Raw genomic sequence first — 144,179 nt, 5'->3', positions numbered from 1 at the left:
TCTGGGATATATTAAAGTAAGCTTGAAGTCTTAAAAGGAAATTGTTGGTGTCACTAGGAAAGTGGATGCCACAGCTTGGGGAAGTATGCCCAAATATGTCCAGGTCTACCAATTAGTAATGATTATGATAACTTTTCAGTAGTCTAGGCAATTCCCTAAGACTTTAAGCTTCAGATAAGGTGCTGACCTGAATTGATAAATGGAGTTTCCATACCTGGAAATTCTCTATAGTAATAAAATCACAGGTCCAGTTTTTTCCTGATAATAATAATGGCTAACATCTATCTAGCTCTTTAAGGTTTGTGATGTTTATCTCATTTGATTCTCACTACTGCCTCGTGAGGTAGATTCTAGTATTAGCCCTATTTTACAGATAAGGAAACTGAGGTTGAAAGAGGATGTGACTCTTATAGGGTAACACAGGTCATAAGTGTCAGAGACAGCATTTGAATCCAGTTCTTTCTGACTCTCATCCTAGTACTCTATTATGCTGTGCTACTCGCTATCACTTGAGGTTAATGCTGATTGGAATCATTTCTAGCCTATTCAAAATATTACCAGGATACCGTAAGAATAAGCTTGGACTCAGTACCTGTATCCTTTGACCACCCATGCAACTTGTACAGAAGCCTACAGGAGGAGGGAAGCAAGTGTTGGCAGTGAACATCATGAGGTCACTGGCTGTTCAAACTCAGAAATAGAGCTTGAGAAATCAGATTTTGGTGACTCTCCAGTATCAGAAGACTGGAAGGATTGGTTGAGGCAGAAGCTCAGTAAGAGCACAGGCATGTTCCCTCTGCAAGAATGAAATGTAGATAGGGTCTGAGACGCTGCTGACAAGATCTAGCCGGGCTGCTCCAGGGATCATCTGTAATGTTTCCTATACCTGCTGCAGAATACCTCAAAAACCATCTAAAAACCCCCAACACTATTGGTCCGTGGCATCAAAAAGGAGGAGATCTGACACCTCTGGAGGGGTGAGAAGCAAGCAGTTTTGCTTAGGGGAGGATGTCAGTAACTTCAGCAGCACCAACAAGTCAGGTCTTGTTAGCCACCATAACAAGGTGGGGAGGCAGGGCCTACCGCCTCTCCAGCCACATCCTCTTCACCTAAGTGGCTTCAACCTTGCCTTCCTGGAGAAGCTACAGAGCCATCACCTTGGAAAGAAGGGAGCAGCACAGCTACAATAGTGTTAGAAGAAAGGGCCCATGGCCCATCCACCCCTGCCATAGCCTTCTTATTCAGGTGACTCCAACCTCAGTATTTATGGAGAATGAGAAATGAAGGCTGAGACTCTGATATTGGGACAGAGCATAAGCCAGACAGGGTAATTGCTGAGCCTGTCTGTCACCAGAAAGAGTGTGCTGAATCTTACATTCACATCCTATATTCTCTGCCTCTTGTCTCTTCCTTCTTATTCTCTCTGGGAGACATGAAGCTGCTGTCCGTCAGTCTTTGTTTATAACTGTTGGGAATATGAGGGGACTTGGAGCTAAACTGAAAAGATATTTATTGATTCATGTTTTTTAATTTCCCAAACACAGAGAAAGACCAAGATCGTCTGGATAAGAGAAACCTAGGCACAATTAAACCTTCTAGAAGTCCCTTGAGGGAAGAGCTGGAGCTGTCAATTGCAAACTTCAGTCATCTTTGGTCCGTTTGTTCTCTTAGAGGCTAAAGAAACCCATTCTCCCAGAGATGGGGATGAGGGTATTGACTAAAGAGAAAGCCAGATCTGAAGGGAGGAATTGGGAATGAGTGGCACTTCTCACCCAAGGGTGGGGACCAACCAAGAGGGAGTAAATAGTTCTGTTCATCAATCTTTACTGGGTAGAACCCTTACTCTCCTCTACCACATATACATTGCTAGATATACCATTAGAAAGTTAGATGTGGGAGCTTATCTTGGGATATTTTTTTCTTTGTTTTTTTTTTCCTAACATTTTATTTTTTCTCTGCTTTGGTATCATTTTGATTCTTCCTGATTACTTTAATTCCAGAATTATTGCTACAGTGAAAGTGACTTCACTACAAAAAATTTTTTTAAATGTTTTTGTTTTTCCTTTTTTAATATTCTTTATGTTATTTCATTTTTCCTTTGCTGCTTTGAGTTTGAAATGGAACTAAGTATAGTGGTTTATTACTATTGGTAGAGTTTGTCAAATTTTATAACTTTGATATAATTTTGTTTTTGAAGTGTGCCTCTTTTTAATGCTATTTTCTTTTCTTTCTTTTTCACTGAGATTTTTCAGTTTGATTTTATTTTGAATTAATTTCCTATTTTTTGTTTTCTTTTGTTTTGCAGTTTTTTACTGCATTTGGTTGACTAGTCTCCTGTGTAGTATGAATTTAACCCTAACCCTTTCACTGAATTCCCATGTTGAATTATGAAAGCCTCTTTTTTAATGGATCTGATTCTGATGCCAAATATTATTTAGTTGCCTATTGGTATGCAAATAAAAATTATATCAAAATTATAAAAATGAAGGTGATTGACTCCTTGGCCTCTACAGTACCTTTCAGTTCTAAATCTGTGATCCTATTGGAGTATCAAATTTCTCTGATAAGAATTTTGTATCCAAGATATTTAAACAATTAATAACTAACTATACATGACTAAAAGCCACCCTCCAATAGATAAGTGGTCAAAATATATAAACAATTACCAAAAGTATTGCAAAGTATTCATGAACACATAAAAGAATTCTCCAAATCACTAAAAATAAGAGAAATGCAAGTCCAAATAACCCTGAGGTTTTATTTCATACACTGAAAATTAGTAAAGATGACAAAAATGGCAATAGTCAATGTTAAGTTGTGAAATTATTGACACACTAATGCACTGTTTAGTGGAGTGGTGAAATGGTACAACCATTTTGGAAAGCAAGTTGGAATTATTTTTAAAAAGTGAATAAAATGTCCATATCCTTTGAACCATTACTGGACTTATACCCCAAGAAAGCCATCAATAAGAAAAAAATCCCCATAAATACCAAAATATTTATAAAAGCACTTTTTGTGATAGCAAAGAATTGGAAACAAAGTAGATGCCCATCAGTTGGGGATAGAGCACTCTCCGCTCTGGAAGCAGAGTCATACCTTGACAAAGAGCTCAAAAATCAAACAATTGGTTGGGAAAATGAGCAGGCAGTATAAAAAACTCAGACTATAGAATCTTACTTTGGTAACAAAGAAGATCAAAACATACAACCAGAAGAAGAAAACAAAGTCAAAGATCCTGCATCAAAAGCCTCCAAGAAAAATATGAATTGGTTGCAGGCCATGGAAGGATTTTGAAAATCAAGTAAGAGAAGTAGAGGAAAAATTGGGAAAAGAAATGAGAATGATGCAAGAAAATCATGAAAAATGAGTCAACAGTTTACTAAAGGAGACCCAAAAAATATAGAAGAACATAACACCTTAAAAAATAGACTAACCCAAATGGCAAAAGAGCTCCAAAAAGCCAATGAGGAGAATGCCTTAAAAACAGAATTGTCCAAATGGAAAAGGAGGTCCAAAAGTTCACTGACAAAAATAATTCCTTAAGAATTAGAATGGAGCAAATGGAAGCTAATGATTTCATGAGAAATCAAGAAATTATAAAACAGAACCAAAAGAATGAAAAAATAGAAGACAATGTGAAATATCTCATTGGAAAAACCACTGACCTGGAAAATAGATCCAGGAGAGATAATTTAAAAATTATTGGACTATCTGAAAGCCATGATCAAAAAAGAGCCTAGACATCCTCTTTCAAGAAATTATCAAGGAAAACTTCCCTGATATTATAGAACCAGAGGGTAAAATAGAAATTGAAAGAATCCACTGATTGCCTCTTGAAAAAGATCCTGAAAGGAAAACTCTTAGGAATATGTAGCCAAATTCCAGAGTTCCCAAGTCAAGGAGAAAATATTGCAAGCAGCCAGAAAGAAACAATTTGAGTATCGTGGAAACACAATCAGGATAATACAAGATCTAGCAGCTTCTACATTAAGGGATTGAAGGGCTTGGAATATGATATTTTGGAGGTCAAAAGAGTTAGGGTTAAAATCAAGAATTACCTACCCAGCAAAGTTAAGTATAATATTTCAGGGGGAAAAATGGATATTCAATGAAATAGAGGACTTTTGAGCATCCTGGTGAAAAGACCAGAGCTGAATAGAAAATTTGACTTTCGAATATAAGAATCAAGAGAAGCATGAAAGGGTAAACAGGAAAGAGAAATCATAAGGGACTAATTAAAGTTAGACTGTTTACATTCCTACATGGAAAAATTACATTTGTAACTCATGAGACCTTTCTCAGTATTAGGGTAGCTGAAGGGAATATATATGTGTATATGTATATGTATGTGTAAGTGTACATATATGTATACATATGTATATATGTATGCACATGCATATATGTGTATATATGTGTATGTGTATATGTATATATGTATGTGTGTGTATGTATACACACACATATATATATAGAGAGACAGAGAGAGAGAGAGACAGAGAGAGAGACAGAGAGAGAGAGACAGAGGGCACAGGGTGAGTTGAATATCAAAAAAAAATAAAATTAAGGGGTGAGAGAGGAATATATTGAGAGAAGGAGAAAGGGTGAGATAAAATGGGGTAAGTTATAAAACTGCTATAATGGAAGGGAAGAGGGGGGAGGTGAAAGGGAACGAGTGAACCTTACCCTCATTGGATTTGGCTTAAGAAGGGAATAACATTGAACACTTAATTCAGTATCTTATGCTACAGGAAAGTAAAGGAGAAGGGGATAAGAGAGTGGGGATGATAGAAGGAAGGGCACATTGGGGGAGGGGGTGGTCAAAAGCAAACACTTTTGAAAAGGGGCAGGGTCAAAGAAGAAAATAGAATAAATGGGGGGTGGGATAGGATGAAGAGAAATATAATTAATCTTACACAACATGATTGTTACGGAAGTGTTTTGCGTAATGACACATGTATAACCTGTATTGAATTGCTTGCCTTCTCAATGAGAGTGAGTGGGGAAGGAAGAAGGGAGAGAATTTGGAATTCAAAGTTTTAAAAACAAATGTTAAAAATTGTTTTTACGTGCAATGGGAAATAAGATACACAGGCAATGAGGTATAGAAATCTATCTTGCCCTACAAGAAAGTAAGGGGGAAGGGGATAAGAGGGGGGCATGGGGTGACAGAAGGGAGGGTAGACTGGGGGAAGGAATAATCAGAATGCATGCTATCTTGGTATAGGGGGAGGAGAGAGATGGGGAGAAAATTTGGAACTCAAAATCTTGTGGAAAGGAATGTTGAAAACTAAAAATAAAAAAATAAATATTTTTAAAAAGGTCTTTCTATGGCTATACTTTGTAGGGATTTTTTTTGGTCATGAATGAGTGTTATTCTTTACCAAAGGCTTTTTCTGCATCTGTTGAGGTTATCGTGTGATTTTAGATGGTTGAGTTTTTAACATGATTAATTTTGTTGATTATTTTCCCAATGTTGAACCATTCTTTCACCACTGGTATAAATTCAACTTGATCTTAATGTATGATTTCTTGGTTAAGTCTCTGTAGTCTGTTTGACATAATTTTGTTTAAATTTTTGAGTCAATATTCATCAATAATAAAATTTTCTTTCTGTGTTTTACCTTTCCCAGATATAGGCATTAGGATTATATTTGCCTCAGAAAATAATTCTAGTAGATTGCTTTCTTTCTCAATATGTGAGAATAATTTGTGAAGTATGGGTACTAATTGTTCTTTAAAAGTTTGACAGAATTCTCCTGTGAATCTGTCAGGACGAGGAGTATTTTTCTTTGGGAGTTCCTTTACGACTAGATCTGTTTCCTTTTCTGAGACTGAGTTATTTAAGGTCTCTATCTGTCTTCTGATAGTGTGAGTGTGTTCTCAGTTTTGTTAGGATATAACTGTGCATAATATGTTCTGATTATTCTTTTTATTTTTTCCAGTTTTGTTGTGATTTCACCTTTTTATCTGCTGTTTTACTGATTTTCTGCCTTCTTGTTGATGAGATTAACTAAAGGTTTATCAATTTTATTATTCTTTTCAAAGAACCAGCCTTTGTTTTTATTTATTATTTCTATGGCTTCTTTTTATTTCTATTTCATCTCTTTCTCCTTTAATTTCTAGTACCTCCTCTTTTGTGTTTATTTTAGATTTGTTTATTTGTTAATTTTTTGGTTTCTTAAAAAGCACATTAAGTTAATTAATCTTCTCTTTTTTATATTCTGCTAATTAATTCCTTTTTCTTTCTTGCTTTTCTATGGTTAATTCTTACTCCCTTTTCACCGTCTCAGTCAAGTAGATTCTCTCTTCCTCTCCTCCCCTTAAATTAGTCTTGTTCAATAGTCTTAAAAATTTCATTTTTTGCCTCCCTTTCCAAGAGTTCTCTCACTCTATTACCTTATCTTTTCTTTTTGTCTACTGTAAACCCTCATTCTCTGATTCATGACCCCTATAATTATCTGGTCCCTCTCTATTTTCTGTATTCCTCATGAAATCAAAACTTCTAAGGTATACATTTTGGATTCTCTGCTCTAGGCCGTTTCTGCCACTGCCTTGTAGAGCTTGTTTTGAAGATTCTCTTTTTCCATTGTGCCTCATTCCTAGAATAATGTTAATTTTTGCAGGTGATAGAGGGGACATTGCTCAATGATAGTTGGACCACATCCCACCACTGATCTATATTCTCCTTCTGATTACCTTCTTTCTCCATTTCAAGCACCAAATTACCCAGACCACACCTAGCACTAAGTACTCATCTCCCTGCTCTCTTCACCTGTGGGAGAATTTGTCAGTGGAAAACCCACCCACTACCAAAACAAGACCTCCCTCTTTTTCTGTCCCCTTTCAACACTTCCTCTCTCTTCACCCACTCCCCTTCAGGCTTTTCTCTTTTTGAGAGACCATAGGGTCACCTTCCTTTATTGCTGGCCAGTGATTTGAACCAGGCACATCACAGATTCTCCCTTTTCATGTATCCTTTGATTTCGTAGCACATTCCCACCAAAAACATTGATTCCCCTGTGGGCAGGGTGTTGTAAGGTTCTGTCCTCTATGCCGTAGGTCTGCCTCTCCTCTGATACCTCCAGCTGACTTCTGCCTTCACCCCTCTTTCCCTGCGTACATTTAGAAAGAAGGTTCTCCTTGGTTTCTCTGTCTGCTCTCTATTGCTGTTGCTGCCCTTGGCTACTGCATTTGTTCACCTCGCCTGCCTTTCTGTTGCCTGGGATGTTTGAGAAGGAAATGATCTCTTCAATTCTGGTTTTCTTTCTGAGAATGTTTAAAACATCTCTTTATTATTGAATATCTATCTTTTTTAACCTCTGGTTAAGCTCAGATCTGTAGGGTACGTCACCCTGGGTCGCAGCCTGAGTTTTATTGCTCTTTGGAACACATTATTTCAGTCTCTCCTGTGTTTTCTGGCAGGTGCAGAATAGTCTTGTGTTGTTTGAATTTCCTTTCCTTTGCTATTTGAACTTCTTTCTCCTGTTTGCTTGCAAAACTTGTTGTTTTTTAATTGAACATTAAATTTAACCACTGTGTGTCTTAGAATTTGCAGCCTCGTGTTTGTTTGTTTTTTCTGGAGGTGATGTATGAATTCTTTCAATTAGGATTTCATTTTCTGTGTTCAGAGTTCTGGACAATTGTTTATTTCGTTTTTTGAATTACACTGTTCAGGTTTTTTGACTTGTTATGTTCTGGGTAACCTAAAAACCTCTATACATCCTGTCTTTGAGATCAGTATGTTTTGCTTGGATAGAGAGCATATTTCCTTTTAATGTTACTTATTTTTGTTTTTCTCCTAGATTGTCTTTCACTTCTGTGTATTTGCATTCCCAATTGATTTTTCTCTCTTCTGTTTCTTTGGTGAGATTTGCCATCACAGATTCATGTTTTTTCTATCTGTCGATTATTTTTGCTGCACAGGCACTCCACTCCCGTAATTCCCATTTTTCTTTTAAACCACTCAGGACCAGCTTATTGTGATTCTGTCTTCTCTTCAAATTCCACAGGGTTCTCGGTCTCATCAAGTGTTGGATCATTTTCCTTTGTTTTGCATTATTTATTCGTAGATGTCTGAACTCTTTTGCTAGCTCTGGAGTCCATATTTCCTTTTGCTGTTAATGTTTTTCCTGCCGATTTATCTGTTTGTGTTCAAGGTCTTTGAGTTTTCTCCTTCCTGAGAGCTTTGGCAATTTCTGTCTCTTTTCTCTCTTATTTTCCGTTACTGCTCGCTTTCTGACTCCTTTGTCTCTGATCGTGGTTTCCTTAGGGGTTGGATCTCACACCTTCTCAGCCTCCCCCTACACTGGGCAATTTGCAGTTATCCAGCTGAGGTCTTTGTCCCAACTGACTTTTGAGCGGTGGGGCAAAGCTAGTCCCAGCTATATGCTGGCCTCTTTCCCTCAGGTTTAGTGGAGTGAGTCACAGTCCCCACCCCATTATGCTACATGGTGTCCTATCCTGTTCCCTTTGTTCCTCAGTTCCCTGTCCCAGCAGTTCAAAGTACTGCCACTTTGGTGCTATTTCAGCTGGGGATTGATTTCTGTTGTTTGTGGTTTGAGTCACTGAGGCTGGAAGTGGGGTTGTATTGGGGTGTGGGGTTCGGCTTGATTTCAAGCCCAGATACATGTCTTGCCCTATTTCTCCTGTTCTTCCACTCTCCTGCAGAAATCTTTTGCAGGCCAGAATGGTGGCTAGCACTATAGCTAGGGAACATCTTTGGAACTTGTTTACATTTACTTTACATCTCTAGAAGGAGATAGAAAGAACATAAACTATCATATCTTAGAGGTGACTATTCGTTTCACAAGATAGGTGATTCAGGCATGGTCAATTGATAACCATGGAAACCATGGTGGCCAAACTGTGTGGAAGAAGTGTGTCTCAGTTTATGAATCCTCTGCTGGAATCCATTCTGACCAGGGCAGATTCTCTGAAAGCCTACTACTTAAGGAGATGTTGTGTTTTGACCCTACACCCTGAACATTTCAATAGTACATTGATAAACATGTTAGGAACACTGATACCAGAAAAAATTTCAGTAGAGTTAATATACAGCATTTCTAGTACCTGCATACAACTCTACCAGGAATACAGGATTTAAACCATATTTGCTAATGTTTGAGTTAAAGCAACGCTTGCCACATTTGCAATCTGCACTTTGGAGTTTCAGAAGATGGGGAAGAAGTGAATGCTTACAATCAGCATATCTCTCCACAGAGAAGGGATTTGAAAGAAGTCTATATCTTGCTAGGACTCCAGTTCATCAGAGCAATGTCAGAAGCAAATGATGGAAAATTTCATCCCAGTTCATTATTAAGGCCTTTAACAAAGTGATAATCTTCTAGAGGAATTTTGTTGTTTGAGGCACACAAAAATGAGTGGTTTGATGGAAAGCTACTCTATGTTAAGTTTTTGAGAGACTGTGCAACTTTCTATTTACAGGATAGCCCCCAAAACTTGTGAGTACTGTAAAGATAATTTACTGCCACCAGCTATTGTCAATAGGAAAATTAGTTAGACTTTCTAATGAGAAGGGGGAAAAAAGATGAGCAATTTAGTTCAGTAGGCTTTGAGTAAAAGAAACAGCTAACCAGTTGTAGAGACTATCTGAACTAAATACTGGCTCAGAAAATAATGTTTCCAGTGAAGAAGACACTGTGAATTGTAACCCAAGAACCTTACCTCAGACTCGGGAGAACCCTAGTTCAGAAAAGGGGAGAGAATGGAACTCACAGGGAGCAATTTTCCAGCCTAGAACTTCAGCTGTAAAAACAACTAGGGTATAGAGATGATTCTGTGAAAAGAGCAAGGAAATGTTGATAGCCATCCTGGGCCCTCATGTTTAGCTTTAGGAATTTAATCTATTTATCTAAAGATGTTGATGGGCCCATAACATCCATCTGCTCAGTCATAGGAGCAGAGAAGGCAGCACGTCATAATAGAGTTAGATCCATCTGACCTCGGACCAGACTTACTTATGATGTCACAGATGAAACTGGGGAATTTGTTACACGTGTAGTCAGATGATGATACCAATGTTTGCCCGTATAATGTGTGCCGGGCATCTAGCTCCATATTTTGATTGATGTGCATGTCAATTATAACATATCTAAATTATGTGTTTGTTTTTATTATTCTTCTTTTCTGTTTATTTGTATGTTTAATAATGTCTCTCCAGTCTTTTTACATATTATCCTCATTATTTTAATGAGCAATACAGCTATATCGACCTACTTGCTGCTCTGAACACCTGATGCTCCATTTTCTAGCTATGTCTTTTGCACTGGCCACCTCGATGCTTTGAATGTACTCCATCCTCACCTCCACCTCTTGTAATAACTGTCTTTACTTATTATATTATTATATTATATGAAGCCTTTCCTGATTCCTTTACCCCACCCCCTGCTCACCCCACTCCATCTGCTAGTATACTTTCTCCCCAAACTACCTTGTTTAACATACTTTAACATCTGGGCCCCCAATAAAGAAATTCCTAACACCTAGGCAGATGTTGGGCTCTATGCCTAACCTAATATTTATGTCTCTTTTGTTATCCCCTGGCTTCTGTGCGATTAAGGCAAAATATAGTTTTCTGGAAATATTTGGTAGCAAAATAGCAGATTATATTACAGTATTTATAAGTAGACAGGCATTAGGAAAACAGAAGAACTTTTCTTGGAACTTTTCTCTACCACTCCATGGTTCCTGTAGAGTTAATGATTCTCTGATATCTCCCTTCTCTGCCATAATGCAGTCCTCTTTTTTTTAAAAGACAATTATGTACACTTTAGTTCATTTTTTATAAGCAGGATGTTCACCAATTATTTCCCTATGCACATTAAAAAATATTTAACCCTTTGGCATGAACTATAGTAGTTTACCCAAAGTAAGTCAGTCACCAACTCATCAGGCAAAATAAAAGCTGGTTTATCGATATAGAATTTACTGTTTGTCATCTGCATCGTACTGTTCTATTGCATGGCTTGTTTTGTTCCAAGTTCAATTTACTTCATACTTGGTTTCAAACTTCATTCTTAGTAAAAATCACCTAACATTGGAAATAGTTCTAAACATTTTTAAACCAGTACCAAATTGTTTTGACACACACAGCTTTGTAGTATAGCTTGAGATCTGACTCCATTCTTTCCTAGTTTTTTCATTGTTTCCTGTGAGATGCATAAACTTCTATTCTTCCATATGGATTTCAGTATTATTTTTCTAGCTTTAAAGAATAATACTTTGGTAGTTTTATTGGCATGTTATTGAGTAAGTAAATTAATTTAGGTAGTATTATCCTTTTTATGATATTGCAGTGGCATACTCATGAGAAAGTAAATCACCTCCTCCTCCTCCTTCTCATCATTGAGATCACATCTTTATTTCTATAAAGAATGCATTGTAGTTGCATTCAAATAGTTCCTCTGTATATCTTGGTAAATTCACACTTTGTTGTTGTTATCGTGCAGCTGTTTTTCAGTCATGTCTGATTCTTCTTGACTCCATTTGGGCTTTTCTTGGCAAGATCCTGGAGTGGTTTGCCATTTCCTTATCCAGTTCATTTTATAGATGAGGAAACTGAGGCAAACAGGGCTAAGTGATTTGTCCAGGGTCACACTACTAGTGTCTAAGGCTGGATTTGAATTCATGAAGATGAGTTTTCCTGATTCCAAGTGCAGTGTTCTATTCGCTGAACCGCCTCACTGCCCTGTATGAAACACATATTTTATACTTTTTAAAATTGTTTTGCAAATGATTTCTCTATTTCTTTCTGCTGATTTGGTTATTAATATACAGAAATGATGATTTCTTTTATATCCTGAAACTTTGCCAAAGTTATTGTCTTACTTAACTTTTTAATTGGCTCTTTTGGGTTCTCTATATTAGCTAGATTTTTAGATAGATACAACTTACCATATTAAAGAAAGGGATATTTATTCATATGCTTTCTGGTTTGTGTGTGTATATGCACATGTGGGCATGTGAGTGCATGTGTTTTAACAGAAATGGGTATTGGATTTTGTCAAAAGATTTTTCAGTATCCATTAGAAATTTTTTTTACTATTAGTATGGTTTATTACGTTTATAGTTTTTCTTTAGGCCCATAGGTCATAGTCTAAAATATTTTTATGTTTTTTTATCCTCTGCTAATATTTTATTTAATAATTTCATGTGGGTGTTCATTCAGGATATTGGCATACAGTTTCATTTCTCTGCTTTACCTTTCCCTAGTTAATGTAATTTTATCATAGAGAGTTTTGAAGAATCCTTTCTTTACTTATTTTTGCGAATAGATTTTATATATTGGAATTACCTATTCTTTGAATATTTAATAAAATTAACTTGTAAATCCATTTAGTCCTGTTTTTTTTCCTTTGGGAGTTCACTTATGTCTTGTTCAATTTCTTTTTCTGGTATTGGGTTATCTAACTAATCTATTTCTTGCTATCCACCCCCCAGAGAAAGAACCGATGGTGTCTGAATACAGATTAAAGCATACTTTTTTTTACTTTATTTTTCTTCAGTTCTTTGGCCTATGTTTTTCTTTCACAACATGACTATTATGGGTATGTTTTGCATGATTACACATGTGTAACCTGTATTGAATTGCTTGCCTTCTCAGTGGGGGTGGGGATTGGGGAGGTAGGAAGAGAATTTGGAACTCAAAGTTTTAAAAATGAATGTTAAAAATTGTTTTTTATATGTAACTGAGGAAAAATAAAATACTAAGTAAAAGCCAAAAAATCTATTTCTTTTCTTAATCTGGACAGTTTATATTTTGGTAAATATCTACCCATTTCATCTAAATTATTGGTTTCATTGGCATATGAGTCAACAAAACAGTTTTTGCTATAGTTTCCTTTATTTGAATTTCAGTTGTTTTGAATTCTTCTCTCTCTCTAAATTTCAGTTCTTGGGTAAGGTTCATTATCATATTTTCTAAGCTTTCAATTCTCCTTGCTGTACCCAGATTTACCTCTGTCCCCTTTTCTGAACTTGATCCAAGCAGATATTGTTAATGGTGTGGGTAAGCAAGCCTCCTGGGAGTCCCTAGATATTTACTTCTTAGGCATTGCCCAGACACTTTCTCCAGCTGTGGCTCTGGTGTAGGTCACCTGGGTTGCCTAAATGCTATGATTGGGCCTGGGCACTGAGATGCCTAAACACAAGGTCTGGCCCTATTCTCTGTTGTACCTTGTGCAGTCTGAGGGTGACTAAATGTAGAGAATAATGAAGACAAGAAATATCAAGCATCACTTCCCCTCTTTGGAAAGACTGAGTCCCAGGTCTGTTATGTGATAGATGATATTGGGGAGTCAGTTTACAATGGATTTCCTGATACAAAGCGATCATGATGAGAAGGAATAACATCAGGAACGTGAAGCCCATAGCACAGATGATGATATTTCCAGCATAGTCACTGATTTTCATTCAGGTCAGAAACATCTATAACAAGGTAGCAAAGAGGTCATTACCCTCTTTCGTGTAGCCTTTACTGGTTCCAAGGTTGACACTGAGATTTATGGGCTACTACCACCTCTTCATTGACTCCTGGTCCACCAAAGACTGCTACGTGGCCCACTGGAGGTCTTCCAACACTATACTCTGTTCTGGGGCCCACTGAAAAGAGGCAGACTTGTAGGTGACTCTGTAATCCACTTATGAAATCCATGTAAGGAATGTAGGTTCCCCCAAAGTCGAACAGTCCATAAGCCTTTGAGTTTACATTTTAGACTGTGTGGAAGTGAGGATTAGTAGCTTATTCTGGATTGTGTCTAGAATCGTCTGGGTTTTTCTTGTTCACTTTATTCCCCAAAACATGACTGAATGGACTTGAGCTCTATATTTTCTTGTTCACCTATCCTTTGTCCTTTGTATGAGGCACTACCCTGCCTTCTGTTGCTGTGGCCTCATCTAGCTTGGTCAAAATTATATCACCAATGTAGTGGTGGGCATCAGAATACTTAAGAAATGGGGTCCCTTTCAAGTCTCTGCCCACCAGATTGTGGCGATATGAAGGAGAGTACAAGTAGCCCTGGGGAAAGATGATAAAGATATACTAGATTTCTTACCAGACTGCTACACATCACAACTATAGAAATAGAGAAAAAGTCATTATCCAAGCAAAAAATTCCATACCACTCACTAGGGGCCTGGGCTACATCATCAATAGGCTTACTTCATCAATGAAGCAAGAAGTAGCCTAAGTAGTCAGCATATCATGAAAAACTGCCAGGTGCTTTTTGTCTTTCTCACTGGCAAGTTGTACAAACATTGTAAAAGGAACTGGTGTAGTGAAGAACTCTGGCCTCCTTCCTCTCCATCACTGGGGAGGAAATAGCTTTCGCTTCTCTTGGGACCTGTTATTGTTTGGTGCTAACTACATTGCATAGGTTTCCATTTGGCCTTACCCACAGTAGCTGGTACAGAGGTTGCTGTAAGCACCCATACTTGTACCAACTCCTAAGACCACCTTCCTTCAGGTGTCTGCCCTATGAACTCTCCCGTAGAAACTGGGGATGACTTGATGGACTTGAGGTTCTCTAGTATGATGATACCCTGGTCATTGTTATCCAGCAGCCTCTTACATCCATCCAGGGTGGGAACTTTAGGGGGTGCCTTATATTTGGGTGGTGTTGGGAGCTACAGTTATCCTAGCCCTCCCCCCACTGGCTGGTGATTTATTGTTTCCTTATAAACCCCTGTTTTAGGAGCCATACACAAAGTTTCTTTGTAAAGATGGTGTTTGCACCTAGCAGGATAACGTTGGTACCCAGTGAGTACTATGCCTCATCTCGCCATTTCCAGAGTGCCTATTTGCACTGAGAATTGCTTTTGTCTGAATCGCAGCTACTGCCCTGATCTCACTCCGATTTCACCAATTGATCTGCCTATGCCTGAAGGATGGTGTATTGGGAAGGCCCCTAGCTAAAGCCTGATAACATTCTTCTGGTGTTCTGCCTAGAAGGCAGCATTCGATTGCCATTGAAGTTGGCTGGGCAGAGGTAGAAATGGGTTGGGGCTGGTAGTGGTGGCCGGCAAAGACCAGTCTTCCAAACTCGTTTAGAGATTTCACTTCTACCTCTCCCCGAACCTCTACCTTGCAGACCCCCATCAGAGAACTGGATGCAATGGAAACTAGTCTTTCTGTGACCAGTTATATGCAACTCCTCATCTTAGCTACCTAAAAAGGGAGAAAGGACAGTCTCCAGCTGTGACCTGTAACTAAATTTAACTAACTTTGCGAATGTTAAGTCTCTTATAAGTCCCTCAAATTGATTGAACTCTGTTGCAATTGGCTTTATTAGAACATGACTCCAAAAACAATTATGACTCATCAGGTCATTGTCAAACTTCTGTAGTCTTCCGAAGTTCCTTGGTGGTGAAAACCCATCTACTGTCTGACCCCTCTGAGTAGGCAGTCACATGATAGTAATAGGATAAGCCTATTACTTAGAAAGCTTTTGAGGCTTTCTTACTACCCATGATAATTCTCAATTCTCATCCTCACTTCTGGTCCCATTTTTTCCCCTTATAGCTTTGTTCTTTAGCACATTTTCCGGAAAAATGCCAGGGTCAGACTTCTTCCCACTCATGCCTTGGTCTCCTTCCATCCTCAGTACTGCCCCTTTTATTTAAGCTATTTGTCACTTTTTTTACCCTCCAGGCACAGCCATTAAAAACCACGAGCTCTGTTTCTAGTTGCTGAATTTGGTGAAATTTTCATTTTGCTTATGCTGTTAATCCAGCTTTTTTCAGATTGTTAATAATAACCAGAAAATGCTTCCTCTTGGTGCTATCTTTATCCTTTGTGCTTTAGCTTCCCTTTGCACCCAGTGACCCAATGCCTTGGGATCAGCGGGAGCCCTTTTCCTCTCCCATTGAGAAGCCTGGCCTGTGGTGGTCATAAGTCCCATACTGCTGGATTGGGTCACCCTTTCACCTTTCACTTGCCTTTCCTCAGTTCAAGCACCAACACCATGAACTCATTACAATCCACTCCTTCTGGTCATTGCCAATTGTTATGGGCCAATCCTAACTCAGGCTGGTTTACTGTTTCAGGTTTGCATTTGGAATGAAATGAAACACTCATAAACCATTTAATAGTTCACAAAATGACAAGAAAGAGATTTTAAGTGAGAATATAGTACTGATTTAAGTAAATGCAGGTCCCCTCCTCTCTCCATAGAAACACATCTGGCCGGAAGGGCATCTTGACTTGAATGGCTATGGAATAGTCATCAAGTATGGTGGATGCTAGCTCACTGTGGATTGACTTTTTTATTCCCTAGGTGATCTGGAAGTCTTATCAGTGGCTTCAACCTCAGGCCCCTGAACCAATCAAATCTCAAGGACAGTTTCTTTGATTTTGAGGGGAAAACTAACACAGTTTATATGGAAGGGCTTTAATAGGTAGCTATTGCTCCTACCATAGAAGAACTAGCCCTACCTTGGCTCTTCCTCTAGTATTCTGGGGTAGCCACAGAAATGGATGTGGAAGGAGATTAAAATGACGAAGGAAGCTGACTCGGGTTAGAGAGGTGGATTCCCTAAGAATTAAAGAAAGGACCTTGTCTCTGTCTCACCCATACCATCTCACTGCACAGCTGAAATAATCTGCATATGTAACTTACTCTCTGGGGCTACAGCTGCTAAAGTTTGAGAGAGGAGAAATTCTCCCTCCTTAGTCTCAGACCAGGGGGGGATTAAAACTCCCTAAGAGGACAAGGGGGGAGTGAACTATGGGGGCTGGAAGCAGCTGGTAATTTCCTCCTCCCTTCTTGTGTCCAGTGCCAAAGTTTTAGCAAAACAGGAAGGGGTGGTTTAGCAGCTGGGAAAGTAGGAGTGTTCCCCCTTCCCCCTCCTCTCACCAATCTTGGGGCTGGTGTGTGGGTGAGAAATCTTTTAGAGACCAACTTGATCTAGGGAGAAGTGTCATTTCTTACAGGTAAAGAAGGGTGAGTCATAGGTGAACCCCCCTGGGCTTTCTCTGTGAGCAGTTCAAAAGGAGATGCTGAATTTAGTAGCAAAGTGCTTTGAATTTGGAGTCAGAGGACCTGAACTTGAATCTGAGCTCCATCACTTGTTGGCTGGGGGACCTCGAATAAGTCATGTCCCCTGTTTTCTTGTCTGCAGAATGAGGGAATCAGTCTAAATGATCACCTTCCCAGCTACAATCCTAACGGCCACGTGGAGTGTGCTGTACAACCTTACGCCCACCACCCCATGCACGCTCTTTTCAGGTTATCAAAGCTGGAGTTGTTCTTACCTCACCTTTGTGCAAGGCTTAGAGACTTTAGGGACCAAGCCAAAATTATCCAGTAAAGCTGAGACCCAGGCATCCTGATTATTAGCTCAAGCCAAGCTTTATTCCATCCCTTTCGTAGCTGACTTCCCATCTGCTTCAGCTAGGCTAAGTCAGAGTCTAGGCAGAAGAGGACAGCAGATTTTCTTATAAGAAGAATGACTGAAGAGCCACCCTGATCTTCCCTTTGGGGGGTAGGCCAAGGTATTTTCAAGAGTGAAACTTACGGAGGTTTAATTTCCCACAAGACATGGGAGGATGAGGATGGAGATGAGCATTGAGATCAACTCTGAACCTGTCCTAGAGTAGTGCCTGTGGGGACAGGCAAGCCCATCTCAATTCTGCCTCTGACCATGCTTCTCTAGGCAAAGTGAAACAAAGAGATGAAGGAATGAAGAAGAAACTGCCTTTACATTGCTTTTTGAAAACTGTTATGTCTGTCCACAAAGGATCTATAGCCATGTTTGTCTGGTGCTGTCAGCGACTGCCCATTGGGTAGCATCATTCAGACCGTCCTCTAGTCAGTCAGAGGAGCCCATCATAAAGGAATCTTTTTCCCTATGTGGGCTGCATACCTGAATTCTTAGGTACCTCTTGCACAAATAGAGGCTGCTCAGATGGAATCTTCGTGTAGACAGGGAAGCTGAGGGACAGAATGTGGCCTAATAGGTAGAAGGCATAGTCATCTCCCAATCCTGGGAAACTTGCTTTACTCCCCTTTAATGCACCAACACACCTGGTGCCGAGCTGAGCTGAGAACTGATGAAATCTCATTTCCTTTCTTGCCAGGTGTACCTAACCTCTGCCCCTCCCCCACCCATGTTCTCTCTCCAAAGTAACACCCTCCCCCCACCCCCAGCCTCAAAGTTGTGCTTTGCCTAGATGGAGGCTTAGCTTAAAGGAGAAACGAGGATAAAAGCAGAGAGCCGATCAGCTTAATGTTTCTTCTCAGTGTTAAGATGGCTAGGGCTCTAATGAAGGATTAGTAATCATGGAGTGGGCGGCGTTTTTGTTTTGTTTTGTTTTGTGGGGAGGGTTAGAGGTGAGAGAGTAAGCTCTCACTTTAGGGATTATCTGTCCTGTTTGCCTAAAATGAAGCGTCTGCTTTCTGTCTCTTCTTTCCCATATGCTCTCCCCCCAGCTAGCTTCTGACAGTGTGGATGTGGCACAAAAGGTGGAGGGCAGGAGAAGTTGGGTAAGAAAGACAGAGGTTAAGAGGGAACAATACATATATATTTAGAAGAGTATAAAAGTCTTCTAAATTTAGAAGAAATAAAATGATAGGGGCATAGGGAGGGGCCGAGGACAAGGGAGGGATGTTTAGAGGGGAGAATGAGGGAATAGGTAAAAGGGGGGTATAGAAGGGTGTTTAGATTTATGGGAATGGGAGGATAGGGGAGGAATCCTTGGAGGGGGGTAGGCAAGTAATAGGAGGGCAAGGTAGTGGGTAGAAGTAAAGTAGAGGTGGGGCAGCTAGGCGGCACAGTGAATAGCGCACCAGCCCTGGAGTCAGGAGGACCTGAGTTCAAATTTGGCCTCAGATACTTGACACACTTACTAGCTGTGTGACCTTGGGCAAGTCACTTAACCCCAATTGCCCTACATTCCCCCCTCCAAAAAAAAATAAGTAAAATACGGGAGTCAGGAGGGATAGGAAACAAAAGATATGCACAAACATAGAAACAAAGATCAGTAGTAGAGTATATTTGGGAACATACATGTCTATATGTGTATAGCTATAGAGAAACATGTCTAAACTTTATTGTAGCCTTGGGGGGGGGTAGGAGGAGGGGAAAAAGAGTAAAAAATTAAAAAAAAAGAAAGACAGAGGAAGGGCAGGGCAGGGACAGTAGAGGAAGATGGGACTGGGAATGGTGGGTATAAAGGGGCTACTGGGGAGATGTCACCAATGCTCCACTATAAGCCTCGATGAAGATCTGAAGGTGACAGGGGAGACGTGAGCTGGCACACTAATCTCCTCACTGCTACCCATATTCCCTTTTAGAACTCCGTGTTGTGTCCTAACTCATAGTCATCAAATTACACTGATGTTCACTTATAATATCGTTTCCATGTAACTTCTCTATTATTCATTTATTGTAAAACTACCCTAGCTTTCTGGCTCCTCTCTCTACTATGGCTCCCCAGTCCCATCTCCTATTGGCTACCCCAAATTCATCCTTCCTCCTAGGCCCCCCAGCTATAGTCCTTCATCCCCATCACCCTCAGAGTCTGCCCACTCTTCCCCAGTAGCTCCTCAGCCCCTCCCCTCTGCACCTCAATTCTCCACCTAATCCTGCTCACTCCTTTGCTCAAGTGCCACTAGTCACTGCTGTGTCCAGCGGGGCTCCATTTCGGCCTTTACTTATTCATAACCCTTAGCCCTTTGGGGAAGCATGGAGTGTATACCCTCAGTTTAGGGACTGAGGTTTGGGAGAGAGGATGGGGGTCTTTTTCCTCCCCTTGTAGAGTGGGCAGGAGGAAAGGTTTTTGACATAGAGGGGCTCCTGTGTCATTTAGAATCAGGAAGCTGTCCCACCAGTGTCAAACTAGAGGTAGGAACATCTCCTCTCCTCCGACCCTTATTCTTAACTCTCAACTGCTTTCACCTTTCCTTCAAAGAATACATAAAGTTTACTTCTCTCTCCTTACTGAGCACCTCTTTTTAAAAAAAGAAAACTAGGGTTTTCTGCTCCCTACTCAACTCCCATCCCCCAAGAATGGCGAGTTTGGAAGTTCTAAAGTGGGGAGGGGCGCACTGGAGAGAGGCCATGGGTGGGTGGGGTTCTGGCAAGGAGAACTGCTGGAAACCTGTGGGAGAGGCGGTGGAGGGGGGCACTGTGGTTTGGGTTATCTGATGTAAGGAGCCACGTGTGCAGCTTTTAGTGCTTGGGGGAGGGGGAGCAAATGAACAGGGCTGAAAGAGATACCTGAGTCAGAGAAAGACAAAAAGATGGTGCGAATGACAAAGAAGTGAGGAAGAGATGATGAAACATGAACCTGAGTCAGTGACTCACTGAGACAGAAGATGACAGTGGAGTATGTATCTGTGGATTCTGATTTGGTTGTCCCCTGTACTTGTCCTTCCTCTCACCTCTGTGACCCTAAATCACTCCTCTCTCAATTCTTTTGGGGAAACCACATCTCCTATGGTGGGAATTGGGATTGAGGAATCAAGAGGGCTTTCCTCACAGCTCTACTCCTTGCCTTAAAAAACCTTATTAGCCCAAGCCCTCCTCCCTGACCTCCTTACCCTTCTTGCTGACCTCAGTGCCTATGGCCAGGAATACCTTGGTCTTCTAGGCTGACAGATTCTACCTCGGGGAGAGACTGAGTCAGCCCCAACTCTTCCAGAATCCCCCAGAACTGTTCCAGTCCATGAAGACTTTTCCCCACTCTGGACCCTGGTACAGTAGAAGGCTGGCAGTGCCTGGGGTCTGTGTAGGCATGTGGGGTTGAGGGGTATAATCTTGTCCCAGAATCAGAGCAGTTGGGAGACAGTTGGGTGTTTCTAATCTCGGTTGGGGAGTTGAGGGGATGGGGAAAGCTTTGCTAGAGGAGATAATGAGACAAGGAGCCTAGCCTGGAGGAGGGTCCCTGGGGGTGAAGTGGGGTTCTTGCTGCCCCCTTACCCTTCATTTGGCTCTGGATATACCTCTTCTGGGACTCTCACTCCCTCTGACTGCTTATGAGAAATGCTTTAGGGAGAAAATGGGGTCAAATGAACAAGGCCTAAAGTGAAGGCCAATTTCTGGAGAATTCAGAACATGTAAGTTATAGTTGCAAGGGTACTGGATGAATGGATGGGGGAGGGGAGAGGAGAGAGAGTAATTGAGCTGAATGTGTTCTTGTATTTCCTATAGCGTTGCAAATAGTGTAGGCAGGAACAACAGTAATAGTAGTAATGTTAATTGACATACAGTGTTTTAAGGTTTGTGAAGCACTTTACATACATAGCTATTTGTTGAATGAGGGAATGTTAACCTCTAAATTATTCTCCAAGGCAAATGAATTTTAGGAGTCACTGAATTCATCAATGAATAAAGACATCTCTTTCCTACCAAAGTTCACCACCCCAAACCTTTCCTATAAAAACAACTATAGACTGAGACCCCTTTCTGGGGTGGGGTCCCTATCAGAGAGGAAGTGTGGCTGGCTGGCTTACCCCCAAAATAAATTTCCCTTATCATTCAGTCCCAGGGATCCCCACTTCTTCACCCCACCCATCTCCTACAACAAACTCCTCATCAGCTCCCCCTTAGGGCTTCTTTCCTAGTTTCTGCATTCTTCTGGAGGTATAGTTAGAGGAAACTGGAAGGGGAAAGGGGACTATGGCATAGAGGAAACAGAAAGGATGTTATCTCCAACATCCAATGTTCCTACATCCTGTACCCCACAAATGAAAGTTCACATATTCATAGTGTCTGTGAAGCTGGGACACCTTCTTAGATTCCCAAACCAAGGTTCATATATCTGGTATCTTTAAATCTAGGAAAACTATTTTCCCTTACTGGGGACAGAGGTGCCCACTGGGATGTATTATCCCCTTTTTGTGTCTTCTCTGAAGACCTGGGGAGGAGGGCAGATAAAGAGTGTGAATTAGGGGACTGGTGGAGGAGTAGGTAAGAGCAGTGGCCCGGATTTAGGCCCGAGACGAGGGGTGGGGAACCTGCCATCTTGAGGCCACATGTGACCCTCTAGGTCTTCAAGTGCTGCCCTTTGAATCCACATGGCCTTGAGGTCCCGGGTTCCCCACCCCTGGGGACAAAAGTATACCAAGAAACCGTCCTCTACCAGTCTGCTTACTATGTTCCAAGCACCGCACTAAGTGCTGATGATTCAAAGCAGGCAATAAATACAAGCAAATAAGATAGTCTGTGCCTACAAAGAGTTTGTATTCTAATAGGGGAGAAGGATAACACAGATACAAGAGTGATGGTCAGGGAGGGGTGTTTTTAACAGGAAGGTCAAAGGGAAAAGCGATTGTAGCCATAGGGCAATTAATTGACCTGTTGTTCTCCTGGAATGTCAATGTTTATATGATTACTGTTCTAAGAGCTGGAGCTGGAAATGGTGCGGGGATGGGAAGGAGTGTTTGTATGTAACACCATGTCCTGGTCAGGAAGTGACTTGGTTGATCTTCACTTGGGCAAGATAAAGAACATGTATGCCAATCAGAAGTCCAGGGGGCCCGGAGGTGGGAGTTAAAGATCAAGGTCAGGGTGGAGCTCAGAGCTACCACAAAAAAAAAATGCTACTTTAGATTTTTTGGCATACTGTGGGAGGGGAAGTGAATAAGCATTTATATAATTCCTACTATATGCTAGGTACTATTGTAAACTTTTACAAATATTATCTCATTCGATCCTCATAATAATCCTAAGAGGTAGGTTCTGTTATCCCCATTTTACCCTTGAGGAAACTGAGGCAGGCAGAGGTTAAATGATGTACCCATGGTCATACAGTTAGTATCTGAAGCTGGATTTGAACTCAAGTCTTTCTGACTCCAGGCCTAGGGTTCTATCAACAGTGTCACTAGCTGGCCTTTGTTTTTGCCATTGACCTTCTTATACCTAGCAGTGGAACCTCTGGGTCAAAGGGAATGGATATTTTGGTCATTCACTTTGGGTAATTCCAAATTACTTTCCAGAATGGTTGGGCTAATTTACAGCTCCACAAATAACGTATTTAATGTGTCCACAATCCTTCCCATGTTGACTATTATATTTTGTTATCTTTGCTCTTCTCCTATTATTACTAGTTTGGAGAATTTTTTCATATGGTTAATAGTTTACAATTCTTTGAGGAACTGTTCATATCTTTTGAGTGTATATCAACTGGGGAACAGCTTTTAGACATATATTTGTCTATTGCTTATCTATAGTTCTTGGATATCAGACTCTTATCAGAGATATGTGATAAGAAGGTTTTTTTTTTTTCCCAATTGACTGCTTGCCTTTTTATTGCCTTAATTTTGTTCATGGAGAAGTTCTTCAATTTCATGCAATAAAAATTATCTACTTTATCTTCATCTTTTGTTTATCTTTTAAAAAATCTATTTAGTTTTATTTCTCTTTTAGTTGAGAATGTATCCCCTACTCATGGTTGTAAAAAGTATACAATCTACTCCTCTTCTAATTTTTATGGTATGAATATTAATATTCAGCTCACATATCCATTTTGAGTTTACTGTGGAATATGTTGCTCTAAGCTTAATTTCTTCTGGACTGCTTTTAAGTTTTCCCAGAAGTTTTTATGAAATAATGAATTATTTTCTAGTAACTTAGGTTTTGGGGTTTATTGAATACTGAATTACTGAATTTGATTGTTTCATGCTTGTTCTTGTCTAGTCTAGTCTATTGATTTTTTTTTTTTTTTAGCCAGTAACAAATAGTTTGATGATTGTCTCTTATACTTGAGGCTATATAGTTTAAAGTCTGGAAGTGCTATTTTGCCTTAATTCATACCTTTTTTTCATAATGTTCCTTACTAGTCAAGATGTTTTGTTCCTCCAAAACAAATTTTGCTATTATTTTGTCTCACTCTGTGAAGTTTCCTTTGGTAACTTGGTAGACTTTTAATTTGATTAAGGTAATTGTATTCTTAATGGTGAACTGTCCTTGAATCCTTGTTATAAATCTAACTTGATAAAAGTGAACAACTTTTTGGATAAATTGCTATAGTCTTTTGACTAGGATTTTATTTAAAATTTTTGTATCCCATTCATTAATAATATTGCTCTATAATTCTGTTTATTTTATCCTTCTCAGGTTCAGGCATTAGGACTGTATTTGTGGAATATGCTAAGTTTAGCAGAATGCTTTTTTCTTTTTTAGACTAATTTGTGTAGACTAATTTGTGTAGCTTAAGTATAGATGTTCTTTATAGGTTTTGTAGAATTCTCTGTAACTCCATCTGAACCAGAGTTTTTTCCTCTGATAATTCCTTTGTAGTTAGCTCAATTTCTTCTTCTAGGATTGGATTATTTAGCATATCTATTTAGTGTTCTGATAATTTAGATATTTTAGATCTTTGTAAATAATCCTCTATTTCTTTTGAATTCTCAGTTTTGTTGGCAGGTAAGTGTATATGGTAGGTTCTGATAATATTTTTTTCTTCTTTCTTATTGTAACTTAATTTTATTCATTTTTTGTTAATTTGGTTTTCCCTCTTTTTAATTAGGTTGGCCCAAGATTTGTGAATTTTATTAGTCCTTTTTAAAAAATCATCTCTTAGTTTGTATTATATTATATCATATTATATTAATTTTGTAGTTGTTTTTCCTTTCTAATTTATCTATTTTCCCCTTAATTTGAAAAAAATATTTCCTGCTTCTTTTGGGTTTACTTTTTGATTTTCTAATTTTTAAAATTTCAAATTAAGTTTATTATTTCTTTTTCTTTTTTGTTAATGTAGGCTTTTAGGAGCATAAATTTTCCTCTGAGGACAGTTTTGACTATTCTGGACATTTTTGTGTGGTGTTTCATCATTATCATTGTTTTTCACATAATTATTCATCGTTTCTGTGATTTGTTCTTTGACTTACTAGACAGTACATCATTTTAAAATCTACATTTAGATCTGTGTTTTTGTTTGTGCTCCCTACATCGATTACTATTTTAATTGAGCTATAGTCTATAGAGGATCTATTTTTGTAAAGGTTCTATGTGGTGCTGAAAAAAAGTATGTTTTTAGTGGTTCCATTTGAAAGGTACCATAATTCTTTTAGCTCTGAATTCTCCAAGTTTGTTTAATTCTGTATTTTCCAGTTTGTTCATCTTTCTGTTAGATTTGTCCAGCTCTGACAGAGGAACATTAAAGTTTCCCACTATATTGTGTTACAGTTTAAATCCTTCTTCAAATAATTTAATTCTTTGTTAACTTAGATGCTATGCCTTGCACATATGTTTAATACCAATATAAGCTAATTGTGCTCCTTTAAGCATGAAGTACTTTCCTGGTGTATCTCTATTGATTTTGTGAATTTTTAGTTTTCCTTTGTCCAAGAGCAACGATTGCCATGCCTACTTCTTTTGAGCATAATATGCTTTCCTTGCTTGTTTGTATTAATATTGTGAGTTTTTATTTTTCCTTTGATAGCATGACTGAAAATTCTGCTTTTTTGGATTCTTCTGATACATAGAAAATTTTATTCCGGTATCTCATTTCAATTTTATCTTTCCTTGTTAGAAACATTTCTGGTAATCAGCAAAATGTGAGATTTTGTTTTCTTATCCAATTTGCTGGGGGATGGGGTGTGTTTTAATGGATTTTTTTATACATTCACATTTAAAGTTATGAATTAGTCTTGTGTTATAGACCACTTATTTTTCATTGATTGTTTTTTTAAAAAAAATTGGATAATCTTTGCATCCCTGTTATAACTCTAACTTAATCATAGTGAATGATTTTTTGGATAAACTTCTATAGTCTTTTTGCTATGATTTTATTTAAAACTTTTGAATCAATATCCATTAATGATATCAGTCTATAGTTCTCTTTCTTTGCTTTATCTTTTTTATTTAAATATTAGGATTAAAGTCTCACATAATAAGATTGATAAAGGGCTTTCTTTCTCCATTTTAAAGAATAATTTATGTAGATATTTAGTACAGATATAGATATTTTACATATTTTAAAAAATCTTTTTTACCCCTTTCCTCTTTTAGGGCAATATTTTGTCATTACAATTAGTTTTATTTAAACAATCCAAATTCAGTACCATTCCCACAGGTTCTTCCCCGCCCCTCCCCGCACCCCACCTCTCACCCCACTCTCCACTTTTGTTTGTCACCTCTTTTCCAAGTTTAAGTGGTCTTACTTAAATTATTGATTTTATTTTATCTAGTTGTTTATTTCTTTTCATCTTTTCCCCCCAGTATCATTGCCTGCTAGGCCCCATCCCAAGTTAAATGGTTAGTTCAAAGTCTTCCCTTCTTTCCCCTCCTGTGGTGGGAATAATATCCTAACTTCCCAGCTTCGTCCAAGTGAGGCTAGTTTTTTATAATGTAATGGGGAGGCTGATGCATACACACACAACATCAGTTTACTCAAGGAGCTTTACTAAGGGAGCTTGCTTCCCAGAGAATTGTGCTGATGTGTAAGGGAAATCCCTTGGAGTTCTGTGAAGCATATGTAGACATTCTACAACCGGTTCTGATCAGCTAATGGAAGAGTGGAAGGGAGGATCTTTGATTTGCTTTAGACACATTGGAAAAGGCCTGTTTAGCATCCCATCTCTTCTTTGTTTCATTGAGTGACTCCTTTGCATCTGGTGAGAGAACATGTTGTAACAGGAAAGGTCTTACTGACTTCTCCCCATCTGAGATCATATGGCCTCAAGAAATGGGCCTCTGTCCTTAGACTTTTCATTTGTTCTTTTCCATTCTAAGTGAAGGAAGTGGATTCTCTGACCTTGGGAATTTTAAAGTTTGGGAGAGTGAGCTGCAGGAATCTGGGAGTTGGAATTCAGGCTGGGTTTTGCAGCCAGCACAGCATTGATGCCCTAAGGAACAAGGCACAGTTTTTGCAAGTGACCTTCAATCATGTCACATTTAGACATTTGGTGAGATCAGTGCAATGTAGAAACCCAGGTAGGTTTTGAGCCTACTCCCCAAAGATTTAGATAATATAGGGAAGAAGATGCTCTGGAGGCATTAGGAGAAATGCTTGTATGCTTATTCTTGCTCTATCATTAGAGTAAATACCTCTTTGTAAAAGCTAATTGATGTTAAGCAGTTAAATGGAACTAGGGTCCAGTAATAGGACCTCAACAATGGAGAGAACCACTGTTCCCCAGATGGTGGGGATCAAACAAGGCATTAGGGAAATGACATCCCAATCCCTTGAGGTTACTTTCTGTAATCCTGAGGGGAGATAGAGCCAGCTTGACCCTTGGAAAGTGAGGCCAGAGCATACTTGCTACATTTAGGACATACTGAAGTCATCTTTGAGATTTAATTGGCTCAGAGAACATTATAAAAGAGCCTCCAAGAATTCAAGGCATGCTCTGATGCTAGGCTAGTAGACAAGGGGCCAATCTCACTGGGAACCTCCATTCAGCTGAGTCAACACAGGGTGTCCTCAATAAATATTTTTGTCCAATATCCTTATGCTATGGATAAAAAAAAAAATCTTTTGTTAACTGTTGAATGACCCACAAATGTTTCAACATCAAATATAAACCACCAGGGGACTCTCCTGAGTCAAACTGAGCCTAGAATACCTTCAGCTTCTTAGCCTGGTCAGTTTTCTTTTTCTTTTCTTTTTTTTTTTTTTTGCATCTTTTTCTAAGAAGTGTTCATTTGCTTCATTTCCTCACTAATTTTATTTTCCTAGACATTTGGTGGTGCAGTGGATAAAGCACAGGAAGTCTGGAAGACCTGAGTACAAATCCAAGCTCAGGTACTTAGTAGCTTCATGACCCTGAGTTAGTCACTTAATTTGTGTTTGCCTCAGCTTCCTCATCTGTAAAGTGGGGTTAATAATGATACCTCCCTTTCCAGATTGTTGTGAGGATCAAATGAAATATTTTTAAACTACTTTGCAAGCCCTAAAGCTGCCAGATCTCAGGGAGAAGTCTTTGCTAGGCCACTGGCCTCTTCCCTTTTCCCACAGAAATAGATGCACCTCTTGGTTATCCATACTCTCCCACTCCCCTAGACCTCTGTGGCCAAAGATGACACCCAGCACAAACCAGGGTTAGCATTGCTATATGCTTCATATGACACTGGAATAAACAGTGGTGAAAGAGTGGACAGAAATCACCGGGGAAGGGGATCCACGGTGGGTTTCTGCTGACTCGATACGGCTGATAGCCTCCAAAAAGGAGTTTTTTTATGTCGGTGCTTTCTGCCCACAGAGAAGAGGTGAGGCAAATGAGAGTTATCTCATCCTACTGGGTTAGGCTAGGCTCATCACTCACGTTCTCCCCACTCCCGCCACTTGCATTGTTAAGAAGGGCAGCACGATAGTAGCTGCCTCTCTGTGAAGGAGAGGGCAAGCCTAGAAGCACAAACCCAGTGGTAAGTACTAAAGTCTGCAAAAGTTCCCATGGCATCAACACGGAGGCACACTCAATCCCCTGGCCCTTGGGACGCAGCTTCTGACTTCTGCTCTCCAAATTATGTTCAAACAATCCCATAGACACCCACACCCATTCATGACTTCATCCATGGAATCCTGGAAAAGTGTCTGCATCTTCGTAATTCCCCTAACATAGAGCTAGATTCAAACACAGGATTACAGTGGCATAAAATAGCAGAGTATTCTGCTATTTTAAAAGACAGAAAGGAATGGGCATGTGCCCTTATTATGCCCAGAGGTGAACAGGAAAGGGATAATGACTCCTGTAGTCTTGTAAGGAAGAAGGGCTGCAAGAGAATGGGAGAGATAGAAGAAGGGAGGGATTGAATTTGGGGGAATAAAAGAAGGGGGAAGAAGTTCCATTGAAGAGAATTCCTGTGGACTAAGAGATGTATGACTGTGATAAAAAACTGGGACCTCCTGAGAGGTTTAATCTGATATATTGGGATACTATCTTCTTTGGAAGAGTATTATGCCTCCATGAAAAGCATCATGGTCCAGAAGAAGAAATATGTGCTGCTAGGGACAGCTGACACCCAGAAAGGTATATAAAATATGGACCCAGAGGTATAATAGCATGGCAAGTGGGAAGGAGAATGATCATAGGAGAAGATCCACCACAGGGCATTGCTTCTATTCAACATTATTTCCCTTACAGGTGAATACTTAAAAGAGTGAAGTGCAACAACAGCCAGAAAAAAGGATTTTGGGGCAAGATCTATATGACGTATAAACTGGTTAAAAGAGGAAGCCCAAACTCAGTACATCAAAAGCTTTAATCCTACGAAGAACACAGAAAGACTAAATAAGGAACAAGTAAGTCTATAGAACATGAATCAGATAATACAATTTCAGAATAGCCTGGGAAGGAATAATATTAATAACAATAACTAATAATACTAGCATATATAATATATATGTGGAGAGAGAGAGAGAGAGAGAGAGAGAGAGCAAGCGCACACTCAGGCACATGGAGGCTGGTGGGAAAAGGGGTACTGAGTAAGAACTTTGAGGATAAATAATTTCCAATATTTCTTCATAAGGATTTTACCTTATAGGGATTCTCTCTCTTTTGTCTTTTGTTTTAAGCTGTAATTAGTAATTATTTGAGAGTAGAATTCATCTTTCAGGGAGGAAGGTGAGAGTTAATGGGGTCTGGAGAAAGTGTCTAGTCTTCTATGCTGTGGGACTCATGACCTGAAAGTCCATTATTTTTTAAGACAAAATAGCCTAGCCTGCCTGGATGAAGTAGGTGAAGTGATTCCTGTCCTCCAGGTTTCTGGGACTCAGGAGGCTCTGAGGCAGGGTTTTGATGGGGTTAGGATATCTAAGGATGGAAGGGCAGAATCTGCTTCAGAGGGATTATGATTATTGAAAAATGTTTACAAAGTCCCTATTTTCAACTAGTAATGTGCTGGACCTGTACAAAGAACCACATAGGCACAGTCCCAGCCCTCAGGGAGTTTAGAGGTAGTGCTGACCCAGACACAGTAAGTGAATACACAAATGGACGGTAAGATAGATAATATACATATCATGGCTATTTATTAAAGGAATGTTAATGTCTGTTAGAAGGAAAGAATAGAAAATTCTTAAGATTATAGATTTAGAGGTGGAAGTTATCTTAGAGACCATCATTTCCAACACCTTCATCTTACATGTGAGGAAATTGAGGCACAGAGATGTTAACTGACTTGTTTTGGATCACGGAGCTATGAAATATCCGAGCCAGAATTTCAATTCTGATATTTCCAGTTTTAAGTTCAGAATCCTGTTCGCTAAACTATGCTGTAATGTAACACCATTGAATTGGGAATATAGGCAATGCTCAAAATGCACACCTCCTTATTTGCAGGGGATGGCAGATTTTTCATATGGGGACAGAGTATAGCAGTGGCTTGGTTCATGACCAGATGGGACATGCCAGGGACCTGTTTCTGGGACACAGGAGGACGGGCACTGGTATGGACATTCTTCATTGGCCTGTCACATGGTTAAGTGCAACATCTTTACATAGCTTGAATTGCTTGCCTTAAAACTACCTCTCTCTCTCTCTCTCTCTCTCTCTCTCTCTCTCTCTCTCTCTCTTTCTCTCCCCCTCTTTCTCTCCCTCTCTCTCCCTCCCTTTCTCCTTCCCTCCCTCCCCCCCTCCCACCATCAGGAGGTGAAGGACTTGTTCACTTACTGACACAATGCAGGAAGTAGGGAAGAGCCTGAATGCCACCTTCCCCTCCCTTTAGGCCAACTGCCTGAGAAACAAGCTTGGGATTTGGGTTTGTTGGGTTTGTTTCATCCATTCTTTTCAATTCTAGGTACAGGGAATGCAGCCCCTGAGCCAGAAGCAATGGAGACCTTGGAGTGATGTATTTCAGGCCAGATGTTGCATCCAGCACAACAGGGAGGCTCTGAGAAGCCAGGATCACAGATTTCAAATCCAGGGCTTTGGACTTGTAACTTGGTGTGATTAATACTATGTAGGAGCTGAGTTCAACTGCGAACCTAATCTCCCTTCTCTCTCCATGTTTATATGTTTGCTTTCATTATATCTTTGAAGTAAAATGGTCAAATATAACCAGGGTGCTTGGACCCTTAAAATGGTGAGGGAACATAATGGGATTGGGGGTGGAGGTTGAACCAATAACAGGGAGAAGAGACTGGTCTCAAATATAACAAGGATAAAAGTTCTGAAATTCTGAGTAGAGATCAAATGTAGGACACCTGACCTTCAGGAAGTAGGCACCAGAAAGAGAGCCTGTTTATGCTTCTGCTATTAAAGGTAAAGCATGTGTAGAAAAGTATTCAAATTTCCACAAGACTGTTTGAATTGCGTTTCCTATCAGGGACTCAAGCTTACTTAGCACTTTCCTATACGGACCTTTGTCAAAGCAATATAACAAACATCAGACCTAGTGCATGATTGTCCTTCATAAGGCAAGCATGGACACAGCCTTGTCCATGAATGCTAGTGATCTTCCCTATAGTGGACTTTTGCAGCCAGGCAAAGGCAACTGGGTCAAATGTAGACCAAGGATTCATTTAGTGTACCTTAAGAAGGCGAAGGTAAATACATAATTGGGGGGAGCTGAAGAGAGTAGCCATGTGAGTTTTCAGCTCTGAATCCTATGGATTTTTAAAATATTCTTTGAATCCCCATTTGCTCTTCCTTATCCTCTCCTGAAATCAGAACTATGAGAGGCTGAGTGTCTTTCGAAAAACCTAGCCCCTGTTTTTTTTAACTTTCCAAAGTGGTATAATGCCTCCCAAACAACAAGTCTGCTCCCTGGTGGTCAGATAACCACATAGCACAAAGATAAGCCAGGTACCTAGTGTAGTTTAAGCAGCTGTCCCTCTTAGAAAGAGAACAAAGAAGCCAACTGGAGAGAGAAGGTAATGACAAGACGCCTGAATGGTCAGAACAGTAGAGTTTGACAAGTGGAGAAGATGAGGTTCAGGCTAATCCATATCCCTTGTGTCTTTCTGTTGGCTACTTCAGAGTCAGTGCCAGGAAATGGAATTCCTTTATTGGCAAGACTTGTCTAGAAAGTTGAGGGCTTCCTATTCTCTCCTTTACCAGGCTCCCTCCCTCAAGTTCTGCCCATCACCCCTCACAGTGCCCTTTTTCAAATGAGCTAAATTTTATTCGTGGCTTTTTTTTAAATTTGAGAACTTCCCCAGTCATTCCTTGTGCTGAGGCCAGTCAGGCACAAGGGAGGGTGAGAATGGGCAATTTAGGATTTGTTGTGGGTCAGATTATAGTCCACCTAACTCAGAGGCCCCAAGTGCCTCTTTTTGTATGCCCAAGAATTTAGTACAGTGCCTGGCATGTAGTAGGTTCTTAATAAATGTTTATTGATTGATTGGTTAACATCCTTAAGCCATTCTCCTAATTAAAGTCATTCAACAAGCATTTATTAAGTGCCTACTATATGCGCTAAGGAAAAGATGTCTCTCATGCTGTGAGATGGCATAGTTTTCCTTTCTGCCATCAGCCTTAAAATTCAGGTATATCTGCTTTCTAGTTCCATTTTTATTTTCTATTTGTACCATCTCCCAAGGTCCTGAGTTCCATTTGTTCCCCAGGTGTGAGGTTCTATGTTTTTTTAATAGATATTTAATTTCTCTAAATCTCAAAGGCTATTCTTTCATTCAGTTCAGTTAAACAAACATTTATGTATGAAGTGCCTATTATTTTCCAGGAACAGGAAGACAAAGATGAAAACTGAAGTGCAAGAATATTTAGCATTTGAAATTCCACAAGCCTGTCTGAATTTCATCTCCCATAATGGATACTAAAATCCAGTTAGTGCTTTCTTATACTAACATGTTGACAAGGCCATCAAGAAAAATCATTAGGTCATTAAAATCATTAAATCATCTAATGCATGGATCAAGGATCATAGAGTTAGAAGGAACCTTAGAAGGAATCTGGTCTAACTTTCTCATTTTACAGATGCACAAGCTGAGACCTAGAGAGGTAAAGTGATTTGGTCATAGTCAAACAGGCAACTATGGGAGAATATTAAAAACAAAGAAATAAACAAACAAAAAGCCCTTGTTTGTAAAACTGAAAATATTTTGAAATAATATTTCTCTGGCCTAATAAAGCATCCTTTCCTTGCTTTCCTATATGAAGATGGGATAGGTCCAGACAATTCTCCTTAATGCTAATTAATGCCTTCCTTCTATGGATTATCTCCAATTTATCCTGCTTCTTTGCATGTTGTATTCTACTCCCCCACCCCCACCCCCGTTAGACTGAGTGAGCTCTTTGAGAGCAGGGACTGTCTTTTGCTTTTGTTTCTATCCTTAGGGCTCAGCTCAGTACCCGACACATAGTAGGTGCTTAATAAATGCTCCCTGAATTTGTTAATTAGGAGAATGGCTTAAGGATGTTAACCAATTAATCAAGCAATCAACATTTATTAAGAACCTACTATATGCCAGGCACTGTGCTAAGTGCTTGGGGATTCAAAAGGATGCAAAAGATAGTCCCTGCCCTCAAGGAACTCATGATCTAACTGGGAAGACAAATATATACAAAGCAAGCTATACACAGGAAAAATAGGAAATAATTAATAGAGGGGAAGCACTGGAATTAAGAGAGGTTAGAGTAGGCTTCCTATAGAAGGTAGAATCTTAGGTCTTAAAGGAACCCAGGGAGGTCAGTAGCCAGAGTAGAGGAGGAAGAGTGAGTGTTCTAGGCATGGGGAACAGCTAGAGAAAATAGAATTTTCTGAGAGTTGGAGTGTCTTGTTCATGGAACAGCCAGGAGGCTAGTGTCACTCGATCCAAGAGTACATATCAGAGAGTAATGTGTAAGAAGAGTGGAAAAGTAGGAGAGGGCTAGGTTATGAAGTTTATCTAGAGAAAATACAATGATTAAGATATTGACCTATCTAAGGGCAATCTCCTTTATTTCCTGAAGATATTAGACTAGGATCTATACCTTGGGAAGTACCTGACCATATCACCACCTCTCTCTGCCCCCCAATCAACCAACTCCAGTGGTTCCCTATTGCCTCTAGGCTCAATTATAAAATCCTCTTTTTGACTTTAAAAACCTTATATAACCTGCCCCTTTCCCACTTTTCCAGTCTTCTTAAATCTTACGTCTCCTTCCCCTCATGTGCTCTTCTAGCCAGTAACTCTTGTCTCTTTGTTGCTCCTTAAAGATGACACTCCATTTCCTGATTCCAGGTCTTTGGAAATCTCTCTCTCCTCATCTCTAGCTTTTCTTCCTAGCTTTCCTAGATTCCTTTAAGTCTTAGCTAAAATCCCAGTCCTCTTTTATCTTAGGACTTTCCCTCTGTTGATTGTCCCCAATTTGTACAGTATATACCTTGTTCGTACATGCTTAATTACATGTTCTTTTCTCCATTACGCTGTGAGCTCCTTGAGAGCAGAGACTGTTTTTTTTTTTTTGTTTGTTTTTTTGCTTCTCTCCATATTCTCAGTGCTTAGCAAAGTGCCTGGGACATACAATTAATCCATGCTTGTTGACCGGCCCCAGGTATTCCTTGTCTTGGGCCTAGAATATTCATTTTAAGTCTTGTCAAATCTCTCCTCAGTCGGTATCCTCTCAAATCATTTTGAGTTCTCCATCCTATAAAAACACAGATTGTGTAGGGGTGGGGTGATGAAGCTCCACTTGGCTCCTGATTGGTCTGCATTGATTGACTTTCAGTCAAAAACAAAAAGGCTAGGTGAAGTCAGCATGTTTCTTGGCCTCCATCTGGATCATTTATTCCATGTTCCTGACTTTAACTTACCACCCCTGAGATCTTCTAGTAGTCTATTTCCATGAGTTTGAGTTTAATTTTACTAAAATTTTTAAATGTTGTGTTGGTCATTTCCTCCTCTGGGTAATTTTGAAAAATGTCAAATAAAGCCTTAGTACTAATTCCTTTATAGTTGTACATCTATCGATGTGTTGGACATATTTATTGATATATTTAGGATGTATCACATACATTTATTGATGTATTTTGCTTTTACATCACCTTCATTTCTGAATATACTCTTCCCCCCAGCCTACTCAGCAAGCCACCCCTAATAATAAATAGAATGTATTATTAAAGAGATAAATGGTGAGTATTTAGAAAGAGAAGGCCACAAGGGTCTATCAAGAATAGGCCATGTTAGACTAACTTAATTCCTTTTTGACAAGTAGATCAGGGGAATGAAGTAGATACGGTATGCTTAGATTCCAACAAGACATTTCATAATCTCTCTTGTTATATCCTTGTAGGCAAGATTGAAAGATGTGGACTAGAAGACAGTATAGTCAGGTAAGATTAAAACCAGTTGAACATTCTAAAAGTGATGATTCACAGAATGATGTCAGTGCATGATATGGAGAAATGCTCTACAGGAGGTGTTTCTGGATTGGTTAAAGAAATTTGGTTATAGTTTGTGGGTTTTCATTTAGATCATGTTGTCATTTTTGTTATACTGACATGGCCCAATGATGAACAATTAATATCTCTCCCTTTTTATTAATTTTTTTCAAATTAAATTTTATTTTTTTCAAACAACAAAATTCCATACTCTCTTTCTCCTGCCTTACTTCCACCACCCCAAGAAAGAAAGAAAAACAAAGCCCCACTACAAACAAGTATAGTCAAAACAAAATAAATGTCCAGATTGGCCATGTCAAAAAAATGTCTCAATCTGCACTCAATCCATCACCTCTCTCTGAGGAGAAGCATGCTTCATCGTGAATATTATGGAATTATTTTTGGTCATTGTATTGATAAAATTTCTCAAGTCTTTCAAAGTTGTTTGTTTTTCATGATATTACTATTATTGTGTCAGTTGTTCCCCTAGTTGGGCTCACTTCACTCTGCGTCAGTTCATACAAGTCCTGTCAGGTTTCTCTGAAATCATTGCCTTCATAATTTCTTATCTCACGATGTTATTCCATCAGTTATATACCATAATTTGTTTAGCTATTCTCCAATCAGTGGGTACCTTCTCAATTTCCAAATCTTTGCGATCACCAAAAGAACTACTATAAGTATTTTTGTACATCTTTAGAGTTTACTTTGATTAGGACTAATCCCTCCTTTAATCTACCTCTCAGATTACCTCCTCTCTCTTTTCTCCCTTTCCTCCTATTTCCCTGTTTAGTGAAATCTCTCTCTCTCTCTCTCTCTCTCTCTCTCTCTCTCTCTCTCCCTCTGTGTGTGTGTGTGTGTGTGTGTGTGTGTGTGTGTGTGTGTGTATTTTTCTCGCCTTTGATCAGTTGGGAATGAGGCCTTTCCCACCCTTTCCTTCTTTTTTTGTATAGACTTCTACTTGCACACCCTGATGATATAATTTTTCCATCCTTCTCCCTTTTTCCTCTAGTGTATTTCTTTTCTCCTTCCTTTCCAGTCATCTTGGAAGATGATCTAAACATAATTGAACCACTCCCAGGTCCTCTATCTAATTAGACTCCCTTTATAATCCCTGATGATGGTAAGGTTTTGGGGGACACATCTCATCTCCCCATAGTAGAATATAAACAGTTTATCCTGGTTTAGCCTCTTATGATTGCTTGCTTACGTTTACCTTTTTATGTTTCTCTTGACTCCCATGTTTACATACAAAAATTTCTCTACTGCTTTTTTATCTGGAATGCTTGGAAGTCCTCTATTTCTTTAAAAAGTACATTTTGTAGGATTATAGTCAGTTTTGCTGAGTATGTTATAAGCTTATGTCCTTTGCTTTCTGAAATATAATTTTCCAAGCTCTCTTCCCTTTTATCATGGTGGCTGCTAAACTGTGATCTCAACTATGCTTCCTCAGTATTTTAATTCTTTCTCTCTGGCTGTTTGCGGTATTTTTTCTTTGACTTAGAAGCTCTGAATTTTGGCTATAATGTAGCTGAGAATTTTCATTTGGGGTTTTTTTTTCTCAGGAGGTAACTGGTGCATTCTTTCTATTTCCACTTTGTTTTTTAGTTCTAAGAGATCTCAGCAGTTTTCTTCTATAAGTTCTTAAATTTTGATATCTAGGTTCTTTTTTTGTGATGGCTTTCAGGTAGCACAATGATTCTTAAATTGAGTCTCTAATATTTTCTCCACTTGACTTGTTTTTGCTGCTAGATATCTTATATTTTCTTCTATCTTTTGAGTCTTTTCCCTTTGTTTTAATATTTCTTATTGTTTCATGGAGTCATTCACATAGTCCACTCAAATTTTTAGGGAGTCTTTTCTTTTGGATCAGGTTTTGTATCTTTTGTGCTAAGCTGATTAATTCCATTTCCAAGTCTTTATTCCATTGGTCTCATTTCTTTTCCATTTTTTTCTCTTTATTTTTAAAAAAATTTAAAACTGTATTTTCCTTTGAGGTTCTGCTTGTAGATTATTTTACACTTTTTAAAATGCTTTTTTCTTTTATTCAAGCCTTCTTGTACAAAATGACTATTATACGATTGCACATGTATAACCTACATCTGATTGGTTGTCATTTTAGAGAGGGGAGGGGAAAAAAGGAGGGAAGGATAGAATTTGGAACTCAAAACTTAAAAAACCCCAAGTATTAAAAATTGCTTTAAAGTATAAAAAATAAAAGAAATTTACATTATAACTTTATTATGTACTTAAAGGGAATAGCAAGTTGTACATAATAGATTTGCAGTTTCATATGCAATCATCTTTTTATTATACTATGTTATGGAAATGCTTGTTTTATTCCATAAATTAAAAATAAAATACATTTTTAAAAAATTTAGCTCAAGAACTACCTTCTTTTTTTTTAGCATTTTTAAAATTTATTTTTTAGTTTTCAAAATTCACTTTCATAAGATTTTGAGTTCCAGATTTTCTGCCCATCTCTCCTTTCCCCCCACCCCAAGATGTGCATTCTGATTACTCCTTTCCCCAATCTGCCCTCCCTTCTAACACTCCTTCATTGGTTCTCTCATCACCTTCCCTTCTATGTTTCTGTAGGGCAAGATAGATTTCTATACATCATTGCCTGTATATATCTTATTTCCCAGTTGCACGTAAAAGCAATTTTTAACATTTGTTTTTAAAACTTTAAGTTCCACATTCTCTCCCTCCCTCTCTCCCCACCCGCCTTCATTGAGAAGGCAAGCTATTCAACATAGGCCATCCATATACAGTCATGCAAAACACCTCCATAATAGTCATGCTGTGAAAGACTAACTATATTGCCCTCCACCCTATCCCACCCATTTATTCTATTCTCTCCTTTGACCCTGCACCTCCTAAAAAGTGTTTGCTTCTGGTTACCTCCTCTCCCTATTTGCCCTCCCATCATCCCCTGCTCTCTTATCCCCTTCCTCCCTACTTTCCTGTGGGGTAAGATAGATTTCCATGCCCAATTGAGTTTGTATGTTATTCCCTCCTCAAGCCAAATCCAATGAGAGTAAGGCTCACTCATTCCCTCTCACCTCCCCTTTCTTCCACTGTAGAAGCTTTTTTTGGGTCTCTTTTATGTCTCACTCCTTAATTTTATTTTTTAGATATCATCCCTTCATGAAATCCAATTCACCCTGTACCTTCTGTCTATGTGTGTGTGTGTGTGTGTGTGTGTGTGTGTGTGTGTGTGTGTGTGTGTGTGTATGTATTCCCTCAAACTACCCTAATATTGAGAAAGATTTCATGAGTTACAAATATCATCCATGTGGGAATATAAACAGTTCAACTTTAATTAGTCCCATATGATTTCTCTTTCCTGTTTACTTTTTCATGTTTCTCTTGAGACTTGTATTTGAAAGTCAAATTTTCTATTCAGCTCTGGTCTTTTCATCAAGAGTGCGTTAAAGTCCTCTATTTCAATGAATATCTATTTTTTCCCCTGCAGGATTATACTCAGTTTTGCTAGGTAGGTGATTCTTGGTTTTAATCCTAGTTCCTTTGACCTCCAGAATATCATAATCCAAGCCCTCTGATCCCTTAATGTAGAAGCTGCTAAATCTTGTATTATCCTGATTGTGTTTCCACAATACTTGAATTGTTTATTTCTGGCTGCTTGCAATATTTTCTCCTTGACCTGGGAACTCTGGAATTTGGCTACAAAATTTCCAGTTTTCTTTTTGGGATATTTTTCAGGAGGTGATCAGTGGATTCTTTCACTTTCTATTTTACCCTGTGGTTCTAGAATATCAGGGCAGTTTTCCTTGATAATTTCTTGAAAGATGATGTCTAGGCTCTTTTTTTGATCATGACTTTCAGGTAGTCCAGTAATTTTTAAGTGATCTCTCCTGGATCATGAGATGCTTGTAGATATTTTTGAGTAATTTTCTTCTTTAAGGTTTGTGTCTCAAGTATCCCTGTCACCGTAACACCTCTTTATGTTAGGATTTTTAAAATTTGTTCATTTTTTCAGCCTGCTTCCTAACTTCAGACTATAATGTCTGAGCTGGTCCTGCTTATTCATTCTTGGGGAATTGAGTGTTATTTTAGGATCTCAGATACAGCTCAGGCTGGGGATCTACAAACTTACAGTGCTTCCAAAATGATTTGAAACAGTATGAAATCCCTTTTCATCTGAGCTCTGTAAGTTCCTGGCCTGGGTTTGGGTCTGAGTAATGTGCTTGATGACTTACCCTTGGTTGGAATTCCAATAGACGATAGCCAGACTCAGCCACTGTCAACCATCTAGGAAGCTCTCCTTATTCAGTGACATAACTACAGGCTTTCCTTTGGTATTGGATTCCTGCCCTAGTTATTCCACAGCAAGTTTGTGCCTGGACTAGAGGCTAGAACTAAGACTCCATTCTATATCTGGGGTCACGACCACATAACAGTTTCTTGCTTTTAGCTCATTACACCACGTATGGCCTGCAACCACTCTTTAGCCTGGAATGCCACCCCTAGCACAAGTACCCTCCTCAGTCAACTCTAAATCTATGATTTGGAATGGGTTAGTGGGTGACAAGGCTGCCAGTTGGCACTTGTTCCTGCATCCTTTCCAAGGATAGGTCTCTTTATACTGGATATGAGAATTCTTTTTGCTCAGGCACACAGCTTCTTCCTATATTGGAATAGTCTGAGTGGCCTTTCTTGGCTAGAGGCAGTTTCCAGTGTCTACAGACAGTATCTGTCTCCCTCAGCTTCTCTGGGCTGGAAAAAGATGCACTGTCATTCTTTTCTCTTGTACTTCCCAATCAGGACTTGTTCTGGTTCATATTCTAGATCTGTGTGTAGGATTTGTGGGATAGAGTTTGACTGTCTTTTCTGCTACATCACCATCTTTGTTCCACCTCCCCTTCTCTCTTATTTTAAAGCCCTTCTAATTAGATTCCTAAGGCTTCAGGAAAATACATTCTTACCATAACTTCTTCAGCATATGCCATCTTTAGTGAGTAGCTTATTATTCCCATCTTTTAAGCCATGATCCAAAAATCCAAACCCCCATCCTCAAACACTATCTATTTAATCAACTGTTAACTTTTCTTGGGCAGACTATGCCTGGTCCTGTAATGGGCTCTACATTTTAGGTAAGAACATTCACAACCTTAAGTCTGTAACCTCCTTACCAGGATGATGATGAGAGCAAAAGTCATGCCATACAAGGATCAGTTAAAGAAAATGGGTTTTTTAGGTTGGGGAAGAGGAGACAATGGCAGAGAGAATGCTAGTGATCATGAATTATTTGAAGGAATGTCACATGGAAGAGGAATTGAACTCCTTGTTCCCATGTGGGCAGTGAGGTGGATAGAGCACCAGGCCTGAAATTAGAAAGACTTCCTAACTTCCTGAGTTCAAGTTTGGCTTCAGACACTTACTAGCTGTGTGACCCTGGGCAAGTCACTTCACCCTGTTTGCCTCAGCTTCCTCATCTGTAAAACGAGCTGGAGAAGGAAATGGCAGACTGCTTCAGTATCTTTGTCAAGAAAACCCCAAATGGGGTCATGAAGAGTCGGACATGAATGAACGACAACAACTTGTTCCCATAAATCAGAACAAGGAACAGTGGAAGGGAGGGCCAGAGAGATAGATTTTGACATCTTAGCAATTAGAGCTGTACCAAAGTGCAGTGGGCTATTTTAGGACATGGGGGGTTCCCAAGAACTTGAGATCTTCATCTGGAGAACAGATGGTGTAAAGGGAAGAACTCCTCAGTTAGCGAGTGGACTAGATGACCTCTGAGGTCTGTTCTGACAGCAATATTCTGTGATTCTGTGCCCACATGTTCCCATCCTTTGTCTCCTATCTCTGAAACAGTTTCCTATCCATATTTACTCCCTCAAAGAACTACAAACAATTCCCCCTTAACAGAAACCATGTTGTATTTTCACCTAATGGTTTTTCGTATTTATTATAGACTGCTGAACAGCTGTTCAGAGCCCAAAGGTCATAGATTCAGAGCTGCAAAGGTCCTCAAAGGTGGAGTACAACCCATATATTTTACAAATGAGGAAACTGAGGCCCAGAGAAGTTAAGTGACTTGCTCAGGGTCACATAGCAAATAAGTATCTAAGGCAGAATTTGAACCCGAGTCTTCCTAACTCCAAGTCCAGTGTCTTATTCACTACACCATGCTGTTTCATTGATATGAAGTACCCTAGGTTCCCCATCATCTCTCTGATGTACAAGTGACCCACTAATCTTCTACCACAGTGGTCTTTTATGAAGACAAGTTATATATTTGAACCAATAATCCCCCAAATTCATCCTTGAGTTCCTTCAGAACACTGTTCACCCAGCCTAGTGATTTGCTACATTTATTGGCACTATCCATTCCTTTCATCAGTTTGACTTGAAATATCCTGAATCTGAATTATTCTTTGATTTAATGTCTCTCCCCACTCAATTGAGCTATCTTTCCTTTTGTCAAAAGATGTCTTTCTTCCTATAATAAGCTTACTCCCAGGTAACCATCAATGGATTTTTTTTTGGCTCCAGAGTCTATTTGTCACCCTTTACATACAGTCACTAGGTTTTTAGATCCACAGAATTGTAGAGTTGAGAAATCAGAACATATCTTTTCTAACCTTGATCCAAAATGGGAATCTCCAACACCCCCAATAAGTTATTACTCAACCCTGCTTGAAAATCTTTGATCACAGAGAACTCTCTACCTCCCATTCCACTTTGGTACAGTTTTATTTATTGGTTTATTTTTTCTTAAATTGAGTTAAAATATGCCCTCATACAACTTCACCCCTTTGCTAGACATCTGTCCTCCAGGTAAAGATGCGTGATAACCAAAAATTTCAACTTTAAAATTTCTACCTGTTTCTTCTTTACTGGTATAGCACCCATTTCTGGAAGAATGGGCCAGACTAGTGCCCACATTTTCTCATTATTCCTTTTCCTAAAATTAAGTAACCATACGACCCTTACCAGTGTGTTTGGTGTGGGTTGATGTCCATGTCACTGGAATAGATCAGAAAGCTAGGGGCCTTCTGGGCTAGGTAATGGATACTTTCAGTGTATCCATTCCAGGGTCAGCTCTTCCAGTTCATAATGGAGGCCAGTGCCAGAGCTAGAGCTGGGAAGGTAGAGACATAATGAAGCCAAATGCACTTTATTGATAAGGCAATAGCATCATACAGGCAAGAGGGGCCCCATAAAGCCATGGTCAGAATAGAGTCCAGTTTACATTGACATGAATCAAGCTCCCCTGTCACAAAAGGGAAATAGCCAAGAAGGACGGATTAACTAGACAAGACTTCTTTCTAAAGTGCAGGGTCTACCCAGAGGGACTGAACAAATTGAGAGAAGATTACATTTGAACTGCAGTTTAGTATAATGGGAAAAAAGCACTAGCTTGGAAGTTGGCTTGAGGAAAGGGGCCACGATCTAGAGGTCTTTCATCTCTGCTTCCCACCTTTTCCCTGGAGAGCTGGGCTTCCCAACCTCCTACCTGAGGGAGAACCCCCTGGCTTCTAGTACGATTCTTTCACCAACAGTTTGTGTGTCAGTGTTGGGTCTTAGTCCTAACAGATCGTATGACCCTGATGAAGTTATGAGTCTGGGCTTCGGTTTCTTCCTTTTTAAAATGAGGGCATTGAGGGATGGACTAGATGACCTTTAAAGTCTCTTCCTGCTCCAATATTCTCTGACTCCAGTCAGGGCTTTTAGGAAGACTGAAGAAAGCAAAAGGAGAAGAAAGGGCTGTCCCCCTGCTAGATGGTCTCAGAAGAGTTCTGACCATTCTTTAGAATTGTTTCCATTAACATAAATCACCTATTTACAGATGTCCTGTGGCCTAGTAACTATTTATACTGAGAGCTCCATGTAGGACAGGGATTCTCAACATGGGACTTGTGAAATTAAAAAAATATATATATTGATAATTTTATTTTAATATAATCAGCTTCCTTTGTAATCTGATGTGTTTTATATACTTAAAAATATTATTCTGAGAAGGCTTTGCTAAACTACCCAAGGGGCCCATGACACAAAACATTAAGAATCCCTACTATGGAAAGATACTGCTGCAGAATAACCCTTTACCACAACTGTCCTTTCACATCAAGTGTACCCTTCCTACCAACACCTCTCACTGAGTGAAGCCATTCCTGAGTAACCTGTATGATGGTATCCCACTTACTCTCTGCTTGGTGCTTTGACACTCATTCATAGATGACTTTGAAGTTCTGTCCCATGAAGAGAACAAGGTCGCTTGAGGCTTCCTTTTTGGGCCAAGGTAGGGAATAAGAAAAGAAAGGAACCAGTGCTACTGTTCTTTGGCCTCCTATGGGTAGGAGGCACCAGGCCCCTTTGAATATGTTTTTAGCACTACTTGGGTGGGGACCTGAGGCAGAAGAATGCTAGCCTAATGGGAAGGAGAGTGTGACTTTGATTGTGGGGTTCACTCTTAGAGGGTGATGTCTTGAGGTGGTAGGTGAGTGAAGGGAATCTATTCTGGGAATAGAGTTGTTCTGAGAAAAGGGGCCAACTTCTAGAGCTTTTTTTTTTCTTTGTCCTCCTTTTTCACTAAGAAGGAGGGCTTCCCAATTTTCCAGCTGAGAGGATGAAGGGAGCAGATACTGGAGGGATGGGAAACAGGATGAGAAAGAACCTCAGGGAATCTTTCTCTTAGGATGGGAGGTCAAACATTGTTCGGATAGGGGTCAGAGTGGGGAATGATGCTTTCTGCTTCCAGGAGTCACACTACAGTTCCTTTACAGCTCAGCCTCTGAAATCCATGAAGAGGCTATGAAGGCTTAGGAGGCTAGCTCTGTGTGTCCTCCCCCTCCCCTACTACTATCGACATTCCTGGGAGTTGGCAGAGAAAATAAGAGATGGATTTTCCTTCTCTTGCTTTCCTCGTTATAGCTTTTGTCTTTCATTTTGCCCCCTTAGCAGGTCAGCTTCCTGATGGTTGCCCCCATTCTATGAATGGAGATGCTGCTGACTGGGTTCTAAGCTCAGGAAAAAAGGGTCTGCTTACTACTACTGCTACCAAAGAGGCTTTGGAAGCAATTACTATGGTAACACAGAAGCGGTGTGGGTACTGCAGAGCCAGGAAAGAAGGGTGGAAAGGTTGGGAAGGTAGGTAACTATCACCACAGTCACCATGTCCCTGGAAAACCATTGCAGTGAATGTCCTGCACCTTTCTTAGTCTTCCTGGACTCCCTAAAGCCAACCCTACTATAGTTTCTAAAGTGGCACAGACTGGCCAAGGAAATGCATATATGCAAGCAGATTATTCATCTTTGGAGATGGGGCAGGGGCTGGAGGATCCCTCTAGGACTCAGGTGTCTTGGAGGTACAGGTGGCTCTGTCCCTGAGGAGTGGACATGTTTCTTTTCCATGACCTCACAATACCTTCTGGCTGCCATGTTAGGGAAGATATAGGGAACCATCCCCAAGCCAAGCCTTAACATTCAGGCTCTTGTCTTCTTATCCTTGACCCCTTTGAGTTTCCTTGACAAATAAACAGTGACTCTTAACTGAGGGCTGGGAAGCCTTCAAAAGGGTGTGGGGTGGGGAGACGGAAGGGAAGGAAGGCAAGGAGGAAGCTGAGCTTCAGAGGGGTGGGGAGTGCTGCTCAGCAGCAAGTAACCAAGGGACTCTGGAGCTGGGTACCCATTTGCACCACCCCCTCGGAGTGTGCCTCCCACCCAGGTAGTAGCCCTGGTTGCCCCAGTCATGAGATCTCATTGCCAAACACCTCGAGCACAAGCGGAGTGAGCTTCATGCTGTTTTCTGGTTGGAAGGACAGGCAGCGGTACTGCTTTGAGTGTTCCTCATTGAGACTGCGCAGGTCTGCCAGCTTCTGGATCATCTTAGCATAGAGTAGGTGACTGCCAGGTGGAGGATGGCGGCAGCGAATGTAGGTCTGCAAGGTGTTGGAGAGCCGGTCTTGAATGGCTTCGATGAGTGCTGCATCCTGCACTCCAGGCCGGTCTGTAGGAGGGAGAGTAGCAGGGGTGGCTTCTCTGAACTCCCTCATGACACTAGGGCTCCTCAGACACTTCCCCCTCCCCCCCCCCCCCCGTTGCATCTTTCTTGGCTATACTTGTAGGTAACCATTCACATGTGGAGTGAAGCGCTGGCTTGAGAGGAAGGCCTTTCCTTTCTTAGGTTTCAGAAGACAATCCTGACTATTCAGGACTGGATTTGAGAATAAATATAAGTCATTTATTCCTTTTCCCAAATAACTTGGATCCAATCATATGGGAATCTCCCTAGCTACTTCATGCCCAACTCATGCCACGCTCCCCAGTAGGCCCCTCCTTCCCTGCCCAGCCAGATTCTAGTTTTCCTTGGACATACCTGGGGACACGATGCAGATGGCCATGAGTAAGACATGTTCTTCTTCATGCAAGTTTAGCTTCTTCAACCCAATCTGGAACTTGATGAGTGGTTCAATTAGTTCCAGGCTGTGCCCAGCTGTGGAGGAGAAAGGCCATGGATTTTGGGCAATATTCAGAGTTCAGCTCCTCAACAAGAAGCTAGCTGAGTTCCTTCCCTCACCCTCCCAATCCTACACCAATTTTTCTGGGTCTAGGAGGGATGGAGGGAGAGACTGGGTGGAGAAGGCCTGGAGTGACTCACCTTTGGCGACATCACTGACACGGTACTTATACTCTTGGCTACCACAGGTCCAAGACATGTCATCCATGGTGAAGGATTGGTTAGAACGGAGCATGATCACTTCGATGGCACTTGATTTGAGCAGCACAATCTGGTCCTCAGAGGTGAGGTCTCTGTGAAGGGGTGGGGGTGAGGAGGTGTAGAGAATGAGCCTGCAGTACTGGTCATTACTACAAACCCAAGTCAGCAATGCAAGACACTTTTGTGCCTATTAGCACTGTGAAGACATGCAGAAAAAGTAAATAAAATTGCTTCTGTCTTTAAGGAGTTGAAAAGAGGGCTAATAATAACAATTCTCAGTTACAAACAGCCTTTCATATGATATATCTCATTTCATCTTCCCAATGATCATAGGAGATAAATAATAGAGCCACTGTTTTAACAGATGAGGCATATGAGGGGCTGGAGAGGATGAATAATTTTCCCAAGATGACAGGTTGTGATTGGTGGTGCTAGAATAAGAACCTGGGTCTTATTTTTTTTAAATAGACTTTCTGTTGACATCACAGTCTTTGGCCCATAATAAGCACTATATGAATATTAGCTGTTACTGTTATCTTTTGTTTTGACATAGCCTAGATATTCCCCTGTGTCTCTCCTCTTTTCTTCTCCCAGAAAGTCATCCTTTATAACAAAAAACTTTTTTCTAACAGGAAGAAAAAATTCAGCAAAACCAATCAATGTATTAAAAATATCTGACATTATATGCAATGTTCTGTATCTATGGCCCCCCCATATTCAAAAGGAAGTTATATCTCTTTTTTGGGGGGGGGGCGAAAATCCTATCTCCTGGTTCAGTGTTCTTTCTATAACACTATTCTTCTTCATATAAGGGCAAGACTAATAATACAAAAGGTAATTTTAAAAATAGGTAATAAAAAAACCAAGATGGTTTGCAATTTAAGTATCAAGGCAAGTAGTAACATAGTGGCTTTAAAGTGGGGGCAGCAAATGGGGTGGATGAATTCATTTTTCCTACTCCAAAGCTTTCCTAGCCTGGCCAGACAAACCTGATGCGGTAGAAACTGCAGTAACAGGCAGTCAGAGGCTGCGGGAATTTCTTTGCATGCTGACATGGATTTAACAGCATGTTAAATAATATGTTAAGTTCTTAGCCAATGATTAGCTCCCTTGCTCTGAGTCACTGCCTTGGCCTGGCAGGAGAGTAGCCTGGGGCTGTCAGGCTACATAGATTTTCTGGATCCTTGCTTTTCTTCCCTTTTCCCTTCTCCTCCCCCCCCCCCCCCCCACCAAGGTGAGTAGGAGCAGAAGCCTCCTCTAGTCTCCTCCCTGTTATATCTGTTCTAATAGCTTTTGTAGGCAAACTATGCTTTTGTGTGTACCTGCCCATAAGCACACTGTTCCATGAGTACAAGTCTCACTTTCCTCCCTCTGTGCTTGCACTCATATCAGATCATAGCATCTGAGATTCAGAATCAGAAGTGACCTCAGAGGTCATCTAGTCCAGTCCCTTCATTTCACATGGTTCTCTATGACTGAAATGGCCTCTTTCCTGGCAGAAATCCTACCGATCACTCAAGGCCCATACCATCACAAGCGGATTAGGTGTGTTAGATAATTAGGTAAAACATTTTCTAGAATAAAAACTATCAGGCAGGTCAAACCTTTGGATCAAGTAAGCTGGCTTTGGGACCATAAGCTACATGTGAGCTAAGCTGGCATTTGTTGTTGTTGAGTCATTTCGGTCTTGTCTGACTCTTGGTGACCCCATTTGGGGTTTTCTTGGCAAAGATACTGGAATGGTTCGCCATTTCCTCATCCGGCTCGTTTTACAGATGTGGAAACTGAGGCCAATACTGTGCCACCTAGCTGCCCCAACCTGGAATTAGAGTTAGACTAATTGGTCCCAGATTTGAGTGATCTATCTAATATCTTTGTATATTATATACATATAGTTGTGCATGCATGTATAAATATGCATAATTTGTATATTCTATGTGCATGATATATTATTTATATATTACACACATAATATAATTTTATTTGAGCCTCATACTAATCCTCTAGGATAGGTATTATAGACATCATTATCCCCACTTAACAGAAGAGGTAATTCAGTCTCCTAGAGGTTAAGTGACTTGCCCATTGTCACATTGCTAGTAAGCATCAGAGGTGGGACGTGAACCTATGTATTCTTGACTCCGAGTCTAGAATACTATCTATACCCCATGCTGCCTGTCAGAGCAGCAAAGAGCAATTATTCTCAATTTTCAGTCAATCTACCAATCATCATATATTAAGTACCTATTATATGTCAGGTCCTGGGCTAGATGCTGGGGATAAAACTACAAAGAATGAAAGGAATCCCTACTTTCAACATGGCAGAGATAACAGATGTCAATATGTACAGTCTATGCACACTACATATAAAGAGAATCATTACAAATAAATACAAAGTAATTAAGTAAAAGGTAGTTTGGAAGGGAAGGCACGATCATTTGAGGGAATCAGGAAAGGTTTCATGGCAAAGGTCATGTTTGATCTGAGATCTGAGGAAAGAGAGGAATTCTATGAAGGTCAGGTGAGGAGGGAATGCATTCCAGGCACAGTTGACAGCCAGTGCAAAAGTATAGAGATAGCAGGTGTCATGGATTAGAAACACAGAAAAGGCCAATTTGGTTACATCACAGATATTTGGAAGGACATATGTATATACACACATATGTATACATATCTATACATTTGTATACATATCTATATGTACATATAGATATATTATATATGATATATATATGTCATTTCCAAAGAGATGATATTTAAACCTATGTCAGTTGATTAAGTCAATAAGAAATTGAGTGTAAAGAGAGAAAAGAAAAGGGCCCAGGACAGGAAACACCCATAATTAGGGGGCATGATATGGATGATGAGCCAGCAAAGGAAATAAGTCATACAGGTAGGAGGGGACCCAGGAGGGAAGAGTGTCACTAAAACCCAGAGTATCCAGGTAGTCAACAGTGTCAAATGAAAAGATATGTCAAGAAGGATGAGGAGCTAAGGAAGACCTCTAGATCTGACATTTAAGAGATCCTTGGTCACTTTAGAGAGAGCAGTTTCCGTTGAGTGATCAGTTAGAAAGTTAGATTGCTAAGAGTTGAGGAGTAAGAAAAGAAGAAAGTAATGAATGTAGGCAATTTTTTTCAAGGACTTTGGAGGAGAGAGGAGAAATAGAGGATGATATTTTAAGGGAATGGCAGAGTTTAAGTGAAAAGATGAGAGAGAAAGTTGGGCATGTTTGAAGGCAGTAGGGAAGAAACCATTATATCGGGAGAGGCTGAAGTTTAGAGAGAAGGGAGTTGATTGAAAATGTAATGTGCTAGAGAAGATGGGAGGGTATGATATCAAGGGTACATGTAGATTGGTTGATTTGGGCAAGGGAAAGAGTCACCCCATCATCATAGACTGGGGGAGATGAGGAGACTGTGGGATGATGTCAAGGGGTTTTGAGATAAAGAGGAGAGAAAAGGAGAAATCTCATGCTGAATAGTCCTAATTTTATCTGTAAAGTAAAAGAGAAGGCTGTCAGCTGAAAGGGAAAGAAGGGTGGGAAGAAACGGGTATGGGAAGCTTGAGGAGAGAAGAGAAAGTTCGAAGTAGCTTCTGTGGAGACTGACATAGAGACAATTAGGACTAAACAAATTGCCTTGCTCTGGTGAGGGCCCAGCTAAAATCAGATATCATGGATACACCCAGTCAGCATGGCTATATGACTTCCTCTAGCTCTGATTGCCAACATGTGGAAGAGGCAGATGGTAAGAGCAATCTAGGGTTGAGATTTGGCAAGGAATGATCAGAATAGGAGAAGAGGATGAGGAGAGTGGAGGACAGTATCATAGTGAATTGGATAACTATAGGTTTGAGATTAAAGAGTAAAGTCAGAGCAGGAGTAATGACCTGAGGAAAAACTGAGGGGCGGAGGGAGTGGAGGTTGAGATGAAGGTGAAGAAAAGGTTTAGGAGAGGTAAGACAGAGGGAGAGACTAGATGATAGCGATTTAGACTTTAGAGGAATGTCAGAGTTTTTAATTAAGGAAGTAAACTAACTCATGAGTAATGGTGAGATTGAGGGTGTGTCCATCCATTCTTGTATGTGGATGAGGTGAAATAAAGGAATAGGTTGTGGCATTCAAAGAAACTGAAGAAATTGGAGGTTAGAGAGTTTAAGGGAATATCAATATGTATGTTCAAGTTCCCTAGTGTAAGGGAGCTTAGTGGTGCCATGGATAGAGTGCTGGGCCTGGAGTTAGGAAGACCTGAGTTCAAATCCAGCCTCAGACACTTTGAAAACTCTACAAATGTAAAGAATGGTTCAGTTTAGCCTGGTTCATTCTGCATTCCTTCAAGAACTTAGAAGAAGCTGATATGGGAGGAAAAAAAGCAAGCTACAAGAAAGAAAAAAAATAATGACTTCTATCATAGCAAGGCAGAGAATGACCAGGGTAGGGGATGGGTTGGACTTAGGACAAAGGCATCTCGAATGGAAGAATACTGATTATAACCTACACCATGGCATCTCCTTGTCTTTGTTTCAGCTGGTAATCAGCCATATAAAGTTTGGATGTTTATCAATCATCACGCCAAATAGTGAGTGCTTTTTATGTCCTAAAGACAAGTGGCCTAAATAATGCATTGATGAAAAGACAAATGAAATCTCAACATGTCATCCAAATCAAGACCTCCAGCTCTAACGTTTTATGAACCAATGGGATTACTGCTATTGGTCCTTTCTGCTATACACAGGCTCACACCCCTCATACTTGGAGTGTTTGGCAATAACATCTTCCAGTTGGGACACCTGGTCGTGCCTGGGCGTGGGTCACACTCTGAAGAGTTTATTGGAATGGGCTTCTAGTTCCAGAGTAATCCTCCCCACCCTTCCAGAACTTAGCCTCTCCCTTTACATCTCCCTGCCTTCCCTTCCCACCAGCAGGTGCTGGCTCCCATCTAGCCTAATCATCAAGGACCCCTGGAGCTACTGGCCCCTATGAACTTCAGTTGAGTTAATGCTTCTTTGACAAAGAGAATCAAGGGTGCCAAGGCCACACAGCAGAAGGCTCTATAATCTCTTAGCTTTCAGCCCCAAGGATGTTTGTGGATACTTGGGGTCTGTTTTGTTATCCCAGCAATGATTTCCTTATAGTGTCTCCTTCCTTCTAGGGGAAAAGATAACTTGTAGGACATAAGCCTTTTAGAGCCTAGCCTTGAGGAGGAACGTCAGTCAGTCAACAAGCACCTACTATGTGCCAGGCACTATTCTAAGCCCTGGAAAAGGGCCAAAGCCAGGCTCATACTCAGGTCCTGCTCTATGCTGGCCACATGCTTATGTAGGAGTTTCCTACTGTATCTCCCCCACCCCTAGCCTATTCACATAATAGTCTCATCCTCCCTTCCCTAAACCCTCCACCTTCCACTCCCACTACTGGGCACCAAGATCAAAGCTGCAAGGGATAAAGCTACTGTTCCTTCAGTTCTCGGAATAACAGAACCCCCAAGCTCACAAACCAGAAGAACCAGGTTGCCGGGAGACTGTCTTGCCCTGCCCTACCCCACGTGGATCCCACCTGGGCCCTGAGGTCTTCACCCTGATCTTTACCACCCTGGACCTTGGCACAAGCTGTACCATTGTCCTTCCAGAAGGCACTTGCCTAGGCAGACTTGGTCTGCAGTGAGAAAAAACAAAACAAAACATTGGCATTGATTCAGAGGAAGACAGTTTTTAAGATCCTTAAGGTACCTCAGAAATCATCTAGATCTAGGCCTGTTGTGAGCATTCACTCTGTGTCAGTCATGCGTTTATGTAGGAATTGTTTTTGTTTGTGTGTCTCACGGACCCTTTGGCAGTCTGGTGAAGCTTGTGGACTCCTCAAAATAATGTTTGTTGCCTACATTAATAATAGAAGGAAATGCTACATTTACAGTTAATGAAAATAAAGATGTAATTTTTTCCCATCCAAGTAATAACCCCCTCCCCCCAAATCTAGCCATGCATCCCTTTGGGGCTCTGTGGACCCAAAGTTTAGCACCAACTCTCACATTTTACTAACGAGGAAACTAAAGCCCAAAGAAGTGTCAGGATTTGATTTCGAATCTAATATTCTTTCCACTAGAGATGTCTTCTACCACCAAGGACTGGCATTGATTGATTAGTTTATCATCTGAGTGTCTATTGAATTTGCCAATAAATAACTCTCTCTCTGCCCTTTCAAGCAGCGCATTCCAGCATCAGGGAAAACCAAGGAAAAGAGGGATTTATTCTTCTAGGATCTAGAAAGTGAGACTAAAGTCACTCAGAGCCACTGAGGTGAGTAGGGTGTGAAAGGAAGGATGCAGAATTTAGGGCTCTCACTGAATGAATGATTCCTTTGGGGTCCCAGTATGATCCACCACAGCATACAAGGTGGATTCTCATTCCAGTCAGAACTATGGTACTTGTAATTAAGTCTCGTTAAAATGGATCTATGTTGCAATGGTGTAGAAAAGAGGTACACTGTGCTGTTTATGATTTTTCTCATTTGTTTACACAAAACAAATGTTAGCTCTATGCTAAACCACAGCACACTGGAGGGGGGTGAGGGGAAGTAGGAACAAGGGCATGTTTTGCCAGTTCCAAGCGGGCACATGCTGGGTATATGGCAGGCACAGCCACAATCCCTTGCTCATTGCTTGATTGCTGTGACTGTTCATCCCTGCTGTGCTCACTCTATTTGAATACAACTAAGCCACCCTTTTAATAAATAATAATAGCTAGCATTTTACCTAGGCCTTAAGGTCTATAAAGCATTTATAAGTATTATTTTATCCCCTTGGAAGATAAAATGTTGGGAGGAAGGTGCTGTTATTACCTCAATTTTACAGATGGGGAAACTGAGGCAAGTAAGGTTACATGATTTGCCCAGCTTCATATATATAGTAAGTGTTCGAGGCCAGATTTGAACCTCAGGTCTTCCTGACTCCAAGTCTAGAGGTCTAAGTTACTGTGCCACCTAACTAATCACATTTTACTCCTGATACTCTGCTGTGGCATGGAGGTGATCCTGGGTTCTCAGAGCATATGCCAGTAGAATGCAAGCTCTCAAAGGTCCAGCCAAGATGGAAAGGTTCCGTAGGCATCATGATAAGCAGTACATCTGTTGTTTGAGGACCGGTTTAGTTTGGTTCAGGGAGATTTATCATCTGTGAGTTGGTCACAGTTACTCATGTAAAAACACCTATTAAGTCATGGAGAGGGTAGTGATTTCCATCACCATATTGATTAAATCACAATTTTAAAAAGTATTAAAATAAGATTTTTAAAAATTAAATACATTTTTATTGCTATCTGTTGTTATATATAGCCTGTTTCCCTTTTTGCCCCCTTCCCCTCCCAGAGAAACTTTCCATATAACAAAGATGAAAAAGAGGAAGAGAAAAAAACAGTAAAGCTGATCAATATATTGAAAAACTCTGATAACATATGCAATGTTCTACATTTGTGCCCCTGTCCCACTTCTGCTCAGTAACAGTGAGAGGTGAGTTCTGATGTCCTGAAGTGAGATTGTCAAATGTTTTGTCAAATATGTCAAAATGCTTTGGAGTTTTCTAGAGTGTTTTCTGGCTTGTTTTTGCCAAGAGTGTGGAGACCTATTAGTTTTAGGGCTGGTAGGGGTATAAAATAAAATGACACTGGCCAAGGGAGGTTAGAAAATGATTAGGAAGAGCTTTGCACTGATTAGTCAATGACCATAACAATATTGTATGTTATTGAGGTGTTGAGATGAGGCAGAATCTGAAAAAGTGGAGAATTCCACAAGGCACCTTACTGCACTTCAAAGTTTGCTTCTACCTTAAAGTGACTGGAGCCCTACCAACCTGAGCAACAAATGCGAAGAAGCACTGACCAGCAACCACAAGTTACCCATAAGACTCACAATATTTTAAAAACACCTTAAACTTATAACTGTACAGCCAGTACAGTTACCACAATATGTACTGTCTCTATTAACAGGACAAAATCTTTATGAAATGATCTTGTGAAGGAATCTGATAAGTTCTTGATGGTAGCTGGAAAGAACATGAAAGCAGGAGCCAGGCTTCTCTGCTAGCTCTTTGGGTATTTTTGGGCAAATCACTTCAACCCTGGGCCTTCCCTTCCTCATACGTAAAATGAAGTCGTTGGGTTAATGTCTAAGGTCCTTTCTAACTCTAAAGTTCTGTTGTTCCTTTAGCAGACTTTCCTATCCAGAGAAGAAAAGGAGAGTCAATATAGGCTTCCACAGAGACATAAAAGCATGCTCCTTGTATATAGTCAGACATTATATAGTTATTTGTTCAAGTCAGATTCAACCTCTGCCACTTAAGCTAGTAACCCATCTTCCTCCAGGAAGACTACCTTGTTTGAAAATGTACACTTAACAAACCTATCCCTCAAGCTGGAGCAGACTCTAAGGGTAATTTTGTGTAATTTCGCATCAGAAGAATATGAAGATTAGATATAAACCATTTCTACTGCCCAGAATTGAGGCTTCTTACCGGAATCCTGGAATCATCTTGGCAAAGCCAATAACCTTCTGGATGCTGTAACTGACCAGATCAGCCAGGTGGGGTAGCATGGAGAGCTGGGACAGGTCCAGGGTCACAGAGGGATCCTCAGAATCCTCACTTAGCACCAGGTTGGAAAAGGGCTCCATATTGTCTGAGGTGAGGAAAGAAGATGCCTAGATCTTCATCATGTATCTGCTCATTTTATTATACCATCAGTCAATCAATAAACATCTATTAAGCCCCTATTATGTACCAGGCACCGCACTAGGTGGTGATACAAGTACAAAGAATGAAATAATCCTTACTCATAAGGAGCTAACATTCTCTCAGGGGAGATGAGTACATTTGTAAATCTACAAAAACGTAAAGTGAATAAATCCAAATATATTTGAATTAATTAAATATAAGGTGGTTTGGGACTCAGTGAGGCAAAAAAAGGAGGGAGTAAATTCCAGGCAAATTGGAAGTCAGGAATCAGGAAGACAGGAGATGGGGTGTCATATGTAAGAAACAGAGCACAGTTTGGCTGGATAGCACAGAGTAGGAGTCCAGAGAGGCTGAAATAGCAGGTTCAACCATGGGGGCCAGGTTTGATGGGCTATAAAAGCTAAATAGAGGTGTTTATATATTATTCTAAAGGCAATTGGGAGCCAGTGGAGTTAATTGAGCAAGGGAGTCACATGGTTGAGGCTACACTTAGGGAGAATTACTTTGGCAGCAGTGTGTGAACATGGCTCAGAGTGGTGAGAGACTTGAGGGAGGGAGACCAATTAGGAAACTGTTGCAGTAATCTAGGTGAGAGGTGATGAGGGCCGGAACAAAGGTGGTAGCTGTGTGAATACAGAGAAAGGGGCTAATGGGAGAGATGTGCAGGTAGAGATATCAAGGTCTGGCGAAATGTTCAATAGACTGGTGGTGATATGGGACAGAAATCTGAGGCTAGATATACACACACACAAGTGTACAAATAAACATATGAATATATATGTGTTTATATCTACACATAGATAGACACATATCTATCTGTAAGTTATATCTAATATCTAATCTGCATGGAGATGTTAGTTAAATCCATAAGAGCTTGTGAGGTTACCAAGAGAGAAAAAATATATAGATGAGAAGGTCCTGAAGAGCACAGTTTTAGGAGGAATGATGTGGATGAGGAATGTGCAAAGAATACTGAGAAGGAATGATTAGACAGGTAGGAGGCTAACCAGGAGAGAGTCATGAAAACAGAAAGAAGAAAAAATATCCAGGAGGGGCAAGTGGTCAACAGTATTAAATGCAGTGGCTAGATCTAGAAAGATGATCTAAGAAAAGACCATCGGATACGGCAATTGAGAAATCATTGTCGACAGTAGCTTCCATTGAATGATGAGGTCAGAAGGAAGCCTGTAAAATGTTGAGGAGTGAGTGAGTGAGAGGAGAAGTGGAAATAGTAAATAGATCCCAAGGAGTCTGGCATGGAAAGGGAGGAGAGGGAGAGGAGAGGGAGAGGGAGAGGGAGAGGGAGAAGGAGAAGGAGAAGGAGAGGGAGAGGGAGAGGGAGAGAGAGGACAATTACTTGAAGGGATGGTAGTAAAGGTTTTTTAAGGACAGAGGAGACATGGACATATTTTGAAGATAGTAGAGAAGGAACTATTAGACAGGGAGAAGTTGAAGATCTGGGAGGAAGGGGTGGCAGAGGATGTAATCTATTGGAGAAGACTGGAGGGGAAGAAATCAAGTACACATATAAATGGACTAGCTTTGGCAAGGGTAAAGTTCACTTCTTTGTCGGAGAATGGGGGAAAAGAGAGATCGGGAGACATTGTCAAGGGGATTCCATTTCTGTCCAGACTTTATCTTCCCTTTCCTATGGATAACTAAAAAGTTTGTGATCATCTGTTCTACAGTCCTGGGGGATAACAACTTCTATAGAGTTATCTCCAACACAGGAACCTTTTTCTCTGCTCTCTCATGTCCCCTCTTCCAGACAGTAGGCAGTGGAAATTTAGGGAGGACAAGACCAAAGAGAGGATGAGGATAAACGGGAAACAATGCGGAGGGGAGGACACTAAAGCCAACGAGTCATTTAGGGTCATACAGATTCCCAAGTCTCAGTTCTGGTGCTAGGCTGGTGTGGGATCAGACCAGGGGTAGAAGGTAAGAGGATGGACTATGTGACCCTAAGTACTTTCCAATGGGCTCAGACTCAAAGCATTGCTCAAAGGCCAGGGATATCCTTAGGGATCTATGTCCTAGTCACAATTCCAGCCACGTGGGTAGGTTCTGGGAACTCATGGTCACCTTCACAGTTTATTCCTTCCTTCACCACATTTGCTGAACCAAGTGCTCAGGAGGAATGAAAGAGTTCCAAACATAAGATGGGACATCTAAACCTCCCTGATCTCTCTCTCTCCCTTAAGCCCTGAGAGCAGTTAGTTAGTTCCACAATACCTGAAGAAGTTGTGTAGGGATCTGAAGTCAAGGAGTCCCCTGAAAAACTGGGTGTGTGCTCTGAGGATGATTTCGAGGGATGGATGCTTCCACCTTCATCCCCTCGTACTGGAGGCTGGAATGGGAAAAAAAGAAAAGAAGGAAAATGTATTAAGTTTTCCAAGTCCATATTTGTGCTTGTATCTATGGACAAAGATAGCAGCAATGACTATAGGAAAAGGGGCTCCTTGTTCCTTCTTTCTCTCATGGAAGATTGGGGCTATCCAGTGGGGGATCCGCTGCTCTTTGTCATGTCATAAATTTGCCAAATTGCTCTTTGATAAATGTCCCTTCCCTGCTCCCCAAAGCTGTGTCCACACTTCAACAATTTTTGGAGGGTGTGTGTGTGGGGTAGGGTTAGTCTGTCTCAGGCTAGTGGTTGTATGTCAGTCCTACCCTGAATTGGCTGAAGTCTGAATAAGTAGGGTCATAGGTCTTGTGGTGAGCATCCAATAGGGTGGTGATGATGTGCTGCTGCTCTTCGGAAAGCTTGGGCCTCAGACTATCCTTCAGCGCCTCCTCCTCCTTCCTCTTCAAGATCATCTCCCGCTTCCGCTGGACCTCTTCATCTGTCAGGATGACTGTGGAATCCAGGGAAGGATGAGTTGGCACATGGACCCTGTACCCTTGGGCCCACTCAAGTGGAAAAGATACTTTCACTTCAGGTCTTGCCTATCCTCAAGACCTCTTGCCTGAGTAGGTCCCTCTTGGGTGTCTCAAGCCCATAAATTCAAATGGAACTAAACTTTCCATGTAGAAAAGATGGTGAAAATGAGTACACAGTCAAAGAAGAAGAAGGGAGTGTAAAACAGGAGATAAGAGAGCTGTTTATAATTCAGTCATTCAATCGAACAACAGAGAATGAACGCTTAGAAGCTCACTGCTATGCTGGGCTCAAGTCACTGCACTTACTACAAGGAGCAGTGAGGTCAAGCAGCAGTTTATTCCTCCCAACTACTGCCCAATGCTACATCGAATGACTTAACCCTCCTACAACATAGCTCCTTCCCTACGCCTGGAATCTCTAGAAAACATTTCACACCTTGATTCTAGTGTTTCACAATCCTGAGTTCAGAAATTCTTATCTTCTGAATAACTTACAGAGAAGAAAGGAAATTGCTGGCCATCAACCCCTGCCCTCCCAGCAATTTGTTATACATACCTCATCCCCCAGCCTATTACATGCATATACACTCGTGTGCATGTGCACGCGCGTGCGCGCGCGCGCGCACACACACACACACACACACACACACAACTGACCGACTCTCCAAGTACTGAATGACTTCACTTGTATACTCAGATTATATGAGTAGAGAAAGGAAGTCAGATCAGTAACTTATACATGAATTCATCCCCTCTGATATCCTGATCTTCATCCCACTAGCTTTGACTAACTCTTTAAGGAATACTCTCTGTGGTGGTGGTGCTCCTTGCTAATGCTATTGGTTGGGAAGATAGAGTCAGGAGCAGGAGGCCTGGCACAGGAACCAAATAAGGATACTGCCTGGCAGAGGCATGCAGAATGCTGACAGCAGGACTGGGCACTGGGGCCCATAGCCTGTAGGTACTTGCTCTGTGTTTGTGCTGCCAGGGTATCTGCCTACAGAACTTGGGATTTGTCCCAAGTTTCAAAGAGCACAAGGTAATTGACAGGCTTCTGGAAAGGCCTGGAGCAAAAGACCCAGCAAAGACTGGGTAAAGGACGGGATGACTAGTTGGGGAGGATAGTGGAAATGGAAGAGGAATTGAACTAAGATTTTAGGGACAATTACAAATGGGAAATTGGTTGTAAAAAACAGTGTTCTTTTCATACCTAACCTATCCAGTTCTGGGTAGAAGCCATGCTCAGACAATTGACTTACCCAGCTCCAAAGGTGCCAAGCCTACCACACAGTAAGGATGACATAGCCTGAGAGATGAATAGGGTGGAAAAAAGAGGGGAGAACCCTGGGCAAGTACAACAAACATGACCCCAGATTGAGAAGTCCATGTTGCCTTAACTTGGGCAGAGATGGGCAAAACAGCAGAAATACCAGCTATGTATTCAAACTCCTTCCCAGATGTTAGTATCCTCCTCTCTAAAATTACTCTACTTATTTTGTGCATATTTATACATCTATATACTATTTCCCTTGCTTCCTTCTTTCCTTTTTCCCTTTCTTCCTTCTCTCCCTCCCCCTTCTCTCTCTGTCCATATAGGGAATCATACCCTTACCTGTGGGTGCTCTGCCCAAAGGAATATAAATTGTAATAGCTTAAACACCACAAGATATCCTGGGATTTACTGGCTAGATTTCTTTTTTAAGGACCATGCCTTAAACCCTGATCTATATCTTACCACCAGACCCAAATGGATTGAGAGGAAAGAATGAGCCTGGTAGCCTTGCACAGCCCTGCCTCACTTAAATCCAATTCACTTGCAAGTCAAGACACCACCTTCCCCATGTCATGGTCCTCTTGGAGAACTAAGGACAAACAACAGCAACAATTTCCCTGATAGAATAGAAGCTCCTTGAGGGCAAGAAGAATTACAGATGGGAAATTGATTGTAAAAGATAGATTCTTTTTCATAGCCAACCCTTCCAGGTTGGGGTCAAAGTCATACTCAGACAGTTGACTCACCTAGCTCCAAAAGATGCCAAGCCTCCCACAGAGAGGCATAGTAAGGATGACTTGCACATAGTCCAGGACATTGTTTATTGATTATATTAAATTTCTTTTGTTCAATATGATTCTCCTATATTGCTGCAAAACTGTTCTAAAACCTCTTTGGCATCAACTGTGGCTACTTAACTGTTTTCTCTATAATAGAACACCTCAAAAAATAACTCCTGGCCCTAATTCTGCCCTCCAAGTCAAAGCAGGACAAGTCCATTCCACATAAAAATCCTTCAAATATTTGAAGTCAGAAATCACAGTCGCTTCAATTAGCCCTTATTTGGTTTGTTTTCCAGTCCTCTCCCCATTCTGGTCGCCATCTTCTGGAGTTGCTCAAGCTTGCAAATGTCCTTGCTAAAATACGGCACATGGAAATAGACACAAAATTTATGTTGTCTATAGCATATAACTATAGTGGAGCCACTATACTCCAGCAATATTTTTTGACTAATGTTTAAGATCACAATAACATTTTTTGGCTATCAAATGAACTTCATGAAAAGATTCAGCCTCACCTATAACATGTATCAAAGATGTCATCACTATATCTTTAAGAGGCAATATAATCTTTAGAGACTAGCAGTTTAACCTGTTATTCTGGAGAGACTGTTACCTGTGTTGATTGTAAGATACAAAGGAGAAGAAGATGAAGAGAATAGAGAGCTTTTCCCCTAAAAGAACTGTTTTAACTCATCTTAAAAAACATTACAAAGAGAATTCTTTAAAGGCTTTAGCTGTTGTCTTAAGAATGCTGAATGGTGGGACTATGTTTTAGAATCAAGAAGTCATCAGTTGGCTGTACTCGTTCTCACAGCTGATACACTGGAAATAATTTTTGTCTTTGTCTTATTGTTTATGATACTGTTAATAAGTTGTACAACTTATATGTATAAATAACCTTTATAGTTATTTAAGCCTAGAGGATTAAAGGGCTTATTTATACAAAGCATCTATTTATGCTTATCAGAAAAGAGGTCCCTCCAGTTTTATTAAATAAATAATAATCATTTACATTCATTTATTTAGTCAACTGGGATGAGGACTTAAGGCTAATTGATTAATCAATGCAAGAGATGTTGCAATTTTAGTATTTAATATAGGAATATCAGAACACACCCCTTGATTACTTTACACAGGATGAGAGAATGAAACAAGAAAGATGAGCCAGTAGGTAAAGGTAGAGAAAAGAATAACCATCTAGGCTACATGAGAGGGTTGAGATGAAAAGTCTGTTATTTTATAAAGTTCTTTAAATCTTTAAGTGCCTTATAAATGTCAGCTATTCTCATTATTATTGGCTGTCATATCACACTGTTGAGTCATACTGAGCTTATAGGTTTCATCCAAAGGTTTCTGTCACATGAATTGTTTTCTAGCCATATCCTGCTCATTTTATACTTATGTAATTGGTGTTTTTAATCCAAGTGCAGGATCTTATATTTACTACTGTTACAATAGCTTCAATAGCTTCACCCCAAACAACTTATGGATGGTGTTACAATATCTTTAACAAAGAATGGAATCTTAGGGAGATTGTCATTTTAGAAACTATTAACATGTTGAGAAAGCTGAATGGTGGGACTGTATTTCCAGAGCTGACAATAAATTCACAGTTGCACTTGATGGCTAGATGTGACTTTTCACATTGCAAAGTATTGTTGAAATATTACAATATATCTTTGTAATTTTTTTACAATGTTAAAAATAGATAACACTAGTGTTTATTTAAGCCTATGAGATGAACGGTTTTGAGAAAGAGGAGAGAAAACTTAAGGAAAAGAAATTTTTCTAATTTAGCTTATAAACTAGGATGGGAGTTCAGAGATAATTAATGAAAATTGGCAATTTCTTTTAATTTATGAGGAAATATTGGAATATATGCCTTGGTTTCCTTAGATCTTGTGATGTAAATCAGTAAGAAAATGAGCTAATAGCAGTTAAAGAGAGGAGTGACTACTTAGCCTTGGCTATACATAGGATGACTTCATTTCTAAACCTTGCTACATTACTATTACATTTTGTTATCATGTTAATACCATTATTCTAACTTATGAGGATAGCCTTGGATCTTAGTTGTGTCATCCAATAATTATATATCTTTTCAAATTTTGTGTCTTTTGAACAGCTGCATTTATGAATTCTAAGTGATTAGGACGCAATGTTATACAGGTTTTTTTTTCCTGGGGTCATAGGACATGGAGTTTAAATATCACCTCTTTCAATTCCTACGTGTCAATTTCCTTATCTGTAAAATGAGGGGCTAATTGGCTTCTGAAATCCTTTCCCATTATATATCTCCAGTCCTATGAACCTACTGCTAAAAATATTGAATGGAATTGGGCCAAAGATAGATTCCTGCTGCATTCCATTATTGACTACCTTTAAAGTGAGTATCAACCCATTAATACCCTTTTCACTTATTCAACCAGTTTGGATCAACATAACTACACTATCATTCAGAATACATTTTTTCCCTTCTCACATATAAGGGTATCATACAAGACTTTACCAATACGCTTTGCTGAAATCTCAGGATACCACATTTATAGCCCCTAATTTACCATTTCAGTAATCATTTCTTATATTTCTGTTCTTTAGGGGTGACTGCAAGTCAAATAATCTGCTCATCTTTTTTTCTTTGTTTTTCTTAAGATCTCAAATATCTTTTTTGTTGAAAGATCATCTTTTTTCATTGACCCATTAGAGTGGGGTTTTCAAAGTATGTTACTGAGCTTAAGAGTCTTTGCTTTTTGGAAGATATTATATTCTATTCTCTCCTTTGATTTCTCTTGACTATGGAATAATTCTGGGTTATTTTAATTACTTTTTCTTCTTACATGAACAGTTTTCTCCTGGCTGAAAAATCTGTTATTGACATTTTGAAAATATTGGCACTAGATGTTTTGGACTTTGCAATATGGATTTCTTTTATTTTTCTGGTGATAATACGTATATCTGAATGATAAAAGTTTTTATGTCTACATTCCAAAGTTCCGGACAGTATTTTTGTATTTTTCCTATAATATCTTTTGATTTGCCATGTTCCTTTGAGAGACTTAGGATGTTTTAAGATATCTCTATACATCCTATTTTCAAGGTCAGTTACTTTGGCTTGTATAGGATTTATGTATGCTTTTAATTAGGTTCCCTTTTGCTTTTTCTCTGCCAAATTTTCTTCCACTTCAGTATATATTTTTTTTTGTTTCAAATTTGTTATTCTTTCTTTCTGAGCCCCTACTTCTTTGGAAGATTTTCTACTGTATATTCATTTTTTCCTACTCTGTGGTTTATGTTTTTTAAATTCTTCACAGATATCTCTGATCTCCGACCTATTTTCTTTCTTCTAATCATTTTATTTATCTTTTGAACTATTCTGGACTTTTTTCCTCCCTGCTACTTGAAATTTGGTAAGTTTGCAGAATCTCTTTTAACTCATTTTCCTTCAGAGTATGTCTTTATTGTGCTCTGGCCATTTTCTGAAATTTATTCATTCTTCCTTCTGTCTTTATGATCCTATTGGTTTATTTATTTATAAGCTAGGTTTTTATTCAGAATTTCTTTCTCAAACTTTGGTCTTTGGGTGTTTCTCTTGTATTCCTTGTCAGTTGCTTCTAAAATCCTTCCTCATTCTTTGGCTTCTCCCCCTTCCACTGCTACACAGATTCCAAGTCTGAGTATGCTTGTTGTCCTCAGCTTCCTTGTGTTAGGAGATGTGAGGTCCTCCTGGACCAGGTCCTTGCCTAAAGTAAACTTGGGTAGAGAGGACTGGCCCTAACTCAGTATCCACTGCCCTTTCCATAGTGGATAGAGCATTGGACCTGGAGTCAGGAAGACCAGAGTTCAAATCTGGTCTCAGACACTTATTAACTATGTGACCCTGGGCAGGTCACTTAACTACTGTCTGCTTCAGGTTTCTTATCTGTGAAATGTGGATGGTAATAATAGCACCCACTTCCCTGGGTTGTTATAAGGATGAAATAAGATAATACTTGTAAAAAGCAAGCACTCTACAAACCTTAAAGAGCTGTTTAAATGCTGGCTATTCCCCACACATAGCAGAGCCCATGACTCTGTGCTGCAGGTTGCACCGTCTCCATCTTCTGCCCCTTCTCCCCAATTATGCTTCCTTTGCTTAGCTGGGCAGAAGCATAGTTTACTGCCTCTTGATGGGTGAAGTAGGCTGCAGGCTGAGTCACTGCCATGGGTGCAGAGATCTTCTACAGCCAGACTATAAATCTTAAGCTTGTGAGTTTGTTTATATGATTGAGGGAGTGAGAATAACGTAAGTTGAGATACCGAGTGGGAGCTATTTCAGTTCTTGGATGTTATTTCATGAGGTTTTCTTTTTTACTACATAGGGTGTTTCTGTTTTATCTTATATTTTCAGCTTTAGTTACCCTATATTTGTCACATAATTCCTTTTTGCGAGGTTTTTGGGTTGCTAAGGATTTCTGAAAACAATCATTTTGCTATCATGCTGGTTATAGTTTTATAGTATTTATTTTATGTATTATTAATTTATATTTATTATATTATTTATTATTACATACATTATTTATAGATATTAAGTTACTCTCCCAATCTGACTTGGAAAACCTCCAGGGGTCCTCCACTACTTATCCAAACTTATACCAACATACATCACCTCCCTCTACTCTACTCAGGTTCTATCCTTTTCCTCAACCCATCCACAATATCTTTATTCTTTGCCTATTTAAATTCTACAGGTCATATGGAAGAGGGATCAGACTTGTTTTGTTTGACCCCAGAACAGAGAACAAGAAACAGAGGATGGAAGTTACAAAGAGGCAAATTTAGGCTTGATGTCAGAGAAAACTTCCTAAGAATGAGAGCTGTCCCAAAGTTGGCTGGGCTTCCTTGGGAGTTGGTCAGCTTTCCCTCTGTGGAGGCCAGATGAGGTATCCACTTGTGTACATTATGGTAAGGATTCCTTTCAGGCATATGTGGGACTAGATGGCTGCTGTGCTCTCTCTCAACTCTATAATTCTCTGATCATCTGAGTCCATGTTCAGTTCCGTGCTGCAAAGAGGTCTTCAGATCCAAAGTTCCTGAAGTCATTATTTAGTGACTGGATGTAGTCAGACAATCAATGGGAGGTAGTTTTAAGTTTCCTATACTTCCTGCTATATATCGGCTACTTGCAGGAGAACTGACCATAGGTAGATTCAACTTTAAACACCTTGCCAAGGGCTGGGGTAGCCTGAATTTAGGAAAAGCTGTTGGCGTGATATGTCTTATAATGTATTGTAACTGATTTTATGAAAAGAGTAAAACACTGTACACAGCTGAGCATGTTCTGGTTGCTTTGATGGGGGTGGGAGGGTGGAGCCTTAATTCTATAATGCCAAGGTCATATGACTAGGGCTTAGTTAAATATAGTGTAACTTGGGCTGGTTTGGACATGTCCAGTTCACCTAAGATATAGGTGCCTTTGAGAGGCCCTTGAGGCATATCCAGATTGCCTAACATAGAGGCCTGCATCCTCTACTAAGTGGGGATAGTAGGGGATAAACCTCCTTTGATTGGGTGCCTTCATCTGTAAAACTGGGGAGGCTGAGGCAATTGCTCTTTTTTATCCCAATTCTAAGAAATGGGCATGGGATGTTGGTTTCTATTCTATGTTGTTCTTCCTTCTCAGTTGGAGGTGCTGGGGGATTCAAGAGATGGTGACTTTGGAGCCAGGATTGTACTCATGGAAGACCTGAGAAGTCAAGGGAGCCATTCACTCAAGCCCGAAGGAGATTGGATTTGGAACTGGGATTGTGCTATATAGGGAGAGAGCTAAGCTGTGAACTTTTACAGCTTCCCTTTCCCCAGAGACTGAGGATGCGCCCCTTCCCCATGTTGTGGGAGTGAGTTTATAAATTTTTGATTATATCTTTTGAAATAAATATTTCTGTGTAAATTCTAATCTCTTAGTGGGCAATGGTACTGGGGAAGAAGTGGATACCTTCACTGATGGAAAACTATCAGTGGGGGCTGGAGCCATCTGTAGAGAGTTTAGACTCTCAATCCCTTTAAGGGTACTGGAAAACCCCTGGGGGTCAAATGTAACCTACCTGGTCTTTAGGTAGTAGGGGCCGGGGTAATGGTGTATTACGATAACTTAGTCAAATAGATAAGGAGACCGGTAAGACGTTCAGAGCTGTCCTCATTTGGAAAAAAAATATTTCCTAGACTGAGGAGAAGCTGTGGCCATGCAGACAGTCAGAGTTGGGGTTTAGAAAGTCACCCATACTCTCTGAGAACCACAGAGAACTGGGTACTATCCAAGCATTCCTCCCTCAGCAGGATAGTGTGTGAGCCACAGCCACCAGCAGAAAGTAGTATTTGCCCAGAGTCTGACCCTCATTAAATAGGATCACATTAGTGACTAGCAATAGCACCTGGTGTTTAAAAATATACATGAGGGTTATTGTTCTTATACAGTAGAGCATATAGTGTGGTATAGTGCTAAGAACTCTTTGAGATGCTACAGAAATTCTATGTGGTATTAGCACTACTACTAATAATAAAGCACTATATTTTATGGATATAAAATGCTATGTAAAATATAAAGTACTATATTTTATAGAGAACAAAATAATTAGTACTCTTAGTAATAATAATAAAGAAGCATTTATTATATAGAGAAATATTTATCTTTTATGTATGCATCTCAACTAGAGCATAAGCTCCTTGAAGGCAGATATGCTATCTTAAACCTTTGCACAGGCTGTCTCCCACCTCTGGAATGCTCTCCAATCTCACCTTGGCTTCCTTGAAGATTCAGCTTAAGCCCCACCTTCTGAAGGAAGTCTTCCCTAGTACCCTCAGTCACCAGTGCCTTCCTATCCAGGATTACCTTGTGCCTGCTTTGCTATATGCCTTATACATACTTATATATCTGCATATTTCCTCTTTTAATAGAAGTAAGGCCCTTGAGGTCTAGGGACTAGAACTCAAGACAAAGAAATAGGGACTATTTCATTATTGTCTTTGTAGTCCAGGTGCCCAGGACAGTGCCTGACACCTATTAGGCATTTAGTACAAGGCTGAGGTAAACTACCCCCGCCCCCCGCAAAAAAATCCTATCATCAATCTATCCAGGCTCAGCCCCATCTCCTTCAGAAAGTCCTCCTTCACTCCTCCAGCTCAAACTGTTCTAAGTCCCAATGACACTTAAGGTCTATTCTACGCAGTTTAGCTCTTAATTGTGTTGCCTTGTTTTTGTGTTTGTCTCATCCAGCAATGCAAAGGTATTTATTATCTAGCACATGCAAGGCACGTGTGGGGGATGGGGAGGGGTCACGAAGGAAGATACAGTCTAGTTTCTTGTATGGTAGTTTTGTGTCATCAACTAGACTTAGATTATAAAAATTAATTACTGTAATATAGTGATGCCCTCAGGAATAACTGAAATGTGTATGCTTTTTCCCCCTACCTCAAGGAGCGGCTACACATTTTGTTCTTCACCAATTTGGGAAAATAGTTTGCTAGTGTCTTCCCCCATTGTTAGACTGCCATGTCCTCCTGTTAGCATTCTGACTACTTATGGCAGAACTTATGGTACCCACTAACCCTTTCGAATTGGCCACGTCTACTTTGCTGGGAAATGGGAAGCCAACTAACCTTGGTAGAATTGTTTACAAACTAAGAGTAATCAGACCCTGAATAAGGAACTGAGGAACTTTTCAATCTAAAGTAGGTGAGAATTTATAGCATGGACTTTGTGCCATTATTTTGGCTACTCTGAGATTTTTTTTCTTATCTCTTAATTCTTGGCTAAGTTACTAGTTGAGGTTGCTAGATAAGTGAGTGACTTCTGGATAAGTGATGTGTTATAGAAGGTCTGTCTGCTTCAAATAGTTTGGAGCCTAGAGAGCTTGGAGTTAGACAAAATAGAAATATGCAACAAGTTAAAGAACAATGCAAAGCTGAAATAGAAGTTCAAGATAAAAGTCTAAGACATGTCACAAGTCAATAGATGACTAATTGCCCAACGTACAAAGTTAATAAGTGGTATGAGAGTTCAGAGGCAAGACTGAGGACTGTAGACTGGGGGTAGTCTACAGAGATGATAATGGCAGATATTAATGAGCATAACAAGGAGTCTATGATAAGAAGAATAAGACATATACACATGAAAAGTTATACAACAGGACAGGGCAGGATAGTAGTGAGATAAGGGATATCTCAGCTGCAAAATCTAGATTGTGGTAACTGATAACCTCAGACTGGGTGCATGAGTGAAAAGGGACAGCTCAGGAAAAGAAAAAAAATCTTTAGCTTGGATACACAGACCTAGAAGTACCTGGAGATAAGAGGATGAATGAACCTAGATGCCTGGCAGAGATGTCTAGGGGTTACCTCAGCTGACAGCACCTGCCAAATGCAGACCAAGAAAGCTTCCTCCAAAGCAGGTCAGGTAGCAACATTCAGATTTCCCCTATCCCCAGTATACTTATTGCTTGGAATGGCTGCAGAGTCGCCCTGGTTTGTGGCCCTGCTCTAGCCAGAAAAAGCCTAGGTTTTAGTGTGATGTAAACCCAGCCTTCAAGATTACAGACAAAATCAATATGGGTCGTTGGATACATGGATGCAACCACCAACAGAAGCTGAGCTGGGATTCCTCCGCACTTGTCTGTGGGGTATGGAGGAGGGGTAGAGTCTGTAGTCTACCATCTTCCCGTATGTATCTCCAAACCACTAAGAAGGAATAACCTTCAGGCTCCTTTCCAGGGAAACTGAAGGTTCCAAAGTGCTTTCCTAGCATGTTAAGGAGATTTTCAGGCAATATGGGCTGGAAGGGTCACTTAAGTTCTAGTTGTTGGGTCACAGATCATACAGTCTCACCTAATTTTAAAGGTAAATGGGCTCTTACAGATTGTTCAGTTCTGATCCCTCATTCTGTTATTAAGGAAGCTGTGGTCCAAAGAGGTTAACCACTTGCCCAAGGTCATGCTACCAATGAGTGACAGAATTAAGAGTAGAACCTTGGTCTCCTGATTTCTGTTGGCTAGGGTCTTGATCCATTTCAGTTTTACCTGGAGCTATGGTCCCACAATAGGCCTCTCCTTCTAGGCTTAACTTATTAGTGAGTCAGATTCCCATTTTCCTATCCCCAAATGCTCTAGACCTGCCATAGCCATCTGGGGGCTGGGTACCACCATTAGCACCTTTTGTACTGCTGCTACATGCTGGGGGAGAGGAGGAGGGTGTAGCAGAGCTCAGGAAGCTAAGAGTTCAGGAACCTGGTCCCCTATGAGACTGAAAAGCTTCTGCATGAATAAACAATGAAGCAAGGATAAAAAAGGAAGTTGTAAAATCTAGTTAGGAACATGGGAGATGGTAAATAAATGGTACAGTGCAAAGAGAATGGGGTCTGGAGTCAGAGGATCTGGGTTTGAATCCCACCTCTGATGTGTATTACCTGAATGACTTTTGGGTAAATCACTTAACTTTCCTGGGCCTTTGGTTCCTAAGGCCTGTAAAATAAGGGGGTTAAAACTAGATGGCCTCTGAGGTCCTCTAGTCCTATGATCTTTTGATCCTAAGAACTCAAGTCTTTGGACTCAGTGCTCTTTACATACTCTAATATACCACTTTCTTCAGTATATGGTCTATATATCCAGTATGCTCCCTAATATGGTGCCCTGTATGCAGTAGCTGCTTAATAGATATTTGTTGATTGAATTAATAAATGGAAAAGTCTATAAGACCATCCATACCTTCCTGCCCCCAGTTTCTTCAGGATAAACACTTATCCTGGGTGGGGCAGGGTGCTGGCCTGAAAATCAGCGGGTCCAGACCTGATGTGTTCTCTTGCGGAGGCGAAAATGAACGACTGCCCAGAAACATCTTTAAGGAAGTTCAAGTGTTGGCTGGAGACCAGGTACTAGGGGCTAGGAATAAGGGTCCATGGTTTATATACCAGAGCATGACGCTGGTTCTACAATGGGAAGGATTTCTTTCTTTCCTTCACTGAAGGAAATTCCCAAAGCCCAAGTTCTGTTATGTGAGTGTTCTTGGCACACCTCCCTGTCTCATTTGTCCAAACTCGACTGTAGCCAGGGAGCCCTCTATGGTTACATCTCAGAGATTCTGGCCTCAGAGGCTCCTTCCCCCTTCTTTTCATCCAAGCCTCTCTTTGAGGCAGGGCAAAAACTCTATCTTTAGGTGACCAGGGGGAGGAGGTAGCAAGTGCAGAAGAGGAAGCAATAATCCTAGGGTGGTGAATAAAGAAAGCTAGGGCAGGACCGCTCACCATACGTAGGCCAGGGGGAGCAGAAATGAGTTGCCTTGGAGGGCTATGTTCAATTTAATTTCCTGGTTTGGTTAAAAAATAACTAGGCCTACAGCTCAAAGGCAAAGTCCAGGGGGTTATTTTTAACTCTGAACCAGATTCCATCATCTCTACACATCTTTCATCTTGGTCCTCACCTGCACCCCCAGGACAACTCTAAGTAGTCCCTTAATGGTGTTATATCATCTCCCTTTCCTAAGTTTAGGCTACCCTCCAAGATTTCCCTTAGCTTTGCTCCTGATATTCTCTGCCGTCTCTCCTTCCATAGTTTCTTCAAGGAGCCAGCCCTCAGGCACTCAGGTGAGTTCAGAAAGTATGAGTCATTGTAAAGGGCAGGATTAGCTAGACCCAAAGATGACTGCTCAGGGATTTTTCAGGCCTTCCAAGCCCAGAGGGTGATGCCTCCATACTGCTTCTGACCTTCTTTTAATTCTTTGTAGCCTTTTATCCCAAGGCCTAGACCTAGAGGGTAGTTACGTTCCTAGAACTTAGTCCCTTGTATATAGGATCTAGAAAATGTGCAGACTTGTAGTGACCAATTCCCAGGTAGAAACTTGGACATAGAGGTGTAGTCAGACTGAGCCCTTCAAATGAGGGACACCATGGACAGCAGCAACCTGGCTCTTCCCTGCCTTATCCCAGAACTCAAACTAGACCTACCCCACTGGCAGTGGTCGGAATGAGAACAGGAGAGAACATTGTTCTCTAAGCCCCTTCTTGTGGGCTCTGATTTCGTAGCTCTGCACCCTCAGCTTAGCCTTCTATTTTCCACCCTATCTCCCCTCAAGGAACTCACATTCTTTCATCATGCCGATATCCACACAGCGCTTCAGTCGGCAGGCTTGGCAGTGACGCCGATTGTCCTTGGTGATGCGGCAGTCACCATTGAAAGGACAAGTGAATAGGGCCTTCCGTTTCATGCTCCTCCTGCCAAGAGATCAATTAGGGAATGGCTGAACAAGTTGTGGTGTATGATTATGATGGAATACTATTGTGCTATAAGAAATGATGAGGTCAATGATCTTAGAAAAACATAGAAATGTCAGACATGATTTTGTCACCACTAACAAGGCTTCCAGAATTGCCAGCAGAGAATCAAGCTCCCTTCATTGGAGACCTGCACAGACACTGGGAAAGAATCACTGTTCTCTTACTTCAGATTCTTACTAACTGTGTGACCCTGGGCAAAGCACTTAACAAACAAAGGTCTACCTCAGGTTCTTCACCTATAAAATGGGCATCCTAGAAGAACCTACCTCATAGTGTTATCGTGAGGATTAAATGAAATGATATATGTAAAGTGCATTACAAAACCTTAAAGTTCTATATAAATGCTAGCTCCAATAATAATTATTATTATACAAGTACTATTATCCTCATTTACAGATAAGGAAATAGAGAAGTGAATTTTCACAACCAGAACTGGAACTCAGGTATTCTGTCTTCTTTCTGCTCTGCGTTGACTAACACTGGCAGCCTAATGGAATGGGGAAAATATTGCTGGGACATAGGTTCAAGCCCTGACTCCAATATTTATTAGGCATATAATCCTGAATAAATCACTCTATCAAACAGGTATACACTACCTACCTCACAGAATTGTTGTGAAGAAAGCAATAAATAAAAACGAGTTATTATTTCTATTAATTACAGTATGCCCTAGGGCCAAAAGGAAGGACATGGAGGCCCATATCTAAAGAGAAGATTAGGACATTGTGGAAGAGACCTATCCATGGTTTCTTTCAAAAATGACTTTGGGTTGGAAGCCTGTATAACTGGTTTATACGATAATCCATTGCTGATAGTGTAGAGAAAAAAAGAAAAGGAAGTAGAACTGGATGGAAAAAATTGCTAGATTTTGAGTCAGAGGACCTGCACTTGAATCCTTGCTCTGCCTCTATATGGCCACAGATAAGTTATTTAACCTCTCTGGGTTTCAGTTTCCTCATCTGTAAAGTGAATTATTACCAAGTAGAAAAATCACTGGTTTCAGAGTCAGAAAACCTGGATCCAAACCTCATCTTTGACACTTTATTACATATGTGACCTTAGAAAAGTCACTCAAATGTCTCTGGACCTCAGTTCCCCCAACAGTAAAATGAGGGGCTTGGGTTAGGTGTTCTCTGAGACTCCTTTCAGCTTTAAATCTATGAACCTTTGAAAATAGAGGGCTAGCACTAAATTCGATAAGATCTAGACCCGTGATATCTTTGGTACAGGGAACTCCCAGGTAAGGAAACTCCCTCTACCAATGCAGGTTGTCATCATCTTTGCAACTTAGAGTCTTAGAGAGTTTCCTGGACTTACCAGCATGTGTCATAAATGAGACTCAGACCCAGGTCCCCCTGGCTTCCAGGCTGGTTCACCACCCTGCCTCTCATACTCCTTTAAGGATGTGTAAAGCACTTTCTCCATGACAGTTGATGGGGCTGACCAGTATCATCTTTTGCTCTAAAGGTTGACCAGCTCTAAATTGAGAATCTAGCACTAAATCCATATACTTACATCCTAACTAGACCATATTTGCCTCAGGATAAGAACTCAATCTCATCCATTTCCATGGCTTTAATTTACTTTTATTTTATTTTCTTGTCAGTAAGGTGGCTTTTGACAAGTTGCGAGCTTGTCTTAGTTTGTCCACACACAAACCAGGCTATTTAGGTAACTTCAGTGTTTCCACAGACCAGGTTCTGGGGATAGCAGTGATTGCCCCAGATTTAGAACAGAAAAGGTCCAGAAGTCATCTAGTCCAACTCCCTCATTTTACAAATAAGAAAACTGAGACTTTGAGAGGTTAAGTGACTCACTATTGCCACAGAGCTAGTAAGTGTCTGAGGCTCAGAAAGATTCGATCGCTGTGATCACATAGAGAAGGTTTCTCTTACACATTGGTATTCTGGATGCATGGATTCTCAGAGGCCCAATCTCAATTCCTTTGTTACAACACCAGGAGCCTTGCCCCCACCCAGTCCAGACTGAATCAGCTGTCACACCCTGCCCTAACCCAGTCCCTGAAATCCATGGCCATTGTCCAGCAATAACATTCCTTTGAGATTGTGAGCATTATAATTCATCTGTCATCCACTATAGCAGACTCCTACCACCTGTTACTTTCCCTATCCCTTTATTATTGAATCAAGAGCTCATAAGTAAACTATCCCAGAGCTCCACTGCTTGGTCTCTCATCTCTTTTTTCCTCAACCCTACCCATCATTCCATTGCATTCTCTGGCATTCCCATACCATGGTGAACAAACTTCCCTTAATTCTGAATTTTTTCTTCTCATATTCCTTCCATCTACTTGCTCTCACTGAGACTTGGCTTCCACCAGATGACATTGTATCCATGCCTTTGAGATCCTCTCTGCCGCATGCCTTCTATGCCTTCACTTACCCTTCCCCCACCTCCAACATACACAATGGTCCTGGACGGGGAGTTCAGAATAAACCTTGCTCCCCACTGTCACTTCCAGGCCCTTTCTTCACTGCTGTCATTCAGTAATCTGTCCTATTTTGAATTTCATTCTATTAAAACTATACATTCTATATACTATCCTATATAGTTCAAGGTGTCTTGTTGTGTACCAACCCCCAAACCATTTTTCTTTTTTTCAAGGTGCTCAGCACCTAGGTTACACAGTTCCTCTCCTCTCCAATCCCTGTCTTTACCAGAAAATTTTAACATCCACACTGATACTTTCCCAAACTCACTAACTTCCCAATTCCTCTGTCTCCTGACTTCAGCCTACCTTAGCCAAACACAGAGATGATCGCATCTTGGATGTCACCCATGGAAAACACCAAGTTTTCCACTTTCTTAATAAAAAATTCTGACATTCCTCTAACTGACCATAACTTATCTTTCCATCTCTCCCTACGCTTCACCTTTACCTGCTCTTGATCCTCATCTCAACCTTCAATCTCTCTACTCTGACTCCTCTTTCTTCCCTTTCCGATATCCTTATAGTTAACCAATTCAACTTCACACTATTCTCCAGTCTCAAATTCCTCATTCCTTTGTCCTATTCTGCTCATCCCTTGCCAAACCCCAGTACTAGGTTACTCTCACTATCTTACTCCTCCAGTCCTACTCACAGAGTTGGAGAAAGTCACACGACCACAATGACAAGGTCTATTAGAAATTCGTGTTCATCAGTTTCAACTGGACCCTCCTTGCAGCAAGGCATCTTCCTCACCTTGATCATGTCTCACAGAAGCCATTCCAAATCTTCTCTTTTCTCCTCAAGCTTCCCATACCTCCTGCTCCTCCTGCCCTCTCAACTGAGAAGCCCCACTCCTACCTTACTGTAAAAATGGAGAACTTTCACCTTCATGAGTTCCCATTTCTTCCCTTCCCTCCATCTCAAAACCTCATGCCCTTATCATTCAGCATTCATGATCTTTTCCCCAAAATCCACTCCTCTTTCAAACTTTCCTATTTCTGCTAAAGGCACCACCATTCTTCTCATCTCTTAGGTTTGTCATCTCGGAATTGTCCTCTACTTTTCACTCTCCCTCACTCCACATACTCAATAAGTTGCTGAACCTTGATATTCCTACCACTACAACATTTCTTGAATATGACCCCTTTCTTCCTGCTCACCCAACCACTGCCTTAGTTCAGGCCCCCATCACTTCTCACTTAGACCATTATAATGGCCTTCTAATTGGCCTCCTTGATTCAAAACTGTTCCCACTCCCAATCCTTCTTCCACTCAGCTGACAAAATAGTTTTCCTAAATCACAGGTCTGATCATATGACTCTGCTTCTCAATTTCTCCAGTGGCTTCCTAGTGCCTCTCAGATAAAATACAAATTCCTCTGTTTAGCTTTCACAATCTGACCTCAATGTGTATTTCAAATCCCATTATACATTACTCCCCTTCCCATACTCCATGATCCTGCCAAACTGGCTATCTCTCTGTTCCTAAGTTACCATACCCACTTCCTGTCTCCTCTCCTTTGCTATGGCTATTCCCTACTCATGGAATATACTCTTCCTCTTTCCCTCCCTCCTGTCCGTCTTTTCCCCCAGATTCATCTCTTCATTTAAGAGATAGCTTAAGGTACTACCTTCTACATGTAGCCTTCTTCTGAACCCATCCCCTTCATTTATTATGTAATATATTCATACATATTTTACTGGTATACTATAAACATATTTATATATTGTATATTTATATTACATGTAAATATATGATATATCCTATTCACATGGCATATTAATATGGTCTGTGTATTTTGTTTATTATATAATATATTCATATTTATATAAATATATTTTACTATACTATAAATATATTTACATTATATATCTAAATTTAATATATTCATGTATTTATTAGAGAATAAATAGAGTTCAGGGAGTTCAGGGGTGGCTATATGTATTGTTGTTTTTCAGTGTTTTCAGTCGTGTCTGACTCTTTGTGACATGGTTAAGCAACTTGCCCAGGGCCACGCAGCTAGTAAATGACTGAGGCCAGATTTGAACTCAGGTCTTCCTTACTCCAGGCCCAGCACTTTAAACACTGTGCCACCTAGCTGCCCCAGGCTATGTGGTAGAAGGTAATGTGTATATGTGTATGTATGTGTATATATATATATACACATATATATATGTGTATATATATATATGTGTGTGTGTATGTGTATACAAATACATACTTGTCTCTGCACCTATCACATGCTTTGGCACACAGTAGACACAATAAATCCTCATTGGACGCTTCATCGGTATGGGACTGGTCTGAACCCTTATCACTCACCACACTTCATGTACTTCCACATTTCAACCTACTCTTCCTTTCTGTTCTCTTAGTGTGGTCTCCTTGCTGCCTTTGAGAGGCCAGGACGGTCACTAGCCTGGGAGAGCTTTGTGGTCTCAGCTTTAATTTGGGGAGAAAGTCCAGAAAAAATGATTCTGGGAGCACACATATACATAGCTATGTATAAAAGCCATACATACGGGGATAGTTACATAGATGCACATATAGGAATATAGACACATATCTGTGGAGACAGACACACACACACACAGAAAAAGAAGAATAAGCCCTAGCCACGAGCACAGGTGATCACCCACACAAAAGGAAGCGAAAAGGGGGGACAGATAGCTGAGAGGTGAGAGGCTTGGGATCAGGCCTTGGTTTTTTAATAATAACAATGACTAGCATTTATATAATGCCTACTGTATGCCAGGCACTGTTAAGCACTTGAGAAACACTATCTCATCTGATCCTAACAAAAACTCTGAGAGGTCGGTGCTATTATAATCCCTATTTGAGAAAATGGAGGTTAAATGACTTGCCCAGGTTAATACCCCTAGCAAGTGTTGGAGACTGAATTTGAACTCAGTTCTTCCTGATTCCAGGCCCCGGGCTTGATCCACTGTGCCACCTAGCTGCAGCTGACATTCATATAGCACTTCCTACATGCTGGGCACTATGCTAAGTGCTTTCCAATTATTGTCTCATTTGACCCTCACAACAACCCTTCCATTTAACAGGTACAGAAACTGAGACAGAGAAGTGACTTGCCCAGGGTCACATAGTTGGTGCTTGAGGCTGGATTTGATATCAGGTCTTTCTGACTCCAGGCCAAGTTCCAGTCCACTGTACCACTTAGCTGCTTTCTGATATATACATATACATAGACACATATATATACACACACACATGTACATATACATAGACACATATATACATGCACACACACATATATGTGTGTGTGTGTATATATATATATATATATGTATGTATGCATGTATGTATGTGTGTATCTAATGGCTGAAGGTTTAGCGAGGAAACATCCCTAAGTGGGACTTCATCATCGCCACTTCTAGGAAGCCTGAGACTTCTGAGTCTGATTTTAGGTCCCACTCTACCAGTCATATATAATTATCCTTCCTCTTGGGAAATCAGCGGAGATCTATTCAGAGATATTGTTTCCTTTGCATCTGTGCCCTGGGGCATAATTTACTACAGTCCCCACAGAAGGCTACCATCCAGAACCAGCATAGGATCCCAGAAATAGTCATGGGGCAGTTAAATGATAGAGCTTGAAAGGAAGGGTTCCATCACTATAGGAAGGAGAAGCTACTGGTTTTGACTCCTTTGGGGTCCCTTCTCACATTACCTAGGGAACCCAATAATAGATCCAGATTTGCAGTAAGAGCCAGGTTTATAGGTCAGTATTTTGGTTTACATCCAGCCTTCATGATATTGCAGCTTGTTTAGACCCAACCTATCCTAAACCCTTCTGGAAGAGCCCGTAGGACAGGTACTCTGCTTGCCTGAAGGGATAGAGTAAACCTTTCTACCCTAAGACTCAAGTATCCTTGCTATAATTCACTAGACAGAGGTAAGGTTAGTAGTCTTCAGGGCCTTTAACACCTGTAGGAGTGATCCTTACCAGCATAAACATATTCCACATATTCTAGATTCAGGATAAGATATTCATCAGATGGGCTTAGTCTACAATGTATTTTGGGGTTTTAGAGAAAGTCCATTCCCTAGATTAAGGTATTCAAAACTAGGATGACGTTGGAGGTAGTGGGTTCTGCATCTCACAACCTTCAAGAAAAGGCTAAATAATCACTTGTAAGTCATGGTGTAGAGGGGATTCTTATTTAGATATGAGTTAGACTGGATCTCAGAGGTGCCTTCCAAATCAGAGATCTTGTGATTCTGTGAAACTGGTTTCTTTCTGTATGTACCTCTGGGCATGGGAACAAGAATTGATTTCCAGTTTCTCTCTCCCACTAAGAGGTTCTTGGCACTTCAGTCATCACTTCAAATGTGCTGAGCCCCCTGAAATCATCCATTACATCTTACCTGTTCAAAAGAGTCCAGTTTGCATCTGTTCCCCCTACAGATACACACATTGGCCAAAGAGTTGAAAGACTGATTTCTTTTCCTACCTACTTCCATAAACTCTTTGGTGTGGTCTCTAGCCTCTAGAGCAGGAGCTCTTGACCTATTTTTGTGTGTATCATGGACTACTTCAGCACTTTGGTCTAATGAAGCCTACAGACCCCTTTTTAAAAAGAATCATGTTTCTAAATGCACAAAACACATAATGATTTTTTTCAAAAAGAAACAAGTTGATGAACCCTAGATGAAGAAACTGAGCTCTAGGGTATGTTTCTGTTACACTTCCAGAGTCATGGAAACTAAGAACACCAAGGAGCCTGTTATTTTCTAGAACTCAAGTGGCAACCACTTAAACTTCTTAAGTTTCCTCATGTGTAAAATAGTACCTGCCTTCCAGACAGTGTGAGGATAAAATAGATAATATTTGTAAAGTGTTTTACAAACCTTAAAGTGAAATATAAGTGCTTCTCAAGCAAAACTTCCAAGATTCCCCAAAGTAGGGACTAACCTCTTTCTCTCATGACCAGAGACCCTAAATAGTTCTCAGTAGAAATCAGGCACTCCAAAGTCCTCTGATGACAGAAGTTGTTGAGTCCCTCTCCTCATCTCTAGGAAGAATAGATCATCTTCTAACCCTATTGTGCAAGATTTCCAGGAAGAGGAAATTCTGTGACATTCCTCATTTTCCTTACCACCAGGAAGTTCATTGTTTTCTGTGCTTAATTTAAATCTCCTTTGCTACAGCTTAAATTTCTTCTTGCTCTGCACTCAGTAAAGATGGTAATAGGTAATTTCCAATTACCAATTGGACAATAGGAAAAGGATCTCTGATGAGAAAAGGCAGTAGAAGGGTGAAAGCTGGGACAACAAAGACCAAATCCCAGCTGATATTTTCTTCTCATTTAATGGGCTGAGTGATACAAAAAACAAAACAAAACAAAACAAAAATAAACAAAAACAAAAAACTTCCTGCACATTTCAGAAGCTTTTTTCTTTTAATTTTATAAATAAGATAGTGATTTATTGTCTCCCCTAAAGACAGAACTAGAGAAAATAGACTGAAACTGAAGCTAGAAATTGAGTTTAGATGGTAGGAGGAATATCTCAAATGAGCTTGCTATATGACATAAAGAACACTGGGCTGAAAGTCAGGAAACCTGGGTTCTAATAATAGCTCTGTCACTAGCCAGCTGTATGACCTTGGACAAGTCACTTAACTTCAGTTTCTTCCTCTGTCAAATGAAAGGTTTGGATGAAATGTTATCTAAGATCCTTTCTAGCTCTAATAATTCTATAATCTCTTCTTCCCCAGAGGCCAAAATGAGATCCATTACTATCTAGGCTAAGGGGAAAAGGTTGTCTTCCTCCCTACCCCAAAGGCAAAGAAAGTGACAGGATAACCCTACTAATACTCTGTATAGCCCTGTATTAGACACTAAGAGTAAATTTTGCAATGATGTTTCTCATCGGAATATGAGAGGAGAAAAGCCTAGCTTGTGTACAGGGACGAAGGCTCTGTTTTGCTAAGGTGGAGGAGAGGGAGAATAGGGAGATATGGCAGTTTTGGGAGTGGATGGGTGGAGGAGGAAGGCAATATTCTAGCTTGCTTGGCTAAGGAAGCAAGGAATGAGACAGGATGGAGAGGTGGCTCTGAAAAAAAATCATACAATCAAAGTCACTTCTGCCCACAGTACAGGACTTCCATTTGCAAGGAGAAAACAAAACAAAGTAAAACAAGAACAGCAACTGCACTTAGGGCCCAGCCGATGGTAGAGAGCAGGGAAACTCATCCTAGCTGCCCTGAGCTCAAATCCTTCCTTCCTTTCTACTACATTGGATCCAACTCTGTGTTTCCAATCAGTCCTTATCAACCCTAAAATGACTTCCAAAAGTGTGGTTCCCACCCCCTCAGGGCCACCAGTCTGCCTCCTCCCATGCCTTGCCCGTGCCCATTCCACTTCCACCCTACTCTCCTACTTAACAAACTTATGCCTGTGAGCTAGTCTGGTTCGAAGAAAGCATAGCTGTCAGTTTCCATAAGAAACTGTTTTCTCTTCTGCCCCCTCAGAGCTGGGACCCTATAATTCTCTGGATGGTCTGCAATTATAAGCCCAGCTGGGAAGTAGCTGGACGGGGGTGGAGGGCAGTCCTAGGCTAAATATAAATGGAGTTTCTAGAAAGCCAGGGGTTAGGGAGGACATTGCCTGCTTCTCCTGCCAAAAACCTACTGACCAAAACATGAAACTGAGACATGAACCTCCAATGGGTTTATGGGGGCCAGGACTTAAAGGAATATGTTGGTAGCCTTTGGGGCCTTAACATCTATATAAGTGATCATTGGCAGCATAAATATACCCCACATATTTTAGATCCAGGATAAAATATTCATCATGTGGGCTTTGTCAACAATGCAGTTTTAGATTTTAGAGATATTCCAGTCCTTAGTTTGAAGCATATTATAGAATATTCCATTATCTGATTCCCTCATCTGAAAGACAGTTTATCTGATTGACATCTGAAGTTAAACAGGCTTGTGAATGGAGGTACCAGGAGATTCCAGGGGAAGTAGAATATCTCTCCAACCAGATTTTGTCTCCCAAGGGCAGGGATGTTATTGTCCAGATACACGGTGATGTGCAAATCCTCAAACTCCCAGAAGTACGGTCACCACCCACAATCAATTGAAATTCAGACATGTACTGCAGAGGACAATTCAGAAATGACTTTGCTAACCTGCTCTCTCTTTTAGTCATTTGCCAACAACTAATTTATGGATTCCTATTCCAGCTACTTCCTTGGCATTTCATGCCTATGGCCTTCCTTGACTGCTTTGGGAAGTCTTTTTGGCCTGGCCAGGAAATGGCATCCGAGTTGCATGGATGCTAGACTGAGCAGTTCCAAAACTGAGAGGGAATGGGAAAGACTGTCACTTAAACTCCCTGGGTCTCAGTTTATCTATAAAATGAGGATAGACTTGGTAGCTTCTGAGGTCCCTTTTAACTCCAAACCTATGACCCTGCGACCTTTCTCCTTCTTCTTAACCAAGGGTTCTTAACCTGGGGTTGAGGTCAGAGCAGTGAATATAGCACTGAGCCTAGAGTCAGGAAGACCTGGGTTCAAATCTAGTCTCAGACACTTATTAGCTGTGTGACCCTGAACAAGTCACTTAACTTCTGCTTGCCTCAGCTTCCCCAACTCTAAAATCAGGATAATAATAACACTTACCTCCCAGGGTTGTTGTGAGGGTCAAATGAGATAAAAGGCATTTAGCATAGTGCCTTGCACACGGTAGGCACTATATAAATGCTTATTCTCTTCTCCCTTCCCTGGAGTCCATGGATAGATTTGGGGGGAGGGAGGGGTGTTCCAGGAACTTGGATGGGAAAAAATTCTTTATTTTAACTAATCTCTAATTGGAATTTATCATTTATTGCAATTATTTTAAAAAATGATCTTAAGAATCTTAAGAAAGGGTTAACCAGACTGTCATAAGGGTCCATCTCTCTCTCTCTTTCTCTCTCTCTCTCTCTCTCTCTCTCTCTCTCTCTCTCTCTCTCACACACACACACATACACACACACCATTAAGAAGCCCTGCCTTAAGCACAGATGCATAATTCTCCTACCAAGAGAACTAAGAGACTGTCATCATAAGATTATTACATATCCACCATAGACAGAGCAGCCTATTAAAAAAAAAAGAGGTCCAAATTAAGGCAAATTAAACCAATAAATCAAACATTATTTGGAAATGGTTTTCCAAGACCAAGAGGCCAACAGGAAACCAAGACACACAGACGATAAGTAGCAAGCTCTCTAGCTTGGATCCCTTGGAAGTACGGGGAAACCTCTGACTTTCCTTGCTAGGCCTATGCTCCTTGTGTAGATGATAAAGAGAGGTATAGTATGAAAGATCATAGAACCTTAGCTCCAGAGCTAGAATGAACCTCAGAGGGCTTCCAGTCCAAGGCCTTCATTTACAGATGAGGAAACTAAAGTCCAGTAAGACAAATAACTTCTCCAAGGTCACACATACGATAAGTGTCAAAGGCAAGGTGGAAATGTATCTTTGTATATTCGTATTGCAGTTATGAAAATCATTCTTGGTTCATACACTTAGGTTCTAAAGGAATCATTAAGTGGACGACAAATAGCCTCTTCCCTTTTTCTCCTCTCAGTTATTTTTGGGGACTTTACTGTTGATACCTTCAGCATTCCCCCATTTTGCTGCCTTGTTTGGACTTCCTTTGCCATGGAGCTTCCAATTTTCGCTAGTGGCTCATCCATAAAAACTGACTTCTTTGCTCCTGCACTCATGGTTGTTTAACAATTATGGAGGAATACTGGCCACCAAGCTGATTTCTGCCACTCCTACTTCGTCTCCTTCAACTCTGACCAAGAGCCAGTATGACCCTGGCTCCTCTCCAGTCTGATTTCTTCCTTCCCAACGTTCCCGTCCCACCCACCCCCTACTCCACAAAACCCATAATTACTAAGGTCAATGGGGACTTCTTTACTGACAAAACCAAGGACATTTCTCTATCCGATTGCTTTTAACATTCGCATACCTTTCAGTACTGGTACTGGTACTTTTAGTACTCTTACTACTGACTCTTTTAAATATTTTAAATTTTATTTTTAATTTATAGAATTAAACAAGCATTTCCATATAGTACAATAAAAGGACTCTTCAATACTCTTTCGATCTTTCCTTCCAGGGCTCATGCATGAGGGGACATACCTTATGCCCACTTCCTATTTATTTCAAGTCTCCATCCTCAACCCTTTACTTTCTTCCTTTATAACTGGCCCTATGCAATGCCACCCAATATCCACAGATTCATCTTTTATCCACTATGCAGAGGACCCAGAAATCTAGTTTTTTCTAGCCTGAACAGAACCCTCAGTTCAGTTCCATATAAATTCACTGACTGCATCAAACAAAGCAAAGCAGAGATAACTCTGTTTATTGTCCTTCTTAGAGCTCGGACTGGGCTGAACTGGTTCATTGGGGTAATGGGTAAGCAATTCCTGTTATGGACAGATACTTGGATTTCCACTGAGCCCATGAAAGAAGGGAACAGGAAAAAAATGGTACACCCAGGGAAAATTGTATGGAGCCAATTGTGGAACTTCTGATTAAAAAATACACACACACACACCAGGTCATGTGATATTATTTATGTATTCATTGGGATATTGGAAACTGAAGTGTCCTAGCATCAAGCTCCAGACCAGACTGATGATCATTATGAATTGACTGGGTCTGCCATGGATATAAGAAACATTTTTGGCTCATTTTCATTTAAGTTACTTAAAAGCTACATCCAACTTACACAGCCATATAGAATTATCATCTACCAGGACCTGGGCAGGATGTTTTCTTACAGGATATACCCTTCTCTCTACTCTCAAAGACCTCACCTTATGCAAGCCCTTATTACAACAGCCTGATGGTTGGTCTCCTTGCCCCAAGTTTCTCTTCACTCCAATCTATCCTCCTTTCAGCTGCCAAAGTGATCTTGCTAATGGGCAAGCCTGACCACGTCGCATACTCATCTCCCTTCAGTCCGACACACCTTCCCTACTCCTCCCCCTCAGAAAACTCCACTGGTTCCATGTTGCCTTGAGGATCAAATATAAAAGGTTCTGTTTGGCATTTAAAGCCCTTCACAACCTGGATCTTCCTATCTTTCCAGACTTCTGACACTTTATTCCTTTCTACATTCTCTGTGATTCGATGGCCCTGCCTTCCTTGCTGTTGTTTGGGGTGAGTGAACTGACCAGTTAAGCTCATTTGAAAGTGGGCTTCAGGGACCCTATAGACAGATGGAGCACAACATTCCATCTCCCAACACTGTTCTTTTTCATTTACTATCCCCCATGCCTGGAATTTTCTCCTGCCTCACCTGTGAACTTTCTTGGTCTCCTTCAGGAGTCAGCTTATACCTTCTGGGAGAGATTATTTTTGGTTGCTGCTCTTGGTAGTGCCCTCCCTCTGAAATCGCCTCCCATTTACACTGTATATGTCTTACGTGCACATAACTTTTTGCATGTTATCTCCCTATAAGAGGAGAGCAGGGAGCACATTTTGACCTTTTTTGTGTCCCCAGCACTTAGCACAGTGCTTGGCATTTAGTAAGTGCTTAATAAATGCTGATTGACAGAATGATCCTATGATCCCAATCTCTATCAACCATAGGTTTCCATGTGTCAGTGCTGCTTCTGTAGGCTCCCAATATTCCCAAGATTCAATCAGCAGTTTCCCTAAGGATTCTGTTTTCCTGAGCTTGATCTTCATATCCCGGAATCAAACTCTATGCCATCAAGGAAAACAAAAATTGTTCTGGGGGAGTAAGCCAGTTTGGAAATGGGCTTCAGGGACCCCATAGATGATAGTTTGGGGAAGTAGATGGGAATGTTTCTTGGTCAGTTCCATGTACTTTGACATAGACTCCTTTTTCAGGACTTCCTTAGTGCCAGCTGCTATATAAAATTTGACATTTGGATCACGCTTTAGAGCTTTTCAGAGCACTTTCAGATACATGATCTTATTTAATCTTCACAACCCTGTTGGGTAAGTAGAACAGGCATCACTGACTCTATTTGCTAAAAGGAAATTGAGGCTCAGAGAGATTAAGTGAGCAGAGATAGTACTAGAACCCTGGTCTTTATAATAGGAGGTAGGCTCTTATGCACAGAATCCTATCCCATCAGAGTTCAAGAGGCAACAACTCCACCACCAAGCCCTGGCAGGAAAGGGCCTAGGTGTCGCCCAGGAAACCTGACCCGTGCTTCAACAGGGCCTATGTTCCAGGAAGTAAAGTCTACCAGGTGGGAGGAATGATAGATGCAGCAATCTGGAGCTGCTAGTGTTGCTGTTCTGGTTCCCCAAGCTGGGGAGCACCCTAATGGGAAAAGAAGGAGATCTGCGCCAGGCCAAACAGACAATTAACTCCCACAGAAACCCTGCTGCCTGGCAATTGCTCAAGGGAATGAAACTCTGGGCTTACTGGTTTCTGAAGCAGAGGCTAGGGTGAGTCAGACTCCCACATTTCTAGAGAACTCAGGAGAATCCCAAGGATGGGAGGAAGTCTCACATGAAGCCCAACATAAGTGCAATTTGAGCCTGACTCAGTCCATTGTCAAGGCCAAAACAATCTCAGCTGAAGCCCTCAGGTTCAGAGTGGTACCAATAGGATATGAGCATCTCAGCTCTGGACTTTACTTTTTCTTAATATCAAAATTCCTGGTGTTGGTTTTGCCTGTCACAAGTTCTGATTATTGTATTAGCTCCTTTTTGACCTCTACTCGAAGCTTTTGTGGGAGAAGGTTGTGGACGGAGGGCAGGAGAAGAGGAAATGACTTTAGACAAATAGGAAGGAAAAGAAAACGATGACTTGGAAGGATTTGGACTAATGAAATATGTCAGAGAAGGAATTTGGGGAGGAGAAATTTAGAGAAATCGAGCAAAATTTCATGGAGAACAATTTTCAGGTCAAAATATTGGACCAGATTCTACTTCCTGGTTGAAAGGGAAAGTAGGATCAAAAATAATTAAGGACATAAAAAGATGAAGAAGGACGATGGAGCAGAAACTGCATAGGACAGCTCAAGAAAGAAAAGGAAAAGGTAGCTGTTGAGACAAGGCAAGGTAAGCAGGAAAAAGTAAGTGTAACAATGGGAGGGTAAAGCAAAATGGTGGGTGGGGCAAACTGATGAAACAGTAGGAGATTGGTGCAAGGCTGAAAGGGAGTGAGCGTGATGATTTGGCTGAGACTAAGGGAAGGAAGTTGAGTGGGATTGTCAAATTATTAAGAGGTGAAAGTTTTAACTAAGTGCTTAGGGTTGAGGTATAAACATCCACAAGTAGTTAAAAAAACACACAATGAAAGTCTCAATCATTAGGGAGAATAGGGAAAATTATACAGTGTGTGATGTTTCTATTTTTCCATAGCCAAGTGGATATTAACTATCTTCAAAGTATAATTTTATCTCCTGGGAAAGAAATGGAAGGGAAGCATTCCTAAAGTATACCGAAGAAGATGGCGGATTAGAGGTAACCCAGCTGAACTCTCTCAACACTCCCCTCCAAATAACTTTAAAATAATGCCTCAAATCAAATTTTGGAGTGGCAGAGTCAACAAAAGGTCAGAGTAAGACATTTCTGACCAAAGAAAACTTAGGAGGTTGGCAGGAGAAGTTTGCAACACCAGGGTGGAAGCTTGTCCAAAGCCCAGGGCAGCAGCTTCAGGAGCTCTTGACCCAGGGACAGTAAGGGGGTCAGACAACTGGTCAGAAAGATATTACAGGGGACCCTTTGCCAGCACTGGTTGGCAACTCTATCGCCCATAGGCAGTCCTGGGTTACAGTTCCAGGTCTGTGAAGAGCACTTGGGGTTGGTCACAAAGGATCAGGGGCCCTGGTTGCAGTTCTAAGGCAAAGAGTCCTAGAGCTTATGGCTGCAGGGAACCAGGGACCCTTACTGGATACAGACCAAAATGCAGATCAGGAGAGCAGCGACTATACCTCTCCCAAGATCACACCACCTTGGAAGCACTAAAAACTTGCAGACCCCCAGAACTAGCTCTGAAAACAATAGCACAAAAAAGCCTGAAGCTTAGCACAGTGCCTCCCCACCCTGAGGTGAGCAGAGTCCAACTTTAACATGAAATTCAAAGTCAAGAAATAGACTGGAAAAATGAGCAAACAACAATAACCAAAAAAAATTTGACCATAAAATCTAGTATGGTGGCAGGAAAGAACAAGATATGAACTCAGAAAAAGATAACAATGTAAAAACAGCTACAAACAAAAGCCTCAAAGAAAAATGCTAGTTGGACCCATGTCTAACAAGAATTCCTAGAAAAGTTAAAGAAAGATAAGATGGTAGAGGAAAAATTGGGGAAAGAAATGAGAGTGATACAAGAAAATTATGAAAAAAAGAGCCAACAGCTTGGTAAAAGAGATGCAAATGAATATTGAAGAAAATAAAACCATAAAAAAACACAATTGGCCTAATGGCAAAAGATACACAAAAATTCACTGAAGAAAATAACTCTTTTCAAAGCTGAACAGGCCAAATTGAAAAGGAGGTACAAAAATTCACTGAAGAAAAGAGCTCCTAAAAAGCAGAATTGGCCAAATAGGAAAAGAAGTACAAAATCTCACTGAAGAACACAATACCTTAAAAATTAGAGCTGGGCAAGTGGAAGCCAATGACTTCATGAAAAATCAAGAAACAATAAAAGAAAGTCAAAAGAATGAAAAAAATAGAAGAAAATATGACATATCTCATTGGAAAAACAACCGACCTGGAAAATAGATCCAAGAATGATAATTTAAGAACTATTGGACTATCTGAAAGCCACGCTCAAAGGAGGAGCCTAGACATCATATTTCAAGAAATTATCAAGGAAAACTGCCCCAGTATCTTAGATCCAGAGGGTAAATAGAAATTGAAAGAATCCACCAATCACCTCCTAAAAGAGATCCCAAAATGAAGTCTCCCAGGAATATGATAACCAAATTCCAGAGCTCCCAGGTCAAAAATAAAATACTTAAAGCCAGGGCTATCCAAAATGTGACCTGCAGGTGGCATGTGGCCCTCAGTGCAATTTATGCGGGCCCTCCTACAAGCATAGAAATTTACATAAATCCTTTAGTAAAGGAAGCCGAGCTACCACAGAGCTCTCACTAAAATGGCAAATCAAAATATATTGTCGATTGTTTCAATAAAAACCTAAAGTTGAACAGCCCTGCTTTAAGCAACCAGAAAGAAACAATTCAAATATTGTGGAGCCACAGTCAAGATCACACAAGATTTAGCAGCTTCCATACTAAAGAACAGAGGGCTTGGAATATGATATTCTGGAAGGCAAAGGAGCTAGGATTACAACCAAGAGTTGTACAACCTACCCAGAAAAACTAAGTATAATCCTTCAGGGGGAAAATGGATATTTAATGAAATAGAGGACTTTCAAGCATTCCTGATGAAAAGACCAGAGCTGAATAGAAAATTTGACATTCAAACACAATACTTGAGAGAAGCATAAGAAGGTAAATGTCAAACAGTAAGCATAAGGATCTCAATAAACTGTTTACATTCCTAAATTAATAAACAAAATATACAGAAATAAGACTTCAAAGGGGGAAAAAAGGGTACTGAGATTGAGAAGGGAAGATTTGACTCTTGTCTTTGACCCTTGTCAGAAGTTGAAGAATAGAAGAGTTTTACATAGAGAAGATAGGAAAGAAAAATGACATCTGTAACAATTAGACCTTAAAAAACACACACAAGATTTGGGGTTCTTTCTGAAGAAGAAGGAACTGAATCCTTTGAAGAGGGAAGGAGAATAAGCATTTATTAAGTACCTACTGTATGCCAGGCACTGCCCTAAGCACTTTACAAAAATTATTTCATTTGATCTTCACAACAACCCTGTGAGGGAGGTGCTGTTACCCATGTTTTACAGTTAAGGAAACTGAGGCAAACTTGCCCAGGGTCACACAGTGTGTAAGGTCAGATTTGAAGCCAGATCTTCCTGACTCCAGACCCAGCACTATATCCACTATATGCCACCCAGCTGAGGAAAATAAAGTTGTGTGCCCTTCAAAGAATCATCCAGTCGAGCCACCAGAGGTATCACATGAGAATCCATACAGTAAGGGTCAGGGAAGGAAGATAAGAGTAGTAATTAATGATTCTCTGCTAAGGGATGGTGAGGTGGCTACTTGTTGACCCTCATGTCAATAACAGAATTTTCAGTTGTCTTCTTGGGGCATTCAAGCCATACATAATAGAGAATTACCAAGACATCAACATGGATGGCAATTACCCATTTTTGTTGATTCACTTGTGTATAAAGAATACTCATAAGTAACCTAAAAAGTATTGTCAATGATTATGAAGTCTTGGGCAAGAACCTGAAGACTTCTGTTTTCCTCATTGTTATTCACTGAAGAAAGCAAGGGATGCAGAAAAGGTAAATTAATTTGGGAAGAGGACAGCTAGCTAAGAAGATAGTATCTAAGAATTGTATTTAGACTTCTGGTCCATGGCTTAAAATATAAGTATGATAGCTCTCAGGTTAAAAATGGGGTATATACCTAAACAAAGTATGGTAAGAATGAATTTGCTATACAGTCAATAAAAATCCTTAAACTAAAAATTATAGGGGATTGTCTATGTATATTTCCCAAGTTAGGTATCATAGAAAGTAGCTTCAAAGAAAAGAAGAATACATCCAGAAGTTCACAGGAGACAAAATCTCAGAAAGGAGCCAGTGGTAAAACCCATGGCCTCAAATGGGTCTATACACAAATGCCCAAAGTTTAAGACAACAAACATAAGGAAACAGAAATCCTGACATAAGGAGGCAAATTTGGTTTTACAGGCATCACTGAGATTCAGTGAGATGAGATTCATGATTGGACTATGCTAGATTAAAGGGGATGGGGAGAATGAATGGATGAGGGTGGCAATGTATTTTAATATGGTATACTCAAGTGAGGCCATCCAAGAACCAGAGTAATGAAGGAGAGTACTTGGGTAGAAGTTAAAGAAAGAGGGAACAGAGGTGATTTATAGATCACCTGAAAAGAGAGAAAATAGATGAGGAGCTTAGTTAAACACCACAAATCTAGCTCAGAGGCAGAAAAGGCAAGTTAAATTATCCTGATATTTGCAAGGGCTCCCTCTTTCTCTGCCAAAAGAAGAGGTGCTTAAACTTCTTGATTTGCCAGAATGATAATTTCATCCTTCAGAAGGTAGAGGGTAATTCTATTCTGCATATGGTTATTACTAAAAGGGAGAAACTCCCTTTGTTGGGGTGGAAATAATGGGAACCCTGGGAGAAGTGACTATTCCCTTCAAGGGTTTTGGTAGAAAAGAGGAAATCCAGGCACAGTGTGACATGTAATCTAGATTTGAGGAAAGCAGATTTCAAAGGGTTCAGAGGAAAGATAGTTAGGATGCTATGGACTAAAATGCTTCAGGGGAAGTCAGCCCAGGAGGGATGGGAGATGCTTAAAAATAAAATTCTGAAGACAGAGAGGAACAATTCCAACAAGGAAGAGTAAAGGGGGTTTATCTAAAGGGATTGGATATGGATGTGTAGGAAACTCAATAATCTACCTAGGTTTTAAAAAGAAATATACCAAAAGATGGAAACAAGACCAGTTAACAGATGATAATGATGGTCCTAAAAAATAATGTCAGGGTACTAAAGCCCGGAATGAGCTGAGGCTGGCAAGGGAAGTTAAGGACAAAAGCAAAAATTAAAATAAAAAATATGCAGGTTGATCAGTTGATAGATACACACACAGCTATTTTGGGAGAAAAAGGAAGGAGAGGGAGAAAAAAGAATATTGAAGAAGGGACAGGACCTTTGCTTGGGGGGAGTGGGGGAAGTAGGGCAATGATAAGTGACAACTGAGAAAAAGCAGAGCTGCTTGTTTTCTCTTCCAAGGTTAATGATCTTTGTACTGGAAATGATAGAACAAAAAAAATGACCAACAAGGAGTCTATAGGAAGATATGCAAGTAAAGAGCAGTTAATTGGCTTCAATGAATTTAGTCACTCAGCCTAAATGAACTATATACTCAGATAATAATAGAAGGAAAGTTAACATCTACACGATGCTCTGAAGTTTTCAAAGGGCTTCACATACATTCTTTCATTTTATTTTCATAACCTTATCCCCCATTTTATATTGAGGAAACTGAGGCTGAGAGTTAAGCAACTTGCTTGGTAATACAGCCAGTAAGTGTCCGAGGCAGGATTTGAACTCTGGTCTTCCTGATTCCAAGTCTAGCGTTCTACCTCCTGTGCCACCTAACTGCTCCTGAAAGATGCACACACATACACATGCAAAAGAAAACAAAAACAAACCGAACAAACGACAACAACAACAAAACCCTGGCAGATACGACTTGCTGAGCTTGAAAGATAGGAGCTTGCTGAGTCAGCGATATCTGAAAGATCATGGAAAGTGAAAAGAGGTGCCACAAGATTGGCGAAGGGTAAGCGGTGTCCTGGAGGAAGAGAACAGAGCCTGCAAACAGAACAGAGGCAGTCAGCTTGACTTCAGTTTCTGGTTGGCAAATACGTAGAAAGGAAACTGGTGACTAAGAAGAACAAGCATGGCCCCGTCAAGGATACGTCATGCCAGACTAATCTCACTTCCTTTTCTGGGGCACAATTACCAAACTAGTAGGTGGGGGCAATGCTGTGGCTATGGTTTACTTAGACTTTAGCAGTGCTCTTGGTAAAGTATCCCATACTTTGTGGAGAAGATGGAGAGAAGTAGATGGGGATGACAATGCAATTAAATAAATTTGGGAATGATAGGATTGTTAAATCCAAGGAGTAGTCATTATTGGTTCCATGTGAATGTGGCAAGAGGTTTCCAGAGAAGTACTTTAAAGAATTGTGCCCTATGGTGTTTAGCTTTTTTTTAAAAAAAAAAATAAATTCCTTGGATAAAAGCATCATTGGCATAGTCTTCAATTGTAAAAATGACAAAAATCTAGGATGCATAGCTAGCTCACGGGATGCAAAAAAGCCAGGACGCAAAAAGATCTTGAGACTAGAGCACCGGGTGAAAGCTAACAAGATAAAGTTCACTAGATATAAATGCCAAATCTTGCACTTCTGAACAAAAAAATATTAGTTTCACAAGTACAATACTGGGGTTTGTGATTGCTGTTACTGTTGAGTTGTCTCAGTCATGTCTAACTCTCCGTGACCCTATTTGAGGTTTTCTTATGGAGCGGTTTGCCATTTCCTTCTCCAGCTCATTTTACAAAAGAGAAATTGAGGCAAACAGGGTTAAATGACTTGCCCAGGGACACACACAAGTAGTAAGTGTCTTGAGGTTGGATTTTAACTCAGGTCCTCCTGACTCCAGGGCTGGTGCTCTATTCAGTGCCACCTAGCTGATAGCAGTTATTCTGAAAAAGACCTAGAGATTTTAATGGGCTGCAAGTACATTATGAGTCAGCAGCGGGATGTGACAGCCAAAAAAGCTGATTTGATCTCGAGCTGTATTAAGTGAAATATAGCTTCCAGGAATACAGAAGTGATAGTCCTACCGTCCTCTGCCCTTGTAAGACTTGTCTAGAATAGTGTACTCATTTCTGGGCACCCCAACTGAAAAAGGACACTCATAAGCTAGAAAAGGTACAGTCAAGGACAGCCCGGATAATGCCAGACCAGAAGTCTATGTCATTGGGGAACCAGTTAAAGGAACTCTGTATGTTTAGTCTGAAGCATAGAAGCCTCAAACTGGGGCATAGCTTCAAGTGTCTGAAGAGCTGTCATGTGGAGGAGGGATTCAGCATTTCTATTTGTTCCCAGAGAATAGAAACAGTAGCAGCGGGTGAAAGATGCAAAGAGGTAAATGCTAGATATCATGAAAAACTTCCTAACAAGATGGTTCTTCCCAAAGTGGAGTGGAGCTGCCCCGGGCAGTGGTGGGCTGCCTTTCCTTGGAGGTCTTCAAACAGAGGTTGAACGAACATCCATTGGGTATGTTAAGGTGGGGATTCCTTTCATGGATGGGTTGAACTACATGGTCCCAAAGATGTCTCAAATTATGCATTTCTATGATCCTTCCCTCTTTTCTCTCAACAAATCTGCTCCAAATTATATTGCTTTCTAATTTCCTATTCTGCCACCACCCACTTCAATAATTTCTCTCTCTTCTCAACTACTGCCTCTCAACTCCCCTTTCCCTGGCTCTATCTGGGTCTATCTTACTGTTCTTCCTTACCTCCTTTTCCGCGAAGCCTGAGTCTATGGGGAGAGCTGTTAAAGGTGTTGACACTGATCAAAAGCTTCTACAGACAGAAAATTTTAGAATTTTAGAGTTGGAAGGAATCCACAGACTCGTGTCCATCTGGCCTTGTGAGTCCAATGCCCTCATTTGATTGTCTGCCTCTCTAATTATCTGAACATTCCTGAAGCATGGAGATAAGCAGAACCTAGAGAAGATGGGTAAGGAGGGATATGAACACAGAAGGGGCACTGGGACTCCTGACAACAACAACCCACATATACAAAATGCTTTAAGTTTTACAATGTACCTTCTTCACAGCAACCCTATGGATGAGGTATGACAAGTATCATCATCCCCAGTACCTAGCAAAGTGCCTGACATACAGCAAGTGATTAATAATTGCTTGTTGATATTGTAGCATTGCTTTATTTTCCAGTTATGGTGTTTTAGCTTTTGAGTATCACGGCTTGGAAGGATAGGATTTGGAGCTGGAAGGAATCGCAGAGGTCATCTGGTCCAGCCCTCATATTTTACAGACGAGGAAACATTTTCAGAAAAGCTACGTGACTTGCCCATATACTCACACCCCGTAAGTGGCAGGACTCTTCAGTGGCAAGGGGCATTGTTCCCTATAAAAGAGTTGTTGTGTGGTTCCAGGTCGGTTTATGTGGATACGTGAACTTGAGCACTAAGTTCCCAGGCTGTCATGAGATTCCTGCTCCCCTTGGCTTGCAAGGCTATGATTATCAGGAGAGGATAGAGTCAACTTCACACAGTCTGGGCCAATTGTGTTAGTGGATATGTATAAAGATAGATATCTAGGTGGAAGACCTAGAGAAGGAACCTCTGGAACTGTCATGGATGGTAGCCATTGAGCCCGGAGAACAAGAAGCCAGGGGAATTTGGTGATGGAGACTCTATCGCCCTACCAATCCCCCAGCCCAATTCCACAGTAGCCAAGGGGAGAGGATTACCATCAAGAACAGCTCATCCCCACTCTCCTCTAAAGCACAGTTCATCTGAGAAACGTACCTGAAGAAGCCCTTGCAGCCTTCACAAGTCATGGCATTGAAGTGGAAACCAGTAGCTCGATCCCCACAAACCCCACAGATACGAGGTACATTTCGGTCAAAATCACCGCAGCTGGGATCAGGAAAGGAAGTACTAGCTGCCATTCCCACTGTTCCTGCAAAGGTAATACACAGTTCAGGGTCCACTCTAGAGTCAAAGACAAAACTAATCATGGTCTTCCATTCTCTCCCTTAAACCTACCGGACATCATGGAGAAGGTGGGGTAGCACCTGAGGGTAGATATGCCTTCTCTCCCCTATCCCTTGATTGTCTCTATCCTATCTTGTCCCTTATTCCAAACCTGGGGCCCTGTGAATAGGCTCTTAGTGCCTAGGTTGCTAAAATATTGCTCTTGCTAGGGTCTTTTCACTTTCTAACATAACTGTGTAGAGGCATTCAAGCCAATGGTGAGTCTATAGGAAAGGGGAGGGTCCTCACATTAGTCAAGAGTGACCCATCTTGTCTAGGAGGATAAATCTGTAGTATTCGCAGTCACATATTCAGTGGACAAAGCCTCGTTACTTTGTTGACTTGGGTAGGGAGGAAGGAGGCCAGACCCATTGTTTCCTTCCAGATCTAGCTATGATTAATCAAAATTGGCTCTCAAATTAACTGTTTATGTGTAGGACAGATTGGGAAAATAGGGTATGACCTTAAGATACCACTTCAAGGGAAGAGGGTACACTGGCATGTAAGGGAGCCAGAGAAAGTTGGTCATCTGATAGTTTTCCAAATGTTTAATGATTCTTGGTTGTTTCCATTTTTTAATATGACTGATGATGCTAATTATTTCCATAATGTTGAACCATCTTTGCATCCCTGGTATAAAGCCAACTTGATTAGAGAAAATAACTTTTTGGGCTATGTTGGTCTAATCTTTTAATGAGAATTTTATCTTTTAAATTTTAATTGCTATTTACTAATGAGATTGGTCTCTGCTGCCCTTTATTTGTTTTATCTTTCCCTGGTTTAGGTATTAGGATTATATTTATCTTACAAAAGGGATTTTGTAGAGTGTTTTTTTTTTTTTTGTTTTTGAGTTGCTGAGAGTAATTTGTGTAGTCAGGGCATTGATTGTTCTTTTAAAGTTTGATAGAATCCTCTTGTAAATCCATCTGGGTTTAGAGTTTTTATAACCACATATCCCCACCCACCCCAACCCCTCGGGCATTTCCTTTTTAGCTAGAACAATTTCCTTTTCTGAAAATGAGTTATTTAAGATTTCTATTTGACACTGAGTTTGTTAGGGTTTTTTTTTCATATTTTGTGTTGATAATTCTCTATTTCTTTTGAATTCCCATTTTTTGCTGGCATATAACCGTATAGGCTCTAATAATTCTTTTTATTTCTTCTCTATTAGTTGTGATTTCTTCCTTATAAGGTTATAGATGTAATGCTGTAAGGGACATTCTCCTAGAGAGTAAGGGATTTGCTCAGAGACACAAAGTGAGTAAAGTATCCAAGTTGGAATTTGAACTTTTGTTCCTGACTTCAACCCCAGCATTCTATCCTATTAAATTCTATTTTATAAAATCACTATTTTAAATTTCTTTGCTCGTTAAATTTTGATGCCCTGGGACAAAACTCTAAACAGACAATCCTACTTACAACTGTATTCTAGCCTCTTGGAGGGTTTCATGACAGGTGGGGTAGAATTAGATGGGTTTGAGACAGGGAAGAAGCGTCAGTTATTTTCTCTGCTTGATTGATCCTACTGGACCAAAGGACATCCCTGGCCCAGCCTCACCCCTAGCCTAAGTCAATACTCCCCACTGACTAGCTCAACTTCTGTTTTTCCTTAAAACATAGTCAAGAAGATGCCTTAGGAGTTTCTTTCCTACTAAGCACTTGGGGAGGAATTACCAGCTTGATTAGAGCAGACACAAAAAGCTATATTCAGGCCCATTCCTGGTGGCAGATTATAGAATCTCTAGTCCTTGCTGGCGTTGGATGGGTCCACATGTTGGCCTTGGGGGTGGGATGTGGGGAAAATAGGAAAGTGGGGGGAAGAAGAATTAAGATACAATAGGTTTAGGAATCCCTGCTCCAGGAAAAGAGCATCTTTTCCCTCTCCACAAGTCATTCCCTCTTCATTCAGCTATAACTGGCAACTTGCTTCATGATTATTTTTTTAATTGAATGAATGACTCTGGCGATGACAGTCTCTTAGACGAGACTCTAGTCCTTGATAAAAGGATCTGCTCTGTGAAGTTTGGATTTAGTTAAAGGGCCGCCCTTGAGGACCTAGAAAGCTACATACGGCCTTGAGGCCACAGATTCCCCACCCCTGGACTAGAGAAAGGAGCTAAAACCAAAGATGTGAGTAAGAAGCCACGCAAAACTGCACGAATCATAACTTCTCAGTTTCAATTTTCTCCCATGCAAATCCAGCTGTCCTCTTAGGACCAATGAGAGGAAGGAAAGAAGCACAAACCTGGAAGAGCAGGGTAGCAGAAGTAGACGTAGGAGGGACGACAGGAAGAAGAACTCTCTTCAGAACGTCTCGGGCAGAAAAGATTCTGAAATAAAGAAGGGAAAAGCCATCATTTGGAGTTGTAACCCTAATCCAACCTCAGCCCACAACCCCGGTTCTTTAAGGGTCCCTACTGCGTAGTTGAGGAGCTCTCCAAAGGAGTAATAAAATAATATTAATGACTCACATTCACATAAAGCTCCTAAAGTTTCCAAAATGCCACACACAAATTATGCCTTTTGCTCCTCACAAAAACCCTGGAAGGTCAGTTCTACAGGAATTACTACCCCATTTTACAGGAAAGGAAACTGAGGCTTACATAGGCTAGTACGCATCAGAGGTAGGCTTTGGACCTAGGTCTGTCCTGACTCTAACTATATCATGCTTTTCAATGTGCCAAGATGCCTTTCATGTAAGATGTTCTAGAGCAGCCAATCATTAAACATTTTGAGCACTTAAATTTTACTAAGTTATAAGGATACAAAGAAAAGGGGAAACCATCCCTGGCCTCAAGGGGCTTACATTCCAAAGGGAGAAACAAGTTGCAGATAGTCAAAAAGGTACAAAGTATATGGAACATAACCTCAGAAGGAAGCCTCTAACAGCTTGGGGAACTGGGAAAGGCTTGCAGATCAGGGGACCATAGTTTTTCAAAAGCATTCTGTTCTTCCATTTTGCCAACTTTTAGGGAAGTGGAGTCAGATAGCTGTAGGCAGTGTCTCTCCTAGGTCCAAGGATGGTGGTGGTGACCGCAGAGTGGCATGATAGCAGCAGCTAGTACATGTACAACTTCAAACTAGCCCCAGTGTCATCTTGTTGCCCCCCAACCCATCATACAGTAGGGACTAAGGGCAGGAATAGCTTTTCTGTAGAACTGGTCCCGGCGACCCTCCAACCAAGGCTGAATACCTAGGGATACTAGTCTAGCATCTCTGAGGTACTATTTACATCACCACATAGACTCAGAGTGCTCACCATGTACATGACGCATGCTTTCTGTCCAGACATTCTGGGGGCTTTGCAGCCTTAAGCACAGTACCCGACATTCAAGAGTTTCATCTTCCCTCCAGTCAGCAATACCTACTTATATCTTCCAGAGCTAAGGTCCAGAGTGACTAGAGAAAAGTAGGAGATGCCTAGCTTCCTTACCACCCCGATACTAAACTATTTCCTTCCTCATTTTCTGTTGCCCACTCAGGGGTCTTTACAAGCAAACCATCTTTTGCAACTGGTCACCCCTGTCTCATATAGAAAACCAGAGTCATGTATACATAAACCGAAACAGAATGGCAAACACTGTCTCTCTGGTCTCCTGTTGAATAGATAAGTACATTCCAGAGTTGTGACTGAACCACAAGTGGATCAGCCAGTACATTCAACTGACCAGAGACTGGGGTCAGCCTAGCCAAGGCAGCCAAAGCTGCGAGCAAAGGTTCCTTTCTCTCATTCCCACCCCCGTATACATTTACACATCCTTCCCCTAGCCCTTTCCCCTAGAACACCCAGTACCACAGGCCCCTGGAACTTCACATCCTCTACAGAGACCACAGGACCCAGCCTTTGGATTGTTCCCTGGGTACTACAGCCTCTCTCTCTGCTCTCTGCCTTCCAAGCTGGACACGAGAGAGCAGCTGGATAAAGGCAGCTGCACAAAGGAAATCAGCCAAGGGTGCTTAGGATAAGGACTGGGAGGTGGGGACATTGAAGGAGCCAGGCCTCCTGCTCTCCAGCTGCTGCTAAAGGTTCCTGGGCTGATTTCTCTTCAGCATCATCAGACTGTTGTTATAGGGACTAGGAGTGGATAGAGCTGGAGTTGCCACAGCTTAATGCATCAAGTTATTCCCCCCACACACACATAGGACTAATTCTAACACTTTTAATTCCTTCTCAGATATGCTTCATCCCTCCAATTCTAGTAAAGAGAAGAAAGGTTCACTTGGTGGCACTGAAGGGTTGGTGTTTTCTTTTTAACTCTTCCCTCTCTTATCCACACACAGTATGGACATAAACACTGACACAGGATTGCAAACCTGCCTCCCTACACCCTTTGATCACTGTTACAAGTACTACAATATACCAGAGAAATATATAGATGGGGACATATATCTAGGCTAAAGTGCTGACCAAAGCCATTAAGGTGAATCTCTTTATGTCTCTATGACCTTTGTATATGCACCTGATTGGAGAAGAGGAAGGTAGCACAGGATCCTACAGTGTGTGGCCCCTCCCTACTCCAGACTTCTGGGGTAGGGAGAAGACAGAAGGGTCTTAGTATTAGAACTGTAAGTTCCTGTGAATAACAGTCTATGTTGCACACTGTCCCAAGTAAGACTGGCCACCTTCAAATGACCCTTAGTACAACAGGGAGCTCGGATAGTCTCCTTTTGTTACTGCTACCCCTCAAATAGAGATCCATGGGACCTACTATTGAAGCATGGTGACCAGTGAAATCTGAGTCCCACTGTCTCGCTCCTGAACTCTGGCCATCCCCTCAGGAAGCTCCATTGGAGGTGTATCTCCTCACCGACTAGTTGCCTACTCACAAATTCTCCAAATTCCCTTATCCTGACATTGCCCAAACTCATTATTCAAGAAGATTAGATATTTCTTTAGAAGCTCATTTGTTCCACACCTCCACCCTAGTAGAGGGCCAGGACTCTCCAAGGAGGGTGCTCCAAGATGAGGCAGGCAAAGAGGGGAATTCTGAGTTCTCACATCTACCCAAGATTACAAGAGTCAACCCTGGGGATGCGAGGGAAACATTGTCCATGTAAAAACTTAAAAGACAGCAATAAAAATCCTTTTTTTTTTTAAGTTAAAGCTGAACAATAAGAGGGCTTCTTGTTGTTATTGGTCAGTAATGTCTGACTCTTTGTGACCCCCATATGGGGTCTTCTTGGCAAAGATACTGGAATGGTTTGCCATTTCCTTCCCCAGCTCATTTTACAAATGAGGAAACTGAGGCAAATAGGATTAAGTGACTTGCCCAAGGTCACACAGCTAATAAGTGTCTGAGGCTAGATTTGAACTCAAGTCTTCCTGACTCCAAGCCTGGCACTCTAACTACTAAGCCACCTAGCTACTATGTAAGTGGATACCTGCCCCCAAACTCCCTTCTTATTCCTTAGGCAAAGATGTACAACTACTATCTTCAACACTGGTCCTCTCCTGATACTCTTTCACTGGGTCAAACGGACGGCAGAATAATCCCCAAGGTCCACTCTTATTCCAAGAGCAGAAGCACATGCGTTCCTAATAACAGGAAGAATAGGACCTGACAAAAACCCTGGGGGACCTCCTCATACTACTTTCACTAATTCCTAAGAAAAAGATTCCCCTCAGGTATCTCCTCCTGAATTGTTCCATGTGAACTATGGGTTATTCATAGGATCAAAGAACTGGAAGAGACTTTGGAGATTATCAGCACCCTCCTTTCACAGATGAAGAAACTGAGACCCAAAGTGAAGTGACTCACCCAAAGTCACACAAGCAGTAAGTACGAGTGCCAGGATTCCAACCTAGGTCTTCCTATTCCAAAGCTCCTTCTCTCTCCACTATGCCACACTGCCTCAGGAATAGAAATCTAGCATGGTAGGTACATCATAAAAAGTCTGCATGTGGCTGTTGCTCACAGACTTGAATCTGGAAGCGCCATCAGATGTCAGCTGATTCAAGGTCTCTGCACCACTGTGTAGCTGACAAAATGGAGGGAGAGAAGTTGGGAAAGCTCTCCAAGATAAAGCGAAACACATATTGTATGTGTTGATGATGGGGGTTGTTAAGGAAAGCAAGACAGACTGTGACAAAGAGAGAGACAGAAAGAAAGATGCTGGAGGAAAAGAGAGCCAGAAGGGAATGACAACTAGGAGGGAATGTGAGAATGTATGATCCAGGGACCTTCCTTTTGGTCTTCAGGGCTTTTAAAAATGTTTTTTTGTTTGACTACTTGTTTTAAGACAAAAAGGGGAGACCAGATTGCCCATTTAGTAAGGGATTAACCTAATCAGTGTGTAGGCCAAGGGTATTTTTGCAGTAGAAATTAAGGCAAAGCTGAGGGGTGAGAAAGGATGGGGAGAAAAAAAATCCATTTACCTCATTTCCTCACCCAGACCCTAGAATCCCTCTATCCCACATTTACCATTCTGAGTACACAGAACATTACACTAACCTCTGGGGCTGTCCCCAAAGCAACCCTGTCCTGACACTGCAGAACAAGTATCAAATTTACACAACACCATGATAAGAAAGGTCAGGGGAAACTACAGTCATGTTGAAAGTTGCAGACAGAACTCCTACTTAAGGTCCAAAAAGGGGTATGGGAGGGATGAAGGAGAGGACTAACGAGTGGAGAGTACTTCCTCCTCCTCTTTCTGGGTCAAGTAAGTGTCAACTTTTGACAAAGAGAATTCAAATGAAGTACTTGCTGACTCACTGGAATCCCCCAGACTGAGAGAAGGCCTGAGGTCAAACTGTTAGGCATCCTTGGAGCTGAAGCTACAGTTAGAACTTAGGCTGTAAGGTGTAGGAGAAAAATTACAAGACAAGCTAGGAAGTGCTAAGTTCTAGTCTTTGGCACTATGTCAGGTATCTGTTGACAAGTGGTTTCACTGATCCTCAGCTCTCTTATCTATAAAATTAGGGATTAACTAATATCTGACAAAGTTGATGTAAGGATCAACCTCTTTAGGTCTCAAGTATCCTCATGTATAAAATGAGGCAATTGGTCTTGATCTCCAATGTGCTTTCCCTCAAATTATACTATTCCACATAATGTTCATTGAATTTAGATAATGTATATGATAATTTAGATAATGTATATGAATATAGATAATGTATTTGAAAAAATGGTAAACTGAAAAGAGATCAAGTTGATGGGCAAGACAGCAGAGTAGTTTTTTCCAGGAACCCTTAGCAACCCAAAAATCTCAGAAAAGAAATTATGCATAAGATGTAAAACAATAAAACTGAATCTATAAGGTAACAGACATTCCACAAGGTGAAAAAAAAACCTTCATTGATAATATTGAAGAACTTACATATTTAGCGTTCACACTCAATGTCCCCATTCCCCTCACCAATTCACTCCACCCTCCTGGCTTGTCATTCAGGATCTGGCTGTAGGAATTCCTGCCTGGTCCCCTCACTTAAGTAGCTCAGACCGACCTCTCCCCTCACCTCTCCAGAGGCAGGAGACACAGCCATTCTTCCCAGCCCCACAAAGAGAGCAGCAGAAAGGTAAGAGGGAGGGGGGCAGGGAGGAAGACAGAAGCACACAGAGTCACAGGCTAAAGGAGTAAAGAGCATTGGCACCTGTGGGAAATGGGACTTGGAAACCTAGCTGTCATCTGTCCTCCCCAACCAAGTTTACTCTAGCCTGAAACCAGGACGTCTCAATATCCCCCAACACAAAGAAGCTGAAGATAACAAGCACCATCCAATCCAGAGGGCAGGGGGAAGAGGAGGCTCTGTGCAGCAGTGAAAGAGGGAGAAACCAAAGAATGAGGAAGGAAGCCAGAGGCAAGTGACTGGGAATACAAGAGGAAGACCGCAAGTTCAAGAGAGAAATCCTGAATAAGTTTATCTTCTCTAGGCAGAGAAACCAATAGAGGATAATAAACATACATAAAAAATGTGAAGGAAAAATAAACCCCGAAGAGAGGCCAGAGCTCATTGAACATGTATTCTGCTATGAAGGAAATGGAACCAAAATTACCTGATTGAAAAAAGGGAATCCTACAGACTCCTAGTTCGGAGAATTAATAGGAAGAAACTTCAGAATGGCTCAAAAGAGAAATAAAAGTGAAAAGAAAATATTAGGAAAGAAGTCTGATCAGAACTCAGACCTTTCAATGAAGAATTTAAAAACAGAAACAATAGAGTGAGAAAAATGGTAAAGTGAGGTGCTTGGTAAATGTATTGAGCAAGAAGGAGAAGGAAAAGCATCCCTTGTTAAGTCATTAATGAACAGCAAACTTCTTTATATAAAGAAGAAGAAAGCAAGGCAATTTCTTTTAAGAAGTAGCACAAGATTTACTTCCCTGCCTTAAACTGGCACAGACAGAACCTATAATACAATGATGGGTCCTTGTATACCAACTCTGAAAGCACATGTAAGCCCATGTCTTTTTATTAATATTTTGCCTTGGGATCTAATATGACTGCATAATGCCAAAAAATATGGATGATTAAGTTTTTAAAACTTTTCATCCAGATATTTTTTTTTTGAAAGTAGAAAGGAAAATTTATTACGATCCCGCGGGAAAGGGCAACTCGGACACCAGGAGCACCGGGGTTCTCTCAGTGTCAGAGCGCACTGGACACAGAAAATTGGGGTGTTTATATAGGTCCCTATCTGCAATTCCCCCTCCCAACCTCCTTCCTCTCAGCTTGCAGACGTAAGCTTTGAGGGTACAATCTGGACGCGATAAATCTATCCCAGGGACAATGGCAAGGAACAAACAGTATGGTTATTTTTGACAAGCAGGTGACAGACATAACCTTCCCACCATTCTTATCCCATTCTCCAATCAATCTGAAGCGATAAATCTATCTTAATGACAATAACAATGAACAAATGGTTTGGTTATCTGTGACAGGCAGAAGCCAGTTGTTGGTTACCTCATCTTCACATCTGTGGCAAACTAGCCTTTCCCATCACCCATACATCTGTGACGGATATCCCCAGCACCCTTACACCTTGTCTCCCATCATTCATACCTAACTGGTCTTGCATGTCTACATTGCACCTGGCTTTCCAGCTTTTCATCCATTTTTCTGCTGAGCTGAGGGTCCCTTATCCTGGGGTCAATACACAGGGGGTGAGCATCCTGTGTCCTATCCTTACTTTCAGAGGATATTTTTTATTTTTTTAAATTTATTTAACATATTTAGTTTTCAGCATTGATTTTCACAAGAGTTTGAATTACAAATTTTCTCCCCATTTCTACCCTCCCCCCCACTCCAAGATGGTGTATATTCTGGTTGCCCTGTTCCCCAGTCAGCCCTCCCTTCTGTCACCCCACTCCCCTCCCATCCCCTTTTTCCTTCCTTTCTTATAGGGCAAGATAAATTTCTATGCCACATTGCCTGTGTATCTTATTTTCTAGTTGCATGCAAAAACATTTTTGTTTGTTTTTGAACATCTGTTTTTAAAACTTTGAGTTCCAAATTCTCTCCCCTCTTCCCTTCCCACCCACCCTCCCTAAGAAGTCAAGCAATTCAACATAGGCCACATGTGCATCATTATGTATAACCCTTCCACAATACTCATGTTGTGAAAGACTAACTATATTTTGCTCCTTCCTAACCCATCCCCCTTTATTGAATTTTCTCCCTTGACCCTGTCCCCTCTTGAAAGTGTTTGTTTTTGACTACCTCCACCTCCATCTGCCCTCCCCTCCATCATTTTTTTTTATCTTCTTCCCTCTTTTTTCCTGTGGGGTAAGATTCCCAATTGGGTATGTATGATATTCCCTCCTTAGGCCAAATCTGATGAGAGCAATGTTCACTCATTCCCCCCTCATCCGCCCTCTCCCCTCCTCCCACAGAACTGCTTCCTCTTGCCACCTTTATGGGAGATAATCCATCCCATTCTATCTCTCCTTATCTCCCTCTCTCAGTATGTTCCTCTCTCATCCCTTAATTTGATTTTATTTCTTTTAGATATCTTCCCTTCATCTTCAACTTACCCTGTGTCCTCTCTCTCTCTCTCTCTCTCTCTCTCCATATATATATATACACACACACATAGATATATACATACATACACATTCACCCATATATATATATATAAACATACACATATGCATATTCCCTTCAGCTACCCTAATACTGAGGTCTCATGAATCATACTTGTCATCTTTCCATGTAGGAATGTCAACAAAACAGTTCACCTTTAGTAAGTCCCTTGCGATTTCTTTTTCTTGTTCTTTTTCTTGATTACCTTTTCATGCTTCTCTTGATTCTTGTGTTTGAAAGACAAATTTTCTATTCAGTTCTGGTCTTTTCACTGAGAAAGCTTGAAAGTCCTCTATTTTATTGAAAATCCATATTTTGCCTTGGAGCATGATACTCAGTTTTGCTGGGTAGGTGATTCTAGGTTTTAATTCTAGCTCCATTGACCTCCAGAATATCATATTCCAAGCCCTTCGATCTCTTAATGTAGAGGCTGCCAGATCTTGGGTTATTCTGATTGGGTTTCCACAATACTCAAATTGTTTCTTTCTGGCTGCTTGCAGTATTTTCTCCTTGATCTGGGAGCTCTGGAATTTGGCGACAATATTCCTGGGAGATTTCTTTTTGGGATCTATTTGAGGAGGCGATCGATGGATTCTTTCAATTTCTATTTTGCCCTGTGGCTCTAGAATATCAGGGCAGTTCTCCCTGATAATTTCTTGAAAGATGATATCTAGGCTCTTTTTTTTGATCATGGCTTTCAGGTAGTCCAATAATTTTTAAATTATCTCTCCTGGATCTATTTTCCAGGTCAGTGGTTTTTCCAATGAGATATTTCACATTGTCTTCCACTTTTTCATTCCTTTGGTTCTGTTTTATAATATCTTGATTTCTCATCAAGTCACTAGCTTCCACTTGCTCCAATCTCATTTTTAAAGTAGTATTTTCTTCAGTGGTCTTTTGGACCTCCTTTTCCATTTGACTAATTCTGCCTTTCAAGGCATTCTTCTCCTCATTGGCTTTTTGTAGCTCTTTTGCCATTTGAGTTAGTCTGTTTTTTAAGGTGTTGTTTTCTTCAGTGTATTTTTCAGTACTTTTTTGGGTCTCCTTTAGCAAGTCATTGACTTGTTTTTCATGGTTTTCTCGCATCCTTCTCATTTCTCTTCCCAATTTTTCCTCTACTTCTCTAACTTGCTTTTCCAAATCCTTTTTGAGCTCTTCCATGGCCTGGGACCAGTTCATGTTCTTCTTGGAGGCTTTTGGTGTAGGCTCTTGCACTTTATTGACTTCTTTAGGCTGTATGTTTTGGTCTTCTTTGTCAGCAAAGAAAGAATGCAAAGTCTGAGACTGAATCTCGGTGCGTTTTCGCTGCCTGGCCATATTCCCAGCCAACTAACTTGACCTTTGAGTTTTTCAGTGGGGTATGACTGCTTGTAGACTAGAGAGTTCTATGTTCCACGTTTGGGGGGGAGGTGCTGGCTCTGCCCCACCAGCACTGCTCCTTCCCCAAGAACCCCCAACCTGAACTGGGCTTAGATCTTCAGCAGGCTGTGCACTCCTGCTCTGATCTGCCACTTAATTCCTCCCACCAGGTGGGCCTGGAGCCGGAAGTAACAACAGCTGTAGCTGCCCCACCTCCGCTGCCCCAGGGGCTGGAAGCCGAACCTCGAACTCCTTCCACTCCCGCAGCTTTTCCCACTAACCTTCTCCGCAGTCTTTGGTGTTTGTGGGTTGAGAGGTCTGGTAACTGCCTCAGCTCACTGAATCAGGGCGCTAGGGCATGCTCTGCCCGGTTGCTGGTCTGGTTGGTCCACGCCGCCGCTCAGGCTGGGTTCTGCTCCACTCCTTTCCCAGCTCCCAGCTCCCAGATCCGTGTGGGATAGACCTCACCCAGAGACCATCCAGGCTGTCCTGGGCTGGAGCCCTGCTTCCCTCTGCTGTTTTGTGGGTTCTGCTGTTCTAGAATTAGTTCAGAGTCATTTTTTATAGGTTTTTGGAGGGACTTGATACAGAGCTCACGCTAGTCCCTGCTTACCAGCCGCCATCTTGGCTCCGCCCCCCTTCATTCAGATATTTTGACATAAGTTTAATTGTTGCTATTCTCTCCTCCTTTTCCCCTCACTTTTATCACCCCTAAAATTCTTTCTCAGGAACTGCTAAAATCTCACTCCAGGAAGAGGAGGCAGAAAGTGAACTAAGGGATATCCTAAGTTGTGTCTGCCCAAACTATCCTGCTCTTTTTTCTTTTTTCTTTCAACAATTGGAGGAGAAAGACTTGGGGTGACTTTCAAGATTCTAATGTCCTGGGAGAAGACAAAAGAGTACCTTACCCGCTTCTACCACAGTAGGAACCACAGGGTGGGGATTGGCCATGTGGAACATCTGTAATCTCAACATAGACAACTCTAGCAGTCCTATTGCCACTGAAACTCTGAAGGCTTCTCTTCTGGTCCAGGTCACTAGGACCAAAATCAGAGCCTTCAGGGGTTTAGGTATGTTCAGTATTTGCCATAGTAGGCTTCATTTTACTATAAGGTCCTACCCTAAATTCTTGCCATCTTATCATAGGAATGAGCAGTTTGGGGTCAGAAGATAACAGGGGACTGACCAACAGGGGCCCAGTCCTTCAGGCATGCACAGTTGTATTTCCCAACTGACCATCCAGGTAGGGGCTTGGTGAGCCTGATTCTGGGAATTTGGAATGGAAGGCCTTGCTTTTCCATTTGGCAGCACATGCAAATAGGGTATAACTGTTTCCTGTTGATTTTTAAGTTGACTGAGTGTCTATGAAAGGCATGAACAGTAAAGTCAGTGTGACATAATGGACGTACAATGGGCCTTGATTCATGCTCTGCCTCTGACGCATACTGGATGAGTGTTCCTGGGCAAGTCACTTAGCCTTTGAGCACTCTAAGTACTAGACTATGAACTGCAGAGAAAGTGCTGATCTGCCTTGGTCTAGAGGGAATTTCTTCATTGGGAGTTACTTGCACCAAGGAAATCACATCCCCTTCTCTGCCCTTCACCCCCATAGCCAAAAAAAGCATGAGCAGGTGAAATTTCACTTTCTTTCCTTGGTGGCTGTCAAGTAGCAAAAGCCTTGGCTTCTTTTTCCTGCCAGGACTGAGCCATAGATCCCTGTCACTGGACCTTGGGTGAATAAGTGTTGAGAGAGTTGATTGGGTCACAGCTTTGTGAGCTTTGAAAGGTCAAGTGATGGCAAAAAACTGTTTGAGCCACCACAGCTGAGCCAAGTGGGGACCCAGCATAGCCCCAGGGAGAGAGCAGCATGACCTAGCTCAGCAATGAATCAATCAGGTTTCAGAGTCACCATGCCTTGCAAGAAAATGAGCAGCTCTTTCTGTGGTGACAAAGAATTAGAAATTGAGAGGATGCCCATCAATTAGGGAATGGCTGAACAAGTTGTGGTATATGAATGTAATGGAACACTATTGTTCTATAAGAAATGATGAGCAGGCAGATTTCAGAAAAACCTGGAAAGACTTGCATGAACTGATGCTAAGTGAAGTGAGCAGAACCAGGAGAACATTGTATGCAGTTACAGCAACACTGCACAATGACCAACCTTGGTTGACTTAGCTCTTCTCAACAATGCAATGATCTAAGTCAATTCCAAAAGACTCATGATGGAAAATGCTATCCACATCCAGAGAAGGAGTCTGAATGTAGATTGAAGCAGACTATTTTCTCTTTTTCTTGTTGTTTTTTCTTTCTCATGGTTTTCCCTTTTCTGATTCCTCTTTCACAACATGATTAAAGTGGAAATGTTTAATATGATTGTACATGTATCTATACAACATCAGATTGCATGCTGTCTTGGAGAGGGGGGAGGGGGGAAATTTAGAACTCAAAATTTTATAAAAGTCAATGTTGAAAAGTAAAACTTATTTAATTGACAAAAAAGGAGCAACTCTTCCATTAGTGGTTCCATATTCAGAAGTGGACTTGGTAGAAGAATGTTTGTAGCAATGACTTTAAGTTTGAGGAATCCATTCTCCCCAGGATTGAGGTATTAAAAGGGAGATTGTGTCTCAATGTGGAGTGGGGAGAATGTTAGTAATTCTGTTCTTGCTGTACCTCCACAGGAAATATTCCTTCATAAAAACCAACTGGCATTCGTTTCTTATTGATGATAGAGAGGAGATATCAACTAATTAAAAGCCAATAATATTGGGATAGTAATCATTGGTGATTGTTATGGGGGGCACACTGGAATGGGGGCTCAGGCCAATAGCATTAGAAAACACCTCAGCTCTTCAGGGTTATATGGCTGATCTCTGGGGAATCTGACCTGCCACAGCCTAAAAATACTACAATGGGGTCACAGATTTACAGCACAGAGTCATGGCAAAAGGGACCTCTGAAATCAAGTTCAAATCCCTCATTATACAAATGAAGAAAACTCAAGAACAATTAAATAATTTGCCTAAGACCAAGCAAGTGCTAAGCGGCAGATTCAAACCCAAGTCCTCTGATTTAAATTCAATATAATCTTTCTAACCCAATAGTATATATTATATAGACCCATATTATTAGCATATAATGTCTTACATATATGTTGTATGTGTCATTATATGTGTGTATATGTGTGTAACACCCCAACCTGTACTTAGGGGTTGAATCACGTACTACCCTGTGTTCTAAGGGTAACTAATCAGCTGATAAAACTCAATTAATTTTTACTAAAGGTATTTACTCAAATAGCATAGCGAAGGAAGTAGTTACAAAGCAATCTAACCCAAGAGGACCTGATGAGAAGGGGGAGACTAGAAGTCTGGAACCTCTCCCATTAGCCCCACCTACTGGATCAGCACTGGGTATTTGCAGGGGAAGGAAACTAGACTTGGATGGGCCTCACTTGCTCCAAGAGAAAGGGATGATGCTGTTAGGCATCTCCATTGAGAAGCCCAGCAGAGGAAGCAAAGCAGTCACACCTCAAAGAAGCGAAAAATCCTAGAACTCCAAGCTAGAAGGAACATTAGATGAAGGAACTGAAAGGCAGGCATTGCTCAAGATCAAGGCAAGAAAGAGGGTTTAAACCCTAATCCTATAAGTCTAAATCCCTCCCCAACACACACATACACACAGGCACACACACACACTCACACAACACTCCTGCTACTGAGTGTGATCACTGAACAAAATCACTGACCTTTCAACTGACCATGAAGTCAGACAGTTTTGACATTATTAAGTTGCTTCCTAGGTCTCTAGTTGAGCCAAAGGAGCAGTAATTAAAAAGGTCCAAGGTGATGAAGGTGAGGTGAGAAGGGTACATCTGGTATGTATACAAATGCTCGCATTTCTTATCTAGAATGATTGTTCCTGCAAGCTGCTTTTTCCAGTGGAAACTGATTTCAGCTTAGTCAACAAGATTCCCGGGCTGATTACCTTACTCTAGGTAACAACCTACGTTGCTGCCCACATCACTGCTCACGAGAAGGGGTGGCAACAAAAACCAGTGAATCATGAGAGACAGTCACTCATAGAATTATAGACAGGTAAGAATAAAAATAATTTAAGCCACTTTTTACTTTACAGATGGGTAAACATCCAGAGATGTAGTTTGTTTGAGGGAATGCAACTGGTTGGTGTCGGACTATCCCATTTCCAGATTTTCTCTGGCAATTCCAGTTCAGGGGCTCAAGTCTCAATTTGAATCAGCATCCAGGAGATCATTATATATGTATATATGTACGACACCCCAACCTGTACTTGGGTTGAATCATGTTCTAACCTCATGTTCTAAGGGTAACCCCACATCATGCCACGTGCTTCCTATTGTCAGCCGACAAATGTAATTATTCTTATCGAAGGCAAGCATAGGAAGAAAAGTAGTTACAAAAAAATCTCCCCACAAATTTGAGGTGCACTCTCTTACAAATACAATATACATTGGAAGAGTGGGCTCTGACAGAGTACAACGGCAGTGAGAAACATTTGTGACAAAGGCAACTCACAACTCTTGGCACTAGCAGGGCCTGGAAATTCTCTCTCTCCTTGTAGGGCCTTCATGTTAGATTCCCAGGGTCTGTTCTTCTCCAAAGCTCATCTACCAAGGGGTACCACTGCTTGAAGAGGCTTCCTCCCTCAAATGACTGTCTCTATGTATCTGTGACTGTTTGATGTGTGTGTGTGTGTTTGATTCACACTGCACGTAGCTTTCCTTCTGGTTCAGTAGTTCCCTTTTAAAGTTATGTGACTAACGTTGGCTAAGAGGAGAAGAGAAAGAAATCCTGTATTCTCTCACTGAAGGAAGTCTCTTCCACAAGACAGCTCCTGGCTTGCAAGGGCCCAGAACTCTGAAATTTGTCCAGAGCTTAGCTATTTAAAGTCCCCACAGCAGGAGCTAATTTGTTTGCTCAGCCAATCAAGTTATTTCCATCTTGACTCAAAGAGATGTTTCTTTCATAAAAGGATCAACATGTACATACATCTTGTTTATTCATTATAAGTTCATTATATGTGATGTCAGTTGAGCTGGAGTGAGGGTGGGGGAGAATCACATCCCCCCTCCCTTACAAGTATATGGTATAAAGGGGACTTCACTCTCTGGGGGAGAGAAGTAAATAGTAAGGGGAAAAATAAAGAGAGACTTAAAGGCATAATGTAGAATGGCAGATGGAATTAGCCATTCTGTTCAGGTATCTCTGCAGAGTAACTGTGAAAAAGAGCCTTATTTGGAGTCAGTAGATTTGGTTCAAATCTCAGCTCTGCTACTGACTACACACATGACTTTCAATATGTCATTATTCCCCTCAAGGCTTCAGTTTTTCCATCTGTAAAATGAGGGGGATTGTACTAGATGGTCCCTAAAGGTTCCTTCAAACCCCTAAAGTCCTGAGTTTATACGAAAGGTTCACAGGACACGAAGGTCATTTTCATTGTGCCTTACTGTTGGCTCATTTTTTTTAAACCTGACAACAGCAAGAAGACCAGAAAGAAGTTTAATGTACTTGACCTCTTTCTCCTCGGGATAGGATTTCCTGGGACTTTGGAAAGCAAATACTGATAACTAGATAGGACTTTAAGTTTTGCAAAGTGTTTTACAAACATCTCATTTTCATTCCCACAATAATGCTGTGAGATAGGTATTTTACAGATAAGAGCAAAAAGAGGTTAAGTTACTTGCCCAAAGTCATATAGCTAGGATATGTATCTGAGGACAGATTTGCACTCAAGTCTTCCTAAACTCCAAGTCCAGGCAGAAGCTAGGGAACAAGGTTATACTAAATCCAGTGATTTTAGCAATAGGAAGGAGAAAGTAAGGCCACTGAAGAGGAAGGACATTGTAAATATGAGAAAGGAGAGGGTGCAGCCTCCTTTGGCAACCTGTCCTGACTGATGGAAGACCCATGTCATTACTGCCATTTGGTCTCTCCTCTACTCCTCATTTTGACTCTCTTATTCATGTTGTGAAAGCCAGGAAAATTAACTTTCCTCATACTGAATGTAAGCTGCTTGAGGACATGAACTATTCCACTTTTTGCCTTTGTATTTCTAGTGCCTGGCACACGGTAGGTGTTTAATAAATGCTTGTTGGTTGATGGAGTCTCTCGAGCTATATTTTCTAGCTGAGGGCAACAGTGCTGTGGCCCTCTTGTATACTTCTTATCAAACACCCCAGCTTGCTCAATGCTTGGGGACTTCAACCAGGCTCCATGAGTGGTAATGCCAGTGGTCCACTGTAGCAACTCAAGTCTTATGCCCCAGCCTACATGTTCCAGACCTGTTCTGTTGTTTTCTTTTTATTCTATGATCACTGTGTAGAGGATTCCTAAATTGGGCAGGTGGTTGGACTAAGGTTCCTTACCTGCTTCCCTTTCTCTCTCCTTTACCTTGACTTGCCTGTCCCCTTTTCTTTCTTCCTATCATCCTTCAGCTATACCAAAAAGCCCCTAGAAGAAGAATCTAGCACCTAAAAAGAGAACAGACAGTGGGTCCTGGAGAGGAGCTGGAGTGGGCAGGAAGTCTGCTCTCCTTAGCCATCCCAACTGCCCCACCCAAAACAAACATTGCTCAGAAAGCCACAGTTCTGCTGAACTGGGAAAAGACTGTGACCACTCCACCCACAAGCTCCAGCTTCCAGGAATCTGGATGCTTTTTTGGGGGGGAGGAGGGTCTAAGCTTTTCCTAACTTCTCCCCTATTTGGCAGAAAACCAAAGGTAAAAAGCTGGACTTTCCCACCACAAGGCAGATAATCAGAACTAAGAATCCCAGGCTCCAATACTATCAATCTTTGGGTGCATCCTGTTCAATATATTTTCTCTCCACTTGTGTCCGGTTTGTGGATTATTTCTTTTAGCAGAAAGTGAGAAATGGCTACTGGAGATTGCCTCAAAGACTTGACAGCACTATCATTTGCCAGGGGCAGGTGTAAATCTCTAGCGACAGTCATATTGAGGGTTCTGCCCACATTCTCCAACGCTAAGCTGATAGAATCAACACCAATGGAGAACTGGGACATATCCCTCCTAATTCTTATCTACCATTGAAGGAACCAGTCTGAAGCAGTCTTGGTCAGTGAGGTCTGACTATAGGCTATCCTTGAAAGGATCCCTGGAATAACGTCCTGCATGTATTTTAGAGCATCCTAAATAGATCTTCCAGAACTTCTAAGGAAGTTAAGGTTGAGAAAGTTTTCTATAAAATAGCTAAAGCTTCCAAAGGGCCCAATTCATGTTCTCTTCCCTCAATCCACTCTGGGGACTACAACCTTCACCTGCTAATAAGGACTGTCATTAAATAATCTAGGGTCAATGAACTTTGGTGGGGAAAAAGACATTTTTCTTTTCCCTAACCTCTAACTGAAATTCAGTATTTCCTTCAATTGTTTAAAAACATTATTCTGTGAAGGAATCCATAAGACTTCATCAGACTATCAAAGGGGTCCAGAGGCTTTACTAGACTCTCAAATGGGTCTATGATACACTAAATATTTTTTTAAAAACTTATTACAGAGGCTATATGTCTGAGGTTGATGGGATCCAAACTGATTTGAGGGTGAGCTGCTCCCTAACATGCACCCAGTGAGTAGCTTCTTTGCATATTGTCAGAAATCCCCCAGATTGTTATGCCCACAGAAAGGGTAAGTAGTGGGAATGCCAGTCACAAAAATTACAAACTGAAATTAGCTGTTTCTTTCTAATACATCTGAATAATTCCTGAAGAGCTGTCCTGGGCCGACTCTGTGAAATCAATGCCAATGGATATTGTCTTGGCTTCCCTGGGAAGCTGCTCATGACTTTGCCTCTCTCCCGCTGCAGCAGTAAATCTACTAGTCTATGACTACTACTAGTCTACTGCTTCATCTTTGAAAGAAGTGATTGTATAATTTGTCTCCTCCAGGTGTTTCCTAATGAGAAAGGACAATGTGGTACATGGCTCTATGAAATGGCATTCCAAGGGGCTGAAAGCGACCCCTTCAAAGGTCATCTTATCTATCCCCCACTTCCAATAAGATTGTCATTCAAACCATTTTGGACAGGTTTCTACACTATTTAACTACTTGAAGGAAAGCATATTCCTTTGGTAAACGAATTTTGCTAACATTTGCTAACACTGATTGCTTGCTGAAATGAAGGAAGAAAATCCACATAAATGCTATCTGTGTGTTTTTTAAATCATCATCATTTTAAAATCATGATTAGATTAAAATCATCAGCCAACAAGCATTAATATCCTGAAGCTGAAAATTTTCAATTCCTTTTAAAAGTCATGGTTATTGCCCAATTACCTTCTCCAACTTCAATTAGCCCTAAGTGTTAGAAAGAGCCATGGGCTCTTTCCTGTCTCCTGATCCAGTAGAGACACTAACAGATCCTCCTTGAACAGCTGGAGCCCCACCTAATTTGCAAGCAGAAGCTGTCTTTAGATTTCTCCCTGAGAAATTTTGGGTAGCTCACAAAGAAGTTCACAGTAAGGTTCCTTCGACCTCTGTATAGCTCACAAAGAGGTTTAGAGACAGTATCTGATATCCTGGACAAGAGGAGAGAGTGAAATTAAAAAAAAAAAGAAAGAAACTCAGTTCAGACAAGCAGGGCAAATTAAGTTACCTTGTTGGAGAAAGCCAAATGCCTATGGTAAAAGGTAAAGCAAAGAGGAGAGAAGAGGAAAAGCTAAGCTGCCACAACTTCCTTCAAACTTAGCACCCTATTCAAGATAGTCAGATATGATTTCTGAGAGTGGGCATACTGCAGTGTTTAAAGTCAACACACAGCACAAATCTCCCCAAACCTGCCCTCCGATATTCTCTGTTTTGCCCAATCTTACCCGCCATTTAACAAAGTCACTTCCTTGTGGCCAGGGATAGCACTGGAGATGGGACATAAAAGCACAAATTGGCAAACACACACACTGTATACAAAGGAATTAAGCAAAGAGTACCACGCATATGTGTAGCCCTGGTTTCCCAGGTTCCTGATGCTGCTGTGGTTGCCAGAGACTCAAGCAGACACCATGCCAGAGCTCACCTTGCCTGTGATATCAGCTAAGTTTGGCTCTCTGGGACTATGTGTTTGGGGAGACAGAAGCTGGAAGGGTTCATTCTCTGTTTTGTACCATGTGCGAGTTTGAGTGGTAAATCCAAACCCTGGCCCTTCCTTGTGAAAATTTGATGAGAATCCAGCTGTTGCCAGATGGCACACTTAGAGTTATGAAGTGCCCAAGAAACTGACAAAAGAGACAGTGGGTGAGAACATGCCAGTCCTTCACTAGAATATCTCCTTAATCACCTCACTCACCCCAAATCTGTTTCAGATGAGATAACAACTCTCCATTAATGGTCTAGTACTGTCTCTCTTTCCTTCCCACAAAAGGAAAAAGTGAAAGTGAGAAGTTTGTTTTGTTTCAGTACCTAGTAGAATGAGATACCAGTTTCTTCCTATCCAACAAATTGTTCCCTCTCCTCTCCATTACTCACTGTCCTTTTAGTGCTATCAATTACCTCTTTTATACAAAAGAAAATCCAGTGGCCACTAGATCCTTGTCTGGTATGATTAATGTTGGCTCCAGGACATATTAGGGGAGAGATTAGGATCTCTAGAGAGCAGGGCTTCTTAACCTAGGGATATATGGATATATTTCAGGGGGGTCTGTGAACATACTCGGGAAAAATCTTTTTTCCCCACTAACCTTGAACTGAATTTTAGCATTTCTTTCAATTATGAATTAAAAAAAAATTTCATACATTATTCTGAGAAGGAGTCCATAGGCTTCAGCAGCCTGCCAAAAGGGACCGTGACTCAAAAAGGTTTAAGAGGCCCTGTTATAGAGGGATGGAAAGCCCATTCGTGGTTCAGGGCACCTGAGATATGAGAATAAGAGCAGACACCAACTCCATTTGGAAGGTCTAAACACAATATTGAAATAATACCCCTAGGCAAGTGCAAGTATCCTTAAACAGGAGAGTCTAAAAGCAGAAAAATAATTTTATATTTAAGCCCTTCAAGCAAAAGCAAGCCAAACCTGGAAAGGGGGGTATTCAGACACTTCTCAGGGCACCCTTCACTTAGCTTGTATGGAAACCCAAACTTACAGAAGCCCAGAACTAAGGCCCCTTGTTGGGAGGGAGGCAAAGAGGCAAAGACAGTCCCTATCCTGAAGGAACTCACAATCTAATGAGGTAGACAACTAGAAAACGAGCTCTATGTAGAAACAAGCCATATACAGGATAAATAGGAAACAAGAGAGAGAAGGCACTAGAACCAAGAGGTTAAGAAAGGTTTCCTGTGTGAAAGGTGGGATTTTTAGGTGAGACTTAAAGGAAACCAGAAAAGGCAGTAGGTGGAGATGAGGAGGGAGGGCATTCCAGGCATTGCAGATAGCCAGAGAAAATACCCAGAGCTGAGAGATGAAGTGTCTTGTTCGTGGAATAGTGAGGAGGCCAGTGTCACTGGATGGAAGGGTATGTAAATTGTAAGAAGACTGGAAAGGCTGGAGGGGGCTAGATTAAGGAGGGCTTTCAATACCAAATAGAGGATTTTGTATTTGCTCCAGAAGACTAAAGAAAGCTTCTAGAGTTTACTGAGTAGGGGAGTGACATTATCAGACCTGTGATTTAGGAAAATCACTTTAGTAGCTGAGTGGGGAATGGATGGGAGTAGGGAGAGACTTGAAGCAAGCGGGCCCCCCATCAGGCTATTGCAATAATCAAGGTGAGAAGCAATAAAGGCCTGCACTAGAATGGTAGCAGTGTCAGAGAAGAGAAGGCGGCATATCTGAGAGAAGTTGCAGAAATTAAATTGGCAAGTAAAGCCTGGCAACAGATTGGATGAGGAGAGGAGGGAAGATACTCTCAAGTTTAGTCACAAAGGGCAGAAGAGATATAAGATGATTGTGGGGATGGAAGGGTCAAATGAGGTTTTTTTTTTCAGGATGTGGGAGATATAGGCATATTTGTAAGCAGTAGGGAATGAACCAGTAGACAAGGAGAAATTGAAAAGAGATTAAAAATAAGTGAAAAAGTGGAGAAGGCAGCCTGTTGGAGAAGACAGGATGGAATGGGATTGCACACAAAGATGGCCGTACCCTTGATCTTGCCATCCCCCACAAATGTACCACCTCCATGTTTGAGAATTCTAAAAACCCCCTATCCAACTATAATATATTGTGATTAGATTTGGTAAGAAGTAAGGCTACCTCATCATGCGAGACAGGGATGAAGAAGAAGAAAATTAGCAGAAGGCATCTGAGCGATAGGAGATGAAGAAGAGGAGAGAAGAGGGAACTCACAGTGAATGGCCTTGATTTTTTTCTGTAAATTATGAGGCAAAGCTCTCAGCTGAGAGGGCAGAGGGAGGAGGAGCCATGAAAGGTTTGAGGAGGGATGAAAAGGTTTAGAAGAGCCTCTGCAGAAAGTGGGATAGTGAGTTGATAAAGGAGGTATAGTAGGATTGCCTAGCAGCAGTGAGGGCCCAGTTAAGTTTGTATAACAAATTTGTAGTGGGCCTAGTCAGTATGGTTGCATGATTTTCTCAAACTTTGTTCAACAGCCTATGTGTGGAAGTAAAGGCAGTATATGGTAGGAATTATTCAAGATTGAGGCTTGGCAGGGCATGGCAAAATTATAAGGGGGCTAGGGACTCGAGAAGAGAAAGGGGTCAAGATGAGGAGTGGCTAGTCCAGAGGAGATGACTTGATAGAGAACTGAGGGGTCAAGGAGTAAGAGGTTATGGTGTGGATGGTTTTGTAAGGGAAGGCAGGAGAGGTAGAAAGTCAATAGACTATGTTTAGATAGGAGTTTTTCAGAATTCTTGAACATGGAAGTGGTACATTTGTGGGGGATGGCAAGATCAAGGGTATGACCATCTTTATATGTGACTGACATAGTAGGTTGAGGAATTGAGTGGTTAGGGCATTTGGAAGAGAGTCAACATGTATATTTAAGTCCTTTAGTATAAGTGCAGGAATTGGGGAAGAGAGAAAAATTGTGAGCCATGTAACAAACTCAATGAGGAAGGAAAAGGAGTGATCTAGAAGTCTACAGACAACAGCTACCAGGATTTGTATTGGGTGGTAGAAATGAATTGTGTGAACCCTCCAAGGAGGAGAGGTTACTGAGTGGTGGAGCTAGGGAGAGCATCTGGCAGTGGCAATGGGGAGCAAGAAGTATTCCTACTCCTCTGCCTTGACCAGTGAGTTGAGAGCAAGAGTAAAGGTGTAGCTAGTACTGGAAAGGGTGGCCAGGGTCATGGGGGTGGGGGGGTGGGGGGAGGGGAAGTCAGGTTTCTGTGAGAGTTGGAAGGAATGGGAGAGGAAAATATTTAGATGAAGGGAAATTTGTTGTCTGTGGAACATGTGGAGAAAAAAACAGTTCCCATGTATTCCTTACAAGTGAACACCACCCTTGCGCTTTAATATCACACCTATATGTACTATTCTCACAGACACATACCTGGAAATTGCATGTCTATAAGTTGTGCCAACAACACAACATAAACCTTTCAGTGTCCTCAAACCTAGAAGGCCGTTTTGGGGGATGTACTTTTTTTCCAAACAAAATGGGGATTTTTTTCCCCTTAGCCCTCATCTGTTTGGCTGACTCAGCATCCAGAGTGCCCACTGATACACCTACTTACAGTGCCCTTGTCTGGGGATTTTCTCTAGGGGTATATGCTCTTATCCATTAACTTTCTCAAAGCTTCAACTTCCTGGGTCAAGATATGTATCTGTGTGTTTGGGGGCAAGAGATAAAGATGATGGCATGGAATCCTTCTTTCCTTTTCCTTATTCTCCTGTAGTTCTCTACATGAATATATCTCTCCTTATACTCAGAGGCTGAGATAGACCTGAGTTAATCCAGGCACCAGCCACCTTCTGCCGATGCTACCCCTGGGATCAGAAAGAGCAAAGCACAAGGCTGAGAAAAAAGTTTCTTCCCATTCCAACCCAGCATCATAGGATCATAGATTTAGAGCTGGAAGGGACTGTCTGATTCAACCCTTTTATTTTACAGATGGAGAAACTGAGGCCCAAAGAGATCTTGTGGCACATCCAAAGCCAGTAGTAAGTAGCAAAGCCAGGATTCTAACTCAGGTCCTCTGACTTCAAATCTGAGCCTCTGAACTGAAGACCTAAATGGTGCCTCCCATTGCCATGTTAATTCTCATAGTCCTAAGAAAGGGACAAAGTCAATTCTAGTGGACACTAGTAGGTGAATCCTCAGATCCAAAGCCAAAACCAAAGGAATTATAAGTGAAACTATGCTCCATCTTGGGCTGCTTTAGAGCTCAGATATATCACTTGCCTTAGGTATGGAAATCCACACAAATGCCCCACAGGGCTTTGTCCTGGGCCCTCTTCTCTTCTATATTATCTCACTTGCTGATCTCATCAATTCTCTTGGATTCCACTATTGTTCGATCTTTTCAGTCTTCTTATAAGTCCAAGGTATAGGTGTATATAAATGTACTTACATGCTTATATATTTATTATATATAAACATATATGGATATATAGCATATTATATACACATACATTGTACGTCTATTGAACACTTATATACACCTCATATAACTTGCACCTATGGTTATATGTGTATTTATACATCCATATACATCTGTGGGCATATCTTTATAGGTATATACCATCCTCTTCCTCCACACACACATATATGCTAGAGCCAGCCTCCTTGTTGTTCCATCTCCTGACTCTGGGCATTTTCTCTGGCTCTTGCTCATGCCTGGAATTCTCTTCTGCCTCATCTCAGAGTCTCCCGGCTTCCCTGGCCTTCATCCTACCTTCTGCAAGCAGCCTTTCCTAGTCTTCTTTCATACTAATGTGTCTTACTTCTGCTGATTATCTCTGATTTATTCTACATACATCTTGTTTTTACGTAGCTGTTTGCGTGTCGTTTCCCCATTAAACTGTAAGCTCCTTGACTGTCTTTTGGCTTCCTTTGTATCCCCAATATTAAGCAAAGTAACTAGCACTTAATAATGGGTACTTAATAAATGTTTATTAATAGGCTGACTGACTCAGCTGAGGCATGTTCCATTTTGGAAAAGCAGAAAGCTGGTTAGAGCCCAGGATAAATGTGGCATGATTAAATGAAGGCAGGTAACTTTTAGAATGGATTTCAAAAAGAACCATAACTCACTCCATGCCCCTCAATGGCACAGGGTGGAAGAAACATCTAATTCCTGTAATTTCCAGAAATGTCCTAGACCTGAAAAACAACTCCGTGGGTAAACCTCTCAAACAGCCTGGGTTTGAAGTTTAACAAGAACAAAAATAATTTCCTATAGTGAGCTATTTTTTGCTCAGTTTTCAAAATAGCAGATCCGGATGACAGTCCAGGAGGCTGACCTAGTACTAACTGCCAAATTAGGTGCCTTCCCACCCCCAGGTTAAGGTATCCCAGAAAGCCAGGGACCATGGTTACTCAGCTTTTAGAACCCTGTTTAGCCTAGCCAGTTGCTACCTTAAATCTCCAAGAGAGGAGTTGGGAGCGTGAAGTAAGAATAGTATACATTAGTCTTGGCTAGTCCACTTAGAGGGGAAGGGCAGGAGAAGGGAATTAGCACTTATATAACACCACCATGTGCAGGCACTATGCTAAGCCCCTTTTACAAATATTATCTCATTTGCTCTTCACAATAAGCCTGATATAGGTACAAATATCCCCATTTTACAATTGAGGAAACTAAGGCAAACAAAGATTAAGTGACTTGCCCAAGGTCACATATCTTAGTAAGTGTCCGAGGCTAGATTTGATGTGGGAGTCTTCCTGACTCCAGACCCAGTGCTCTATCCACTCCACCACCAGCTATCTCTTTTAAAGTCCAGGAGGAGCCCTAGGGCAGCAGACTGTCTTGTCCTCCCTTTTCCAGTAACAATGGTAGTATTGATTCAATTATTTCCAGGGCAAGAACAAGAGGCGGAAAGGGGGGGGGGATGGTAAGAGTGTGATGTATTTGATAGCAGTGCAGATGGCAAGCTGTCTGTATTCAGTAGGTTTCCGTCATCCTGATGGTCGGCTGGATGAGAAGGAAACCATGTGAGTTAGGTGAGTTCTCACTCACTAGTCAGGATAACTCAGCACCAGAGGAGGGGTCCAAAGCTTAGTGAATCACCTTGACGATGGGTGGGAGACCTGGCAGGGAGAAGGGATCAGCAAGAGGACTGATAGCAAGATGCCAATGTGGAATGGTGAGGTATGTATCATTAATAAACCATAATTTATGGTCAAGCTAACTACAGGTTATCTCAGTCATATCCTGGTACTTCCAAAGCTATTCACAATGCAAGCACCAGTCAACTACTTGCCTACTCCTTTCCTGGAGGCCTATCCAATTATTATCAAGTGGATAGAGCTTCCCACTAAGTTTTGTTTTTGTTTGTTTTGGGGTTTTTTGCCCAATTTCTCTGGACAGGGAAATCTGGGTTTGAATCCTGGCTCACTACCTGTGTGAATTTGATCAGGACACTTGAGCTTTGTGGGCCTCATTTTCCTCATTTGTAAGATAAAGGAGCTAGTCCTGATCACCTACAAGTATGTCATCTATACCATGGTGTAGTAGTAGAAAGAGTTATGTCAGGAGAACTAGATTCAAGACTTGACCCAGTTTTGGCCAGTTGACTTTTTGAGGCTTCTGTTTCCTTACTCCAGAAATAAAGGAGGGATGGGATTAAATGATCTCTGAGATCCCTTCCAACTATCACATGGAATGTGGATGAAGAAATCCAGTTGTGGTTGAGCTCTTTTAAGCTGTTTTGTCCCCAGGTGGAAGTTCTGTTCCACCACCAGGTCAGATGTCCTAGTCATCTATATAAAGTACAAAACTCTCAAATTACACCACAGAAAAGATCCCAGAGGGAAAATGTGTGGGTGGGGGGATCGGCAGCGTATATGACCTCTATCTCCTTACCGTCCTGAGGTTAGAGTATTACTTTTTACTTGCTAGTTTAGTATAGGGAGGTTGGGCAGTAGCTCGATTTCATTCCTAAGTACTACACGCTGGGGATGGGATTTCTTCCGCTGTATACACTTAAACAAGATTCCATCACAGCAAAACAATTTAGAGTCTTGTGGAGTTCATCATAATGGAATTTCACCTGAGGCATCCAGAAAAATCCCCCATTCTCTCTCTTAAAGTTGAGGCAATGGAGAGGTTGGTGTGCCAGGTGGGAAGGGCAGAGATAACTTCCCAGTCCTGGCAGGAGCATTTAGAATAAATAATTGTGCCCTGCAGGTGTTCTCCCTGAATCTCTTTGACCGACCTAGTGTTGCTTTATTCCCTTTCCCCAAGCACCACCCTCTACCGCCAATGACTATCATCTCTTCCCAAGATTTCCTAAGCTTAGATTTGAAGGGAAATTAGCTGGACTTAATAACTAGTTTACTTTATGAGAAGATTCACAGAATTCAAATTGGGGTCTAGGGAGAAGGATACCCTAATCAGTCTGGAAGAACAGAGATTGTAGTTCAAGTACAGTCATGACTGGTATATGGGGCTCACCCACAGGAGAGAAGAAAGCAGAATGGAGTATTGGAAAGAGGGCCGGATTTGGAGTTAGTTGGAACCTAGGTTCAAATTGTGGCTCTGCTACTTACTACCTGTGTGACTTGGGGCAGGTTTCCTCACCTGGGCATCTGTTTCTTCATTTGTAAAACAAGAGGTCTGGACTAGATGGCCATTAAAATTTTTTTCCAGCTCTAAATCTATGACCCCATGAAACACTCACTAGAGTTACTTGGTAATTACTGAATTGTTAATTACCAGGAACAATTTTAAGGAGTGGAAGTTGATTGGAATAATTCATATATCTACTAACCCGGACCCAGGCCTTTGGCAAGTAGGTGGAATAACAGGCAAACAGTTATTAGTGTGGCCAACTGAAAGTTGGTGAGTGCCAATACGCCTTTTCCTACAATTTGTCGAGCACCCTCAGGGGCATGGTGCTCAACTATGCATGGCTTAGAAATGAATTAAGTTGTTCTTTGCTGGCATGTTGCCCCATTCACATCCTGCCCACCCCCCCAAGCTCAGTTCTGCCCCACCCCCACTCCTTCCAAGGATACACAGGAGTCAGAGGCCAGAGCACATGCCAACCTCTGAGTAATTGGTCACTAGACTCTATTAAACATCAACCAATCAGCCAGAACCCTGAAGTAGTGAGGGAGCTCAGGACACTACATGGTCCACCCCTTCTCTGCTAATTATTTCTGCCCTCTACTTCCCCTCTCCACCCCTAGCCCTCCCCACACATCATTCTCTCTGTAATATACCTGCATCCTTTCTCTCAAGGCTTAGGTTGTCTCAGTAAGATTTCTCAGAAAGAACCTACTCTCTGTCCTACTAGAAAAAAATCCTACTGAATTTGCTAAGCATTAACTATGCAAACATTCCTTGCTTAGTCAGGCAATAAGCATTTATTAAGTTCCTACTATATGCCAGGCATTGTGCTAAGAGCTGGGGATACAAAGAAAGGCAAAAAACAGTCTCTACTCTGGAGGGGCTCACAGTCTAGTGATATGTGAATACAACTATGCAAAAATGAAATATACAGGATAAATTGGAAATAATCAATAAAGAGAGGGCACTAACATTAAGGGGGATCAGGGAAGCCTCCTCAAAAAAGATAGGATTTTAGCTGGGATTTAAAGGAAGCTAGGGAAGCCAGGAGGAGGAGATGAAGAGGGAGAGCATTCTAGGTACAGGGAGAGCCAATGAAAATGTCCAGACTCAGGACATGGAGCATCTTATGTGAAGAGCAGCAAGGAGGCCAGTTTTACTGAATCACAGAAACTGGGGGTGAGGGGTGGTGGTGGAGAGGTAGAAGAGAAGCCACCAGAAAGGTAGAAGAGAGTTACATTGGGAAGGGCTTTGAATGCCAAACAGACCTACTCCAGACAAATCCCAGGTGGTTAACATTTGTGGAGAACTGCTGTGCACAAAGACCATGGAGGGGTTACAAAATAAACAATCTTCAAGAAATAAGAAGATTAGCCATTGAAAGTGAAATAAGTTTTCTAGTCCAACACTCTTTTGACAGATAAGGAAACTGAGACTTGGAAAGGTGAAGTCACATAGCTCATCTGTGGTAAAACCTAGATCATGGGATGTAGAGCTGGAAGGGCCCTTTGGGATCATCTTAAATACCAATGTCCTTATTTTGCCGATGAGTAAACTGGAGCCCAGAGAATTTCACTTTTCCAAGTCTATACAGCTAATATTTTCCAAGTCAGAATTTGAACCCAGATCCTCTGACTCTGAATCCATTGCCTTGTGTATGAGATTCATTTTAAATTCTAATAAATGTTTCTTTTGCCCCACCCTCTTTGATTTTTTTTGATGAGTCCAAAAGTCACAGCAGATTCAAAGACATGTTCTATGAGATACTTGTAGTGCTCATGATAAACATTAATAATTCCTGATTGATTAATCAAAAATGAAAAACTTACTTCTTGCCTTAACAGATCTTTCAAACTTCAGATCATTCCAATTATCATGAACTCTCTCTTCACATAATTTATTTAATTTGCATCTCAAGATTACTGCCTTCCCATCTTTATGTTTGTTTTTATCCTGAGGCAGAGACCTATATCCTACTTGGATTTTTTACCTAAAAAGGGGCAAACTTAACACAAATCAAACCTAATTCAAATTAAAGAGATAAATCAGATCCATTAGTTGGTGTGAAGTCAGCCAGCTCTTTGGGCTTGACTGCAGAGCTGTTCTTACATCTCAAGTGCCAGCAGGTGACACACACCAGATGGGTCGCCAGCTGGCCTGAATGAGCCACAGTGACTGAGATTTTGCACCTTGCACAATACCTCAGAGTGTAAATGGTTGCATGAAATCTAAGTGTCAGCCAAATGTCCTCAGATTTCTTGGCCTGCTTCACTCTGTCTAGGCTATATATTTTCCTGCTGGCACAATTGACCCCACCTTCCTTGAGACTAGGACTCTTCCCCAAGCAGAATGAGGACTTTGTGCTGTATCTGGTTCCAGGAACACTGCTTAATTTGTTCCCTGGCAAGGACCCCAAATGGCAAATGAGAGTTTGTAAGTGTAACATGTACACACACTCCCATAACCCCGACTTCTCCTGCCTGACTTTTCTATAACTCTTTAAAGTTTGAAGACTGCTTTACATAGATTTCCTCACATGACCCTTATTATCATCATGATTTAGAGATAAAGAAACTAAGGCTCAGAAAGGTTAAATGACATTCAAGGTCACAAAATGAGGATGTATTAAAGGCAGTACTTAACCCAAGTCTGGTTGACTTTAAGTTTGGGCCTCTAGCCACAAGGCTTTTTGTGATATAAAATGAGGATTCCTACTCTCATTTTATGGGAAAGAAAAGGAAACTAACTCCCAGACAGGTAAAACATCTTACCTAACCTTGAAACCATGTCTCCTGACTTCTAAGCCCCACATATCCCTGTACCTCATTCCTCCCAATTCTCCTTCATTCTTACTGTGACCTGCAATTTCTCGACCTCTGAGTATTTTGCCAGACCCCTGTTCTGGCTACATCCTCTTCACTTTCCAGTCCTGACCCTCTGGTGAACCTGTTCAACTCTACACTCTTCTCTTGAATCCCATATTCATTTTTCCATTCATTCTCACGTTTTGCCAAACCCCAACCCTGAATTATTCCCACTATTTGCCTCTGTCCTTTCTCTTGTGCTGCTGACTAGAGCTGGAGGAAGTCATGCAAGCATACTGACTAGATCTAATGCAAATGTATGTTATCTAATTTCAGTGGGGCCCTCAAGGCAAGCAGCAAGGCGACTGTTCAGTCTCATTCAACTCTTTGTGACCCCATTTGGGATTTTCTTGGCCAAAATACTAAACTAGTTGCCCTTTCCTTCTCCACACTCATTTTAGAAATGAGGAAACTGAAGCAAATTTTTACTCCTCTGTAATTGATTATCTATCTCACTCATGAGATAGTCAAGTGTGTTCTAATGGATAGAGCTTGGAGTCAGAATGGCTTGAGATAAAATCCTGCCTCTCGTACGTAGGTCATTGGACAAGTCACTTAACTTACCCCAGGCTTATTTTCGTCATTGTTAAATAGACGCAATAAAAGCATCTACCTCATGAGATTGTTAAAAAAAAAAAAAGGACAAAATGAGATACCATCTGCAAGCCTTATAGCACTATATAAAAGTTAGCTTGTCAAGTCTTCTGGATTCTGCCTCCATATCCCCTTCTCTCTACTGACACAGCCACCCTAGTTCAAGCTTTTATCATCTCTCATCTGGGCTATTGTAATAGACTCCTTTTGGTTTCTCACTCTCATGCCTCTCCCCATTCCAATCCATCCTTCACATAACTGACAGTGATTTTCCTAAGATTCAAGATCTCGGTCACTCTGCTGCTCATTAAACTCAAGTGGCTCCCTAGTGCCCCTGAGGCTCCGATACAAATTCTTGTGTTTAACATTTAAACCACTTCACAAGCTGGACCCTTTCTACCTTTTCAGCCTTCTGACCCCTTACTCCCCTCTTTGAACTCTGTGGTCCAGGCATACCGACCTGCTTGCTGTGCCTCACACTCTACACTTTATATCCCGTCCCATGGCTTTGCACTAGGTGCTTCACATGTATGGAATGTACTACCTCCTTACCTCCATTTCTTGAAACCCTGGTTTTCTTCAAGACTCAGCTCAAGCGTCACCTTTACGTAAAGCCTTCCTGATCCCTCTAGCTTCTAGTATACTCTCTCCCAAAACTACCTTGTATTCACTTTGTATATATTATGCATATTTATCTATGTATGTGTTGTGTCTCCCATTAGAACGTAAGCTTCGGGAAGATAGGGACTGTTTTTTGTCTTTATATTAGAGTGGTCTGTCTGATCATGAGCTCCACAGCCTTAAGACAGAATAGGTTTTTTTTCCTCCATATGTAGCAACAGTAGCACACAACAACTGAAATCAAACCTCTGTGTCCAAGGAAACCTGCTCTATCTTTAGCCACTTAGTCCCTCTCTCTACCTCGGATCACCAGGGAGTTGTTTTTACCTGGCCTACCATTTCTCCTGGTACTTAGTACACTTGACCTGTGGTCTTTTGACCTTTTTCCTTATATGGTCAGGATCTGACTTCCTTCATCTTTCTTCATTAACTTGCTAATTTATCCGGGCTGTTCCGCTGGATGGTAGTTAGAACCATAAAAGTCCCAGGAGAGAAAAACAGAGTCCTGGCACGCCCGTCAATTGCAATTTCCCTTCATATTGGGTTAAGGGAAGGTGGCTGACCTTTCTAAATTAGTAGGAAGAACAAAATAATCTGAGAGTGAATGTATATCAAGGATTCAAGGTGACCCCAAATAAGTGGCTGGGAACTGGGTGAGAGTGACTAGAGGCGGTATTGTGTTTCCTAAGGGGAGTCTAACTTGGAGAATCTAATAGAGAGGAAAATCTAATAGAGAGGAAAAAAGGGTGGTGGTCTGCCCTCAGAACCATGTTTTAGAACTCAATCATAGGAAAAGCAGGTGTCTAAAGTGACTCTTTATGTCCACAGCTCTGATGAATAGCAGTACAGGAGGAATGCTGAAGTTAAGAAAGGCAGTATCGCCATTACTAAAGAAAACACCAGAAAGCGATTGTCTTGCTGCTTGCCTTGAGGGCCCAGCTGAAATCAGGTAACATAAACTTGTATTAGTTCTAGTCAGTATGCTTATATGATTTCCTCCAGCTCTATTCAGCAGCACATGAGAAAGAACAGAAGCAAATAATGGGAATAATTCAGGGTTGGGGTTTGGCAAAGTATGAGTGGCAATGGACAAAGGAACGTGGGATTTAATATGACCATGTTGGATTCAAGAACACAAGGGATGGTTCATCATTAACTACAAACATAATAGACTACATTAGTAATAGAACAATAAAAAAATCATGAAATTATCATAAATACAGAAAAAGCCTTTGACAAAATACATCAGTTATGGTATCTATCTAAAATCAAACGCTACCACAATTTATAAGGGACAAACACTGGAGGCCTTTCCAGTAAGATCAGGGTAAAACAAGGATGTCCTGTGTCACTGCTAATATTTTATGTACTTCTAGAAATGCTAGCTATAGACATATGACAAGAAAGATAAATAGAGGTAAATGACAGAATTTTATCTAGTTGCAAATTATATGATAATTTGCTTTGAGAACTTTATAGAGTCAATGAAAAAATTGAGTGAAACAATGAGTAACTTCAGTAAAGTAATGGGATATAAAATAAATTTCCTGCAGGAAGAGATAGAAAAATTAATTCCATTTGGAATGTAGCTCATCCTTAGCACAGATTGCTCCTCTCACAGAGACATTACCATGGCGACTTGGTAGGGGAAGACTTTTCTAGCCCACATATTACCCAAAGTTCCATAAATTTCCATGGCTTTTGACCTTCCAGAAATGGGGAGGCAGAGAAGCCAGGCAATGAAATGATACTGAGAGACGGAGAGAGGGACAATGGCCACATCTGGTTCTATGTTTCTCCTGACAACCTTAGTGGAGAGCTTGGGGCAAGAGAATCACCTCCCTGTTGATAAAGACAGGGAGTAGCAGAAAAGAGCAGGCTGGGAATAGAAAGGAGGTAATGATCAGCCCACAGTTACAGAGTCATCAGTGGATGCACATACATCAAATGCATGTGTTTGGTTACAGAAATTTAAGTCCAGTCAACATTCCCTTTGCTTCCCCTTCTGTGAGGAAACCCTGCTCTTTTAATCTGCCTGAACATGTTTCTTCCTGTTTACCCCTCCAATCTGGGGTGGGAGGAGGAGGAAGAGAAGATAGTTCTGTCCTCTAGCTACAAGTCATATTATAGCCTGCTATATCTTGTTTTAACATCTGCATTTGTATGCTCTTTGATACTTCTATTAAAGTATATGAGCTTTAACAATGATTTAGTTTAAGCCTATAAGGGCACAGTTTGAAATTCAGAGAAGAGAAGCTAACCCGTGGAGAAAAGAGGTTTTCCTCAGGTCAGACTGGAGTAGAAATGAGCTGATTAAGGAGCAGGTTTTCTGTAATTTTAGCAATATTTCAGAGCATAATCTAGATTGTCTTTTCAAATAATGAGAGAGAGAGAGAGAGAGAGAGAGAGAGAGAGATTGAGGAGACTAAATGAGAAATAGGACAGATGGATGAGAGATGGAGGTTAGTATATTTGTTCAAGTAATCATATATAGTACCTAGCCAAAACTCCAACCAGCTATGAAAATAACTACAAAGTGAATAAAAGAAACTTGTAACATATTTAGGATATATATGATTACAACTGCAAAACAGACTCCATAAATAAGGAAGACAAATAATTGGAGAGATATCTATTATTTAAGGTTGGGCCATTCTAATACAATAGAAATGGTGATATTATCTAAATTAATTTATATATTTAATTTAATACCATACCAAACTACAAAGTAGTTACTTTATATTACTAGACACAATATAAGATTTATTTGGATGTACAAAAGGCCAAGAGCCACTAGGGAAGTAGTGAAAAAAAGAAGGGGGGTGGCAATAGCACTTTGTTACAAGGATTCTTTTGGGAGGAGGCATTGGGAAGTGAAAGTGATAAAGAAAAGAAAAAGCAAGAACATTTGGAAAGAAAAATGTGTACTATGCAAAGGGAGGGAAATACAGAGTGAGCCAGTGAAATAAGTAGGAAGACTACCTAGAAAAGAAATCCTTATTGCTCAAGGAATAATAACAGTTCATATTTATAAATTGCTTCAAGGTTTACAAAGCCTTTTCTTCCCAACAATCTTTCCAGGGTAGTTAGTATAACTTAAACCTAAGTCACAGATGAAGAAACTGAGGTTCAGAGAGATGAAGTGACTTGTCTGAGGTCGCATGTTAAGTGTCCAAAATTTGACCTCAAGTTTCTCAGGACAAGGCTTTTTTCCTCTATTATCTGCTGCCTCTAGAAACCAATTTAATTCTGACCCAAGTGTAAAGGCTCATAATTTTCCCATGCTGTGGCAATCATGAGAGCAAGACTATGAAAAAAAAAAAAGAGTAAGACTATGCATGATATAACAGAAAAAATACTGAACTTGGAACAAATCACTGAACAGCCTTTTTCCTTATCTGTAAAATAGGGTAATAATACCTGCCCTATCTATCTCACAGGAACAAAAGAGATAACATGTAGAATGCTACATACTACACAAATATGGAGTGTTACTGTTAGATAGACTATTGTTCCAGCTCAGACTTGAGTGTCCGCCTGACACTTTGACCCTCTGCTCAGAGGGACCCAAGTTGACATCCTGCTCAAACTAAGAGATTGTTGGAAGTGGTTCTAGAAGGGCCAGCGTCTGGCTCTAAGGATCGATATGGGACAGAATGTAGTGAGGTAATAAACTGGGTACTACTCCATCCTACCTTCAGGAGGGAAGGAACTATCTTGTTCTAGCCCGGTATTATTCCCCACATTCTACACGGCTTACCCTAAAGGAGCTGGGTTTGTGCTTGGGGAGAGTTCAAGAGTTTCACTTTATTTTTATCTAGGCCTTGATATCAAATAGAAAGCAATCCTAAGGCAAAGTGAGGAGAAGATTCCAGGAAATAAATTAACTGAATCCTTCAAATTACTTATACAAATAAAGAACAACTGACCCAATCCAATCCCAATGAAGTAACATGGGTGAGGGGTTAGTTTCCTACGGGGCTTTCTCTCTTCTCAGACTTGAGGTTAGGAAGGGCTCAAAATATTCTCCCCTCCAGGAGCCCATATCACTGATGACCCAAAGACTCACCAAACCCATAAGCCTGTGATCTGGTTGAAACACGGATGGTAAATTTCCTAACTTTCTACAGTCTGAGTCATCCCCATAGCCCAATGAGGCATCAAAGCCTCTCCTCAAATGAAATGAAAAAAAGGAAGCAGCAGAGAGAAGAGTAGCAACAAAGAGGGTAAAGGGTTCCAGTTCCACCCCTCTCATCAATAGCCCTGAGTCTGGCTCTCCAGATCTCTTCTTCCAGCTCAAGGCATGACCCCTCTTTTGCCCTTCCCCAAACTCATTTCACCAAATGAGTTTCACCAAAGTCGTAGCCCTTGTCTCTGCACTTTGAACTTACCAGGTGAGGTCACTGGCTGAAGAGATCACTCAGGGGTGAGGTGGTAGGCAGGAGAAAGCTGGACCATTTCAATGACAACTCTGGAGTACTAAGATCCACCACCAAATCCTGAGAAATGAATGGGAAAGACATGTAGTCACACCTGGGGTGGTCACTCCTATCTCCTTTCAGAAACATCCCAGAAAACCTTACGGCGATTGCTTCCTTGGATATGCCTGTTTCTTTGCCCTAACTAGCCCATACTAACCTCCCCGTGGAAGACAGCCACCTAACAATGATTTGGAGGCAGAGCTGAACTCTGCCCAGGAGTGTTTCCGCAAAGCTCAAAGAAGATCTAACCCAGGCTCTAGCCCCCCTGGCCGTGTCTAAGCCCAGACAGGAGGCTGACTCACTCACCACACGGAGGAGGAGAAAAGAGGAGGAGGAGGCTCAGGAAGGGCCCAGACACAGCCAGGCTAGGGGCACCCCGCCGGTTCCACCCCCCTCATTTCCCGGGTATCAAGGGCCTCATTCTTGATCTTCTATTAGCCAGAAGGCTAGACCCTTTCACCTGGGCAGACTCAGCTGTCCACTGCTCTCTCACGCTTCACATACTGTACCTTCACAGAAACTTTCCCGAATGGCTTTCACTCATTCACCCACAGAAATTTCTCACTTCAACTCATTTCACCTACTCAGAAGCAACTCCCGAGTCTCCTCCTCACCTTGAAATTGTCCCAGAGGTACCACACTTTCATCCAGTCAAGAAAAGCGCCATTGTGCAGCCCTCCCCCAGGCCTCCCATCCCCTTGGCCACACGTACCCGCTCTGGAGGCACTTCCTTAATTAGATGGCACCGTACTAATAATGATAGTTGTAGAAAAGACTACTTTAAGAAACCCTACCCGACCAGCGCGGTGGAGGAGTCTTAGAGATCCTTCTCGCGCGTCTTCCGACTCCCTGGGGAAATGGACAAAGATACAAAGCGCTCAGGTGGGCTCTAGAACTACCTGAGCTACCAGCCTCCTTCACCTCCTGTCCCGAGGAGGAGCACCCCCGCCTCCCTTCTTCCCATTTCCAATTCGAACGCTTTTTGACTTGGGGTAGAGTCAATCCCTTTTCCACCGTAACCTACAGTCCACTCCCTCGCTGGGCAAAGAATCCCAGGACTCCGTTCTTTCTCCTAGCTCAGTGTCCAGCCTGACTCGTGGCACCACATCCTGGCACTGGGACCGTGCCCTCACCGCCCAGCCTTGCACTGTGGTCCAGGGACGCACAAACACCCTCCTCCACTGTCCCCTAGAGCTCGGTCCCGGTCCCGGCCCTGAACCCCGTCTGGGTTCTAGCTCCGCACCTGGTCCGCGCACACGCCAGCTCTGAGATCCGAACGGCTCAAGCTCGGAGGGTGCCTTTTGACAAGAAGAGACAGCCTCGCACCTGGCCCCGCCCCCTGTCTCTGACCCTGCCTACAGACCCGCCCCATCATTTTGGCCCGGCTCCTGTGTCCCAGTCCTCCCCAGCCAGTTGCTGGAGTGGGCTGAGCTCAATCTGCGCCGACACCATCTTGAGTTTCGAATCAACCACTCGCCCGTGGAGGGGGCGGAGGAACCTATCCCATGCGCCCCTGAAGCTTTGGGAGTAAGATGGGTTCCTACCCTCTCTATTTATGTCTTTTCAGTCACTGTGACTCTGAAGATTCACTTTCTGACCTTTTTGTGATATTTTGTGGACAGTTCCCCCCCACACCCCTTACAGTGGTACGGTCTATCGCATTTTCCAGGTGCGTCGCCCACACCTGGATCGGTGTGCGCGTTCTAAAGTTGTTAGCGCCCATCCTGCAAACTGTGGGGGTTAAATCTTTTCTTTCCACTGGTTCTGGAGAGGAAAACGAGGAATAACATAAACCGTCCTTTGGATTTCGGCCCAAGTACCAACGCAAGCATGGTGTTTCTTTTTCTTAAGAATTTTAATTTAATATCTTTTGTTATTCTGAATTTGTTATTCTAAACTTAATTTTGTTATTCTGAACGCCAACGAAGACGAACAATTCTATATATTACAAGGGGGAGGGAAGAGTGTTATATATGAAGCTGAGAGTCTCTCTTATGTGTATAGCTTTTTTTAAAAGTACACAGCAAATTTTATCGTTAGTTCCAAAGCTGTTCTATTTATCTGGATCTCTTTCAGAACCTTCTCCCGTTCTCTTTTGTGCTTTTAAAAATACGTTATTCATACTTTTTTCTCCATTTTTGCCATCGCTATCACTAACCTTCTTACTCTCCCTCCTCCCCAAAGCCTTTCCTTATAATAAATAAACATGGTCCAGTGAAAAACAAATCCATTGGCCATGTCTGAACGTGTATGTTGCGTTCGGCACCTCTAATTCATCACCTTGTGAGTTCTACAGGTCTGGAGGACTTGGGTCCCCTGGGGGTTAGAGCTGACTGGCAGCGGCAGGAACTGCTGCATCAGAGAAGACCATCACTGACAGATGGATTGGGCTGAGCCTGGCCTTTTTACTGGCACATGTATCCTGAGAGATGTTTGGACAATGTCAAGAGGATGTGAAGTGTAGGTACCTAATTAGCAGTCCCTGACTTTTCAGTATTCTCTCAATGGAATCACACTTCCCTCAGTCACACACTGAATTAGAGAGTGTGGATAGTGGTTTTCTATTTTTGTTATAATTCCATATTTCTTTCCAGAATGGTTGGATCAATTCACAACTCCACCAATAGTGCATTAGTGAGTCTAATCCCCTCCAAAAATTGTCCATTCCTTTTTTTGTCATCTGTGAATCTGTTGGGTGTGAAATAGAATGCCAGAATTATTTTAATTTGCATTTCTGATACTAGTGATATCTAATTTTTTTCATGTCATTGTTGGTTGCTGCTTTTGGGAATTGCCTGTTAATGGCCTTATCTGTTGGTGAATGGCTATTTTTCTTCTTTGTTTGAATCAACTCCTTATGTGTCAGACATCAGAACTTTATCAAGGGAACTTTCTGCAAAGACTTTTTTTTTTTTACCAGCTGTTTCATTTCTCATTTTAATTGCACTGATTTTGCCTGTGCAGAAGCTTTTCAAGGTATATAATAAAAAGTTATTAATTTTATTTCTTGTGATCTTCTCTATTCATTGTTTACTCAAGAAGTCTTCCTCTATCCATAATGGTGAAAGCTATCTCCTTCCTTGCTCCTTGTGATGTGACCTTTTATGTCTAGGTTATGTGTCCATTTACAGTTTATACTGGTTTATGATTGGAGATGTTGGTCTAAATCTAATTTCTGCCAGACAGCTTTTTAGTTTTCGGAGCAGTTCTTGTCAGCTAGTAAGTCCTTAACCTAGTAGTTGGGGTCTACAGGTTTATTAAATTGAGTGTTACTGTGTTTGATGTTTTCTAGATCTGGGGTACCATGTTTGACCAATCAGCTTTCCTATTTTTTTTTTAAACCAGTACCAAATAGTTTTCATAATTATTGCTTTCTGGTATGACTTAGGTTCTGGTGCTGCTAAGCTCCCTTCCTTTTGACTTTTTTCTTTATTTCTCTTGAAGTTCTTGATCTTTCCTTCTGATGAATTTTGCTAGTAATTTTTCTAGTTCTGTTAAGTAGCCCTTCAGTATTTTGATACTGAAGGCAGCTAGGTGATGCAGTGGTTAGAGTGCTGGGCCTGAAGTCAGGAAGACTCATCTTCCTGAGGTCAAATCTGGCCTCAGACACTTACTAGCTGTGTGAACCTGGGCAAGTCACTTAACCTTGTTTGCCTCAGTTTCCTCATCTGTGAAATACGCTGGAGAAGGAAATGGTAAACCACTCCAGTATCTTTGTCAAGAAAACCCAAGTGAGGTCACAAAGAGTCATACTCAATTGAACAACAACAAATTTTGATTAGTATGGCACTGAATAAGTAAATTAACTTAGATAATATAGTAATTTTTATTACATTAGCCCTATCCAACTATGAACTTCAGTTTTTAGGTTTGTCTTTATTTCTGCATAGAATTCTTTATAGAGAATTTTGTAGTTATATAATTCCTGTGTGTTTCTTGATATCTTACCCATAGATATCTTATCCATAGATATTAGGAATGGAATTTTCTTTTCTTTCTCTTTCTTTTGGGTTTTGTTGCTCATATACATAAATTCCAGTGATTTGAGTTTATGTTATATCCTACTTGGCTAAAGTTATTGTTTCAATTAATTATTAATTGAATTTTTAAGGTTCTTTAAGTAAACTATCATAGCTTGGTCAATTAGTCACTTAGCAATCAACAAGCATTTATTAAGCACTTACCAGGTGCCAGGCACTGTGTTAAGTACAGGGAATACAGATAAAAACAAGAAGAAAAAAAAACAGTGTGTTCTCAAGGAGCTTGCATTGTAATGGTGGAAGGCAACACATAAAAGGAATCTGAAAAATGGGAGGAGAAGGTAACTGGTAAGGAAGCATGATAGAGGAGTCTGGCATGCCGTCTTGTGAAAAATGAAATGGAAAAAAGGTGATTATTTCCTTCCTCTTTGCCTATGTTTATCCCCTAAATTTTCTTTTCTTGTTTTGTTGATATAGCTAAAATTTCTAGTACTAGGTCGAATAACAGAGGTGATAATAAACATTTTTGCTTTAACCCTGATCTTTCTGGAAAGGCCCCTACAGCATTTCCCCATTACAGGTAATACAGACTGGGTTTGTTGTCATTTAGTCCTGTATGTCCAACTTTTTGTGACTCCATTTGGGGTTTTCTTGGCAAAGATACTGGAGTGGATTGCAATTTCCTTCTCCAGATCATTTTACGGATGAGGAAACTGAGACAAACAGGGTTAAGTGACTTGCTCAGGGACACATAGCTAGTAAGTGCCTGAGGCCAGATTTGAACTCAGGAAGATGCCTTCCTGACTCCAGGCCCAGCACTCTATGCACTGCAACACCTAGCTGCCCATTCACTGGATTGCTTTTGGGCAAAATAATTTCTAATAATTTCCATTATTTATTTGTTGTGATTTCTCCCTTTTGATATTTTTCATTTGGTCCACTTCTCTTAAAAATCAGATCAGCCCACAGTTTATTATCTATTTTATTATTCTTTTTAAAACTCATTTTCTAGTTTATTATCAGTTCAATGGAGTTTTTGCATTCAATTTTATATCTTTGACTTTCAGAATTTTTATCTTTGTGTTTAGTTGGAGATTTTCGGTGTTACTTTTCTAGTTGTTTTTTGGTTGGCTGGTCAAGTCATCAATATATTCTTTCTCTCTTTTGTTGAGGAAACTATTTAGAGATAGAAATTTTCCTTAGGATTGCTTTAAGCAGCATCCCAAAAATATTTGGTATGTTGTATCATTATTGTAATTTTCTTTGATGAAATTATTCATTGTTTATTTTATTTGTTCTTTGAGCCACCAATTCTTTAATTTATTTATTATCCTTTTAAGTCTGATTTTTTTTTCTTCAAATGGCCTTTATTGATTATATTTTTCTTGTATTGTGGTCAATAAGGATGTGTTTAATATTGCTACTTTTCTGCATTTGTTTATGGAGTTTTATGTCCTACCACATGTTTAATTTTTGTAAAGGTGCCTGGCACAGTGTGTAGAACATAGTAGCTGCTTAATAACTGTTGATTGACAAATCAAATTGTAAGTCTGTCAGAGTAGCTGAAAAAAAATGGAAACTAAATTCAAATCAAAATACATATTTCTGTGTCTTGATTCTTTCTCAGTAGGCTTACTGTGGGGGTTGGGGGAGTGGTTAGCAACTATGCTATTAGAGTGGGTAATTATATAGAAGTTGGGGGTAACTGTTCATTGAGGTCTGCTCCAACTCCTATGAGGTGGGAGCAAGAAGAAATGATCCAAAACTTCAGCAACAGGGACCCAGCATAAATATAAGGCAGAGTTTTTTTGTGAAGGTTATGAATATACTGGAACAGTTTTTTAGGGGAGTTATATGGAATCTTCCTCTCTGGAATGCTTTTAAAAATAGGAGAGACATTCACTCCATGGAAATCATAAAATTTTAGCACTGGAATCAATCTCATCTAGTTTAATCTGAAGCATGAATCCTCCATTTGTCTGAATTAGGGGGTAGGTCACTCAGACTGAGAAAGGGAAGAAAGTAGATGACCTTGTGAAGTGCTCTGATTCTCTCAAGATTCAAATGTAACAGGGGTGATCAGAAGAACTCCTCAGTTTTATGAGTCTTTTCCCCTCCTTCTTGAACTGTATTTGAAGACACTACCATATGTGGATCTTAGAAAGGGGAATCTCCCAAGGAGCTAGAACTGCCTTACGACCTTGGTCCTCAGTGATTATAGATAATGATTGGTGACAGAGTTGGGGGTGGGGAGGGAGAGACTCTAATGAAAGAAACCTTTGCTTTCTGTATCTATAGAAACAACTCTACCTTCTTTTGAGGTCTTTCTTCCTTTCCATAATATAGCTCCATCCCTACCCCCCAACTTCCCAAGGCAGACGATTTACATAAGCAGGTGGCAGCAAGAGATGCATGCTTATCCAGGCAAGCCTGATATAAGGATGGGATTGAGACAGCCCTATTTGGTTCTGGTATTTTGACTAGAAAACTCTTTTTTATTGAATCAATCAGAACTGAATATGAATAGGACCTGTACATCTCGTTGAATCAGTCAAAGCCCATGTATTAGAGACATAGTCATACCCTAAGCAATTTGCGTAAGGGAGAAGCTATCTCAGAATTGGGAAGAAATAATTTTGAGCATCTGAGTATCTGGATTCATCTGTATTTGAAACATTGGTACGAGCAAAGGAAAGACTGAACTGTGACAGAGAGAGTCACTGCCTCAATGAGTATCTTAGAGAGGAGGACCTAGGCTGAGGGAAATTCCAACAAAAGATTGGCTCTTTCCCTAACTTCCCCTCCTGATGTCTCTCTATAGCCACAGACATTATAATAGTAATCTGCTGTTTCATTATCCAAATGATTCCAGTAAACTGAATTTTGCCTCAACCACAAAGAAACCATGGGTTAACTAGAGATAGATATGAATTTAAGGTTAATCAGAGACCCTTAATGCTAGTGCCCTTCCTCTGAAATTATCTCCAATCTATCTTGCACATATCTTTTTTGTACATAGCTGTTTGCATCTTGTCTTCCCTATTTGACTGTGAACTCCCTGAGAACAAGAATTGCTTTTGCCTTTCTTTGTATCCCTAGCACTTAGCCCAATGCCTATAGTATATTGCATAGTAAGTATGCAATAAATGATTGTTTACCTAGTTGTTGGGAATTTTTCCTAAGTAGGGGTTCCAATGGATTGTGACTAAACTCAGATTTGTTGTTGTTGTTCAGTCATTTCAGTTGAGTCCTATTCTTTGGGACCCCATTTGGGGTTTTCTTGGCAAAGATATTGGGATGGTTTGCCATTTCCCTCTCTGGCTCATTTTACAGATGAGGAAACTGAGACAGTCAGGGTTAAGTGACTTGCCCAGGGTCACACAGTGAGTAAGTGTCTGAGGCTGGATTTGAACCCAGGTCTTTTGACTCCAGGCCTAGTGCTCAAAAACAACAATAAAGTTGAAAGAAGGGAGTCAAGTGGACCTTAGGCATGATTATATTGCCCCCTAAGCTTAAACGAGCTAATTGTCGTAATATGGTGTCAACGCTGAGAAATCTCTAGTTTCTTGCTGCTTTCTACCTTTCTGTTTCTTTTTATAAGCATAGGTCAGTGACCATCAATCCTGAGAAATGAATATTTCTGTGTTTGGTAGTTACCTCATGGGTAGAGAGTTCCTGACACCTTTAACATGGTTCTTGGATGAGAAGGGGACCACCAATAGACTGTAGTTGAAAACCAAAAGCCATATGAAGGCTGGCCTGGAGATCTGGACCTTGCCAAACCTCCGTGATAATTATGATTAATTACTTGGATAGTATAGGTCCAAGGTGAATGTGAAATATCTTTTTAGGGGTCTCACATTTAAAAAAAAACCTTCCAGGGAAGACAAAATGAATGAAATGATCTTTTAAGTATTTGAGTTGCATGTATTTGTTCTTACATACCTGTGAGTCCTTTGTACCTTATTAAGTTTCCGTGGTGGAGGAAATAGAAGTTGTCCATAGCCAGTAACAACCTGGACTTTACCCACTTTTCAGAAGACACTACCATCCATCATAGCTAAGCTTTGCTTTATAGATTTCTCTGGAGTTTTACTGTGCTGTGGCAGCAGAGCCAGTCAGTCAGTCAATAAACAATTATTAAGTATCTATTATGTGCCAGGCCCTGTGCTAAGCACTGGGGAAACAAAAGAAAGGAAAAAGATAGTCCTTACTCTCAAGGAGCTCATAGGTCTAATAGGAGAGACAAAATGAAAATAAATATATACAAATAAGGTGTATACAAAATAAATTGAGAATAATCAACAGAGGGAAGGCACTAGTATTAAGGCAGAGGGGAAAAGGCTTTCTACAAGGTTGGATTTTAGCTGGGACTTGAAGGAAGCCAGGGAAGCCAAGAGGTGGAGATAAGGGTGGAGAGCATCCCATGCATGGGGGATAGCCAGAGATATAACCTAAGCCTTTTGGAGGTAAGGTCCCCTAAGGATGAACCTGGGGCCATGTGAGCTCAGTTGAACCTGCCTTCTAAGAGAATCATTCAGTTTGGGGTGCAATGGAAGCAGTGCTGGATTTTGAATCAAGAGTACCAGGGCTTCAAACTTATCCTACAGGCAGTAGGAGGGGAAAGGGGAAAGAAAAGGTGGGGTGGTCAGAAGGGAGGGAAGAAGTAGCAAGGGGAAAAGGGTAAGATAAGGGAGGGAAATCAAGAGGAACAAATTCTTTTTATGACACAAATATGGTACTAATACCTAAACCAGGAAGAGTCAAAACAGAGAAAGAAAATTATAGACCAATTTCTCTAATGAAAATTGATGCGAAAATTTTAAATAAAATATTAGCAAAAAGATTGCAGCTACTTATTAGGAGAACAATACACTACAACCAGGTAGGATTTATTCCAGGAATGCCAGTTTAATATTAGGAAAACTATCAGCATAATTGATCATATCAATAACAAAACTATCAGAAACCATATGATTATCTGCATCTATTGATGCAGAAAAAGCTTTTGACAAAATATAACACCCATTCCTATTAAAAACACTAGAAAGTATAGGAATAAACAGTCTTCCTTAAAATTATAAATAGCACCTACCTAAAACTATCAGCAAGCATTATATGTAATGGGGATAAGCTAGATGCATTCCCAATAAGATCCAGGGTGAAACAAGGATGTCCATTATCACCCCTATTATTCAATTTAGTACTAGAAATGTTAGCTTTAGCATTAAGAGAAGAAAAAGAAATTGAAGGAATTAGAATAGGCAAAGAAGAAACTAAATTATCATTTTTTGCAGATGATATGATGATTTACTTAGAGAATCCTAGAGATTCAAGTAAAAAACTACTTGAAATAATAAACAACTTTAGCAAAGTTGCAGGATATAAAATAAGCCCACATAAATGCTTGGCATTCCTATATATTACTAACAAAGCCCAACAGCAAGAGATAGAAAGAGAAATTCCATTTAAAGTTACTGTAGACACTATAAAATATTTGGGAGTCTATCTGCCAAGACAAACCCAGGGCCTATATGAACATAATTATGAAACACTTCTCACACAAATAAAGTCAGATGTAATTAAATGGAATAACATCAGTTGCTCGTGGTTAGGCTGAGCTAATATAATAAAAATGACAATTTTACCTAAATTAATTTACTTATTCAGTGCTATACCAATTGAACTACCAAAAAAATTTTTTACAGAGCTGGATAAAATAATAACAAAATTCATCTGGAAGAACAAAAAGTCTAGAATATCAAGGGAATTAATGAAAAGAAATGCTAGGGAAGGTGGCCTAGCCATACCAGATATCAAACTGTACTATTAAGCAGCAGTCCTCAAAACTACCTAGCACTGGCTAAGAAATAGAGTGGTAGATCAGTGGAATAGGTTAGGTACACAAGATGCGGAAAACACCGACTATAGCAATCTACTCTTTGATAAACCCAAAGAATCCAGCTTCTGGGTTAAGAATTCATTATTTCACAAAAACTGCTGGGAAAACTGGAAAATGGTAGGGCAGAAACTGGGCATAGACCCATATCTTACACCCTATACCAAAATAAAGTCAAAATAGGTACATGATTTAGGAATAAAGGCTGATACTATAAGCAATTTGGGAGAGCAAGGAATAGTTTACCTATTAGATTTATGGAAAAGCAAAGAATTTATGACCCAACAACAGATAGAGAGCATTATAAAATGCAAAATGGATAATTTTGATTATGCTAAACTGAAAAGTTTTTGTATAAACATAGACAATGCAACAGAGATTAGGAGGGAAGCAGAAAATTGGGAGAAAATCTTTACAACCAATGTGTCTGATAAAGGCCTCATCTTTAAAATATACAGGGAACTGAGCCAAATTTATAGAAACAAAAGTCATTCTCCAGTTGAGAAATGGTGAAAGGATATGAATAGGCAGTTTTCAGAGGAAGAAATTAAAGATATGTATAAGCATATCAAAAAATGCTCTAAATCACTATTGATTAGAGAAATGCAAATCAAAACAACTCTTAGGTACCACATATCTCCTGTCAGATTGGCTAACATGACAAAACAGGAAAATGATAAATGCTGGAAAGGATGTGGGAAAGTTGGAACATTAATACATTGTTGGTGGAGTTGTGAACAGATCCAGCCATTTTGGACAGCAATTTGGAGCTATGCCCAAAGGGCTATAAAAATGTGCATACCCTTTGACCCAGTAATGCCACTCCTAGGGCTATATCCCAAAGAGATCACACAAGCAGGAAAGGGACCTGTGTGTACAGAAATATTTATAGCTGCTCTTTTTGTGGTGGCAAAGAGTTGGAAATCAAGGGGATGCCCATCAATTGGGGAATGGCTAAACAAGTTGTGGTATATGAATGTAATGGAATACTATTGTGCTATAAGAAATGAGGAGCAGACAGACTTCTTTATAACCTGGAAAGACTTATATGAACTGATGCTGAGTGAGAGGAGCAGAACCAGGAGAACATTATACACAACCACAGACATATTGATTCTGTGATGACTAACTTTGGTAGACTTGGCTCTTTTTAGCAATACAAGGTTCAAAGACAGCTCCAAAGGACTCATGATGGAAAAAGCTAGCTACATCCAGAGGAATAACTGTGGAGCCTGAATGCAGACTGAGGCAAACTTTTTTTTTTTGGTTTTGTTTCTTCTCTCTCATGATTCATTCCATTGGTCATAATTCTTCTTTGCAACTTGACTATTGTGTAATAAGTTTAATGCAAAGGTTTATGTGGAATCTATATCGGACTGCAAGGCGTCTTGGGGCGGGGAAGGGGGTAGGGGAGGGAAGGGAAGAAAATTTGAAACTCAAGAACATGTAAAAGTAAGTGTTGTAAACTAAAAATAAAAAAATCTAATTAAAAAATTATCAAAAAAAAAGAGTACCAGGGCTTGAATCCTAGCTCTGCTGCTCACTACCCTTGAGCATGTCACTTGATTTCTCTGGGCCTCAGTTTCTTCATTTGTAAAATGGAGGCAGAGGGACTAGATAGACTCTAAAGGGCACTTCCAACCACAAACTTAGGAATCTATACACAGATGAGTCTATGCGGGAACTCCCTCCATCAGTATGATTGTAACCCATGAGCGTATGGAACACAACACAAAATAAATTTAAAAATTATTCAATCAAATTCAACAAATCATGGGGGAAATGACCCTTGGGAAGAAATGTTAAAAAAAAAAAAGAAACCTCTAATCTTGGATATTTTGAGGGAGTTAATGCATTAGAAGTTACCTCAGTTGTATTTTTTCAATTAACCTACCATTTAGAAGGACTTGGCATACTGAAAATTTTGCAATAAGTGTCACAAAGCAAACTTAGAATGCAATCACCTATATTTACCTATTTTTGTTTGATTTTTGAATTCCTGGTGGCATTGATAAAAAGATAGCAAAACAATGTACTGCAATCTAATGGACAGTCATTTGATTTAAATTGTCCAGCCATAACCTACTGCAACCAACAACATAGATATTGTAGGTATTTTCACTGTCTCCTACACATGACATGCTCAGACCCACTGCCCTGCCTTTCCTCATATTATTCTCCACCACCACTGCCCTACTCTTACTCCTCTGCTCTCCCCATTCCTTTCTGCCTGTCCAGATCCTGTCAATTTTTCAAGGCCCAAGTCAAGTCCCATCTGTTCAACTAACTAAACCAGGGGTGAGGAACCTGTCGCTTTGAGGCCACATGTGGCCCTCTAGGTCCTCAAGTGCAGTCCTTCGACTGAATCCAAACTTCACCAAACAAATCTTAATAAAAGGATAATTTCTGATACACATGTTAATACTTGATCATATACTCATCCTATTCCCAGTGATCTCAAATTACTTAGCCAGGATCAAAATTCAATCAGTACTAGTTATACTTTATATTTGTACTTGGAGGTTACCTCTATATGTATTAGGGTTTTTTTTTCAAAATGCTTTGATATATATGATCTTATTTTAACCTCACATCAAGTCTGTGACTTAAGCAGGCCAGATATGACTACTATCATTTTACAGATGATACAACTAAGACCTGGGTTAATTAAATTAGGAGAAATAGCTGATAAGTGGCAGAATCGGGACTAGATCCCAGACCTTCTGGTTGGTTCCTAAAGCAGTGTTCTTTCTATTAAGCAACTGAATCTCTGACCTTCTTAAGTATTTATCATGCAAAAAGCACAGATAGCAGGGGGTGTGTGTGTGTGTGTGTGTGTGTGTGTGTGTGAGAGAGAGAGAGAGAGATTGAGTGCTTGAGTGCTAACGGGTCAGAGTGCCGGGCCTGGAGTCAGAAAGACCTGAGTTCAGATTCAGCCTTGGACACTTACTAGATGTATAGTCTTGGGCAAGTCACTTAACCCCTGTCTGTCTCAGTTTGCTTATCTGTTAAATGGACATGATAATAGTAGCCCCTACCTCCCAGGGTTGTTGTGAGGCTCCAATGAGATCATAATTGGTAATTTGTTACCATTTGTTAATAGCTGTTAGAGTGTGAACTCTGTGAAAGCACAGACTGCAAAAAGCCTTTCTTTGTATGTGCCTGGCACATCATAGGGGTTTAATAAATGCTTATTGCTGTTGCCTAGTTGTTTGGATTTTTTCTAAAGTAGAATCTCCAATCGATTTTCACGAAACTCAGAACTTATGTCTAAAATAGACTTCCTAAAGCCAAAGCCAAGTAGATCTTATGGATGGTTATTAGCACTCTTAGCACAGTACCTGGCACCTAATAAGTACTATATAAATGTTAGGAGGTAGCTAGATTGCTCAGTGGTTAGAGCACTGGGCCTGGAGTCAAGGAGACCTGAGTTCAAACGTGGCCTCAGATATTTACCAGCTGTATGACCTTGAGCAAGTCACTTAACCTCTGTTCCCCTTAATCCCTTGGAGAAGGAAATGGAAAAGGAGGCTCCCATAGCTTTGCCAAGAAAATCACATGGACAGTATTGGTGTGATATAGTCCCTATGGTCATGAAATACACAGGGTACATGACTGAACAACTCTATAAATGTTAGCTGCTATTATTATTATATATTATGTGTACTATGTACATATGTGGGATACACGTTATATGTATGCATTAATATATTGTCTGTATGTGTATTATATATGTGTGCATATATACGTACACACACACACACATACACAACAAAGAGAGAATGAGGGGTGGGGAGAGGTTGGGGGAGAGAGAAATACAGAGAGCTAGGGATAGAGAGAGAGGGAGAGAGGAAGGGATGGGGATAGATAACATCATATGGAAGGCATAAT

At 40.8% G+C, this 144,179-nt stretch overlaps 1 protein-coding gene across 1 annotated transcript; it reads right to left on the bottom strand.

Moving 5' to 3' along the window:
- Positions 1-44,864: 44,864 nt before the first annotated feature.
- On the bottom strand, positions 44,865-131,146 carry VDR (vitamin D receptor). The gene is made up of 11 exons (XM_036761327.1): positions 131,122-131,146; positions 130,320-130,427; positions 96,038-96,122; positions 93,565-93,718; positions 70,680-70,810; positions 57,313-57,497; positions 56,878-56,992; positions 54,427-54,589; positions 45,863-46,014; positions 45,581-45,697; positions 44,865-45,211 (listed from the first exon to the last, which is right to left on the bottom strand). Exons 4-11 carry the CDS (start codon positions 93,705-93,707, stop codon positions 44,952-44,954), a joined length of 1,266 nt encoding a protein of 421 aa, XP_036617222.1. The 5' UTR covers positions 93,708-93,718; positions 96,038-96,122; positions 130,320-130,427; positions 131,122-131,146; the 3' UTR covers positions 44,865-44,951.
- Between the last annotated feature and the right edge of the window lie 13,033 nt (positions 131,147-144,179).

This window comes from Trichosurus vulpecula, chromosome 5 (genome assembly GCF_011100635.1).
Source record: "Trichosurus vulpecula isolate mTriVul1 chromosome 5, mTriVul1.pri, whole genome shotgun sequence".
In the NCBI taxonomy this organism is placed as follows: domain Eukaryota; kingdom Metazoa; phylum Chordata; class Mammalia; order Diprotodontia; family Phalangeridae; genus Trichosurus; species Trichosurus vulpecula.
This window is presented reverse-complemented; position numbering and strand designations above follow the sequence as displayed.

Excerpts from the sequence above, each read along its gene's own strand:
- VDR (XM_036761327.1), bottom strand. The coding sequence starts at position 93,707 with ATGGCAGCTAGTACTTCCTTTCCTGATCCCAGCTGCGGTGATTTTGAC. Across the intron at positions 57,498-70,679 it reads TATCGGCATGATGAAAGAAT|TCATCCTGACAGATGAAGAG; the intron begins GTGAGTTCCTTG and ends TGGATTCCACAG. Across the intron at positions 46,015-54,426 it reads AAGATGATTCCAGGATTCCG|AGACCTCACCTCTGAGGACC; the intron begins GTAAGAAGCCTC and ends ACCCCTTCACAG.